This window comes from Lygodium microphyllum, chromosome 2 (assembly GCF_053477565.2).
Source record: "Lygodium microphyllum isolate KBCC chromosome 2, Lygodium_microphyllum_v1.1.10, whole genome shotgun sequence".
NCBI classification, from domain to species: Eukaryota; Viridiplantae; Streptophyta; class Polypodiopsida; order Schizaeales; family Lygodiaceae; genus Lygodium; species Lygodium microphyllum.
In genome coordinates, this window is record NC_141136.1 from 94,508,875 (window position 1) to 94,653,053 (window position 144,179).

The 144,179-nt window shown below is 41.2% G+C and overlaps 1 protein-coding gene across 4 annotated transcripts; it reads right to left on the reverse strand.

Annotated features, from left to right (window-relative positions):
- Window positions 1–331: 331 nt before the first annotated feature.
- Window positions 332–72,738, reverse strand: LOC148040036 (chromatin modification-related protein EAF1 B-like). 4 transcript variants are annotated; one of them, XM_087696247.1, is made up of 22 exons: window positions 72,127–72,738; window positions 71,868–71,922; window positions 71,557–71,648; window positions 70,010–71,444; window positions 69,801–69,923; window positions 69,339–69,614; window positions 68,662–68,856; window positions 68,504–68,578; window positions 68,231–68,351; window positions 67,671–68,062; window positions 67,503–67,553; window positions 67,332–67,395; window positions 67,070–67,167; window positions 66,709–66,762; window positions 66,522–66,602; window positions 42,877–43,008; window positions 42,689–42,790; window positions 42,492–42,574; window positions 14,798–15,022; window positions 3,258–3,654; window positions 1,207–3,129; window positions 332–1,107 (listed from the first exon to the last, which is right to left on the reverse strand). In XM_087696247.1, exons 1-22 carry the CDS (start codon window positions 72,213–72,215, stop codon window positions 961–963), a joined length of 6,210 nt encoding a protein of 2,069 aa, XP_087552373.1. In that variant the 5' UTR covers window positions 72,216–72,738; the 3' UTR covers window positions 332–960. The 4 variants fall into 4 exon arrangements, with proteins under 4 accessions (XP_087552373.1, XP_087552382.1, XP_087552356.1 ...); XM_087696256.1 differs by having other exon boundaries at window positions 67,332–67,404; window positions 69,801–69,908; window positions 72,127–72,737; XM_087696230.1 differs by having other exon boundaries at window positions 333–1,107; window positions 67,332–67,404; window positions 72,127–72,736.
- Window positions 72,739–144,179: the final 71,441 nt, after the last annotated feature.

Sequence of the window (144,179 nt, forward strand, 5' to 3'; positions counted from 1 at the left end):
TGAGAAAATAGGAACAAAAAGAGGAAAAGTGTGATATGACAAGATGCAATGGCTTTGCATAGCATTATCGTACTCCCTTGGGTTAAGTCTTCAAAATCTCATAATGATTTGAAAGCATGGACTTGTGGTCCATTGTGTCAAATTGCAGCCTTAACACTCCTTAAAATGGTGTCCAATTACCAGTAACAAACACTGATATACTGAACAGTAGTAATGCCTTAAATATGTCATTCCACTAGGTCATCCCTTTTCACCACATTGACATCAATTGTATGCACAATAAGCACTACTGTTGACTAAAATAAAAGGAAGAGAAAAAGTCAGTGTTCCCATAGAATCAAATTTGTTAATAAACTTCCACAACACTGAGCTCTACAAGTCCACTGAAACGAGGAGATGGGTACTCCACACTTCAAAGTTTTGAAGGAAGTCAATTTTTCAAGAGAGAAGCTCAAAAGAGGTATTCATAATTCAACAAATGAAATCTAGAGCATGCAGAATTTGCAAAACGGTGCACCAGAAAGAAGCTGCCTATAGCTCCATAAAGTTATGATACATTGACCATGGCCACAACTGCAATAAGCAGTGCCCTGCGTAAAACCCAATTAGGATATTACACCAGATCCAACACATGATCCTGAGCTCTTTTGTTAAGCATCAGATGCTCTGTACAGAGACTCTCTTTCAGGTACAAACCCCGATTATAACCTACCTAGGTAGTAAAAAACTGCCACCGTTTTTTCTTATCACCTAGAACAAGCCCAATGAGATTTTTGAGCCTGAAAAGTTTGTCACTTGATTTCTTGTATCATATACAACCTCAGATCTTCGACAAGAAGTCTTGAATTGAGGGGCACAAAACTGTGAGCACCATGATGGTCCTGACAAACCACCTAGGTAACATGGATCAAATTACAAGAAAAATACAAAGAATGGGGAGGGTACATACAATCCCACCACTTAGTGAGGAGACTTTGGGATTGTAGAAGCCATAATGGTGGGAGCTGTTCCAGCCATACTCGACGGTACTGGACCTGCAGCTGATACAGGAGAGGATGTAGCAGGAGATGCAGAGGGTACTTGAGCAGGCTGGTGAGCTTGGCGATGCTATAGAAGCCAGCAGAAATATATCAAATCAGACTTCATAGAAATAAAAGCAATTGCAAACTAGATACAAACAAGTTCCTAGAAAACTCTCATGCATACCTGAGGAGCACCACTGTACATGAGCACAGAACCAGAAACAGGCTGAGTGGTTGAGGGCACTGAACTTGCATGATAAGCTGTATTGGCATGTGATTGAGGCCCTCCTGGCAGACTTAGTCCCGTGCCTGGCATCATTCCAGAGCTAGTGGATAGAGAGGGCCTAACTTGTGGCATTCCAGGGCCACTTACCACACCACTATACTGCTGACGCTGAGTAGCCGAGTGTTGGGATACAGGCACCCTTGTATTCATACTGGGACTAACTGGTCTCTGAGAGGGAACAACCACCTGTCCAGTAAGATGTTGCTGTGAAGTGCTGCTTAACACTGGGACACTGCCATTGGACACGACTGCCGGCATACCAGAAGAGAGACCCACATGTGAAGCTTGTGTTGCTGCTCCACTATTATTACGACTCAGGTTGTAATGTCCAGCTGCCATTGGTGAAAAATTGGTACCTGGTTTCCATTGAGGGGAAGGCAAAACTCCACTGCTTGTATCTGCTGATGAATGAGGTAAGCCAGGTGATGAAGTCATATTGTTCACATTGTTACTCATCTGGAAAGCCATGTGTGTTGGCTGGCCAGATATATGTGAAGCCATTGAACCTGGACCTCCATTTTTTCCAGGCTGTGGAGGTAACTGCATCCCCATGTTTTGTCCTGATTGACGTTGTTGAGGCCTCCGATGCTGGACTTGTGACTGAATCTGACGACGCTGCTGTAATGGAGTTGAAGAAACTGCAACAGACGAGATCGATTGCTGTGTCTGTTGTGTTCCAGGTGGTGGGGATGTCGGCTGAATAGAAGGTTGTGCAGAAGAGATAGATACAGGAGTTAGCTGTTTTCCTTGCAGGTGTTGACTATAAACTTTATGATGGTGCTGTTGCGCAAGAGCATTTGGCATTTGAGACAAATTGACAGCCAAATTTGGAATAGGCAGTTGACTAGCTTGCACACCAATATTAGTCTGGGGGACTCCAGTTACCTGCTGCCCTGCTGTTATGGGCCCCTGAGCTTGAAAAATGCGCGGACTTTGTGCTGCATGGGCTGTCTGTTGTCCAGTAATATGTGCTGGTACTTGATGAGAGAGAACATTTGGCTGCACTTGTGTGGAGAAGTTTTGTAATTGGATTCCACCCCTTCCCATCCCCTTGGGATTTTTCCCCTGCTGATGTTGATGTTGCTGCTTAACTGATTGATTCTGCTGTGGATGCTTGTTATGAGTAGTTGAAGCTGATGGCGTTGTGTGGGAAAAGCTTTGCTGTTGCTGAGGACTTTGGGTGTTGGTGTTGACAGAAGGTGCTGAGGGTGACTCTAACGTTTGCTGTATACTGGCTGATGATAAAGGAACCACTGCTGCTTGCTGCTGAGGTTCTGTTGATGTATTCTGCTGTGGTAAACCCGGTTGATGTTGTTGCGAAACCATATGAGCATGAGAAGATGCAGCATGCTGCTGCTGCTGCAAGGTTAGAGATTGTGCTGATTGAAAAGGAGACTGTACAGAACTGTTTGTTGGACTTGATTGCTGTTGAAGCATCCTCTTTGGCTGCTGCTGATGTGCCGGCTGCCTTTCTTTTGGAGCCCGTGATCCGTACATTTGTTGCTGATTAGATCCTGGATTTTGCTGCTGAGAATGCAAATGATTTTGTTGTGCTTGCTGCTGCAATGGAGGAAGTGGCAATGCAGATGACAAAGGCTGTAACTGTGCCTGTGGCTGTTGCTGTTGCTGTTGCTGCTGCTGTGGTGGCTGTTGCTGTTGCTGCTGATGTTGCTGCTGTTGCTGCTGTTGCTGCTGTTGTTGCTGTTGTTGCTGCTGCTGCTGTTGCTGTTGTGCTGAATGAGTGGGAGATGAAACTACAGCACTCGAAACATTGTTGTTTGAGTTACTTAAAGCAGCCGTCTGTGGATGACCTTGAGCACCCTGCGAATGAAGCCTGTATTAAATGCATAGCCAGCTAGCAAGGGAACTAAATCAAGAGTCAATGACATATACCAGGAGCACAAGCTTAGAATGTTAGAGATAAATATACAGACATAAATTCAGCTCACTTGTACCATAGACAAAGTTTCCCTGCTTCTTCTCATTGGGTTCATGGAAGGAGCACCACCAGGTGTAACAGGAGCAGCGCCTGGTAATCCCCCTGCTACATTTGAGAGCATGTTGTTCATGCCAGTTGTATTTTGAACACCTGGACCCATTCCTTGAAGCCCAGCCCTTGACAGGGGCATGCCCCTATTCATGCCACCTATCATTCCTGTATTGTTTCCCGAAGGCAGCATAGGAATTGCATACTCTGATGCATTTGGCAAACCCATAGGGGGTATCCCAGAAGTGACAGGTAAAGCCTGCCCTTCCAACCCACGGCCAGCTACCATCCTACTGTACCGTAGGCGATCTTCTGATGAGACTCCTGGCCGCACAGAGGCTCCCATACGTTGTGCATCTCTGTTCAAATCATTTCTGGAAAGGTTAGCTATTACATCCATAGGAACTGCACTCAAAAGTTGAGGCACTCTGCAGAATTCCAGCAGAGTTAATTTAGTGGTTTAAAGCATTCTATGTTCTAGCTGTAATTCTCATCACAAAATACTTTGTTCATCATAAGCCAAGTGCATAAAGAAACGTTCAAAGTAAATAGTGAGTTCGAAGCCCAAAATGAAGCATTTCCAGGGTTAACATTTCGTTCCCCAAATTTACCATGTTTGACTGACCAAAGTAAAACTTTGATAAAGACAATCAGAAACATGATACTAATGCACAGATTCAATTTATCCCGGAGAATACTTCAATCGTGCATGATACATCAAGTCTCTATAGATCAAAAAATTGACCGCAACAACATTTCATAGATTGATTTTAATTTGTTAGTTCACCACAACTTGACACATGAAGTATGAACTAGAGCCACATTTTAAATATTTTTTGTTCAAGTTGGAAACATAAAACCAAATATTTCAGGAGTCCCGAGTTTCTTTTTTCTTTTAAGAATGCTACAGTAGGGTCAACTGTACAATCCCTTTTTCAGGCCCTTGCCAAGTCAAAAAATCATCCAACATCCACCCATGCTCAACACGATCTGTATACATGTTGGCTGATACAACTCAGAACAGCCGGAATACAGTCATAGTTACAACCATCTTCCTTAACTTGTCTTTCAATTTAACACTACTCTTTTGGGATGGGAAACATGAGGACCATCCAAAATTTAATCATATGGCACATTTAGGCTTGTCCTCTATTGCTGATGCCACTCTGATGAGCCACAGTGTGTTGATGTCTTTCTGTATAGCCAAGAGAATTTTTCAGATCCCTCGCAAATATTGTGACTTATGGGGCCAGGTTTTGATGGTATTGCAGCATAGGCAGCCCTTTCCCACCCTTGATTCTGATCGTCCTTTGCAGGATTGCAACAAGCCAACAAGTGGGCTAAGAGGGGTAACAACATGTCTCTAGCATATGAGAGGTGCTCTATTACTAGTCCATCAGTCCTGGACATGACTATTCCAAAGTTTGTTCATGGCATCTCGAACCATAGCTCCACTAGGATGAGGTGGGCCTACCTTTTGATGGTGATCAAGGGGAAGGGGATTGTCCAAGCACATGATAGAGCGAGGTGGCATAGGTGTGTCATGTCACTAGAGAGGTGATAGGTGTATCAACTTGGGGCTCTTGGAATGCCTTCCATGCCTCTTTGTTGTCCTACCCCAAGAATAGGTAGTAGAGCTCATGCTCTAGTTTGGAAGTATGCCCTCTTCTTCCACCGCACTAGATGACGAAAATCACACATCTCTAGTGTTGTGCTAAGAAATGCACTTAGTCACTCAAACAGCCCCAAAACATGCTTATTTTAGGCTTATCTTAGCCAAAACCCTAAAATGGGGAGCGGATCAAGAGAGTTAAGTGGGAGAGGATCTAGAACCCTAAGTTTCTATAAATTGGCAGCCAGCCCTCCACTCTTCCCTTAATCTCGTTTTTGCAGATTTCAGGTGTTTCAGCTTGCTACTCACACCCCGTTTGCGGAGGACATCTCAGCTGAAGCTGTCCATTGCTGTCTCCATCACTTGGCGCCTGATTTCCAACCCTCTTCACACAGTTTGGAGCTGATTTCAGTCAGGTGACTGTTGTTCCTATGCAGACCTGCTACCGTACAGCCTGCCATGTCATCACAGTCCTGCTATCTACGTTTTCAGTCTTTCTCTCTCCTACAGGCTGTCCTACCTGCGTTTTTAGTATTTCTCTCACCTGCTGCCTGCGTTTTTAGTCTTTCTCTCTCCTCACTACTGTCTGCATCAGACCCACCTTCTCACTCCTACGTTTGCTAATGTTCGACATCCGGAGGCTACCTTGGTACGATTCGGGATCCGTTTGGAGTACAACACACTCTCCAGCTCATTACCCCTGACCTGATACTTGAGATACAGGAGTTCGAGGTTCAGTATTCATTCACTGCATAGTGTGTTTGCTACATGAGCATCGTATTATTCAATAGTTATATCACTTCATTTATTCACTGTGCTCATTGTCTCTGAGTTACCCTAACCCTAATTGTGTTTTTTTACCAGTCTGTGCTTTGTCTTACGGTTTCTGTTTATGTTTCTGTGTTAGGGCATTTCTTAACATGGTATCAGAGCCTGGTACTCTCTGAGAAACCTAGGCCTTTGATCTAAAAGCTCTACACAAGAAGCAAGAACAACAGTAGGTTCAAATGACTTTGAACACAACAACACCGATTCAGTCTCCAGAATCAACTATGCCGAGAACCGAGTGAGAGTGGGCCGATCAACTTGCTCCACAAAGTTTCGACATGGTGGATGACACTTCTGATTACGTGGAAGAACAGCTAGGCAAGCTGACCTCTGAAAAATATAAACTGATCATAGCTTATACACAAAAGAAGATTGAGGAGCTCGATCGAAGGATTGCCCCTCAAGAAAATCTCCTAAATGAAGGTATGCATAAATTTCTCTCTTTAGATTTTGCGCGTAAGTCCGATGATGTTGCAGGGCCGTCGAGACCTCCATCAAGGATGGGCCCCCCTGTTGGAAAACAAGACCCGGAGTATGTTTATTTATTTCATTCACTTCCATCAATTCCGATGCAAGGTACGTTAGATTCATCTTTTGTGCCTTCTTCTTTTACTTCTTCTGCTTTGCAATATTCTAGTAAAGATCACGTGGAAGAAAGAGTGCAGTCTGTTGACTACGGAAATGGTCCTCTTGAGGACCAATTCTTGTATGTTAACACACGTCGTGGGGATTATAAGAAAAAGCCAAGCACCTCTTCTTCTAACCTTCCTTCTTTTAAGTCTATTTCACAAAATCAAAATGAATTTGGTGTTCCTTTTTCTTCATTGCATCGTGCATCATCATCTTCACATTTTCATTTCCAATCATTAAATGATAAAAATGAACAAAATGCATCTGCACCTCATACACCTCATTTTCAAAAACCACCCATCCCACCACATTCATCTACTACTTCTCCACTTCCATTCACACCATTTACTTTTCCATTTTAGACATATGTCGCACCGCCCCAATGAATAGATTATTTACCCCTAATTTTTTACATAGACTTTTGGCGTCTTCTAGAGGACTATCTCCTTGGACATGTAAGGCTGTAATTTTTCCTCTCTTCTCCTCCTCAAGTGCTACATTTATGAACTTCTCTTTCTTCATTGGAGTCTCCTTTACCACTTCAATCCATTTAGAGTTCTCCGCTACCTCAGCTTGTGCTTTCTTTGCTATGACTGTCCATGTGTCAATCTCATTTGCTTAGTCACAAGTGGCAATCATTTTTTGGACTTAGAGGATTATGGAGATGATAGCTTATGTCCATTCCACGTTCCATTCCATGTGATTACATTGTCACAAGGGACAGAAATGCTTCCCTACCCCATGTCCCCCGTCCCCATCCCGTTTTGCATCACTTGTGACTATGCTCATTTATCATGCGGATTTTTATCTCATTAAGTTCAATTTGTACCTTTTCGAGCACACTCTTTGTGATCTCGCCCTCCTTTTTAAGGAGGTCAAACTGATTTTTGTAGCTAGTGACCGCATGCTAAAGCTCTCCAATCACCCTATTCCAGTCTTGGAGCCAAACTCAATGTCCTCTTTCCAAGATATGAAGTGTGCTCTTATCTCCTCATATCTCGTTTCTCCACTCTTGCATCTTGGTGGGCATCTCCTCTTTGATTTGCTGAATAACTTCATCGCATATGTTTGTCATCATTTCTCTAACATTCTTCATGCCATGATCCTAGATTTTACATACATCCCAAAGTGCTTCCAAGTCCTTCTCCATGTGGAAGTCTTTCAACTTTATCAATGCAGTTCCAAATGACAGAATATTTCTTGCTTCTCCCCTCTCACACAGCTTCCAAATAGTTGGGGATATCTTCTTTCTTTTGAGTGATCAAATCATGTCTAACTGCTACTTGTTTTGGCTGATTCCAACATTGTTACACCTATCATGTTCCTCCTAAGTTCTAATGTGACTGCTCCATTATCGACAAGCACTTTTTACCTTCTAGCTAGAGAAGGGGTTTTTCCCTATGTGAACGCCCATCAATGAGTGAGGTACTTAGTACCTTAGGGATTGTACTTTCATATTATTCTCACATAATGGATGTGACATTCCAACACTCTCTTCTCTCTTGTTCACTTGTTTACTGTGACTCTGTGTGTGTGTGTGTGTGTGTGTGTGTGTTGCTGAATCATAACCTAACAATGGTATCAAAGCCATACCTCTCAGCCGCTGCTGTCACCTCAGCCGCCATTGACCCTTGAACTCTGCGTCTACTGCTCTTAATGCACCTACTGCCTTCTAGGCATCTCCTGAACTGATTGCTTCAGCCTTCTCCAATCTGCCTGACAAATACATTGTGACCAACAACCCGTTCAAATCTATTCCCAACAGCAGGTGTCATCTATCTCGCCTATTCATCACTGCCCAATCTGCTCAATTCTGTCCAGCATCACCTGTCCTGCAGTTTGCGCTTGTTTGCTACCTTCAGCCTCCAAGTGACAAGACCAATCGACAGCTTCCCAGGTTGCACCTACTTCAGCCCAAGCCTCTGCTTGCCATGTCCTAATCGTTTGCAGCTGCTGCACTACACCTGACCCATCTACCCTGTCACACAGCCCAACAGCCTTGTGGTGCCTACCGACACCGGCTTGTCCCTCGCCTTGTCAGTCGATTTAAGCCATTTTCCGGACACCAAATATTATTAACATATTTAGTGCCCCCAAGCCTTAATCGGCATCAGCCCCATAAATAAACTCATCTTCACACACAATCCTCTTAATAGGCACAAATTGTCAATTTCCACCAAATTTCTTTTGGCCCAAAAATCTCAAATTTCACCAAAATTTAGGAGTTTTGTGTTCGGTGCCCAAAATTGCCCAATTTCCCACCAAAAATTTGGGGCTTTTTAACATTCAGACCCAAACTTCAGTAAATTTCAGTAAATAAATTTGAGGCATTTTGTGAAATCTCCCAAATTTCATCAACATTGACACCATTTACACCTTTTACATTGAGATTCACAAACATTGGAGCATTTTCAGCTGCAAATTTTTATTTGCCATCATCAATTTTGCAAAAAAAATGTAATTTGGCATTTTCTTTGCTTATTTTTGTGATGCCCTTGCATTTGTACTTTGGACAACAGCTAGTTACAAACGCCTGCATTTTGCAACAAGAAATGGCTGGAAATTTTTATTTTAATATCTTTGGGAAATCCCATAAATTAGATAGCACTAATTATCCAGATGTCCAAGCTCAGGCTTTGATTGCACTCTTGTGCAAAAGAGAGGTTATCCTGCATATTCGATCGTGCACAATGAATGGCTAAGGATGCTTGGGACAAGCTTGCTTCATTGTATCAAGTGCGCAATGAGGCTCATGTAGCCTATTTGCACATGACAGCTTGAGATGGAGCACATGACAAAGGGTGATTCAATGGATGCATACATCATCCGTGTCAAGGACATCAAGGAGCAACTTGCAAATATTGATGAAATAATTCCCGATACCTCTCTTGTATCTAAAGTCTTAGCTAGCCTACCTGATGCTTATCAAAGTTTTACCACTACACTTTGCTTACTTACAAAAGGAGATGCTCTAACATAAGCATGGACAATCAAACATTTGCAACCAGCCATAAGAACAAAGGGAAGTCATGGTAGCCCTCAAACTCAAAGGGTAAAGGCAAAATAGCTTCTTCCACTGACTCTTTAAATCACCAAGGATGAGGGTGCTAAGATAGCAAATGGTATTTTGACAACAGAGCTTCCAAGCACATGACGTCTTTTTGTGACTTGTTTATATCATATACAAACATATAAATGGGGGGATCTGTTGCATGTGCAAAAAAAGCTTTGTAAGCAATTCACGACATTGGATAGATTCCCATCATTGCAATAGATGGGAGAACTATCATACTTGAAAAGGTCTTGTATGTATCTTGCATAAAGAACAATTTGTTTTCAGTTTCAATCATTACATGATCTTCCCAAAAGATAATGTCATTGCTGCATACTACTTTCCTTTTCTCGGATCCCACAGTCTATACCCCATTTCACCATCGTCACCATATCCTAGGAAAATGCACTTATAGGACTTTGACTCAAGTTTGCAGTGTTTTTCTTTATGAATGTGCACAAAAGCCTCGCAGCCAAACACTTTCAAATGAGCATACGAAGGTGGCTTGCCCGACCACGCTTCTTGGGGAACTCCCCCCCCCCCCAAAGACCTGTTTGGTAACCGATTAACTAAGTGAACAGCTGTCATAACAGCCTTTGCCCAAAAACCATGGGGTAATGCAGCATGAGACAGCATCGTACAAACTTTATCCTATATGGCCCAATTCATACGCTCTGCAACTCCATTTTGGGGCGGATTATGAGGAGCAGTGAGCTCCCTCTTTACCCCTTTGCTGTCACAAAATGCCTGAAAGGCCTTGGATACATATTTTCCACCATTATCAAAGCGAAGACACTTAAGTGTCTTATCTGTCTGATTTTCAACCAATGCCAAGAATTTTTTAAGCTTATCAAGCACTTCATCCTTACTACAAATAGGATAAACCCATACCTTCCTTGTAGCATCATCAACAAAGGTGACAAAATATTTATTTCTCCCTAAAGATAATCCTGGCATCTGACATACATTTGAATGTACTAACTCTAGAGGAGAAGATTTCAAAGAAAGAGACTTTTTGTGGGACGTCTGTGCATGTTTAACATAAATACAATGATCACAATGCTCAAAATCAACATAACGAAGACAAGGCGAGTAACCCAAACAAGAAAGCACTTTCATTCCAGTTTGACTCATGTGTCCCAACCGTCCATGCCACAAAGAAACGCTTCGCTACTCGGTCACGGCAACAACATGGTCACGCACACTAGATACATGAAGTGGATACAAAGTATCACTCTTGCAACCTCTGGCAATCACTCTAGATCCCTTACAGATCTTCCATTTTCCATCACCAAAGGTGGTATAAAAACCATCATCATCTAGCTGCCCTGTGCTAATCAAGCTCTTCTTGAGCTGAGGTACATGCAGTATATGCTGAGGTGTGAAGACAGAGCCATGCTGAAACTGCAACTGCACACTACCAATACCTGCAATGTCACATGCATAGTTGTCCCCAAGATGGACAACACCATGTCGACCCCCTATATAGTCAGAGAACCACTCACAATGAGGGGTGACATGAAAGGAAGCACCTGAATCGAGAATCCAAGTATGCATGTCATCATCATCTGTATCCGCAAGTAAGGCATGTGCACCAAAGTGTGAAGAGACAAAGAGTACGTCACTCCCACTATCATTGTCATGAGTAACTACATTCACCTCTTCAATTTTGCCACTGCTCTTCTTAGGCTGACTGTCTTTCTTCTCTTCCCTACTATCACCTATCTTCTTGCCCTTTCCTTTCTCTTTCTTCCATTTGTAGCAATCACGCTTAAAGTGACCCTTCTTGCCACAATGATGGCATTCAACATCTTTGCCACGTGATTTACTGCATCAAGCACTAGAAGACTTACTGGATGCATTGTTCTGTCGATCCATTTCTTCCATGAGTAGAGCACTCTCTACATCGGCATACAAAAGGATCACATTAGAATTGCTCATAGCAGTCCTGGATGTATCCCAACTCTCTGGCAGAATGCAAAGCAAGAAAGTAGCCTTAAATTCCTCATCAATCATGAACTTCAAGGCAACCAGCTGGCTGACAATGGAGTTAAACTCACTCAAGTGAGTAGACATTCCTGTACCCTCTTTCATACGCAAATCAATAGGCTTTTCAGCCAATACACTTTGCTTGCATCACTCTTCTATGTATATAGTTCTTCCAATTGAGTCCATATAGCATATGCAGAATCCAAATCTTCAATGTTAAACAGCAAGGCATCAGAAATCGATAGCTCGATGGTTGAGCGCGCAAGCTCATTTAACTCATCCCAATCTTCCTGTTCCATGTCCGCGGGCTTTGCCCCTTGTGTTTTAATCGGCTTTGTCAGCTTCGTTTGCAACAGGATACTGTAGCACTGCTTTTGCCAAACTGCAAAGCTATGTGCTCCTTCAAGCTTCTTTATGTGCATGAGATTACTGCTCTCACTGCTGCCGGCCATGATTTTCAGCCCAAATGTGACCAAAAAATCAGCAAATACAAGCCCAAACTATCACCCAAGTGACCAAGATACAAATAAGTACCAACCAGCAATAAATGACCACGTAGAAGCACAGATTTCAGATCTGTAATTAAATTTTCAGAAGCATCAAACCATGAGCTACAGCATTCCACAACTGATTACAGCTGTTCTAAGGGCAAATACATCACATTACATAAGAAATCCCAAATGTTAGCTGCAATTTCTGTTGTACATGTACCCACGGATATAAAATTTGACACGCACTGTCAAAAGGCCCAAAATTTTGTGCTTAAATCATCAACCATACATTTGCACTGTCTTTGACATGCATAGAACAAGCCAATTTTTCCAAAATAGAGCAATTTCATTAAAACCCCCAAATTTCACTGACCGATCGGTCCCGATTGCATTAATACATGTTCCCGCAAGCACAAAATGGGTAAAATTAATAAAATTTCACAAGATTTTGCAAAAGCCCCAATTTTCTCGAGTCCAAATGTGCACCAATGTCAGCCAATCTAACTCAACTGAACAGAATTTCACCAATACAATAAAAGCCCCAAATTTTATGGGTCCAATGTTTAGAAATTTCACTCAGATGAGCAAAATTTCAATAATTTTGGCGAAATCCCCAATTCAAATGCACACAATGTCTGCAATTTCTGACGCAGGTGCCTCAATTTTGTATGAACAGCACTCAATCTGGAAAAGCTCCAAATTTTTGGGCCTAAATTTGCACAAATTTGCGCATTGTGCTTGCGCACGCGAACGCCCGGCAAGGGGGGAGAGAAAAAAAAAATCCAAAAATTTTACAAAAATTTGGTGACAGAAAAAAAATCGTCACGTTGGACAGGTTACTAGGTCTGGTCACCGTCAGCCAACTAATCGTCACGCAGTCCTATCACCTACTGTCGCCTGCCTGCCAGGTCAAAAACGGCCTGTCATCTATGCAGATTTTGGGTTTCCAGACTGTCCACTAACAGTGCAGCACACACGTGCCTGAAATTAGTGGCGACCTGATGATTTTGCACGAGCGAAACACTAGAGATGTCCCACACGGACTCTTAAGGAGCACGAACACCTTAGCCGAAGCTCTGATACCAGTTTGTAGTGACAGGTTAGGCACGAAGATCGAGACAATAGGAGTTCCTTAGGCACGAAGAGATAGAGAGTGGAGAGAGAGCAATAGCAAAGAGTGAGCACGTTTAAAGGTACAATGACGAGTACGTATCTTTAGGTTTTTAGATAGATATATATGTGTAAGTACAAGTGCTAAGGTGTGTTCACACCCGAGCACATTTAAAGGCACGAGGCCTTTATTCCCAACAATGATTTTGATCCTCTACATGGATGATATGCTGATTGCTGGGAGTGCTCATGATAGGTTGGATGCATTGTAGCTATTTGTGACAAAGTAGCTATTGCTCTTTCAACATGACCTAAGTAATGATGATGATGGGAGTAATGATGGCAGCAAGCACTGAATGTGGCAAAAGGGATAGGGATGAAAGTGACATGCACGCTAAGTCTCTTTTATAGTACATGTTGAAGCAAACAAAAGCCTCCTCTGTCACATAAATGCAAAAAATCCTTTTAGAGCCTGTTTAATGATACAAAAAATATGATAATTTAGGAGGCGAATTTTGGTAACTCAACAAAGGTCACCTTTGCTCAAGTCATCGTGAACCCGTTACCCCCCCAAAAAAAAGGATCAAAGGACTATCAAAGTTGTGTGCACATCACTACCAGACTAGTGCACTTGTTTTAGTTCCACGGGTAAAACCTTAACCAAAAGTTGAGAATTTAGATATAGGCTTTCATTTATCAATACAGTCAACTTTGCTGGACAGAAAAAACATCCTATTGTAAGCTCACAAGATTCAGTTTGAAAGCCTTGTACCTGTGGGTTCCAATTAAAGCTCAAAGTGAGGCAGTGACAAAGCAAGGCAAGTCAGTCTCTATTTCAGCCTACTTTTCAGCTGCTTGAGTGGACAAGCACTGATTATGAAATCATTAAAGAAAGAAGAGAAAACAGCATGATGCCAACTGTACTCCCTCAAACATTGCAAAACTAAACTGGTAGAAGAAGCATTTAGACCCAAATTTGTTTAGGTTTGAAATTTGAACATTTAAAACTATTTGAATGTGCCATGTTGCTCCTTCACTATTTCACCATTCTGATTAAGGAACCTAGCATGTGTCGATAGAGACCTAGCACGTTTCCATGTCAATGCTTTTCACATAACAGATCTATAAACTCAAATCAAGGGGGGCTGCAGAGGGGATTCTTTTTACAAACCCTCATCCAGCCTCTTACTGAGGTTTCTTTTTTTATGTTTCAAGCAACTTCCAGCAATTATTTTACAACACCTCATCAAATCACTTAGTGCTGCATCCTACACACGTGGCATTTTCATCTTGAAAGCCTATGTAAGGTTTGATTCACTTTTCTTGCATGTCACAGAACAGTTTAGCATTGCTAATTCACATTGCAAGACATTGCAACCCCCTTAGGTGTGAACCCTATCAAAAGCAGGTGATGAGAAGCAACTTTTTAAACTAGACAGCAAGATGCCGCCCACCAAAGGGCCACCAGTAGCGCTGCATCGTTTGGAATTCAGGCAGTATTGCAAGTATGCATTGCACCAATAGAGGACAAAAGTCTGCAACATGTATAGCCTGCCTGCTTGTCTGCACACATGCACAAGTGGACAGAAGCAACCATTCATGCAGACACATGCACAAAACAATGTTGGATGAATAGTTTTTAAATTCAACCAAATTTAATCAAAGGAAAACAGCTTTAATAACACAATCAGGCCTCTTACCAGCAGACTATTATTCATTATATGTAAAAACATTCAACCACGGATACACACAAACAAGCACTGCCATAGCAGTCTGCACAAAGTATATACCGTGTAACAGCAGGACTCATGGTAGCAGAAGGGCTGACTCCTGGGCTCATCTGTAAGCTCTTCACTCCCTGGGCCAATGACATCCCAGAGGACATAGGCCGCATACCTAAACCAGAAGTCAACATTCCAGGCATTCCAAGTACATTTCCATGTGAAGAATACGTTGGATAAGGATGTGAAGTCAATTCTCCACTTGTCGATGGCTGTTCGCATAACTCCAATGGCCTTCATACATATTAATAGATCATTAAGTGCTCTCTCTCTCTCTCTCTCTCTCTCTCTCTCTCTCTCTCTCTCTCTTTTTTCGTAAAAGGTAATTGTATTAATTACGAAAAAAAATACAAGATTACTTGATTACAAGATACATGACGACAATCCAAGCCATCATGTGAAGAGGTGCTAAGTACTACAAGTTACAATTTCATGGCAAGGATGCGGAGGAAATTGCCATATGCCAAGGACGGAAGTCCTCCGTAGAGAGCAAATCAGAACGATGGAGAAGAGCTAACTGCCAATACAAGAGGCCCTTAAGCCTCACAATATGCCGCTGAACATTATGGGCGGAGTCAAACAGAAAAGCATTCCGAATGGTCCAGTTATGCCAACAGCCCCAGTATCGAAGAAAGTGATACATGAGCTCTCTCTCTCTCTCTCTCTCTCTCTCTCTCTCTCTCTCTCTCTCCATGAAGAAGTGTAAATTAATGTATGGAAAGTTTTATATTGGGCCTTCGGGCCAACCAAGAGGGCATATCACATATGATCATGCACGTGTGTGTGCCAAGCGTACATATCACATGTGCGCACACACGCACACAGCATGCATGTGCGTGCACGCATGCACATGTGTGTGAAGATTGATAAAGTAGAGAATGTGCAAATGTACAAGGGAGCATCCAGTCAACAACCAAAAGCCATATGGACAGCTAAGAAAACAGCCTAATATACAACCCCACAATTAGCAAAAAGAAGACATATGTCAAGAGTCTAACAACTAAGGGACCTCATTTTGAATGTAGAGAAGAACAAAGCATGATGTTTAATACCTCAGCACTGCAGTTCACCTACAAGGATAACATTGCAAAGCAAGTATCCTCCTAAGCAAGCAAGTTCTCCATAAGCACTAGAAATGCCAGAATCACACAAGGATTCAAAGGTGTTAACACCTCTTAAACCTCCCAGCATTTAATAAGGGTAAAGGTTTGGGGGAAACCCTAAAGCCTATATAATGAGGCCCTAACCATTCTACTTTCATCAACATCTATCACATCAATCTATTCAGCTTGTTGTGTACATGCAAGTGTTCTCTCACACACGCTCTCTCCTCTCTCTTTCTTTTCTTCTCTCTCCACCATGGAGCTTCGCCCTCCATACTCTATCGGTCCATCCTTGTGGGCTTCATACCCAACAGTGGTATCAAAGCGGGTCTTACCTATCCCTGTACAGCAAAGGTCAAAGAGCCAGCTCGCATGCACATCGAAGAAGAAGACAAGAAGAAGGAAAGGGTCTGCAGCCCTAAAGAAGAAGAAGAAGAAGGAGACACCTATCTAAAGAGTGTATTGCACTAGTCGCCTATCCCTATCATCCTAAGTGGCTCACCTGTCAATTCTACCTGACGATCCCTCTACAGCATGTCACCATCATACTGTGCCATTCTACTCGTTGACCAAGCATCTATCATGCACCACATCTGCTCACCTGCACCATAACACGAATCTGCCTAGCAACACCCTCACTTGCCTGTTTGACAGCAGCTGCCTTGCCACGTCATGCATTGACCCCCTCAACCTACAACATCGGTCCATCATCCACTAGACAAAAGGTTTAAATTAAATCTTATCATGAAATTTCAATTCTGGTTTCTTTAGGGGCACTTCACATGAAATTGGGGATTGTGATTTTTTCTTTGGAATTTTGCAATTTTGTTGAGTAAAATTTGGGGCATTTTACACCAGCCACCTGTCTCACCTCAAATCACCCAGATTCATCAAAGTCTTATCTGCATTTTGATTTCCCTTGAAATTCCTCCAAAAGTTATCACAAAATTTGGAGCTCTTTTTTTTTTTTCAAAGCCCTCTCCATGGCATCTACCATTAGGATGTCAAGATATTGAGAAAGTGTCTGTGTCCAAAGCATGTTTTGGGGCTGTTTTGGGGCTATGTTTCCACTATAGGAGTCATGTGCTGTGCAGCTCCACTGTCCACAATCCAATTGGAGCTGAAGTGCTCAGCTGTGACGTGTGGGCCTCTGCAGTAACCTCGTCGGGAGGCAACTCACAGATGTGGACAAGACTCGCATCTGATGTCTCTATGGAGACGATATGGGCTTTTGCAGACCAATCAGACAAGCCCTCTGGAGTTGAGAACGTTGTCGACTGAGATGACTGTGCGGTGGCAGTGTGAGTTTGACCTTTAAACTCCCCCTTGCCATCACCCTACCTTCCCTGTTGGGGGTTGCCCGACTGAGGAGCGGGGGTCTGAGACTTATGTTTTGGTGCCGTGCCTCGTGCCTTTGATCGACACTCGTCGTCAAAATGGCCAGCCTTTTGACAATGTTGACAATACCTATTCTTTTTAGGTACATTCTACAACCCAGGTTTGAGTTGTGACTAGGAGTTTCCTTGAGAATCCCCAGATTGATTTACCTTTTGAGTTTGATTTTGATTTTGAGTGGAGGTTTGGTTTGGTTTGCCCTTCCCTTGTGGCCCTTTCTGAGAATGAGTAAAAAGAGCCCCCTCTGAAGGGGAATTCATATGAAACTGATTAAACAACCGTGCGTAACGCAACAATTGACACTCAAATTCATAGAATGTAGGCATGGTAGGCTTTGAAACTATTCCTTCCACAAAATTAAAGTATTTCTTGGGGAGTTTATTTAGGAACAATGTGACCTGATCGTCACAAGACTTGGGAGTCCACGTAGTGAAGAATTCAGCGAGGAGACGCTGAGATTCAGCCAACTTGACTTTCAAGTCATCTCGGTCAGTGATTTTGAAAAGCTGAAGCTCATGGTCAAGATTAATACTACGGGTCCTATCTCGAGCCGCATAGCGGTCAGTCAAGTGTACCCATCGCTCTGACGCTAAGTCAAAGTGCTGAAGTTAAGAATGAAACTCTAGCAATAAGCCATGCATCAGGTCGACAATAGCAGAGGCATTCCTAGCCTTCCATGAGCGGACGATCTCGTATGGAATAAATGCGGAATCGAGTTGGGGTTCCAACCCCTGCACTAGATCCCATAGGTTTCGTGAATCAATGACATGTCGCATCAAATTCGACCAAGTAGTAAAGTTTGACCCGTTAAAACGAGTCTTGTCATTAAATGCATTCTTGACAGAAGATGAGCTAGAACCATGAGGTGTCGGGTGGATGGAGTAAGATGATGGTGGGAAAGATGGGGGAGGTGAGAGTGTCTGATAAGAGTAAGGAGGGGGAAGAGATGGGTAGGCAGAAGTAGGTTGTGAGTGTCCAATGAGTGCCGATTGATTCGGAGACACTGGAACATGAATGTTTCATAAGTTGCCGGTGTAGGTGGAGTCACTGGGACACAATAACCTTGTCCAAAGTAAGGCTGGGACACAACATTATGACCAGAAGGTCCACTAGGCAATGCCATGGAGGCAAACTGTGGAGGCAACTGATCCACACTCGGAAGAGACTGAGAGGGATACCCAAGCTGCAATGATCCTGAAAGTGTGTATGAGGTAGGTGGAACACCACCTGGCTAAGGGAAGGATGAGGTCCTAAAGGATATGCCTATGTTTCCATAACCCCCTGGAGTGATGTGCAGTGCAACATGAGGTGTCTAAAATGGAAATGTAAATGGTGTAAATGGAAGTGGTGAAGCAGCGGAAGAATGTGGTGGGATGGGTGGGTTTTGAAAGTGAGGTGTATGAGGTGCAGATTTTTTTTGTCCATTTTTATCATTTAAAGACTGAAAATGAAACTGTGAAGATGATGATACACCATGTAATGAAGTGAAAGGAACACCAAATTCATTCTGATTATGTGAAGTAGATGGAAAAGAAGGAAGGACAGAAGAAGAGTTACCTAGCTTTTTCTTATAATTGTCACGAGGTGTGTTGTTAACATACAAGAATTGATCCTCTACAGGTCCTTTTTCATAGTCAACAGACTGGACTCTTTCTTTCACATGATCTCTACCAGTATATTGCAAAACAGAAGAGGTAAAAGAATAAGGCACAAAAGACGAATCAAAAGTACCTTGCACCGGAGAGGACGGAAGAGTCTGAAAAAATGGAACATTCTTCGGATCTTGCTCTCCAAGAGGGGGACCCATCCCTAATGGAGGTCTCGACGGCCCTGCAACATCATCAGACTTACGCGCAACATCTGAAGAGTGAAATCCATGCATACCTTCATTTAGAAGCTTTTCTTGAAGGGCAATCCTTCGGTCGAGCTCCTCAATCTTCTTTTGTCGAGAGGCTATGATCAATTTATATTCCTCAAAGGTCAGCTTGCCTATCTTTTCTTCCATGTACCTACCATGTCGGAACTTTGTGGAGCAAGCTGATTGGCCCACTCTCGCTCGATTCTCGGCATAGGCTGATCTGGAGATTGAATTGGTGTTGATGTGTTCGAAGTCATTTAAATCTACTGTTGTTCTTACTTCTTGCGAAGAGCTTTCAGATCAAAGGCCTAGGTTTCTCAAAGAGTACCGGGCTCTGATACCATGTAAAGAAAAATACCCTAATATAGAAACATAAACAGAAACTGTACGACAAAGCACTGACTGATAAAAAGAACACATTTAGGGTTAGGGTTAGAGTAACTCAGAGACAATGAATACAGTGAATAAATGAAATGATATGACTACTAATAATAGGATGCTCATGCAGCAAACACACTATGCAGTGAATGAATAATGAACCTCGAACTCCTGTATCTCTAGAATCAGGGCAAGGGTAATGAGTTGGAGAGTGTGTCGTACTCCGAACGGATCCCGAATCGCAGCAAGGCAGCCTCCGGATGTCGAACACCAGCAAACGCAACAGTGAGAAGCTGGATCTGATGCAGATAGCAGTGAGGAGAGAGAAAGACTAAAAACGGAGCCTGCAGGAGAGAGAAATACTGAAAACGTAGGCAGGACAGCTTGCAGGAGAGAGAAAGACTGCAACGACTGCAGACAGGAGAGAGAAAACTGTCAGGGCGGCAGTTGGAGCTTGCAAACGCAGCAGTTTGCTGGCGTGGCAGGTTGTACGACAGCAGTGCAGATGAACAGCAGTCAGTCGCCAGAGAGAAATAGCAACAATCAGTGTGTGGAGGGCTGGAAACAGGCGCTAGACTGTAAGGAACAGTGATGGACAACAAGGGCTGAGATGTCCTCTGTGACCGGGGCGTGGGCAGCAAGCTGGTAACATCTGAAACCTGCAAAAACGAGATTGTGAAAGAGTAAAGGGCTGGCTGCCAATTTATAGAAAATTAGGGTTCTAGATCCTCTCCCACTTAACTTTCTCAATCCGCTCTCTGTTTTAGGGTTTTGGCTAAAATAAGCCTAAAATAAGCATGTTTTGGGGCTGTTTAAGTGCCTAAAATAAGCATGTTTGGGGCTGTTTAAGTGGCATCTACCATTAAAATAAGCCGAAGAAGAGCAAATAGCCTCAGTCTCTCCGTTATCACAAAATAGGCTGTTTTAGGTCATAATGTTGTATCCCAGCCTTACTTTGGACAAGGCTATTGTCTCCCAATGACTCCACCTACACCGGCAACTTATGAAACATTCATGTTCCAGTGCCTCCGCATCAATCGGCACTCATTGGACACTCACAACCTACTTCTGCCTACCCACCTCTTCCCCCTCCTTCTTACTCTTATCAGACACTCTCACCTCCCCCATCTTTCCCACCATCATCTTACTCCACCCACCCGACACCTCATGGTTCTAGCTCATCTTCTGTCAAGAATGCGTTTAATGACAAGACTCGTTTTAACGGGTCAAACTTTACTACTTGGTCGAATTTGATGAGACATGTCATTGATTCACGGAACCTATGGGATCTAGTGCAGGGATTGGAACCTCAACCCGATTCCGCATTTGTTCCATACGAGATCGTCCGCTCATGGAAGGCTAGGAATGCCTCTGCTATTGTCGACCTGATGCAGGGCTTATTGCTAGAGTTTCATTCTCAACTTCAGCACTTTGACTTAGCGTCAAAGCGATAGGCACACTTGACTGACCGCTATGTGGCTCGAGATAGGACCCGTAGTATTAATCTTGACCGTGAGCTTCAGCTTTTCAAAATCACTGACCGAGATGACTTGAAAGTCAAGTTGGCTGAATCTTAGCGTCTCCTCGCTGAATTCTTCACTACGTGGACTCCCAAGTCCTCTGACGATCAGGTCACATTGTTCCTAAATAAACTCCCCAAGAAATACTTTAATTTTGTGGAAGGAATAGTTTCAAAGCCTACCATGCCTACATTCTATGAATTTGAGTGTCAATTGTTGCGTTACGCACGGTTGTTCAATCAGTTTCATATGAATTCCCCTTCAGAGGGGACTCTTCTTGCTCATTCTCAAAAAGGGCCACAAGGGAAGGGCAAACCAAACCAAACCTCCACTCAAAATCAAAATCAAACTCAAAAGGTAAATCAATCTGGGGATTCTCAAGGAAACTCCTAGTCACAACTCAAACCTGGGTTGTAGAATGTACCTAAAAAGAATAGGTATTGTCAACATTGTCAAAAGGCTGGCCATTTTGACGACGAGTGTCGATCAAAGGCACGAGACACAGCACCAAAACATAAGTCTCAGACCCCCGCCCCTCAGTCGGGCAACCCCCAACAGGGAAGGTAGGGTGATGGCAAGGGGCAGTTTAAAGGTCAGACTCACACTGCCACCGCACAGTCATCTCAGTCAACAACGTTCTCAACTCCAGAGGGCTTGTCTGACTGGTCTGCAAAGGCCCATATCGTCTCCATAGAGACATCAGATGCGAGTCTCGTCCACATCTGTGAGTTGCCTCCCAACGAGGTTACTGCAGAGGCCCACACGTCACAGCCGAGCACTTCAGCTCCAATTGGATTGTGGACAGTGGAGCTACACATCACATGACTCCTATAGAGGACATTTTCTAGACCCGAGCCCCCGCAGACGGGCGGGTCCGTGTAGGAAACAACTCCTCGGTCAAGATTCAGGCTCAAGGTTGCGTCAGTTTTGCCACTGACAAGGTCTAGATCTGGCTTCGCTGGACAATGTATATCATGTCCCTCAGCTTGGGGTGAATTTGTTATCTGTTCAGCAACTTTGCCGGTTGGGGTGAGCAGTTTTCTTTACAGCGACCACAGTCGAGGTCCTTGACTCTCCGACTGGTTTAGTGATTGCTCGCAGTGGGGCACAGCCTAATGGCCTATACCATATGACACACTTTCTGACCGAGCCGACCGCCGAAGGCCCCGTGTTCCATAGCTTCCAGACCTTAGCCACATCTTGGGAGCCTACGCACAATGAGCGTCTTTGGCATTTTCGCTTAGGGCATCTTGGTTATGACTCACTTTATGAGTTGTCATGTCGTGAGCTAGTTGAGGGCCTTCCATGTCTAAAGGTAGCTCGAGATGTCTATAAAGCCTGTGAGCTCGAGAAGCAGCACCGTACCCCATTTCCTCAGCAATCTACACATAGAGCTGAGGATCCTCTTAGACTGATTCACATTGATCTTTGTGGGCCGACATCCACTGTTGCTTTGAACGGCACGCTGTACTTCTTTTTGATAGTGGATGATCATTCTCGATACATGTGGGTGTACTTCCTCAAGCATAAGTCAGATGCTTTCACATATTTTCCTGTTTGGGTGCTGCTAGTTCATAACCAGACTGGTCGTCGTGTTGGGTGCATGAGGAGTGATAGCGGTGGTGAGTTGATCTCCCACGAGTTTTCTGAGTTTCTATAGAAGCATGGCATTTCTCACTAGCTCACCTCTACCAACTCCCCCTCTCAGAATGGAGTCATAGAGCATAGGAACGGCACAGTCATGGAAATGACACACTCTATGTTGTTCGCAGCAAAGCTTCCTGAGCGCCTTTGGATCGAGGGTGTTAACACTTCGATGTACATCCTCAACCGGTGCCCGACTGCGGCTCTTCCTCAAAAGACCCCGTATGAGGCATTTTTTAGCTCTTGGCCTCTTATTTCCCATTTCAAAGTCTTCGGGTGTCGTGTATACACACACACGCCTGATGACAAGATAGAAAAACTTACTCCCCGAGCTAATCTCCTTATTTTTGTGGGATATTCCTCTTGAGCGAAAGCCTATCGTTTGTTCAATCCTCGAACAAACAAGGTGATCGTTAGGCAGGATGTCGTCTTTGGCAAGAGGGATATTGTGCAGTCTTCTGCACCTGATTCCAATCCGCTTCCTTCTTTCCATCATCAGAGATCGTGCCTACTGAGCCTGGTCTACTTCTCACTCCTGACATTCTCGCAGTTTCTTCACCTCCTAGACCCCCTTCGCGAGACCTGTTACCTCGCTTGTACCAGCAAACCATGCGGGATTCGGGGATCCTACCACCGGATTTCCCTCCGGAGGGACCTAGAAGATCTGCCCGGCTTGCTCCTCAAGGATCATTTGCATCGCTATTTACAGCTGATTACATAGCACATTCTAAGTTGAATACCTTGCAGGAGGCTCTTCAGCACCCTCAATGGCGAGAGGCCATGGAAAGGAAACTAGAGAGTATTGACCGAAATGAGACTTGGACATTGGTGGATTGTCCGAGCCACAAGAAAGTCATCGAGACAAAGTGGATTTTTCGGACAAAGCTAAAAGCTGATGGAACTTTAGACAAGTACAAGGCTCGCCTTGTAGTGCAAGGGTTTTGACAAAAGCACGGCATTGATTATGAAGAGACCTTTGCCCCTACTGCACGGTTGACTTCCTTTCGGATTCTACTCGTGCTCACCGCTCACCACGGCTGGCCGATACATCAGATGGATGTCAAGAGTGCCTTCTTGAACGGATACTTGGAGGAGGAAGTCTATGTGGAGCAGCCACCGAGCTTTCCCTCATGGAACCCTAGGGATACGGTATTCCGCTTGCAGAAAGCTCTTTATGGGCTGAAGCAAGCACCGCGGTCTTGGTTCCATAGAATGGATGAGTTCTTACAGACTCATGGATACCATTCTACCCCTTGTGACCCGAACTTATATGTTCGATCCACTCCAGAGGGGGTTAGCTATATCTTGCTATATGTTGATGACTTACTCATCACAGGTTCAGATTCTGCTGCCATAGCGAAAATTAAGGCTAAGCTTAAAGCTACATTTGAAATGATAGACCTTGGTTTGTTGTCTTATTTTTTGGAAATGGAGGTAGTTCGTTTTGGAGGATGTATTTTTGTGTGTATTTTTGTGTCACAGCAGAAGTACGCACTTCAGCTTGTGGATACCCTAGGACAGCCCTTCGATGCACACACCTATCGTTCTGTTGTAGGAAAACTTCTTTGGTTAATTCACACTAAGCCAGATTTAGCTTACTCAGTTAGCATACTCAGTCAGTATTTCACAGCACCTAGGATGTCACATTGGATTGCATGTCTTCGTGTGTTGCATTATTTGCAGTGTACTTTTTCTTATGGCTTGACATATGGTTCTGGTTTATGTTTGCAGGGGTACACTAATTCTGATTGGGCAAGAGATCCTGACACCCGGCGTTCCCATGGCGGCTACCTCTTTACCTTGGGCATGGCTCCCATTTCTTGGTCCAGCCGTAAGCAAGAGATGGTGGCAGCTTCCAAGGCCAAGGCTCAGTATCGGGCTCTCTTCAATGGCACCACCGAGGCCATCTATCTGAGAAGTTTACTGGTGGCACTTCATTTTCCATGTGACTCTCGCACAGTTGTCTACTGCAACAACCAGAGTGCCATTGCCCTTGCGGGCAATCCAATCATCACACCACGGACACGGCATGTGGGAGTCCACTTCCACTTTTCCAGAGAGCAGGTTGACCTAGGCACTATTCGCCTAGAGTTTGTGCCTTCATCAAATAATTTTGCAGATATCTTGACCAAAGCGGTCAACAGGCCGATTCTTCAATACCTGCTACCCAGGATCGGCTTGGGTACACCCTCCCCTACTTCTTCAGCTTGACGGGGAGAGAGTGCTTCCCTCTTGCTTTCCCTTCCAGTTTGAGAGGGGGCGGCTCCTACTCTTGATCGTGACAATGATGATGCTTACAGTTTTTTAGACATTACATTCACTTATTCTTTTGTATTGTATTATGGGCATTTGTAACTTCATCCGCACTATCAGGATGACCTAATTGTAAAAGGGCACTTGGACAAGTGAACACTTTCCTTGCGAGAACACTATACCAGTGACACCGTTGCATAGCATATTGCATGAGCAAGACATCTTGCATCTCCCTTTGCATTACCCTATGCATTGCCATTCTGTTCATGTCAACATGCATCTGTGTGCATTTATCCCTTTTCGGTTTTTTGGAGTGGTCGACTCTAGGATCCACCATATTCGTAGCATAACACATGGCAGTTCTCCTGAAGGCAATTTCCCTACCCTTGCTTGCTTGCTTGCTTGCTTGCTTTGCTTTTTTGCTAAGCCCACCATTTTTTTTTGCCTCACATATTCAACACATGATTGGCACATACACTCACTTTTATCATCCTTAGACACTTATCCTCGTCAGTGCGAGGGATTGGCTTCCTAGTTTTGTGAATAACTTGGATTTAAAACTCTCTTTATCTTTTCCTATCTGTCACTTAATCGGTCACTGTCCCTATATTACTTCTATATTTTCAAAACACTTTTCAAAAAAAAAAACAAAACAAAACAAAACAAACAAGTCCATTGTTGATTCCATCCGCCTTTGTAGACCTTGGTAGGCCCTTGGGCAGCTGATGAGCACCCTTGGTCCGATGCCCTGACCTCTCTAGGGTGATCACTTGGGCTCCTTTGGTAAGATATCCATCGTCTCTGTAGTCTTGGTAGGTCACTGGGCAGCCAACGTGCACCTTTTGTCCGATGCCCTGGCTGCTTTGGGGTGGGACGCCTTGGGGTAAATCAAAATGTAGGCTTGCCTACTTTTCTCACCCTATTTTGGGCATGAGAGGGGGTGTTGTGCTAAGAAATGCACTTAGGCACTTAAACAGCCCCAAAACATGCTTATTTTAGGCTTATTTTAGCCAAAACCCTAAAACGGAGAGCGGATCGAGAAAGTTAAGTGGGAGAGGATCTAGAACCCTAATTTTCTATAAATTGGCAGCCAGCCCTCCACTCTTTCACAATCTCGTTTTTGCAGGTTTCAGGTGTTACCAGCTTACTGCTCACACCCCGGTCACAGAGGACATCTCAGCCCTTACTGTCCATCACTGTTCCCTACAGTCTAGCGCCTGTTTCCAGCCCTCCACACACTGATTGCTGTTGTTTCTGTCTAGCGACTGACTGTTGTTCGTCTGCACTGCTGTCGTACAGCCTCCCACGCCAGCAAACTGCTGCGTTTGCAAGCTCCAACTGCCGCCCTGACAATTTTCTCTCTCCTGTCTGCAGTCGCTGCAGTCTTTCTCTCTCCTACAAGCTGTCTTGCCTGCGTTTTCAGTCCTCCCTCCCTGAGGCTGTCCTACCTACGTTTTCAATCTTTCTCTCTCCGTTTTTAGTCTTTCTCTCTCCTACAGGCTGTCCTGCCTGCGTTTTTAGTCTTTCTCTCTCCTCACTGCTGTCTGCATCAGATACAGCTTCTCACTGCTGCATTTGCTGGTGTTCGACATCTGGAGGCTGCCTTGCTGCGATTCGGGATCCGTTCGGAGTACGACACGCTCTTCAGCTCATTACCCCTACCCTGATCCTAGAGATACAGGAGTTCGAGGTTCAGTATTCATTCACTGCATAGTGTGTTTGCTGCATGAGCATCGTATTATTAGTAGTCATATCATTTCATTTATTCACTGTGTTCATTGTCTCTGAGCTACTCTAACCCTAACCCTAACTGTGTTCTTCTTATCAGTCTGTGCTTTGTCGTACGGTTTCTGTTTATGTTTCTATGTTAGGGCATTTTTCTTTACAGCCATTGGACCTCCAAATAGGTGGAGGAAACCTACGTAGCGCATTGTGGCACTCTCTAGGAGGCCGTGGTGCTTGATGATCCTCCTTTTGCTCACAAGGACTAAGCGTGCATCGGATGCGTCTTATAATCTTATTACCTTCAACGTAATACTCTAATAGCTAATGTGGAACAATCTCTGCGGCCCAGAAAGAAGATGTGACACAAGGAGTGCACATTCTTTGATGAAATGATCGTTCTTGCTGCAATAGGAGCACCCAATAGATTTTCGATCTGTCAAGGAGAAGCCATGGTACCAGTGTGTCAACCTGGAAAGGGAGGGTGGGAGGGAGAAGAGGAGGAGGGTATCTCCCGATGATGCAACAGAAATAAGGGGGGGAAACATAAGATGATGCCGAATCCGCAATCTATCTTTGCCTTCTCTTATTCACAGGATCTTTGTGGCTCTTTAAGCACCTCTGGCTCTAATACCATGTCAAGAGATGAGATATGCTCTGATACCATGTCAAGAGATGAAATCTATAAAAGCAAACCAAAGAGACAATGGGGTTTGTGGGGACAAACACAATGTGTATGACAAACACTAAGAGAGAAGGGAAACTCAAAAAATATAGAAGAAGATGATGAAGCACCGAATCGTGCTAAGCGAACAAAGCTGATGCAGAAGAGCCAAAGCTCTAAAGATAACTGCACTATCTTGTCCAAATCCAACGGCAACACCTGAGGGTGTCAAAGTAATCTAAAGATGAAGAACAATTGTCGAGGGAAAGAAACGCAATCCTCAAATGCCATCAAAGTCAAGGAAGAAGATCATCAACTACGACCCGTACTCCAAAAGATGAGGATCAACAAGAAAACCCACCTAATCAGAAATTCCAGCCCTAATGAAGCAGGAACTGCAAAAATGCACATCTAAAATAGCGAGTACCTCTACCAAAGCTATTGCCAATACCAAAAAGGTGTCAAACTATGAAACACTGCCTAAGAGGCTAACGACAAGTGGAAAGCATTGTCACTAGGTAGAGAGAGGTGATCTGGGAGACAAAACACAGGTGTTTGTTGACACCAAAATGAAGATGAGAGTTGCCAAGTGGAGAAAGAGAATCTACAACCAAAAACCCAAGTACAATTTGACGCCACATGGTGGAGATGGTTGCCAAGTGGAGGAAGAGAATTTGCAACCCAAAACACAGCATGGAAGGTGTGGAACCATAGGGCACCTAGTACAACAAGGAGATGAAGACCACGAACTGCAATGTCCTCTGAGTGGGGTGTGAGCAGCAGTGGAGAGGAAGAGAGTGACAGAATATTGGAAGGAATGAATTTGGAATGGGTGAAATGAGTGGATTCAGTGCTATATTCATAGACACAAGCTGTCTCGAATTGCGCCCACTGTAGTCTCTCGGGTGGCACCCCGACTCTCTCAGCATGCACCCACAAAGCCTTTTTGGGGCTATAAATGGAAACAAAAAAAAGAAATGGAGGGAGAGAAAATGTACTAAATGACTTGGTTTCTTAACATCAGCTTCTTCATTTGGAAGATGAAAATTCAGCTCATACTTATGCAGGAATGTGCACGGAGAGTTGTGTCCATTAATAAGCTAGATCACATTCAAGGCAACCCACAACTTCATCACAAATGACTCGAGAAGAACAAGAGGGTGCTTGCCATCATCGAGCTTGGCCTCTCCTCACACCATGATCTCACAAAATTGGCAAAAGAGGTATGGAACGGCCTTCAAGCCACATTTGGAGGAGATATTAATCATTTCAAATTATTTTTGAAGATGCAATTATTTAATATCTCCTACAATCCCTCAGAGACTCTCAAGCAACATCTCGACCATCTAAGTCTTTACCAACAATTGACCACTCTCAATAGTCGTTTGGATGATGATGATAAAAAGGTTGTACTTCTTACAACTTGATGAAAGAAGCACAATTCAATGAAATCATGATAGCTCTCAAGGTGGCTCAAGAGATGAAATATGAGAAGATCGTCACCATGCTTTTGGATGGCGAAAGGCGTAGCAAAGATGCTAACATAGCACCGGTTGTTACCAAGATTGCAGCAACTATTTTAGGCTTATTTCATGCCTCTTTATAGTGGGGCTCCTCCTCCTCCTCTTTTCCTGCTGCAATTTCTCTGCTGATTTCAGGCTTTCCTCTTCATTTGCTGATCAAGCGACTTTTCTTGCTGTCCATCCTGCAGATTTTCCTCTGATTCTTCTGCATTTGCTGCATTTAATGCAGTGTCAGCTGACATCAGCACTCCACAATCTGCGTTTTCAGGTAACGACCTCTAGCAGCATCTAAAGACTCCTGTATTGCTGTCGCCTGCAGTGTTTCACCAAGATTTTTGGCATTATCAGTCTCTGGCACTTCTCCACTGCTGGGCAACATCTTCTGACTGTTTTCTTGTAGATTTTGCTGTTGGCAGCATTGTGTTCTTCTGATCAGCCTACGAGTACCGCATGTGAACTTTCTTTTGTTTGGTTTGTGCTGTTTGGTTGGCTGTCTTCTCTCTTTTTCTACTTTCTACCTTCTCTTCTTATCCCCTCCATATAGCTCCTCTGTGCACTTCTACAAATGAAAAGTTACATGGACCTAACTATCTTACATGGAGCGTTGTGATGAAAGCCCAGTTTGTGCAGAAGCAAATTTGATACATCGTTTGTGGAGCTATTTTCCATCCTCAACGTCATTTTCCACTTCCTGACAATTTTGATGAGGACAACCATGAGAAAGTTGTGCTTACATGGGATTTGGATGATGTGTGTGCCTATTTTTCTCTTCTTCAATGTATTTCTAGAGAAGTTCTGCCGATGGTTACCTCCTGCAAGACATCTTCCGAAGTAAGGTCAAAGCTTCAAATGTTGTACGAGGCAACTTTCACCATGCTGCAGTGACTCTTTATGGACAACTTTCACAGATGAAGTTTGAGTCTAAGGACACTATTGAGTCATTTTTGCTCCATATTATGCAAGTACAAAACCAACTTTGACACATGCAACCTTCCCTTCCAGAGGCACATCTCGTAGGGACAGTAATATACAAACTCTCCCTCCCCCCCCCCCCCCCATTTGATGGAGTAGCGAATGCTTTGAGGGCACATGCATCATTTAGACCTATGAGCTTCACACAAATGTCATCGATGTTGCTTGAGCATGAGGCATCTTTGCATTTACAAGGGGGGCTTCCGTGTCATTATGGAGGTTCTAGTGAGGCCTTTACCACTTTAGAGAGGGGTGACAGAAACAAGAAGTTGAAGGCCCAATGTTATCATTATGGTAAAAAGAGACCCTTGCGGATGGACTGCAAGGAATTAGTATCCTCGCAGAAGAAGAAGGAGAAGCGGAAGAAGTGGGATGCGAACTTCTCTGATAAGTCATCCCCTTCCTCAAACTCCGACTTTGATCCCCCAGCCACACAGAAGTCCAAGGTGTGGAAGGGATCCGCTTCTTTAGATCGAGGGAAGGGCTTGGTGGACCCTTCCTTTGTTGCTTTCTGTCAAAATAATAGGTCTACTCTGATATCATGTCAAAAATAACATGTATGCTCTAACACCATGTCAAAAATAAGCGATGGTGCAAAGAGACAGTAGGGTTTGCGGGGAGTAACACAAAGTGTGTACGGCAAACACTGAGAGAGAAGAGAAACTCAAAAACAAGAAGAGCACGGTGTTGATGCACTGAATCATACCATGAAAAGAAAAGCTGATACAGCAGAGTCGAAGCTCAGAAGATAATTGCACTATCTTGTTTGAATCCAGCGGTAGCACCTGTGGAAAATCTACACAGTGAAGGAAGCGAAACACAATCCTTTGGGCAGTGGACTATTGAAGTAATCACTGAAAGGTAAAGAACACTTGTCCAGGGAACGAACCGCAATCCTTTGATGCCGAGGAGTGACCTAGGCAGCAAAATGCAAATCCCAAAGTGTTGAAGCTATTAAACACAGGGAGAGCAGCCCAGATGCTAACGCTAGGTAAATAATGATGACACCAAATGATGGAGAATGAGCCAGGCTGCAAAAACGCAAGTTCTAACAGCCTCTGTGACAGACGAGTGATGCCAAGTGATGAAGGAGAAGCCAGGCAACAAAAACACAAGTCCCAACAGCCCTTGTGACAAACGAGTGACACCAAATGCTAGAGGAGGAGCCAAGCTGCAAAAACGCAAGTCCCAGCAACCACTGTGATAGATGAGTGACGCCACATAATGGAGGAGAAACTAGGCTGCAAAAACGTAGGTCCTAGCAGCCACTGTGATAGACAAGTGATGAAATCACTAATGCTCAGTGATGTAGACTGTCACCAGAGGCTAGGATGCGAACTCCAAGCTGGAGATGATGATGCTAGCTAAGGAGAAGATCTCCACACTGAAAAACGCAAGTGAAGGTGGAGCCTGAAGGAGAAGGGTGCTGACACCAAGTAGATGATGGTGACACCAGGTGGAAGATGCCCCAAACGCAAGGCCTAATACTCAAACAAGGCACCTAAAACTGAAAAGGAAGGGTGAAGGCAAATCAAGCCACGAACTGCAATGTCCTCTTGAAGGGATGTGAGGGTAGTGGAAGGGGCTAGTGAAAGAAGGGAAGGGTGTCTGATGATGGAGAAAGAGGGGTGAAGAATGATTGAAGAAAGTGGTAGGAGTAGTGAATGAATGAAGTGACTACCTATTTATAGACATAAAGTGTCTAGGGTGACACACCATTGTGTGGTGCCCACTGAAAAAGTGGCCAAAATGTGGACACCGACCCTTTTTGGGGCTGTCATTGCAAAACCCTAAATAAAGAGTGTAAACTGAAGAAGTGGTTTCTCAACACTTTCTAGTCTAGATGATGCAGTCATCCCTCAAGACTCTCCAGTGAGGGAGCATAAGAGGGTACTGATATGGGACAACCGAGCCTCCTCTATACAACATGCACAAGTTCCAGAGAGGGGTGTCCCTCAATACAAGTCTGGCAGGTTCAAACCCTTGAGCTAGGATTGACATCCAGATTCATGATGGGCTGGTATTTGACAAAAAGCGGCTTGGCTCCTAGTCATGAGCTCACATGAGGGGACACTTAGGCAACAACGAATCCATAGTCACAATTGTTTAGAGGTATTTTTGGCAAGATGGTCTTGTATGCTACTGCGAGACATTGATGACGAACACAAAGACAAACTATGGTTCTTCTCTATTTGCGGGAGCTAATACGATTGACATTGACATCATGTTCTCTCCAAGGCACCTTAGTGATGGCTAGATCACCCATTGCTTGGGTATCCATGGTTCTACCCTAGTGGCTCTATGTTGTATGGACTCTGACGAGTCCTTATCATTGTATCATTATATTGTATCAAATCAACCATGATCTGAGAGAGGGTATTAGCAGGATTGTCAGCTCATGTGTGAGTCTGTGCATGTCTGTCAAGGTTCGGCACATTGTCTTTTATTTAGACATTATTTTAGTGAGGGGTTCTATTGAACACTACTAGCTTCATTAGAGAAAGCTATCATGCTCTCTCAACCTCGCTCCTTCAACTAATGATTTACATCAAATTTTAAGTTTTCTATTGCACTCTCGATATATGACGAGGTCTTTTCACCTTTCCCTCACGGTACTTATAAGTGTAGACTCTTGTTTGCGCTTTTAGTTGTCTTGTTGGCTGGTATGGTAAACCGATCTGGTTTTTTCAATGTGCAATTCCATCCCCAACCGTTATCACTCAACCAGTCCAATAAACCGGATCTGATTCCATGGTTCTCTTTGGCCTATTTTACGGTATATATTTGAACCAAAAAAAAGAATCAACCACTTAATGTTAGAAAACGAAACAAACTTCGAAAGAAACTTTATGGGCTAGCTTGAATTTCCAGCCTTCTACACCAAGAAACAGTGCCTATATTGGTCACACTATTGACCAATGCTACAAAAAAAATGACAAACAACACACCTACTATACTACTACTCACACCCTATCTGATATAGTGACCCTGATGAGCCACCTACCACTTCTAATAAGCCTCTTAATGTATCTATTTAGTCAGTGTCTTTTGGCAATGATGAACCCTATCAATATGCATTTTGAATTAAATCATAAATAGATAAATAAATCATGCATTTGGAATTAGAAACTAACCATGCTAATGCATGCGTTAAGACCTTTTCAACACATCTATTTATTGTGTGGAGTACTCTACCCAAAGTTTTATCCAAAAAGATTTGTATTTTCCTTTTATTATTCTATTAGGAGTTCTATTTTAGGGGGTTTATAACCACTTTATGCATGTCCTCTAAGTTGATCCCAAAAGCTATTCCTACATATTTGGCCTCCAATTATGTGCCCAGTGCCTCTAAGCCACACTAGCTTTAGGTCAACCTCTGAGCCCTACACACAAATCTTTGCACCATGCCTTACCTCAAATCCCTGAGCTTCTTAGTAGACCATGTCATGACCATCCTCATATTCAACACCTCTCATTTATATATCTCCTTTTCCAAAATCATTGTACGAGACTTGGCATTGCCTCCTTGAGGTAAGACCTTCCCATTTTTATTGTGTATTTCATGTCATGGGTTTAGCCACCCATGACCCAAAGGGAGGGTTGTTAGTTTGTTTAGAGTTTCTCACGAATGTGAGGAAATGTGCCCACTAATTTCAGCCTTACAACGTAAGCGTTTGTTGTAAACCTAAGAATTTGCAACAAATCTACAAAGGGTTGCCCATCTACACTTGAAGACCTACATGCAAGTGCTAAAGACCAACTTAAGCGAAATTTGAATAGAATCAAGGGGAAAGTGGGAGACTTGTGCTATTGATCATTTTAAGACCTTGAATCTAAGGCAAGGCCCAACTCTTCTTAGGGATTAGAGAGCAATCTCTTGTGTAGTATAAGTTTTGTGGAATACTATGTAAAGAAATACCACAAGGGGCACCAATTTTAGGGCCAATTGGGTGTCAATTGTCTACCATTTATCATTAAAGTGTTTATTTCAGTTTTTATAAAAATATTGCTTCCTACAATTGCTGGTAAATTAGATTAATTACCATCCTATCCAAGAAGGCAAGCTGGTTTCATGGTTCCCTTACCAAGATATATGGACTCTCTCAAGTAGGTCAGCCCAAGACACCTAATTGCAAGCTAGTTTGCAAGCAATTTGCAAAATATACTCTCAGCTGTGTGAAAAATCAGCAAGCATGTCTTCATCTTGCAGTGATGAATCGTGTTTTGATGATGCACCGTGGTCTAAAGTGTCACAAGGCAATGAAGAAAAATAAATGCCCCATATTGGAGTGGGCACTCACAATGGGCAGCATCCTGAAAATGTGGTTTTTGATCATGAGGTGGGTCCTTCATCTCCTCATAGTGCTGAAAATCAGCAAGAAGAGGATTCTAAAGAATAATTCAAGGCACAATTGATAACAGCCATTGGAACGTTGTCTCAGCTCACTAAAGATCCTCGGGCTTGTTAATTTTATTAAAACAACCCAAAAAGGACAGCAAGGGCAAAGAGAAGAAATCATCTTAAAAGCATGTAGAGAAACATGACTCACGAGTCACCAAAGGTTGAGGCAACTCAACCCCAAAATGCACCAAATGCTACTACTAAGAAAATGCAAATGTTAGCATTGGGGCAAGGACAAAGATGCATGGCAATCTTTGAAATGCCAATCCAATGCCTTATGCACAGCAAGGAATGTATCCTAATGTTGGGCATCCAAGGTCCTTTGGTGGTGTTTCAGTACACCATGCAATGGCTACTCATGGCACATCAAAATTTGGTATGCATGGTCCGAATACCTCAGGTATACAACAAGGTATACATGGACTACATGGTTGGATCTACTCAGGAACAGCTGGTAGAATGCCTAATCCAATGTATAACCATACTTGTACGGTAGCAATGCACAAATTGGCATGTTTGATAATGCATGAGTCTCCCAAAATGTTTGGGGCACAAGGAATTGGTGCTGGTCCAACAAATGCTGTGTTTAATGCTGGTCATGATGGGAAAACAGCAAATGCACCCTTTTTGCAGCCATCAATATATGATAGTGTGGCTCCTATAGGCAAACTAAAACACTTTAATGCAGGCAACAAGTCAATAAAGTTAAAATTTGATACTTTCAGTGATGCGCAAGACAAACTGAAAGAATTGACTTTCATTCAGCAATTGAATGAGTTGTATTCAAGGAAAATTTTCACAAAGTTGTCAAAGATATGTAAGGCTACCTTCTCAAGGGAAATGCTTTGCAATGGTGGACTTCTCTTCTTATGTGAGGTAGAGCACCATCCACATGGGTACAATTTAAACAAGTGTTTGCTTGAGCCATGGCTTCAACATAGCTCACTACTACTTTTGAGGTGGATGTAATGACCACATGGCACAGGTTTGATGCTTCTCAATGCAAAAATTTGGAGCAATATAACAATAAGTTTTGTGAAGCATTGCTATCCATTACTTCATACCATGCAATACCTCTATCGAAGCCAATAGAGAAGTCTTGTGGTGGGCTGCCCAAAGAAATAAGGGATTTTTGCATAAAGACAACGGGGATCAGCATATCTTAGTTGATCGAGACAGATGTATGGCCAATGCTTTGCTATGTGTAAAGTCTTCCACCTTCAAAGGTGATAAGAAAAGTCTCAAAAGAAGGCTACAGAGGCTGAGAAACTGGACCAACCTACTTTTTATGCTAGGAGATGTATCTATTTTTGTCTCACAGGCCAATTTGGCCTTTTGTAAACATTAATACAACTCTTTTCTTTTTTCCCTGAAGAAGTTTAAAGTAGTGTATAGAACTCTCTCTCTCTTTTTGTGAAGATAATTGAATTAAGTAGTAAATATTTTACATAAGACCATCAGGTCAGCTTTAGAAATAAAAGAAAATAACAGACATAAAGGAAAGTCTACACAAACTCTAACACAGAAATGTCACACTGAAAGTACACCTGGTGTGGAGCGAACAGTGTCCAGGCAAGGAGTATCAATATCAGGAAGAACCAAATCAGCAGACACCATAGAGGTGATTTGCCATAACACTAAACCCCAAATTCGCGCCACATGACCATGAATGCCAGATACTGAATCAAAAATGAAGGCATTCCGAGTACGCCACATATGCCACAAGGCTGTCCATCTAAGGAAATGGAAAAGGCGGGAATAGTCTGAACTCAAAGAGGTCATGGAGGTCATCTTCCCCAAAATCCATGAATGAGCTGAAATCCACTGTTGAGTCAACGAGGACCAGACATGGAAAATAAAACTCCAAATCTGTCTTGCAACAAGGCAGGAGACAAAAAGATGAAGCATTGTCTCATCACATGTAGTACAGAATATGCATCACCCAGCACACATCTTACGAGCTCACAGCACATTCCCACTAGGAAGAGCCCCAATAAGTAGCCTCCACATAAACACTTTTCCCTGATACGGAACCTTAGATTTCCAGAGCTGGATGAATCTATCCTGCCACTTCTTTTTGCTTTCCCGAATACACCATACTTTATTTGCCTTATCCATGACCCATCTCTTGGCCTCTACAATCTGATGATATATCTGATTGGCTGATCTTTTCTCATAATCATCAGGAATCACAAACATCCAATCACACCAGGGAGAACAAAGTTGTAATGTAGGCAAAGGATAGTAGCTCATAAGTCTGTTGTGTATGGCCGTCCAAATAACATGATACCCTCTACGCACCCAAGAGTGCTGACGAATACGCTGAAAGGAATAAAGACGGGCCTGGCCAGGAATGACTCCATCCTGTGCTGACTGCAACCCCAAATGAGCCATCCGGTTAAACTTGTCTCTTTGCAGATCTTTAGGCAAAGGCCAGCATAAACTGAAAAGACTCATTAGTTGGAGAGTAGGAGGCCTGAGCCTTTTGCTGAGGCAAAATTCAGGGCACACAAGTCCAGTTCTTCAACCGACATCGTGCGACGTTTACCCATCTCATCCCCTTCCATTAATTGCCCAGAATCTTCAGCTAACGAATCGCCATCTGATTCCACCAGGTCTTTATCTTCCCCATTTCCAATATGCTGGTCTAAAAAGGCCATGTCAATACCATTAGATTCTTGTAAATTCGCCATATCTAAGGTTTATGCTAATTACACAGATGAATCCAACTTTGGCTATCTTTCACGGAACAGAACTGAACCTGTCTCCTTCAGTAGGCCGTTGTATGTCAGGACCACAGCCCCAATCTATACTCTATTGTTTAGATTAAACAGACCTTTTAAAATCTGTGTCACTCACGGTCTGTCTTACCCAGATTAGAGCAGATTGCCTCACCCTCACTGTGGTCAGGCACAGAGCAGGGATGTCAGATTAGGTCGACGCTGATTACCAGGAGCTGGAACCGAGCGTGCTCGTGCAGGCAGAAGACAGGTGCCTGGAAGTCAGGGACAGGAGAAAAATTGACAGGTCAAGCAAGACGAAATGAAACCCCACTCTGGTCAGGGCCAGGGAAACCCGTTGCAGGACAGGTCAAGTGGCTGTTCACAAGTGGTCGAGGGCAGAGCTCGAGCAGGGAAGAGCAAACCCTGCGCTGGTCTCTGGCAGAAGGTGTGAACCAGCGCGCGCAGCAGAAACACACGACTGCTGGTCAGGGGGAGCACATCCGCAGACAGGAACTCACGTTCGCCCTCTCTCTCTCTCTCTCTCTATGGGACTTACCCAAACACACGTGCAAGGTTGGCCCTTGATTCCTCCAGGCAGCTTGCCAGAGAGGGTGATACTTCATGTTGGTGGAAGTCAGGGACAGAAGACAAATCGACAGGTCAAGCAAGACGAAACGAAACCCTGCTCTGGTCAAGGCCAGGGAAAGCCATTGCAGGACAGATCGAGTGGCTGTTCACAGGTGGTCAAGGGCAGAGCTCGAGCACAGAAGAACAAACCCTGCGCTGGTTTCTGGCGAAAGGTGTGAAGTAGCACGCGCAGCAGGAACACACGACTGTTGGTCAGGGGGAGCACATCCACAGGCAGGAACTCACGTTCGCCATCTCTCACTATCTCGATCTCTCTCTCTACACACACACACACACTCACTCACTCACTCACTCACTCACTCACTCTCTCTCTCTCTCTCTCTCTCTCTCTCTCTCTCTCTCTCTCTCTCTATATATATATATATATATATATATATATATATATATATATATATATATGTGTGTGTGTGTGTGTGTGTGTGTGTGTGTATGTATGTATGTATATGTGTGTGTGTGTGTGTGTGTGTGTGTGTGTGTGTGTGGGACTTACCCAAACACAGATATACACGGTTGGCCCTTCAGTCCTCTAGGCAACTTGCCAGAGAGGGTGATACTTCATATCGGTATGCACAGATGTCAGCCTGATTTGAGTTGCATGGCTTTAGCATGGACAAGTTACCCCCCTTCCAGTACTCCCTTGATGCACCATCTCTTGATCTGAGCAGGTTAGAGATTCGCAAGATCATTAGGATGTATCTTACCCAGTTGGATATCAGGCGGACATGGTTGATGCTAAGGCAAGAGCTAGGGACAAAGATGGCTTTCTACCGCGAGCATTTCCTTTATACTACAGATGATGGATTTCTTGTTCGCCCAAGATACATGGACACCCACCTTTCCCATGGGATCAGATGTACTATTGGCCAGTTGCGCACCTCCTCACATCAGCTAGAGATTGAGATTGGAAGATATAGATCCATCCCACTAGAGGAGCACATATGCCAGATATGCCAATTAGAGCTAGAGACAAAGGAGTATTATATCTGCCGCTGCCCAGCGTATTATGAGGTTTGTGGTCGTTTCCACTGTCTCTTTAGATATGGATTTGGGCCACTATCTAGAGTCATGGATTTTACTGATCAGCAATGCCTCAGCCTCTTTCTTCCTGAGATACAAAGGCTTTGTGACATGCGCCTCAGGAGTACAGCTGCTCCAGGACACCAAGGCCCTTCTGTGAAGGAAATTGCTTGGGTTTGCACTGAGAACACACAGTGTACGACCATGACAGAAACATAAAGAGACAAACGCAGACACAGAGGGCAAAACTCAAACCCTAAATGCAAAACTCAAAAACTCAAACCCTAAACGCAAAACTCAAAACTCAAACACAAACAGAAGAAGGAAGAGAGAGAACACAACTCTGAAGTGAATGAAAGATATAAATGAGAATGTAAAAGTGTACAATGTACTCAAGGGCAGAGCAATGTCGGAGTGTGACGTCCACCGAAGACGGATCCCAAGTCTGTGACCACCGCCGGCCAGAGTGTAGGAGTGCTAAATAGTGAATGGCAGCAGGCTAGTCACCAAAACGCAACAGTCTAGAGGCTGGAAACTGGTAAACGCAGTGTCACGAGGACGTGAAAATTTGATGCTTTGCTTATGTTTAATTGACATTTGATTAAAGGATTAATCAAATGTGCAATTAAAAGATGCACATGTGAGGTGCGAGCTAGTTTTTCACAGTTGAAGGCCAAAGGACCCTGTGAAAAAGATGGGTGTCAAAGGCAAAAGTTGTAACAAGTTACACTTGTTAGATTCTAAGTGAATTTTGGTGTCAATTTGCCCCTAGGACCATTAATTGGCCATTAAGTGTCAGTGGTGACACTAGGGACTAGGCATTAATTAATGGATTAATGCTTGTCCAAGGGTCAATTAATGCATGGGACCACTTTGGGTTGCAAATGGCCTAGCCAATTAATTTTTGGATAGGCAAGGTCAATTTTATGTGCATGGATTAAGAGCTGAATTCATTTTCAAAGTTAATTAATTCTGAAAATTAATTAAATGGCTGGAAATTGCTGAAAATGGATTAAGAAAGCTGCCACTTGGCAAAACTTCCCCATGCAAGTGGGCGAAAGGCTAAATAGGGCTGAAGGGAGAGGAAAATCTCGTTTTTTCATTGTGGAGCTGTTGGAAAGAGGTGTTGGACAGTTGCTGCCAGCTTTTGGGCCCATTTCCCAGCCATTGGAAACCAATTTGGTGATGGAGATTGCATATTCTTGACCTTGGGAAGCTGGCAATTGCTGTTGATGCACTTTCTCCTAAAGATCACAGTCTCCGGTGCTCCTATTGTTATTGGTGCATCCGTTTGGAACTGGTACGGCAGGGCAGCAGCTGTTCTTGATCAGTTCTTCGCGACAAATCTCAGAATTTTCTCTCTATAGCATTCTCTCATCTCCTTCAACCTATGCTCAGCCATTCTCAGCAATTCTTAGCCATTTGGAGGAGATTTCAGCCATTTTTGGTGGGCTGATCTATAATTTCTGCAGTAAACCCCAATTTACAACAAAAATTAGGGTGTAGCAGCCACCTTGGGATTCATGCCAAAGATTGAAGGCTCAAGGGACTGAAATCAACAGCTGATAATTGAAGATTATCAAGGGATTTCAAGAGCCAGCCCATCCCGAATTGATTTAGGGCAGCATTTGGCCAGCCAAGGGTCAAATTGGAGAAGAAGTCCTGGGTGAATCAAGGGACAAATGACCCAAAAGGCTTGCTGGTCATTTATGACAGCAAGAGCAATTGGTTAGCAGGAGGATATTGAAGAATCTCAAGTTGTACTCCTTCCAATTGAATGAAAGCTAAAGAAATACCGCAAGGGGCGCCAGTTTTGGGGCCAGCAGGGAGTCTATTGTCCAAGAATGTTATGGTAAAGTGTGTATTTCGTTTTATGTGCATTTATTTATTGCTATAATTAACTCTCTAGGACAATCTGGAGCAGTCGCCAACAGCTGAGAGCTGTCGCCTACAGCAATGGACAGGCTGAAGATAGTGTGGCTACAGTCGATGATGGCTGGACAGCAGATGGAGGCGGGCTGCAGGCTAGAAACTAGGCGCCAACAGCAGCAGAGGATGTGTGGGCTGGTGTAAATTGCAAACAAGGATGATGGTTGAATGGGGGCAGCCTGTCTATTTATAGATGTGGAAGGGCACCCCAAAAATTAGGGTTTCCACTAAACTCTCTCGAACCGCTCCCCATTTCAGGGTTTTACTCTAAAAGAGCATTTTTAGTGTGTTTTGGGGCTGTTTAAGAGGCTAATCAGCAAGTAATGCATATTTTAGCTCAACATCTTCACCACAGAGGCAGCTCACAGACTTCTTTGCAAAGGAGACTCAGAAGACTTCAATACAATTACAGCCACAGTCCACACAAGAGCCTCTCTCACCGCCACAGTCCACACACAGACAAGGAATACTGATTGATTGAGCAGTTCAGCTTAGCCAATCCAGACGCCCTAGGCCTCGACACAGACACCAACGACACCTTCATAGGCGGATACAGGGGATTATTGCTTGGGCTAGAGCTAGGCCCTCCATACCCACATGAGATTGTACCATTTGGAGCTCATTGTTACTAGATAGAGCTCTATGTTTTACACGTAGCCATAGTTAGTTTCCTTTCTTATTTTGCTTTGTGCTACATATTTTGCCCAAACAGTTGTACTATCATACACATGATTGTAACTCATGGTTTCATAGGTCATTTTGACCTTTTGTAAACGTTAATATATCATTTCATTTCATTTCTCTCTCTCTTTTTCATGAAGATAATTGAATTAAGTAGTAAATATTTACATCAGACCATCAGGTCATCATTCTCTCTATATCTCTTACTTTATGTTACATCAGACCATCAGGTCATCAGAGAAACTCTCTCTCTCTCTCTCTCTCTCTCTCTCTCTCTCTCTCTCTCTTTACATTTTGTTACATTAGACCACCAGGTCCTCAATCTCTCTCTCTTCTTTTTTTCGTAATGGACTCAATCTCTCTCTCTCTCTCTCTCTCTCTCTCTCTCTCTCTCTCTCTCTCTCGCTTTACATTTTGTTACATTAGACCACCAGGTCCTCAATCTCTCTCTCTTTTTTTTTTCGTAATGGACTCAATCTCTCTCTCTCTCTCTCTCTCTCTCTCTCTCTCTCTCTCTCTCTCTCTCTCTCACACACACACACACATATTGGTTCTCAAAGCACGGACTGGACATACAATTTGGACAAAGGCCGACTTAAGCACAAGCAACCTGCAAATCTCAATGCTTTTGAATTAGGGCTTGTTGATCGAACAAAGGATAGATCCACATATGGTTTAGTAATGTTTCACTATAACTGGTCGAATACAGCATATGCGCATGCAAGAATGTGTGAGAGCACACCATCACACACAACTACCTGCAAATTCTTATACATTATGTTAGGCTAGCAGGACTTTAGGTCCCTTTCACCTCAAGGACACCAAACAACTTGTTTGACCAAGTTTCAGCTGACGTTACCACCACCACATCATTGATGAAGTTCATTGTGCAATCACAATGTCATTTATTGTCTTTGGGCAAAAGGCGTGGTTTAAAAGCGCGAATGTATGGTTGATTGATGAGTGGATAGGCCACAACATTGAGTCACTAACTGACCATACTTCAAATAATCAGCATGTCCTTATACACTTTGTACTCTAGGTAACAGCCAGAGTCAAGTAAAATATTCTGGAATCCCGAACGAAAACCATATGCATAATATGAATCAGGTTCAACAATGGCACACCCAAGACAACCACAACATACTTAGAGAAAAATTATGCAACCCTGCAAACATTTATTTAGCACTTGAATACATATAAGCTGACACATCAGAAAAGAAACATTAATAGCTAAGCACAATCAGCGAGATTAAAGGTTCACCACATACGTCAATGGAACACCATGTGTATCACTCCTCAATGCATGTGACTCATGTATTGATACTGATTGCCTTGGTTCTTGAGCTTCAATCTGCATATAAAACAACAACATATATTTAGCCATCATCAAACAGCTTCCATTTTCAAATTTGATGTTGTCCAATTATGTCAGTAAAAACAAAGATAAACGTTGTATATCCAGAACCTGTGCCTTCTTAGCACGGAGCTGCCGATGAAGGTGTAGAATGCAATCTATGTGTGTTTTAAGAGTTTCTTCCAAATGTTGGGGGAGATATCTTGCAACACCCTGTTCAGAAAAGACACCAAAAAATTTAATTTCAACCTTTCAGAGTTCAATTTGAGAACTCTACATAGACTGGACTTGAGATGGACCTTTTGATTTAATGACATTGGATGATGGACTGATGCACTTGAATCTTCAGGGCTATCCACACCATCACCTCCTGACCTTTCAGTTAGCATCTTGTACCGCTCTTTGCAATCCTTGGCTTTACGGTAAATGCCCTGTTTTTTTGTTTTTTTTTTTTTTGGGTTGGGGGGGGGGGGGGGGGGGGGGGGGTGCGCCACGCTTGAAACTTCAGATTCGTGACCAATAAGTAAAGATCAAACTAATAAAAACTATCTAATATGAAACATGTTACATAAGAAATCATTCTAATTCTCCAATGTCTCATAAACCTTGTGATCATCTGAACAATCTCACAACTAACCTCTTTCTTTTCATCTCTCTCAACTTGAAGATTGAAACCTTCAAGCAACTCATAGAAAGAGATTAAGGGGAGAGGAAGATCCAAGACAATTCTTAACTAACACATAAAGACAACCACAACAATCTACAGATTACATGAGCAAATCACTGACTTGAGAATATGACTTCTCCTAGAAAAGAATGAATCGATGTGAGAAGTACATGAAAAGAATATGCCTTTTCTCAAATAGCAGCCAAGCTAGCTCAGTTACAAGAAGAGAGAGAAGAGTCAACTAGAAGCCAAGAATTGAGTCTCAAGGAGATAAAGAGGAACTAGCAATCTGCAAGGGTCATTGCCTCACTAACTTGTTTTGCCTTATCGAGCTGGTTTTGTACTTCCAGTTTGTTTCTTTCAGTTGGCCAGTCGTGCTTTTGAGACTCAATTTTATTAAAAGAAGGTCCACAAAGCCATCTTGGAATGTGCTGAAACAGCCAAAAGAAATAAGATGAGCAAATGGATGGAGGTAGATGGCAAGCTAAACAAACAAATGCATTACGTCTTCTAGGAGGATTCGGTCCACTACATCAAGTAATGGCATTCCTTGACCAGGCATGTTTGGAACTCTTATCCTTTCGGACTTCTTTAGATCAAAGCACTACCAACACAAGCTTAGCTAGTAGTACCAGCTCCATCTAGTAGACAACTATCAAAGGTTACTTTAGATAAGAGGCACATAGAAAGAACAAAGAAAGAAATATATATTAACGTCTCTTGGGGCTGGAAACAACCTATGAGACAGAACCATGTACAATGATAATTGTCACCGGGCATCAAAGTGTGACTTGCTACATGATGATATTGACATACTATGCAAAATGATGATCAGTGATAAACTATGCAAAGAGGGTAAAGTGATGTACAATAGAGTGTCTATTGAGAAACCAGTTCTTCAGTTTACACACTTCATTTAGGGTTTCACACTAACAGCCCCAAAAAAGGGCTGGTGTCTACATTTTGGTCATTTCGGTGGGCCCACTTAGTGGTGCGCCACCCGAGATAGTTTATGCCTATAAATTGGCCATCACTTCGTTTATTCCATACCCACTTCAGTCTTTCTTCACTCCTCTTCCTTCATCATCAAACACTCTTCCCTTCTCCCTCCAACCCTTCCACAGCCCTCACACCCCTTCTGGCAAACATTGTGGTTCATGGTTCATGGCTGCCTACTCCATCTTCACTCCCTACTTCAAGCACCTTGTTCCATCATTGGGTTTTGCGTTTTGGAGCTTCCCCACATCTTGGCATCAGTCCTACACAGCTGGCAACATTCTCTCCCACCTAGCGGCCATCACACTACTTGCATTTGGGACTTCTCCACCTAGCATCAGCATCCTCATCATTAGGTATCACACTTCTCACCCCTAGCATCAGCTCATCATCACCAGGGTATTTGCGTTTTGCAACCTGGGAGATCCTCCACATCTAACATCATCATACTCCACTTGGCTCAGCCCCGACACACTTTGGGATTTGCGTTTGCACCTAGGCCATCTCCCCAGCATCTGAGGACTGCAGTTTGCTCCCTCAACAGTTGGTGGCCACATTCCTCATCTCTAACGGCATTAGAGGACTGCAATTTGCTTCCTCAACAACTATCCTTCACCTTCCAATGATTACTTCAATAGCCCACTCCTGGAGGATTGCGTTTCACTCCCTTCACTATGCAGATTCCCTATAGATGTTGCCGCCTGATCCAAATAGGACATTGCAATCATCTTCTAAGCTTCGGCTTCATTGTACCGTCCTTTCTTCTCATAGCATGATTTAGTGCATCATCATTGTGTTCTTGTGTTTCTAAGTTTCTCTTCTCCCTCAGTGTTTGCTCTACACTCTATGTTTCTCCTAGCAAACCCTATTGTCCCTCTAGTCTTAGTCATTTTTTTGGCATGGTATTAGAGCCAGAGGTGCTCAATGAGGCACAAGGATCCTCTGCATCACAAAAGGCAAACACAAGTTGCGGATTCGGAATCATCTATTGATTTCCCCTTCATTTCCACTGCATCACCACGAGACAGAGATACCCTTCTCTTCCTCTCCCACCTGGCACCCACCCTCCCTTTTATACGTTGATACTTAAGTGCTATGACTTCTCTACATGCAAATGGACAAACCACTCCGTGCTTCTCTTTCGGCATCATCAAACCTCCCATCAATGCTTGCCGACATGGACCTTTGCTTCCTGCACCGCCAGAGTATATGCGTCTACCCCCAAGCACTCCTTGTGCCACCTCTTCTTTTTGAGCCACAAAGTTTATTCTCCACTAGCTTTTAGATTTTTATGCTCAAGGCAATAAGACACATCCAATGCGCACTAAGTTCTCTCGAGCAAACAAAGGATCGTCAAGCGCCACGGCCTCCTCACAACCACCATCATGTGCTACAGAGATTGCTTCTCCTTCTTCTATGGTTTCAAGAATGTCACCTCGACAACCTGCGGTGCTGCAACCCACTCCCTCAAGAGACAGTGATTGTCGGATACCGTCCCATCAACAGTCTGCTCCTTTGATGGTGGTGGTTCAACACTTTCCATTACTTCGGCTCAACTCTCCACTCCAGTAAGAGACACCAACTCTTGCCCACACCCTTTGCTCAGCATGAGCCTCACCTTTTCCCACCCTCGACTACTCAAGTTCGAGAGGCCGCCTCTAAGCATTCTTTGACATCTTCGATACCCCAGATACCTTCTTCTGCACGACCGACAGCACTTCCTACATCATCAAATGATTTGAAGTCCATGATCCATGAGTTTTTAGATTCCCTATCTCTTACAAAGAGGGATATACTCTGTTTGCCCTTATAGGGGGCTCCTACTTCTTACAAAGAGGGATATACTCTGTTTGCCCTTATAGGGGGCTCCTACTTCTTAGGCTTCAAAGGGGGGTCCCTGCATCTTCACCCTCAGAGAGAGCTCCTACTTATCATGAAGCTTTTCACCCACCATTTACTCTTTAGGGCTGATTGTCTTCGAGCAATCATTTCTCCTATTGATACCCAAGATCTTCACATACCACCCAAATCGAGGCCTTGGAGCTTCAGCCACAACTTGGTGATGAGACATTTAAATTCCTTCAAGCATGGAGTTACGGAGCTAGTAGCTTCTCTCAAGAGGTGAAGTCAAGTTTTATAGTTCATTCTGTCTATTGTTCCATACTATAGGTTACCTTTCATGTGGAAATATTGGATCTTTGGTATCTCTCTTTGCTCCTCTTTCTTAATCCCTTTTGGGCCTAAGAGGGGGTGTTGAGAAACCACTTTTTCAATTTACACACTTCATTTAGGGATTCGCACTGACAACCCCAACAAGGGCTAGTGTCCACATTTGAGTCATTTCATCACTGAGTGCCCACTCAGTGGTGCACCATCCTAGACAACTTATGCCTGTAAATAGGCCATCACTCATTCATTCCATACCCACTTCAATCATTCTTCACCCCTCTTCGTTTGTCCTCACACACTCTTCTCTTCTCTCTCCACCCCTTCCGCTGCCCTCACACCCCTTCCGACAGACATTGTGGTTCGTGGTTTGTGCTGGCTACTCCATCTTCACTCCCTGCTTCAAGCGCCCTGTTCCATCATCAAGTTTTGTGTTTTGGAGCTTCCTCACATCTTGGCGTTAGTCCTACACAGTTAGCGACATCCTCTCCCACCTGACGGCCATCACACTACCTGCATTTGGGACCCCTCCACTTAGTGTCAACACTCTCCACCTAGCGACAGCATCCTAATCATCAAGCATCAATCTTCTCACCCTTGGCGTCAACTCATCATCACCCACGTATTTGTGTTTTATAGCCTGGGAGATCCTCCACATCTAGCGTCATCATACTCCACCTAGCATCAACATCTAGATTGTTTTTCCTGCATTTGACAACTCCGACATACTCTAGGATTTGTGTTTGTAGCCAAGCCATCTCCCTCACATTGGAGGACTATGATTCACTCCCTCGACAACCAGTGATCATCTTCCTCATTTCTAACGGTATTAGAGGACTATGGATTGCTCCCTCGATAAATGTCTTTCACCTTCCAGTGATTACTTAGATAGCCTACTCCCTGGAGAACTACATTTCACTCCCTTCACTATGAAATTTCCCTACAGGTGCTGCCGCCTAATTCATACAAGACAGTGCAATCATCTTTTGAGCTTCGGCTCCGTTGTATCAACCTTTCTTCTCATAGCGTGACTTGGTGCATCATCACTGTGTTCTTCTGTTTTTAAGTTTCTCTTCTCTCTCAGTGTTTACCGTACACACGCTATGTTTCTCCCCACAAAGCCTACCGTCTCTCTGGTCTCTTAGTCATTTTTTTGACAATGTCCATATAGTATGGAGCAATACAGAGCTACATGCGTGACTCAATAATGATACACTAATAAATAGCTCCACCCGATCACCATCAACTAGTATAGTATGTCATACATCCCTAATGAGAGAATGTGGAGATAGCATCTATACTAATCCCTCAATTCTATCAAGTACTATGTGCTCTTGCAATCTGTCATCTCTTGATTGTGAGCTCCATCAAAGTTTCACAGTGGAGACATTGGAGCTCTAACTATTCTCTACCCATTCTAGAGTATGCATTATAGTGCATTACACTTCCAATGAGAATTTTAGTATGCATTATAGTGTAGTACACTTCTAGTGAGAATTTTAGTATGTTCACACTAGCTCATGTTATTTTCCAGCTCAATGCATTACTTTTTTAGTGGCTGAAGGCTGTGTTTACGCTTGCAAATAAGGGCAACCAGCTGATTATTTGTGATCATCATTTCTTCATTATTTTATTGCTGATTATCAGGTTGGCCATCGTTTTTAGGCCCAGATCATGCAGTCAGCCAGTTTTCAGCATATTCAGCTATTTATAGCTGACCTCTAGTGGCTGATTGTGGGATAGGGAGGATCGAAGCTCAGCTGAGAGTACACAATTGACACGAGAGAGTGAAGACACTGCACAACTCCCAATACAATTATCAAGAGTATAATGAAAGTACAAAGTACAACCATTAAACCTTAGGGTTGTTAATGTGTGTTTACACCTAAAAGGTGTAAAACACGATAAGTGACCAAATCGTGTAACATAAGCACATAAAATAGAAGATAATCTAATTGGGGGAAAAACCTCTCATAAGGAAAGTAAAAGTACCCCAGTATACTACCGCGGATCACCGACACTCCTATGTGAGCATAGGCATGAGTCAAAACCAACAAACCCCCTTGGAGTGAAAAGTGATCAGCATACAAGGATTATCCACCAAAGGAGATCAATTTCAAAGCATTGTGAAATGCTTCAAATTTGTCGGGAGGAAGAGCTTTGGTGAAGATGTCTGACACATTACTGGTGGTAGGACAAAAGACAAGGCTGATATCTCCTACGTGTACCCTCTCTTTGACAAAGTGATAGTGGATCTCTATGTGTTTTGTGCATGCATGAAACACTGGGTTCCGTGTCAGTGCAATGGCACTTTGATTATCAGTAAACAAAGGAGTAGGCTCCATGACAAATACATCAAGATCAGCCAACAAACATCTCAACCATACACATTCAATTGTAGTGGTGAAAGTTGCCTTGTATTCAACTTCACAAGACGATGTGGCGACAGTGGATTGTTTATTGCTAAGCCAAGAGATGCAAGATGAGCCAATAAAGAAACGGTTTCCACTCCTAGAAAGATGTAAATCAAAATCACCATCCCAATCTAAATCACTGTAAGCATATAGTTGCAGTGGTCCCCACTTGGCATAAAGCAGTCCAAGAGTCCTAGTACCCTACAAGTAACAAAAAACACGCTTCACAACTTGCCAATGTGACATGCGTAGGCTATGCATATATCTGCTCAGGGCTGAAACTGCAAATTGAATATCTGGCCTTATGTTGCATAAATAAATGAGACATCCAACTGCTGGAGCATATGTATGGATGTTAAGCAAATCATTGTTATCATACAAAGACAGCTTGAGTCCAGACTCCATCGGTGTACTAACTAGCTTACAATCCTGTAAGCCAAACCTCTCAAGGAGTCCACCAATATATTTGGACTGTGGCAATCCAATGCCTCTAGCATCATGAAATAATTGAATGCCCAAATAGTAATGCAAAGGCCCCAAAATCTAACATTTCAAAAGTTTGCTGCAAATTTTTCTTGAATACTGAAATCTGATCAACATGTGTCCCTATGGACAAAAGGTCATCTACATAAAGACATGACCGGCAAGGATCAGTAGACTCTGATGGGCTGTTAATGAACCCTTGGCTAAGTAAAAAAGCATCAATTTTTGCATACCGATCTCAAGGAGCTTGCTTTAAACCACAAAAAGCCTTTTTCAGCTTACATACCAAGCGTTCGGATCCCTCAACTGCAAAACCAATGGGCTGCTGTACATACACTTCTTCTTGAAGTTCCCCATGTAAAAATGAAATCTTAATATCGAGCTGGTGCACAGTCCAACCATGATGGGCAGCCAAAGTAACCATAGATAGAATGGTAGTCATATGGGATGTAGAAGCAGACGTCTCCTCATAGTCGATGCCCTTCTTTTGTGCATAGCCTTTGGCCACAAGCCTGGCTTTATAATTATCAATGGATCCATCTGTCTTTCTTTCCAGCTTATAGACCCACTTTGTACTAATGGCTTTCTTTCCAATAAGCAATGTCACTAAATCCCATATTTGATTCTTTATGATAGAATCAAATTCAGCTTGCATTTGCTACCATCCAATGCACACTTTGTTATGCATCCTCAAAACATTCAAGCTCCTCATCATCAAGTGTGTGCTCCCATAACAAACTCCATTATATTAGCATGATCATGCAGATGAGCTTGTCTTCTAGTACAACCAACAATAGGAGCATCCAAATGACTATCTTTCATAGTCTCCAAGTACCCTACCATCTAGGTATCTACCTAGCTTTCTGATTGTGTACAAGCTCCTATTGAACCTCAAATTCAGCATCTTGCTGAATATTCAGATTAGCCATAGGCTGAATTTCTACATTTCTCGATGGAGCCGCAAGCTGAACATTGTGTTCATTAACTGAAACTCTAGCTATATCACCAAAAGAAATGGGTAGCAACCCTTCAAACACATCATTTGCAACCTAATATCTATCAAAACCAACATGGGATAGTTCTGATTTTTCATCAAATATCACATCCCTACTGACAAAGACTATCTTGGAAATAGGATCATATAGTCTATATCCTTTGCTCACACTGTTGTACCCTACAAAAATGCATTTGACAGCCTTGTTGTCCAACTTCTTTCTTAGTACTTTGGGAATATGAGCATACGCAAGACACCCAAAAGTACAAAAATGGCCTACTAAAGGTTTTCGGCTATTCCAAGCCTCAAAAGGCGTGACATTTTTTAATGCCTCGATAGGGCACTTGCTCAAAACATGACAAGCACACATAATTGCTTCCATCCAAAAGCCATGTGGCAAACTCTTAGCTTTCAACATATATTTGGCCATCTCCATGAGTGACAAATTCTTCCTTTCCACAACCCCATTTTGCTATGGAGTATATGAGTCTTGATCCTGCAACCAGATTGATTTTCAACAAGTGCAACAAAAGCTAAAAATGCATCCTACACCTCTGACTTTTTCACCAATGAGTAGAGCCAACAAAAAAGAGTAAATTCATCAATGAAGGTGACTAAATAATAGCATTCACCCAATGACTTTGTCTGCATAGGTCCACATATATCCGAATACACGATCTGTAAGCTGGTTGTTGCCTTAAAAGCAACATCATGAGAAAACAAAAAACGATACATTTTTCCCAAAATGCATCCCTCACATATATGCTTAAGAGGTCTCTCCAAGAGAGGTAAGCCATCTAGCATCTAAGTACGCTGCAAAAGCATCAAACTACCATAGTTGACATGCTCCATGCGAGCATGCCATAACTCTGCCTATGACATAGCACGAGTAAGAGTAGATGCTAAATAGACCGATTGATCAATCGAATAGATATCTAACTCATAAAGTCCATGACATAATGTGCAAATCAAGATTCAAAACCAAAGTCAAGAATTCTTTATCCCTGACCATAATTTGTTACCATCAAAAGCGACCTGCCTACCAGACTTTGCTAAAAAAGAAATGGACAACAAGTTTTTCTTTATGCCTAGCATATATAATACATCCTGTAAACACAGAGTAGAGCCACCAATGGCTTTCAAGACAATCTCCCCAACACCTCTAACAGGGAAAGATGCATTATTGGCAAACTGCACATACTTGCCAACAGGAGCTGCAATAACAAAGAAGAACAGATCCCTGCAGGATGTAATGTGCTTAGAAGCACCACTGTCAAAGAACCAAGTGCTAGCATCCTCAGTAGAGCTAAATATTCTATCAGCTCAAGAAGAGTCATAACTGCAAGTATAGAAATAATAGTTACGGGATGTCCTTGATGTTGCTTGAGCATGAGACATCTTGGCTCTACAGAGGAGGCTTCTGTCTCATTATAGAGGTTCCAATGAGGCCTTTACAACCTCAAAGAGAGGTGACAAAAAGAAGAAGCTGAAGGCCCAATGTTATCATAGTGGTAAAAAGGGCCACTTGCGGAAGGACTGCAAGGAGTTAGCAACCTCACGGAAGGAGGAGAAGACAAAGACGAAGCGGGATGTGGACTCCCTCAACGAGTCATCCTCTTTCTCAAACTCCAACTCTGATCCTCCAACCAAGGAGAAGTCCAAGGGGCAAAAGGAGTCCACTTCTTCAAACTAAGGAAAGGGCTTGATTGACCCTTCCTCTACTGCTCACTAGTCTAGGTGATGCAAATCATCCCTCACGACTATCAATTGCCAAAGAGGAAGTGTGAGAGGGTGGTGAGATGGGGTAGCCGAGCCTCATCTATACAGGTATACACGTGCACAGGTTCCACAGAGGGATGTCCCTGACGCATCAATTGAAGTCTGGCGGGAGAGGAGACACTTTGACAATCTTGACCAAAGATGCAGAATCCATGGTCATAAATGTTTAGAGGCATTTTTGATAGGATGGTCTTATATGCTACTGCAAGACATTGTTGATGGACACGGAGATCTGTTATGACTCTTATCTACTTTTAGGAGCTGGTACGATCAACATCAACATCAAGTTCTCTTCAAGGCACCTTGGTGGTAGCTTGATCATCCACTGCTTGGGTATCCATGGTTCTTCTCTAGTGGTTCTTTGTTGTATGGACTATGATAAGCCTTTGTTATTGTACCATTGTATTGTATCAGATCACCCATGATCTAAGAGAGGGCGTTAGCAGTCCAAACAGCTCATGTGTGAGTTTGGTGCCAAGCATGGCTAGGTTATTTAGACATTTTATTATGATTATTATGATGATTATTTGGGGAATTTTATGTTGGCTGACCAACATTAAATACTAGCCGACCTACCCCTATTTTGACATTATTTTCTTCTTTATATACCCGGCTCCCTTCTCATTTAGTCACATCATCACCTACATGTTCTATGGAGAGAGGGAGCCGGTGCCAGTGCCTAGGAGCCACAGACTCACTGTTGTACTCTTCATTCTCGTGTTTGGTATAGGGATTCCATTTTCCGATCACATCTCTGAGTTCTCTTCTTTTGCAGTGTTCTTCTGTTTTCTCTCACTTTTGTCTTGTATTCAGCAATTTATTTCAATAATTGTCTATGCTTCCATTGCTATACCATTTCTGACAGGACAAAGTAGCCCTTTGGAGTTAGCTCAACTCTAGAGCCTGATCCTTTCTCCTTACAAGTCTACAAGATTTTGTTCTTGTTCATGCATCCAAACTTTGGAATGTAGTGGTGGTGTGAACAAAGCTCTCTTCTCTTTATCAGAGAAGAACCTTTGCCCACCGAATAACCATTAAAAAGAATCTCCAAATGCTTTCCATTGATGCCACATCAACAAGATGCAAGAATAGCAAAATGAGCTCCCATCCCTTTGCAAGATAATTTCATCAAAGGACACGGTGATGATTCTCACCACTCATCTCCCATCTTCGGCGTATAATATCTTCTCCACTAGTTTGCTTACTTTCAAAGTTTGGGATGTATTCTATGGGAGATGTTAGCTCCACTTGTTTGGGAGTATGAAGAGTGTCTCAAGGAGATTGGAGCCAATGGATTCGACTCTACTAAGGCTTTACTACAAGTTCAAAAAGGGGAAACAAGAACAATATGAAGGCCAAGAACAAGTAGTAGGAAGACAAGAAGGATGAGAAGAAGTCAAAGCCAAAGTGCCTACGTTATGGAAAAGGCACTCATCCTCAAGAGAAATGTTGGCAAAAGTGTCCCATTTGAAACTAAGCACTAAGCAGGAATTGCAAATGAGCTCCCATCCCTTTGCAAGATAATTTCATCAAAGGACACGGCGATGATTCTCACCACTCATCTCCCATCTTCGACGTACAATGTCTTCTCCACTAGTTTGCTTACTTTCAAAGTTTGAGACATATTCTATGGGAGATGTTAGCTCCGCTTGTTTGGGAGTATGAAGAGTGTCTCAAGGAGATTGGAGCCAATGGATTCAACTCTACTAAGGCTTTTCTGCAAGTTCAAGAAGGGGGAACAAGAACAATATGAAGGCCAAGAACAAGTAGTAGGAAGACAAGAAGGATGAGAAGAAGTCAAAGCCAAAGTGCCCACGCTATGAAAAAGGCACTCATCCTCAAGAGAAATGTTGGCAAAAGTGTCCCATTTGAAACTAAGCACCAAGGATGGTGCCAAGGATTTGAAGGCTACACTAGAAACTACATAGTCATTCTTCATAAATTTGTTTGAGATTGAGGACACTCCACACCACAAAGAATGGTGTGGCAAAGCATGCCAACAAGACCAACTTGAGAGATGGCCCAGAGCATCGTGTGTTAGAGATTTGTTCATCCCCTAGACAGGCATTGGTAGTCTACTATTGTACAGATAGTACTCTCATGCACAATTACGCATTTCCTAATTTCGATTGGACAATTCTATGCAGTCTAAAGGTTATTTCCAGCATTTCTAGGCAATCAAGTAAGCTCTACTACAGATTTCTGCGTTCTATTCTCTCCCCCTCTTCTCTCGGTCCACTACAAATTACTACTTCCTACTCTTTCTTTTCTCTCTCCCTCTTCTCTCCTGAACATTTCCTCTCAATCCGGTCACATGCTTCCGCATTCACTGCACTCAGACATGATATCTACTATCAAAGCAATGCTGAAGGGCTGATTGATCATGGCAGACCTGAATGGGAGATTTCAGCGCAACAAAAGTTTGTGTTTTCAATGTTAGAAGGCTGAGGTGAACAAGTGCAGTGCGGGAAAGGAGCAAAAGTTGCTGTTTTTTGCAGGTTTTTGCTGTTTGTGAAGGATAAAATCTGCCTTTTCAGCTTTTTAGAGCAGATTAAACAAGACGCCCTAGCAGCCACCATTTCTGGAGTCAGAAGGGACTGATCTTGTTTTTTGTGCAAGTTATTCAAGTGATAATGTCTTTCCGGATCAACGTGGAGTTTCAAGCTATTATGGATCATAAGGTCCATGTGTTACTGGCTCTTCCTTCTGATCCAAAGCTTGATAGGTAAAATTACAGCATTTGGCAGGTAATGATGCTTGTCAAAAGATGACGTACCAGCGAGACAGTAAGGTTGGCAGGGAGGAACACGGAGTGAACTCAGCAAACATGGAGAAAAGAAGAGAAGAGAGAAGAAACTCTAATGAATGGAATGGTGAAGTTTTGAATCATGGAGTGAATGTGATACAAGGGAAAAAGGGTGCCGTAGCACAAGGAAGATGATGAAGACAGCCACAAACCACGAACCGCAATGTCCTCCTGAAGGGGTGTGAGGGTAGTGGAGAGGCTAGAGAGAAGAGGTGACGGACTAAATGAATCGGCCGTAAGGATGAATGAGAGAGTGGCCTATAAATAGGCACAGTCACTCTAGGATGGCGCCCCTTTTTGGGGCTGCAAACCCTAAACGCAAAATGCAGAAACGCAAAAAACCAAACTGCAAGTGAAGGGTGAAGGGTTTCTCAACACTTGCCATCTTGGAGTCCTATGATTTGGCAAAGCTCGTGACCAAGGCTATAGACTGTCTTATAGCTCGTAATGCCTCCAAGCTTTCTATTGGAGTTGATGAAGGTATAGGCACATTGGGATAAACTAAATGCCCACAATTGTCAGAGATTGGGGTGAGCCACCCACCATGTGTATCTTGCATTTGTGATCCTAGTGGTAGTTGGGCGCTTGATCCAATGCCTTTGGGTCCTATGCCCCACCATCACTAGAGGAGAAGAATGCTTCACCACTAGATTCACCCGTTGAGCCGGCCCTGGTGGACGTTCTAGAGACTTCAACACAAGCAAAGCGGCGAGGAGAGTATCAACCTCATCCTTGTTGGGCCCATGATACACTCCATGATGCAAGGATTGAGGGAGTTCTTGAGGAGTGGCAACTACAAGATAACCCATGATGATCTTGAAGAAACCACACACACTCCACAGAGCTTGTTTGTCCTAATTATTGTTTGATGTCTCGTCCATGCAAGATAAGGAGCCGACCCCCATGAAAAAGGCTTTGTAGTCACAACAATGGAAGAAGGGCATGGAGCAGGAGTTGGATGCAATTGAGCAGTATAGCGCTTGGGAATCAGGATCTTGTGTCTCAATCCGCTCATAGGAAGGTGATTCAAGTCAAATGAGTCTTTAAGACTAAGTACCATAGTGATGGCACTCTAAATAAGCACAAGGCACAGCTCATTGCAAAAGGATTCACCCAAAGGCCAAAAGTGGATTTCCATGACACCTTTGCATCTACAATTTGAATGGCTACCATTAGGGCCGTTCTTGCCTTAGCAAGCCATTGGAGATGGCCGGTTTATTGGCTTGATATGAAGTTTGCATTCCTTTATGGAAACATGGAGGAGGAGATCTATGTTGAGCAACCTCCTAGTTTTCCCTCATCAGTGGCAAGGTGTATAGGTTGAAGAAGGCCCTTTATAGCCTCAAACAAGCTCCACATTCTTGGAATAAGAAGATAAACTTCCTCCAAGGGAAGTTAGGATATCGTCGTTCCTCTTCCGATCCCTCATTGTCTGTCCACACCTCAAGTGGAGGGTACACGTTGATTGTGCTTTATGTGCATGATCTCATCTTAAAACGTGACCATGCACAAAAGGTCAAGCAAACAAAGGAGGCACTACACGAGATGTCTGAGATGACAGACATAGAACTTCTCCACTTCTTTCTAGGTCATGAGATTTGGCGAACTTCAAGGGGGATTTTCATCTCTTAACAACGGTATGTGCAAGAGCTTTTGACTATAATTGAGGTGGAGGGTGTAAGGCTCTTTCTACTCCCACGGATTTGAACTAGAAGGCTACGAACCATATAGATTCAACAGCGATGGATCATACCCACTATAGGCAATTGACATGGCTTCTTAATACTTTGATTGACTTGTGTTTTCTTGTAGGTTTGCTTGCAAGGTTCATGACTGAAGCTAAGCTAGTCCATTGGCAAGCTGCTATGAGGATTTTGGGGTTCCTAAGAGGGACCTACAACCTAGGTATTCATTATCCAGTAAGTACAAGAGATTTGGCCTTAGTTCTACAAGGTTGGACACATTCAAATTGGACCAACGATGTTGACCACCGAAGGTGAACAATAGTATATTGCTTCAGTTTGGGTGCAGGTGCTATCTCCTATAGTAAGAAGCAACCCGCTATTGCCCTATCATCTACATACGTGGAGCACCGAGTGACATCTTCTACACCATGTGAGACAATGTAGCTTTGGCACTTATTAGGAGAGTTTGGCTATCCTCAAACAAGTCCTACTACACTACATTGTGACAGTGAGAGTTGCATTGCTTTGGCACCGAATCCCGTATTCCATGCTAGGTCGAAGCATATTGAGATACAGTAGCATTTCATTTGGGAGAAAATCTTGGATGAGACCATTGACGTGGTGTACTACAAGATGGAGAACAAATTGGCAAATTGTTTACGAAGGCTCTTCCTCAGGCCATTCTTCAACAACACTCTAGATCCCTAAGCCTTCTGCCCCATCCAAGATTTGAGAGAAGGTGCTAGAGATTTATTCATCCCCTAGTGAGGCATTGTTAGTCTATTGTTGTAGAGTTAGTACTCTTGGGCACAATAATGCATTTTCTATTTTCACGTCAGACAGTTCTTATGCAGTTTACATGTCATTTCCAGCATTTTCGGGCAATCGGGCAAGCTAAACAGGCTGTGCAGGATGCCACATGGCAGCCACATTTATTGCACAGTATTTTATGCATTGTTTTTGTGCAGCAGTCAACCAATTTTTAACTGGGGGACCTGATTATTTTGTGTGTATTTTTCTTGCCCATTTATAGGCAGCCTGCCACAGTCATCATTCACTTGGTTTTTCATGTGGAGAGAGAGATTGGCTCACGGAGGTACATTTAACAGCCCGTGTATGCATCTACCTTCTTCATTTCAGCATTCATCTACTGCAGATTTCCGTGTTATACTATCTCTCTTCTCTCTCCCTCTTCTCTCATGTTCATTTTCTTTCAGTCTGATCGCAGTGCACACGCTTCTGCATTCACTGCACTCTAACGTCATGGACTTCTTCATTCCCTTTGGAGTGAGGCAGTCTCTACAGCAGTTCACATCCGCAATAGGTCTTTGATATCCACTTTGAAGGACATAACTCCATACTAGAACTTCTATAGAAAGAAGCCTTCAATCTTCCACTTTCGCATCTTTGGAAGTGATGCCTATGTCCATGTGGACAAGAAGAAAAGAAAAGGGGCAAACTCAACATGAAGTCGAAGAAGTTCATCTTCATCTTCATTGGTTACAAAACAACCACAAAGGAATACAAGCCCTATGACCCGAAGTAAAGAAAGATAAAGGTGCATCAAGACATGATCTTTGACAAGGTTGTAGCCTCAAATACTCCCATCAATGGTGATTTTTCTGCAAGTGGTTCTTCTTTGAGTGATCATCCTCCACCATCGGCCCCTCCCCTTATCTTCCACAATACCTCTTGGCACTAATCCTTCATCTTCGATACCTCCCCCTCCCCCTCCTCTGCCTCTTCCTCCTCCTCCACCCTTGTCGCTCCTTCATTGAGTATTCCTACTCCTACCCCATCCCCTCTAGGTTTCTTGAAGAGGTATTGAGCTATCAAAGAGGGAGCCATCTTCTTCTAATGAGGGCAATGCATCTTTGCCCAATGAGGGGGTGCCCCTTACCAAGATAGGTGCTTCACAGGTATAGTGGGCCTCTAGGTCTCCATCACAACAAGATCAGCTTGTTCAATGTTGTCGTTCCATGATGTTTTGTTACCTTATACAAGATTCAACAGTTACTCATTTTCCTAAGATACCAACGCACCCACCCAGATCAGCCAGGATACAAGCCAAGCAGCATAGTTCAAACTTCACTCTATGTGAACTATGCACTTATATCTTGTTGAGAGTCATCTCCTGCCACATTAGCAATGCCATGCGGCAGTTTTGCCACATAGCTGTAGTCGGAAAAAACCGCCTCCTGGCTGCAGTCGGACTGTCCAACTGTAGTCAACTGCATTAAATGCAATCGACCTGGTTATTTCGGGTATTTTTCAGGCATTCTTTTCAGCCTTTATAAGGCTGAGTTTCCAGCAGACTTTTACACTTGTATTTGACAAATTTCAGCCTGCTGGTGACCGAGATAGCACTCAAGGTTGATGGAGATCGAGGTCCTCAAGGCGGAGACATACACAAATATTCTCTCTCCACCCGTGTATAATTCTGCATCCTTATACAGCATTCTTCACTCCAAACTTTCTGTGTTTCATTGTCTCTTTCTCTCTCTCTTCTCTCTCTGTTCACTCTTTGTCACGGTCATTTGCTTCCGCATTGCTTCACTCTGACATGGTATCAAAGCATTGAAGGACTGACCCAGGGTGTGGACCTATCTAAAGAGGAGTTTTCAGCGCGACACAAGGCTGCGTTTTCAGCATTCAAGTGCAAGCAAGTGGGCTGCGCATTAGAACAAGACTGAGGCGAGCGTGGGCATGCAAGAAAAGAGAAGATTTGCTGAAGATGCTGCTGTTTTTCTGCTGTTAGAGAAGGAAGAAGGCTGTGTTTTTGGCCGTCAAGTGCAGATTTTACCTTTTCATCACCTCTGGTGGCTAAAGAAGGTTCAGGACGCAAAGACAAGAGCCCTAGCAGACTGCGCTTTCACAGTCAAAGGGGGTTTCTTTTGTGTTTACGCAAGCATTGCATGTGAAGATGTCTACAGAGACTGACGTGGAGTTCCAAGTGATCATGGACCGGAAGGTGCTGTCTTATTGGCTCTTCCATCAGATCAAAAGCTCAATGGCAACAATTACCGCATATGGTGTGTGATGATGTTGGCCATATTGGAGTCTTATGATTTGGCGGAGCTTGTGATGGAGGAGATCAACTGGCCCTCGGTGAGAGATGAGTCCAAACTCTCTTCAAATGCTCGTGCGGAGTTGACTAAGGCCGAGTCTCATTGGGACAAGTTGAATGCCAGGATTTGTTCTTTTCTTTTTCTATCTTGTACAACAACTGTGATAGCCCATATAGAGCACTTGATGGTGGCTTGGAAGATATGGCTGGAGCTTGACTAGATGTACAGCCGAATGACCCTTATGAAGAGGGTTTCTTTGGAGGTGCAGATGCGGACCTTGTCCAAGAATAAGTCTTCTTCGCTTCGGGAACACATCAACAAGCTTCGACAGCTTCAAATGCAGGTTCAAAATGCGGGGAACCCCATTTCCTCTAAAGACATGGCGATTGCTTTATTGTCCTAGTTGCCGCCACGATTTGGTACTTTTTATTCCGCTCTTATTGTTTCAGGGCGGGAGTCGACTCTTCATTGGAAAGAGTTAGTTCCTATGGTCTTGGACCAAGAGGAACACTTGAAGGGACTGAATGCTTCCAAATCGGAGGCATTGATTGGTCAAGCCTCTCAGAAGAAGGGTAAGGACCAAAAGAAGAAGAAGGGGACAATAGATATAAGAAGGACAAAAATAAAGAATCGACATGCCATATTTGTGGTAAGACCGGCCATTGGAAGAAGGATTGCCTCGACGAGGACAAGAAGGACACCAAGAAAAAGGACACGAAGGATTCTGGAGCGATGGCTGCACCCTCATCAGCTGCCTTTCTACACTTAGCGGTCATTGAGGACTCTACATCGAAGACTTCTAATGCTGCGATGACAGCTCCCTAGACTGGAGAGTGGATCGTGGATGGTGGTGTCTCACGGCACATGACTCCTTCGACAGTTGGTGTTGCCCATTTGTGACCCTCGCGTGGGTAGATTCTCATAAGAGACAAATCTTCTATATCTATTGCTACACAGAGTGAGATGCAGCTAATTCCAAATGGACATGGTGGTACCCACACTTCTGAGGTGTTGCACGTGCTAAGATTAGGGTATCATTTGCTTTCAGTTCATAAGATTTGTTCTCTTGGTCTCTTGGTGGAGTTTGACAGTGATGTTGTTCAAGTTTTTGATCATGGATCGAGAAAGGTTCTCTCTTCAAGGTATGAGGAGAATGGCATCTACAAATTGAAGTCTTCTTCCGCTCTTACCTCTCTTCTTCTTACCTCTCAGACACAGTCCGAGCTAGGGCATGCTCGGTTTGGCCGCCTGAACTATAAGTATCTTTGAAAGGCGTCGTGAGGATCGCTTGTTCGAGGTTTGCCGAACATAGTGGTAAGCCAGCAGTCATGTGTCTCCAGCATTCGTAGGAAGCAGCATAGGGATGTGATTCCCCACAAAGCTTTGAGGCGGTCTACTTCACCTATGGAGCTTGTATCTACGGATCTTTGTGGCCCGATGAGAAATGGGTCCTTGAAGGGGAGCTTGTACTTCATGTTGATCATAGATGACTACAGTAGGATGACATGGGTCTACTTCTTGACATTGCAGTCGGAGACTTTCTCCCACTTCAAGGATTGACTTCTTTTCGAGGAGAACCAGTCGGGCCGGAGATTGAAGACCTTGCGAGATCAGACAAGGGTGGTGAATTTGTTTCTAATGAGTTTGCTCGTTTTTGTACAGATAGAGGCATTCGCTAGGAGTTTGCTAATATCAACACTCCTCAAGAGAATGGCATTTTGGAACGGAAAAACCGAAGTGTGATCAAGATGGCACGCACCATGATGGAGCACCGACATACACCTCAGTTTTTGTGGGCCGAGGCAATGGCTACGACAGTCCACATCCTAAATCAATCCCCCACTTCGGCTGTTGACAGGATGACACCTTTTAAGGCTTACTTTGGGACTAAGCCTAATGTCTCTTATTTCAGGATCTTTGGGTGTGATGCCTATGTGCACATCCCGAAGAAGCAGCGTGACAAATTTGAGGCGGCTTCTCAACGACAGGTCTTTGTTGGCTACAGCTCCCAATCCCAAGGTTATCGCTTGTATGATCCCGTAAAGCGGGATGTCTAAACAAGCCAAGATGTACGGTCCGATCATAGGGGGGGATGAGGAGCACCCCGTACTTGGGGATCCACAGGAGAGTTGGGCTCCCAAGACAATTTCTTTGGAACCAGAGCCTCTTGATGGAGATTCTTCTTCAAATTCCGAGTCTTCTCTTCCATCGGCTACCCAAGTGGAGATCCTGCCGATAGATGTACTCAAGTCTTCAGTAGATGGGGAGCGCCAAGGAGAGATCCGGCCTCCTCCTCGTTGGGCCTGTGACACACTCCGTGATTCAGAGATCGAGGGGGTCCCTGAGGAGTGGGAACTGCAAGATGGACCGCGGAGGTCATGGAGGCACCAGGCCCATTCTACAAAGCTTGTTTGCTCTAATTATTGTTTGATGTCCCATGTTATGCACGATATAGAGCCTACATCAGTGAAGGAGGCTTTACAGTCTGATCATTGGCGGAAGGTAATGGAAGCCAAGTTGGAGGCTATTGAGTGGAATGGCACTTGGTTCCTTGTGTCTCATCCCTCTCATGAGAAGGTGATTGGTGTCAAATGGGTCTCCAAGACCGAATACCATAGTGATGGCTCTTTGGACAAGCACAAGGCTCACCTTGTCGCTAAAGGTTTTGCACAACGCCCAGGTGTTGACTTCCATGATACTTTTGCCCCTACAGCTCCCATGGCGACTATTCGTGTTGTTCTTGCCTCCTTGACTGGTCATAGGAGATGGCCTGTTTTTTAATTGGATGTGAAGTCGACCTTCTTGAATGGTGATTTGAAGGAGGAGATCTATGTAGAGCAACCTCCTGGCTTTGGTTCCTCAGATGGGAAGGTTTACAAGTTAAAGAAGGCCTTGTATGGCCTGAAGCACGCTCCGCATGCTTGGAACGAGAAGATTGATTCGTTTCACCAGGCCAAGTTGGGATATCGGCGCTCTAGGGCCGATCCGCAGCTTTATGTGCACACTTCTGAGGGAGGTCGAGTGTTGTTTGTTTTGTATGTTGATGACTTGACTGTTGCAGGTGATCATACCCAGAAGGTCGAAGAGACGAAGGAAGCCCTACATCAAAAGTTCGAGATGACGGATTTAGGACTTCTCCATTTCTTTTTGGGCCATGAGATTTATCAGTCTCAGAGGGGGATTTTCATCTCTCAACAGAGATATGTACAGGAGCTCTTGGTGTCTTTTGAGATGGAGGATTGTCGGTCCATTTCTACTCCTATGGATCCGAACTAGAAGGCCACTTCACACACAGCTTCTCCTTTGGCGGATGCTACTCGCTACCGTCAGCTAATTGGCTCATTGACTTGGCTCCTCAAAACACAGATTGATCTATGTTTTGCTGTAGGTCTCTTGGCTGAGTTCATGAGTGCATCTCAACACGTGCATTGGCAAGCTGCTCATAGGATACTTCGGTTTCTGAGGGAAACCTCCAACCTCAGGATTTTCTATCCAACAAGTACAGGTGCTCCTGATCTTGTTCTTGCAAGTTGGAGTAATTCAGATTGAGCTGGCGATGTGGATCAAAGGCGGTCTACTACAGGTTATTGTTTTACCTTGGGTGCTGGTGCTATCTCTTGGAGTAGCAAGAAGCAACCCACGATAGCCCTATCTTCAACTAAGGCAAAGTATCGGACTGTGTCTTCTACCACATGTGAGACTGTGGCTTCGGCGATTGTTGGAGAAGCTTGACTTCCCCCAAACTCGTCCTACTGTCTTGCGATGCGACAATGAGAGTTGCATTGCTTTGGCACGGAATCTCGTATCCCATGCCCAGACGAAGCATATAGTGATCCAATATCACTTCATCAGGGAAAAGCTTCTGGATGCCACCATTGATGTGGAGTACTGTAAGACTGAAGACAATCTTGAAGGCTGAGTTTCCAGCAGACTTCTACACTTGTATTTGACAAAATTCGGCCTGCTGGTGACAAAGATAGCACTCGGGGTTGAAGGAGATCAAGGTCCTCGAGGCGGAGACATACGCAGATGTTCTCTCTGCACCCGTGTATAATTCTGCATCCTTATACAGCATTCTTCACTGCAGATTTTGTGTTTCACTGTCTCTTTCTCTCTCTCTCTCTCTTCTCTCTCTGTTCACTCTTTGTCACGATCATTCACTTCTGCATTGCTTCACTCTTGACATATCTAAGCTACTACAAGATCGTGAGTCTGCCACTATTCAGGAGGCTCTTGCACAAGATCCTTAATGGTGTGATTTGCAAAAGAAGCTCAACTCCATCCAGTGAAATCAAGCTTGGGAGTTGGTTCCACATCCAAGAAAGCGGAAGGTGATAGGAATGAAGTGGATCTGTAAGACAAAACACCTAGCTGGTGGCATCTTGAACAAGCACAAAGCCAGGCATGTTGCCAAGGGTTATATACAAAGGGTAGGCTTGGATTACTCAAAGACACTTGCACCAACAGCCCATATGAGTACTATTCCAGCTATCTTGGCTCTTGCAACACATATCATTAGCCTGTTTTTCATATGGATGGGAAGTTTGCCTTTGAACACCATACTCGAGGAGGAGATTTATGTTGATTAACAGCCTAGTTTCTTGTGCAAGGCCAGAATGATCATGTCTACAGGTTGCAGAAGGCCCTTTATGGCTTAAAACAAGCTCTTAGGGCTTGGTACAAGCAGATTGGCCACTTCATTCTACAAAGTGGCTTCCACCGATCAAACCATGATCCAAACCTTTATTATAAGGTTGAGGGTCCAAGGCTTCTCCCTCATCATTTGGTTCTTCCTACTATCACCAACCTGATCCCATGCCCTAAGGATGCTTTGGGCTGCATGCAGGGACTGGAGCATTTGAGTCATTCAACCTTATGCCTTCAAAAGTGTTATAAGCCACCATCAATGAGTTTGAATCTTGTGAATTGTGCCTTTGTTGTTCAAAGTGGGATGTTGTCTATGCCATATTATTTCCAAGGTTGTGATTATGTAACAAGATCCATGGCATCAATCAGCTATAAGGAATTGGGCTAAATCTTGGGCCAAATAAACTGGCACTATGTGTTTCTATAATACCTAGCAGATATTTCCAATTGTCTTTATTAGTTTTGTGAAAACAAGCAAATTATATCTAGAGTGCTCAATTTGATGTGACTTTCCACACTTTGAAGCTTTTGGTGGCTACTACTTTAGTATTGTTACTTGTAGCCTCTGACTTGATGTCAAACCTTGCCATGTGTTAGTGAATGCTTCAAATGTAGTTGCCAAAAGGGCTTCTTTGTAGACAACTTTGTATGGGAAAGTTTTTTAGATCGACCAGATCAAAAATAACCAGTCAGCCACATCCTCGGTAAAATAAACTGGTGCCCCACTGATCAACACTAAAAAAGAAATGCACATCCCACTTGTACAGATTTGGACTCACACATGAGCTGACTAAGGTGCTAACACTAACATGATCAAAAGCCGTTTTGACCTCCAACTCAACCATAGCAACTTGCTGGCTAGATGCTTTGGCTAAGAAGACTTTCTGCAGCCTGTTAGCAATGATCTTAGAAATGATTTTATGCAAGGATCCCATTACAGAAATGGGCCTCCGCTGCTTCAAAGTCCAGACATTAATAAACGGTAAACCATTTCATTTCTCAGTATGTGTGAGTGTTTGTTCATGCACACGTGCGTGTGCAGATAAGAGAATAATATAAATGTTGATTTTGGCACTCAAGAAAAACAGAAAGTTTGAGGGTTGGTAAGACCAAGATTTAACCAGGGTTGGCATACAAACATGGGCATGGGAGGCTGAAGCACCTATAATGTGACATCCCACAACATGGGGTCTGCATAACAGTGAAACTAAATCAGTGGAGGTGTATTGCTACAGGGGTAACGAACATCTGTTTTATTGCATTTTTAAGAAACTCATCTCTTTGAGTCACTCTTTCGACCTGTATGCAATCTTGAAACATATTCTGTGTTTTAGTTTGTCTGCTTTGGACAATTTCTCATACATGGAAAGAGAGTACTTCAGTTTTATGCATGCAAATTCAGAATCAGAGCTCAGAACATTCAACACACACTCCCTCTCCCTTTGTTGATTGTTTTATCCAACTTCTAAAAGAGTGGGCCCTTTTTAAGGCCGCCTTTTCGCATCCCAAACCAGTCTAACCTTCAACCTGCCCTATATCTAGGTCATCTATTCCAAATGTGGGCCCCCTTGAGTCACACTCGGAGACAGGCTGTGGGTAGAGGGGGAAGATCAGAAGATATGATGATTAACATGTATATTTTTTGGTCTTAAAATTGTACAGTTCTCGTTTCTCTACAAACTCCATAGGGACCAAGCTTTAACCTTCAACCTCATCAGGCATGTCTGGTTTGTATGGAATGAAAGCAAAGATGCCCTTGTGGAGGATTTGGCCCCTCTGCATTGCAATAAAGTGGCATATAAGCTGCTGAGTGCAATCAATCAGGGATCGGCTCCCATATGGTCATAACCACTGTTATTACCAGGCCAGCAAGGAATAAGCCCCTCCATGGGGAACAAGTTTCCAAGCTGGGCATTCACTGGTGGCTCTCACTTGCCTCCTCAGCAATTGAGTGCCTCCCCAGCAATGGAATCATACACAGTGTTGAGTGGAACCTGAACTGGCTACAAGGGCTGCGGATGAAACAATCATGCATTTATCCTTTGAACCACAGTACCAAACACCTGTGCAGTACATTGATGATTAACATGTGAGACACAAAGGATAACACACCCATGATAAACTTCCAAAATTCATCAGTGGCTAATAAAGCTGCTGAGCCCAATGTAAAGATCTGAAAACTACTAAAGGAATGCAAAATCTTTTCAAGTTGCTAGCTTCCTGTATTGGATAATGTTACCTTTAACTGTGAGCTGGAGCGTAAAATGTCACTGACAAGCTCCCAATTTGAACCGAGTTCATAAACAAGACCAAGGATAGCCTATTTCCAAAAGATCAAACCTTTTATCAGTGGCACATATTGGGCTAAATGATTCACAATCTTACTTATTCTGAGTATTGAGAAAGAAACAGAGGGGAGAAAGAACCTGATCCTCCAGTGGAGACCAAGGTATTCCTATCCCTGGGTAACTTAATGAAGCCTGAGCATAAACAGATGAAAGTTTGACAGTTTAGAATGGATTTCAACCCTCATGTTTTCACACACCCCTCTCCACTGTGTTTTACAATAGAGACAATCTCATTTGCTGCACATTCCAACCCAAAGATGCTGGCAGAAATTAAAGCCATTATCCCAAAAATGTTGTTCTTATCTAAAGTAGTCACTAAAATTGTAATAGCTTATGATTAAGATGCAGAATCAGAGATAATCCCAGATTTAAAAAGCAAAAACACAACAAATTGCATCAGTATCAATGTAAACTTGTGAAGGAGCACTAAGTTCTTGACCTTTCCAGCCTTGTATTTCCTGCTTCGATCACGATTGCTAATTTGCTTTATAAGCTTATTTGCACTGCCAATATTGGTTGCTGCTACATGTGGTGCCCCTACAGAACTATAATTGTCAAAACTTCCAGTTGATGTCAATTTCAAAGCAAGATCATGTAAGCTACTGTTCCTAAAAGGGGGACATCCATATCCTGTCCCTCACTGCAGAATACTTTCATAACATTTTCACCTAAGTAGTACTTTTTCAACAGCAACCACTTACCAAGGCCCTCATGTGCAGAGCTTCCAGTACCAATCTGTGAAAGATGCTCCCCTTTGTGTTTTAACTGCTCCCTCTAAAACAGAGTACAACGATACAAATCAGTCCCGCTAATGTGAATGACAATCTATGCTTCCACCATCTTTATGAAGATACTATTTTGAAGGCAATTACATATTCAATCTGACGGTGAACACCAGGACGCCAGCTCTCAGATTCTCTCAGCTGTTGCACAAAAACCACAAACTTGTAGCCCAGCATTGAGCAAGCAACAAACTACATGCCTAAAAAAGAAGTTTGCATCATGACCTTTGTTTGAAAATAAGAAAGATTAAAGCGTACATCACAAGCAGTAGGATTGCTAAGCCCTGCATTGAAGTGCCTGGTTTTTTTCTTTTTCTTGCTTTTGACAGGACTGTCAACGCCATCTGCAACCATAATTCTTGCAAATGCACCATTTGACTCCACATCAGTTGCCCTTCCAGATATTGAAGACCCTTCAAGAAGATTGGCAACCTCATCCTGTTGGGAATTTGTCTCACCACTAGATATGTCTGACCTTGCAAGGTGACCTCCTGAACCAGAAATTAAACCCCCACTTGAACCCCCTACTGCAGCCCTCTGCCTTGCAGCAACTGCAGATGTGCGCATGCGTTTTGGAGGAATACCCGAACCAAACAGCCCAGAGGTCCTTTTTGCTGTAACATGTGGAGAAACCAATGATCCAACAGTATCTGCACTTAAACCACATGTATTTATGAGAGACATGATCACCTTGATAAGGTTGGGAAGTTAAGGCCATCATTAACAGTGCCTAACCACTGACTGACAAATAAAGCAAAAAATCCAATTTAAAGAATTCACACAATCACATCACTGAAAAGTTTGAGAAAGATCCTCACTGGTGTAAGAGGAAGGTCCAAACTCGGACATTCCTGCAGAATCTTCTGTGGCTTCAGCAGCTGCTTGCACTTCTGCCTCCACCACTGCAGCTTCATGATCCTGAAGCCTCTGCTCATATTCCTGTTTCAGACATGGCAGGTTTCATCTCATAGTTTCAGAAGATGAATAAAGATAATAACCTACTTTGCACTAGTGCTACCAGCAGTGTTACTGGTTATGATCACCAGGACCAATCTGAAACCTTGCGAAGGCTTCTTTAAGTAACAGCTTACCAATTCCCATTGTGATACAATCGACTGGCGATAAACCTCCATGGCACCACTGGGAACAGTATAAAATAAGCCTTCCTGATCAGACAGACATGTCAAAAAATCAGTATCAGAAATTGAAGTCGCTACTTCTTCCTCTATATCAAAAAGAAAAACGATACCTCTGGCAATTGCTCTTCCCAAAAATCAAAGACCCCAGCCTCAGATACTCGATCTGGTGTAGGTGGAGCTTCTGCTTGTCCAGCTGACTGAGATGCAAGCAAGGACAAGTCTTTGAGAAATCGAACAGCGTAATCCTGAACAGGCAAAGTTTTTTGTTTCTCCGTCCCTCCTGAGTTCATTTCTATCTTGTCACCCTGCATTTTTGTGCACACAAGGTGCACAACATCAGCAGGACCTAAGAGTACATCGGAAAGTATGCACTAAAAATTAAAATGTACATATGTATACCCACAGTAGTAAAAGTTTTAAAAATCCTTATGTTCTCTCAATTAAAGCCTCACAAACAAACACAAAACTTGAAAATATGGAGCCCAGACACCATCAAAAGAAAGTCTGATAACATTCTAGAGAACTTTTGAACGCTGGTTGGCTGGCAGCTACTTACAGGATATATCAGAATCAAAGTGGCAATTTATCTGAGATATGAACTAATCATGGTGTTTCAAGCAAATAATTTAAGAATAAACTGTTTCAGTTCATCCAGATGGCAGATAATTTGAGGTATAGGTAGTAGAGCAACAGAAAAACCAAGCATAGCTGGTCTGTCCACATGGAAGTTTCTAATAACATTTTTCAAAAATCCAAAAATGAACTCTGGTTGAACCAGATACAGTACCACTTTGCAATCAGGACCATCAACTTTCATGGGCTCTGGTCCATGTTCAGTTCCACTATTCGTGGAGCTTTGCACACAGACAGTGCCCCCCCCTAAAGCATCTTTCTGTACAACTGTCTCAACTGAATGCCAGAATTTGAGTACTGCACTGGCCAGGCTCCGGGAAATCTTCTGTTGCCTGACATCAACTGCTGCTTCCTGATATTCTTGCTGATTTTTTTCTTTTGCAATCCACCTTGCAACCTGTGCAGCAGCAGCAATCTTCCAAAGGCGTTCCTATTCGCAAACACGCAATGATCAGAAACATCGACAATGCCTAAAAGCATAAGGTAGGTGCCAATGTGTATCAGTCAGAGCTACTTTGTAAATCGCACTGACACACAGATAGCAATACTAAGGAAACATCTTGATACTTTTTCCTAGACAAGATTTTCAAATTTTTTCTTGTGGGTCATCTATTACCTGCATAAAGTCATTTGCAAGCCAAGACATTTCCTCCAGAACAAAATCCCAGTGTGACTTCCTACGAGGAGGTTCTGGTAAAACCTTTCTCTTTGGCCACTCTGCACTCTGTTTCAGTGAAACCTGTCATATATCAATATATCAAGTCAACAGACAACAGGCCAAGTCAAGACAGTAACTGCACAGCCAAAATAAGGTGCCATGCTTACCTTGAAAGCTTCATCTTCCTGTAAAATGGAGTTCTCGTTTGCCTTCTTCACAGGGGTGGAATAGTTTCCTTTCTGCCCAGCAACAGCTGCAGCTTTCAGATCCTTATCCTCACAAGCAGCTGCTGCACCTGGGATCTTGATACTAAGTGTTGCAATCGTGCAAGGTTCACCAGACTGCAAGTGCACTGAATTGCCATGTGAGGTCTTATCTGCAACTTCAGGAGGTGGATGCGCACTTAAGGATTCCTGAGATGCTGGAGGTCCAGGATCAATCTGCTCAGTGAGTGCCCTAGTTAATGAGGTATGAGAAGGTTCATCAGGAACTTCATCTTTAACTTTTACATCATCTCTGAGTGTCGAAGCTCTTTCAGGCAGCCTGTCATCTATATTCATCTCTTTTAGACACTTCTGCCCATCCTCGTCTGCTTTTTCATGTACAGCTACAGAGTCTGGGGTTGAGTTCAGACTGCTTGCAGAAGACTTCAAATCACCACCAAGACCTCTCAAAGTAGAAGACTCTGTAGCAGTTTCAGGTTGCATAGCATTACTGAGTGGGGCAATTGATGCAACCTGCAAGTTGTTCACTCCAACATCAGCAATTTTTGACTTTGGTGCTGAGCCTATCAATCCAGCAATTTTTGTCATTTCACGCTTAGGCTTTTTTGATTCTTGACTGCTTTCCAACAGTTCTTTAACCCTGTCAAATGGCTCTAGTGAGGCACTTGTGTTTTCTACACCCTTCTCATCATCTGCACCGGGGATTGTCGATGCAACTTGTGGAACACCAGACTTACCCTCATCTTTATCAAAAACTATAGAAGGCAGTTGTTTCATGCCGTGGCCATCATCGTCCCTTTCTGCCAAATTTGCACGTGCTTCATGCAAACTCCCAACAACATTAGCTCCAAAAACAACTGCAGATCTGTTACCTTCCACATTGTCATCAACTGCAGCATCATTTCTGTGCTCCTGCCCAGCAGGTAGACTTTCAGTTGTTCGCCCTGATTGGGCAGAATTCTGTCCTTCACTGGATTGCACTTGCTTCTCTGTTGAAGAATCTCTTGCCTTAACATCACATTGAACCAACTCTCTTGATCCTGAATGAACAGAAGAGCCATCCTCCACCACAACACGAGATCCTGAGCTCCCATTACCAAAGCGATTACTTCTCTGCCTGTTTCTCCTTGCATATTGACCTTTTATACCTACCTTGATGCTTTTACTGCCATCAGCCTCAGTCTTTGGAATCTCCTTCTCATGTTCCGTACTGACACTGCTTGTTTGGCAAATTCCATCAGCTGGTGTGCCCTTAACTGCTGTTGCAGCCGCACCAGCTATATTCCGAACCTTTCTAGATTGCGCACCATGTTTCAAACTATTTTCAAAATGATCGCCATTCGCCAGATTACTTAATAGATGGTTGTTTGCTACATCGCTGACATGACAATGGCAATTATTAACAGAAGCAAGTGATGAGTGTGATAACTGCATGAGGCATAAATCAACTTGGATTTTGAATATGAAATACATGAAAATTCAAGCAGAACCTGGGTAGAAGCTGTTCAGTTTGTCTCCCCGTTGAGGATAAAGACCAAAAAGCAGGCTTTTCTCCAAATTTGAAATCCAAAGGGTTCCCTCCCTGGAAACGATTGATCAACTTGTGTTTCATTAAAACAGTGTGAAGATATAAAGATTTGATGTGTGGGAAGGGTAGCCATTGTGCAAATGAGATTGCTTGCACTTCTAAAACGATTCTAGGAAGCATAAATTGAGTGTTAACAATTCACCATACATTTGATCTCTACAGTGAATATCAACAAGACAAGCGTAGAACAGCTACAATAACCAAACAGCATACCCTCTCCAAGAATTCCAACTCCCTACGACGCTCGTCGCGCACAGCAACTTCGCGCCTGAGTATGACAAGGAACCATCAAGTCAGCTAGCTGGCATTGCCACATTTTTGACTGAACATGGTTGTCCTTGAATGAACCACATAAGGTTTCTCTAAATACATATTCTGCAAGACTAAGTTCTAGTTTTCTTTCAATTCTAATTGCGTTCCATCTTTTTTTGGTCTGTGTGTTTTTCGGTATGCAGTCTCAGATGGACAATACCTCAACTCGGCCTGGGCTTTCTCAATGGCTGCACGGCGAGGTGATGGCTCGTTATCTACGGCAGCTACAGCATCAACTCCTGCGCCCATGGAACCTCTCTCTGCATTGACTGCAATTTCAGACCCTGGTTGTCGTCCCAGGGTCTTCCTTTTAAGCTAGGTCGACCTCCTAGAGTCTTCTCGGCGGACGGGCTTAGTCATTGAACCTGCTGCTAGATATCGTTCCCTTCTTCCTTCTGCACGCAGCAGTCACGCATGTGGCGAGCACACGAGGCAGCATTCAAACAATGTGCGATCCTCGATGGTGGAAACCCTAAATCTGCACAGACGACCCCGAGATCGATGGCATACGAGACCTTTCAGCGACGAACTCTCTCTTTCTCTTTCTCTCTCTGCGTTTCTCGTAGGGTTGGCTCAATTCTGTCATTTGACGCAGGGGCTGCTGCAGATGATGATGATGATTTTGTTAATCGTTGATGTTAATGGTGATGAATGAACTTGATGATGCTGATGCTGATGAAGAACTTGATGATGATGATGTCGAGAATATGATGAAAGATGATGATGAAAGTTTGCCAGAGTTATGGGCATATGGTTAGATTAACATTGGTCAAGCTAACTAATAATTGTTTGGAAGACATCGTGAGGTATTAGCGGATCTCGAATGCTATCGGAGCTCTAGCTAACTAGTACAGAGAGAATGCACTATCAGGCATCCATTAGGCTAAAAGGATAGCTTTCGATAGTGAGTGGAGGGTCCCAGTACATGTGCCCAAGATCTAGTACACACAATGATGGATGATGATTTTGTCAATTGTTGATGTGAATGGTGATGAATGAACTTGATCATGATAATGAGATGAGGAGGAGCAAGAGGGGGAGAAGATGATGAGAAATTATAAAGTTTTTGTTATTGCCATCATCATTGTTGTCATCGTTATTGTGAGATATTACATTAGCTTCAATAAACCGATCTTCCCCATACGTTTCTCTAAACATGAAATTTATCGTGAAATGTTATGTTTCAATGATTGTTAGAGATAATATCAATATAATTATGAGAGATGCTCCCAATCTCCTTGGCTAGGAAATAAAATTTGAGGGCATTACAATGTTGATGGCACATTATGATTCCTAGAGGGCATTATGATGTTGATGGCACATTATGATTCTTGGAGGGCATTATGATGTTGATGGCATTATGTGAAGAAAAAGAGCTAGATAATAACTATAATATATCATTGTGGTAGGTAAGACAAAATAGCAGAGAGTGAGTAAAGAGGACAAGAGTAGGTGGAGAGGATTAGGGAGCAATATTAGTGTCTAGTAACAATGTAATAACAAACTAATGATGAACTAAGTGTGCAAGATCTAGATCCAAGGATGTTGGCCGCTCTAATACCATGCTGGATTTGTTCCCACAACCATGTTTGTGAGCTTGAGAGCTTGGCTATGGAGGATGGAAACACGAGTTGCACATGGTGTGAGTGTAGATAAAAGGAGAGAGCAAGATGGGACACAAGTTAGATACAAAACAAAGTCATATTCTTGCTTATCGAGAGAGCAATTGTCACAATGAGAAAAAACCTCTTGTATAAGTTGATAGAAGTGGGTTTTATTACATAATGGATGACATCATAGTCACATGGGGGTCCAAGTCACACACAGTATGGTGCGCAGATCGGATGTTGTATGCTTGCGTAGTGAATGCCGGAATGTCCCCAAGAACAATAGAACTCTACTTTTTGCACAAAATTCAAGGTAAAAAGCATGAACGACATGAACAAGAGACCAATTGGGTGCAATCTCCCCCCACGCCTTGTGTGAGCGCTCCACAAAGCATGTATTTTATGTATTAATCATCTTCAAGCTCAAATAATAGCCCAAATTACAAAATAGCAAGCTTTTAGCTTTTGAGTTTGCTTTAGCACAAAATAGGAATAAAGCTAATGGACGGTGCCCAAAGAGTCTGGCATGCCCAAGACAATGTCCAAGTACAAATAACATAATTGTGCGCCCATGCGCATACAAAATAATAATAAATATCCAACGCCTCAATAAATAGGCGCGACAAAATATAGGCGCCATGCCTAAGATATGCGCCCATCAAAATATAAATGATAAATCGAATACTCGCTATCCTCCAATGCTTTCCTCCACCACTGCTGCTATCTCTACACATCAACTGAAGCATTCACAATCGTTAGTAAAATAATACAATTAAACCGACAAAAGTGAATACCTAGCAGTCTTTAGCTACATAAATAAATCAACTGGTTAGAAATCAATCCTAACCTTAATTTATTACGAGTGCGCACTCTAAACTCATAAACGTTTATTAATTTAATATGCATTTTGCGGAATCACCCGCTATGGAATCACCCATGTACACACTAAATTAATGAAACGCCCGAAAAGGACAGGCGTCCCCATCAACTTCTCGCACAAAGAATCCACTTTGTGTATGAGCCCCGGTCATAAAAGTTTACGGAATCCACCGTGGCACGGAATCCACCGTGAAATATGCCTCCTGGCATCACCGTAGGGGTCTTAAATACATCTCGAATGGCCTAAGCACATCTCCCCTTTTTTTCCATCAAATATGGGAGGATTCCTATGAGCCTAATTGAAGAGCCATATTTCAACAACCTTGAATTTGCACAAAATAATACTTCAAGTTTATATGAGAATATATGGAGTCTGCATAATAAAATACCTTGAGGCTACACAATGAACACCTTGAGGGTGCACACCAACTCCTTGAGATTGGCCTAGTAATACCTCTAGGCAAAAAATAAGTGAAATGAAGGAAGGGGCAAAAATATCTTTTTGTTTAGGTATTGAGATATCAACATGATTATCAACTTAGCCTAGCATACACCAAGGTAGTGATTGCAATATAATCATTGGCATCAACTTGCAAGCTTTCGCACTAAAGGCTACCAAGGCACCAAGGCACCACAATGCCTATGGTGCATGAAGGGGAGCCAAGGAGCTAGTTTGGAATAATACTTTTGAGTCTCTCAGTTGGAAATTGATCTCACATGCCTCCACTCTTCACTCCTAAACCTTAATCACATAGGCTATTCCATTTTGTTGGGACCATTTTCACATATTTTCCTCACAGAACTTTCCCTTGCTAGTAGCTAAACTAGAACCTCCCTCATCCTTTGGATTTCAACTCAAGAGTGGCTCCTTGTATTTTCCAACATAAGTGGATTTTCTTAAACTAAACTCTAGACACCCGATGCATATGTATCACCCATGGAAATCAATACTTTTGTAGAAGGCATGGTTGTCATTTTTGCTAGCACATTTGATGTCCCACATGTTAAAAATTTTAAAAATTAATATGAAAGTGGATTTTAATGAGGGGAAGCTAGAGGAACTAAGGTGCCAAGATTAATGCTCAATTAGTGGCATAATGCACATGTACACAGACCACCTAATGAGTGGCATAATGCACATGTACATAGACTGCTCAATGAGTGACATTGAACCTAGTGAGGCGATTGTTACATGGAGAAGAGCATGATGAAAGCTCTAGTCCAACCTTTGAGAATCGAAAACTCAAGCCTAGTGCAAGATAAGATGCCAAGCTTGCTAGGAACTCCAACTATAAATAGGTTGAAGCAAAAAGCAAAACAAAATGTCTAAGAAGAAAATGACAAGCAAACACAAGGACGACACCACATAAACCAAACCTACCATAGGTATTGCATCAAGTCCTCTTGACGTCGACATAGAGCATTCCAAGGTTGGTTAGAGTTGTGGCCAATAACTATAAGTAGAGCCCAAACCAATAGCCATAGAGCCTAGTGTAGAAGCCAAGGAAAGGGCCATAAAAACATGAGAGTAAGTGAAATAACTTAAGACCATCCCTTGAGAGCAAGGAATGCCCATTAAACCGAAGACGAGTCACAACCATGGAAATAAAGTATATGTGACTAGGATGATTGCATCCTAGTTAAGTTTACTTAATCACATGACGATGAATCCATAATTCTCCTCATTTAGCTATGGATTAGGTAAGTTTGCAAGAGAGATTTCACATTGAATGCACAAACCAATGAAGGTGAAAAGCATATCATGTTATATTACAATACGTGGACCAAAATAGGACAGTCAGATCTTGCCTACTGATGCTCAATTTCAACACTTTGGAGGTCAACCATACTCATTGTTAGGCAAATGAGAGGTCACAAATGATGGTGGAAACTAGAAGTGTCCCCATCTAGTTCTTTGTTTTGCCCAACCAAGAGGATGCAAATAACATAGTTTTCTTGGTAGACCCTTTAAGGCAATGATAAGTTGCCATGTTCATTACAAGGCTAGGATGATGCACTTAACCTTTCTTAAAGCCGCAACCGTTGCCAAAATTAGCCTTGTAGGTTATCAAGACCAATTGATAAAGCCAATGACCAAAAAGGAGCGCCCGTGTATTAGTTACACTAATAGTACATGCACACTTGTATACTGTAGGTGGCGGGTACCCATCACAATCACTTCATTCTTTATTCTTTTAGTGACATTTGAATAAAGGGAAGATCGATCACACATTGTGACTATTGAAGTTCCCACATTGTGTGTGTCTGTCTCTCTCATGCTCTTGCTCCTTCCACCATAGCTCTTGCTTCCGCTCTGTACTTCCACTTCAGGGCTCACCTCCCTTTAAGTGGTATTAGAGCCATCTTCCCCAAGAGCTCGAGCTTGACTTGGTGCTTCCGCTTATGGAGAAAAGCTTCCATTCACAGTTTCAATGGCAACCATAGATTCTTCACCCGAGGTATGCATTGAGATCTACCCTCTTCCTGACTTCTTCTTGTCACCTAAGGCTTGTTCTAGGGCTTTCTTGGGACTTATTGAAGCTTACCCAGTGCCACATTCCACTCAACAAAGACAACAGCAGTGGCCAGTAATTCAACACTTGAATTGTGCCTATTTGCTGCCCCCCTTCCTTAATCAGTCTACTTTTCATCTCCAGCTCGTGAGCCCCTAAGCACTCTTGGGCATTCACTTGGCATTGTATTCAACACTCTGAGACTGAGTTAGGCCTCATTCAAAGCTCCTTGGATTAGCCATTGATTCAGAGTTTGTGACAGTTTGTTGTCATACAGTCCAGGATAGCACTTCACTCATTGTCTGAAGGTCACTTATGCTTCCTGAGATGTCTATTTGATGTGGGATCATTTGGGGATGTTATGCCAATGTATTGGAACGATATGGGACTGATTTGAGCACTCCTTTGCTCACTTTTACAAAGGTTTTTTTACTACTATGTATAATAGTGCTGAAGCTTGTTTTATCAATGAAAGCATACGCTTATTGCTCCCAAGTGCTTACCGACTACTTGGGCTGATATACAAATGCTTATAGTTCATGTTCCATGCTTTATCATGCTTCCAACTTGCTTTTGAGTTGAGATTGGAGCTTTGAATCTTGACATTGGATGTCATTCACTATTATGTATGGCTACTTGATGCTCCAATAAAAACATTGTAAGTTACTTGGATTGGATGCTCTCGGATATATGCTACTTGGATCTTGGATGTAAGGATGCCTTCCACGTGATGTTTTGAGCTTTGTTTGCTCATTTGGCATTTGACTTTTGTTCTAATGGAAGCCACTACTTGACACTTGGATATTAGATTGAGCATTTGGTTACATAATTGAGCTTGAGGGTCTTCGAGTGAGACAGTGGGACTTGGTGACATGTACATGCTCTTGTCATGCTTTATGTACATAGTTGATGCTTAGTGGGATGATCTAACATTTCTCTTGGGCTAGCACCTATCTTTGTCACGATGTTGTCAACGATGTATGCATCTTGATTGGTTATGTATTGAGCTTCCATTACATTGCTCAGTTTGTTGTGCCTTTACTTGGTCTCTTTTATTACCCGTGAGACCCACTCTATGCATGATGGTTATGCCTATGGGACGTATCTCAGTCTAACATATTGATTCTGTGAGAGTTTTTTGTGCCAGTTACATATTCACTTGTTGCTACTTAGAGCTATTCCCTAGCAATTTGTAGTTTGTTTATATTAGCAATTGCCCATTCTTGGCATTGATTTCTTACTGTTATACTTCATTTTTAGCATGGTGTAATTGAAGTTTATTACACTGTTTATGCGAGTAGCCACCTCCATTTGATAGTACTTTGCATTGAGTTTGTGGATAGTTCATTACTTGGTCAATACCCCTTGTTTTTAGCTTGATTTAGCAATGGTTTTAGGGTTGTTTTTAGTAATTACAATAGCCTACTCTTTGACTATTTGTGCACTTGTTTGCCTTGATTATGGCTGGTGGCTTGAGTGATAGTCCTATTTTTAATATTGACAAGATGGATGGTAACAACTATAGCTATTGAAAGGCCCAAATCTGGCAAGTTTTGGTGTAGAAAATGCATGTTAGGCCTTTGAAACATAAGGATGTCAAACTTGAACCTATTGATGCAGAGGATTTGGCTGAATTAGATGAGCTATGTAAGTCCACCATCATATTGTCCCTCTCTAAGCACGTGTTCTATAATGTTGTCTCAGATGGGTAGTTTGCATGGGACTTATGGAAAAAGATTAGCAATGTCTACGATTAGCAAAGTTCCACTTCTTAGATGTATTGGCTAAAGCAACTCATGGACCTTCGCATAAAGGAGGACACTTTTATGTTAACTCACTTAAATGAGTTCCATTCTATTGTCAATCATTTATATTCGTAGGGGATTGAATTCAAGGGTACTCTACTCCCCTTGTTCCTCTTAGTTACACTGTCTGAATCATGGGACACATTTTATATTGTTATGTGTGCCAACATGCCTACTAATGGGGTACAATTACAAGATATAGATGGTGCACTCTTGACTAAAGAGATTAACAACAAGAATATCAATGCTTCCCGCACCTCTCACATGGGGATTGATTCTTCAAGTGTACAATAGTAGTAACTGCCTCAGCCCATAAATACTATGGTAAGCCTGCTTGGCTAAGCATATAGTGAACTTGCTCTTGAATTGTCCTATTCATGCTCTCAGCCATACCATTCTGGGGTGGGGTATATAGGGTGATCAACTAATGCTTAATACCCCTCTCGTCACAAAACAACTCAAAGACTTTAAAGACATACTCACCCTCATTATCTAACCTTAAGCATTTCGGCCTATACCTAAATTGGTTCTCAACCAAAGCAAGACAACACTGAAATGTAGCCAAGAATTTCAATTTTTGCTTGATGGGATATGCCTAGACCTTATGCATATAGTCAACAACAAAAATATTTTGCTCCACCTAACAACTTGAAGGGCATGAGACTACATGCATTTGAATGAAAAAGAGTCAAAGGCTCACCCATGCATGTTGTACCAAACCTTTTATGTGTATTACGTGTCTATATGCTATATAAACAATGATCACAAGACTCTAAACATTTATAATCAAGGGACAGAAGATACTGCAAATAGGTAAGCATTTTCATCCCTTTCAAGGACAGGTTCCCAAGGCGACGGTGCCATAAAAATACATGTGGAATTGCATCCATTACCAAAATATGATCAATTGACCTAGATACAAGCAAGGGGTGGAGAGTATTGGACTTAGCACCACGTGCAATGACAAGATTCCCATGATAATCTTCCATGAGGAATCACCAAAAGAAAATACATGACCTACATCATCCAAAGTGCCAGCAAAGATAAGACTCTTCATGAGAGCCGATATATGACATACATCATGAAGAGTAAACATGCAACTTGAATCTAATTGTAGGTGGATATCACCAATACCAACTATTTGCAATACTAGGTCGTGTTAGGAGTGAAACCACTCTCTATGAGGGGTCACATGAAAATAAACCCTTGAATCTATTAACCAACACTAAGTATTTGCAATACCAGGTCGTGTTAGGAGTGAAACCGCTCTCTATGAGGGGTCACATGAAAATAAACCCTTGAATCTATCAGCCAACACTAAGTATACTCTAACAAAGCATCGATCAATTTTGTGAAGTATCAAGAGAAGAAGCTACAAGTATTTTTCCTTGTATTCTCATTTGCGTGTCTTTGGTTGTGAGGCTTTTTGTCATGTACCTAAGGATAAGCACAATAAGCTGGATCTTAAGTCTAGGAAATGCATCTTTCTTGGTTACGAAGATGCAAGTGAGATGGGCTTTTGCTTATGGGATCCATAGGATCAGAAGGTTATCTACAACCATGATGTTGTTTTCCATGAGGAGAAAATGCATAAGTAGCCTGAGCTTGTCATTGAGATACATAGGGTGATATTTCATGAGGAGCCTCCTGCTACTATCCAGTAAGCTAAACAGCCTGTCATAGCAGCTAATGCTCCAATGTCCTAGGTCCCTGATGCTCCATAAGATGCACATGCACCACAACAAGTTTTGAGGCGGTCTACTAGAGATAGATGATAGCATGTGTGGTTTGAGCCCTCTATGGATTATGTTATGGTGGTAGATGCTAGTGAACCTCTTACCTATGACAAGGCTTTCATAGAGGTGATAATCACTCTTGGGAGAGGGCCATGCAATCAGAGTATGACTTATTACAAAAAAATCATACGTGGGATTTGGTTCCTTTGCTTAGTGGCAAGCATGCTTTGCCATGCAAGTGGGTGTACAAGCTGAAAAGTACCCCTGGACACTCCAAGTTGGAATACAAGGCCAGACTGGTTGCTAAGGCCTTCAAGCAGGAACATGGTGTCGACTTTGATGAAATCGTTTTAGTTATTATGAAGATGACGACCCTACGCTTAGATACCGACTTTGGTTGCTTAGCTTGACTTGGATCTTTATCAAATGGATGTCAAGATAGCTTTTCTTCATGGGGACTTGCATGTTGAGATTTATTTCGAGTAGTCTAAGGGCTTTACTGACCTTGGTAAAGAACACCTAGTGTGCAAATTGAGGAAGAGCCTTTACGGCCCTAGGCAAGCCTCTAAGGAATGGTACCACAAGTTTGATGTCTTTCTGCATTCACAAGTATATTCCCACAATGATATGGATCTGTGTTTATACATGAAGAAGGCTCGTGATGACAGCCTTATGATTTTGATCCTCTATCTGGATGATATGTTTCGCATATTCTTGGGATGTGCATTACGCGCAATCACTCTAAGGGGCTCCTCTACTTGTCACACAAGGAGTACATCCAAAAGGTCCTTTTGTTTCATCTATAGGATGTTAAGCCTATTGGTTATTCTTTACCTTCTCACGTAAAGGTTATTCAGACCGATTATCGATAGCCTCGTTCGTAGCCTCATGAGCAAAAGGTCGAGATGGCCAATATCCCTTATGCATCTATAGTGGGTAGTTTGATGTATGCCATGATAGCCATTCACCCTAACATAGCATTTGCAATGGGACTTGTGGCACACTATATGGCTACACTTGCCAGATGGCATTGGGATGCCATCAAGGATATCGTGAGGTACCTGAAGGGCACAATAGCTATGTGCATAAGTTATGGTGGCCAGGATACATGAGTCATGGGATACACTAACTCTGATTATGTCAAACCTGCAAGTAGTAAGAAGTCCATCTATGGCTACGTCTTCACCTTTGTTGAAGATGTTGTTTCTTGGATGTCCAAGGTGCAGAAATGCATAGCCCTATGTACTACACAAGCATAGTATATTGTGTTGGGGGTAAAGGCACCTCTGCCTAGCCCCCCGTGTATTATTACACTGACAGTACCCCGCCACTGTACACTACAGGTGGCAAGCACCCATCATCATTACTTTATTCTTTATTCTTTTAGTGACAGTTTGAATAAAGGAAGGCTCGATCACACATTGTGATTATTGAAGTTCCCATTTGGTCTCTCTCTCTTTCTTGCTCTTGCTCTCCTGCCATATCTCTTCCAAGCAAGCTTTGATCCTTCTCACCTTTCAATTGGTATCAGAGCATGGTTGCTCGAGCATTCTGACTTGGTTCGTGATTCCTTTAGCTTCCTATCAATTACCTACACTCATTGGGTCTCCTTCTCGGTAACCATAGTCGACTCTCCCGAGCTCCCATCACTCCTTGGCTTCTCATTTGGTCACCCTTAGGGCATTCCTTTAGAGTTATTGGAGGTTTCTTTTGTTATTTTACTTCAGTCCACAGGTTTTGTGAAGCAAGGCAGCCATGTCCTCTTGGTTCTTGTGATGCCTACTCTCTACCGATGACTTTCCCCTTCAAGAGGGAGCTCCTAGGGGTCCTTGCCTACTCCCCCAACCTTGCCTTGACCTTGCCTAGCCCTTCCACATGCCCCATATAAGTTTGGGCCAACTTGAAGACCTGCAAAAAAATTCGTTTTTAACTTCAGTCCTCCCTTGGCACTCATTGGTAGCTTGAAAACACTTCATTTGGCACTTAGGAATACCCCCTTGATACTTGACATTGGTGGTTATCATTGGCATTGATTTGCATAATGATTTACCTCAGTCCAAGATTGTTTTCCATAGTCCACAGGCAGCCACAAATAGTGTTACATTAGCACTTTATGTTTATGCTTAGTTGGCATTGACATTGGTTGCTCGGTTGGTCCCGAATGCTAGGGGAATGTATGCCTATGATGTGAGATGATTTTGGGGCTGAATTTACTCAGACATTGACTATTTTACACACTCCACAGGCAGCCCAAAACAGGGCAGCCCTCTATCATTACACTTTATGCTCATGCTATATAGTCATTTGATGCCCGATTATGCCTGGTTGGTGCCTATACATATAGAAAAGTATTCCTATGGTTTTGAGCTTGGATTGAGCCACTATTTACTCAATTTTGGATGTTTATTTGCTGCTAGAATATCAAGGCTAAAGCTCTTTTGCTTATTTTTGGATATGCCTATTGCATTCGGGCTATGTCTTGGATGTATATAGTGATGTAGTGACTCTCAGGGATCGACATAGAGCTTGGATTTGCTCTCGAATCATTGGTTGAGCTTGAGCTCACTTCGCATAGCATTTGGATCTTCATCTCTGATGTACTTATGGCATGTACTTCGCTTATGTCGAACTGGTCTTGACATGCTTGGCCTATGCTACTACTACATGCCAATTACATTGTTTGGAGTTGGATGCTACTGAGCCTTGCTTTGGGTTGACATTTTATTTCTTGGATCTTACTTTGGCTATTTCTTGGCTTGCCAGAGTTATAGTTTGACTATATTTGATGTCTATGGATGCTACACGGCCTGTATGCTCATGAGGACTTATTGATACTTGATCTTGGATCTTCTGGCATTGGTGCTATCATATGCCCTTGTTGAGCTTCTTTGCTTGATATTTACAGCTTTTGTGCAAGTGGGAGCATCTTGATATGCTTGACAGACATTCAGATATTTGAGACTCAAATCTTCACTTAGATGTTGCATGGTTGATATGCAGTGGTCCTCACATATTTACTTGGGCTGATTTATGCCCGCTTGATGCTGGTTATGCTTTGACAGTCTCAATGGTTGACTTGGTGAATTCATTTTGCCTACAGTTTTCTCTCATTGTACCTGGCTATAATTTTCATGGACTGATGTGGAATTTCATGCTGAATCATCTTGATTTTGTGTACTTTTGATGGTACTTAGTGGGCAACATCATTAGCTATCAGTTCATGGTCATTTTGCCTTGGTTTTGGTGGTATTTTGGCTATTTATAGCAAAAAACAACAAGTAGTTTTGAACTGTCTGCACCGTTTTGGACTACAGTATGGCATTTTCTTTCACTGACAGTGCTATCTTCAATATCACTAAGCTTGATGGTACGAATTATGCCTATTGGAAGAGCCAAGTTTGGTAGATATTGGTGCATAAATCTTAGATCAAGCCACTAAGAATGCATGGCGAGCAACCTGAAACTATGATTGATGATGAATGGGATGAGCTTGATGAGTTATGCAAGTCCACCCTCATCTTGTCTCTCACTGAATATGTACATTACAATGTCGTTGAGGAAGCACAGAGTGCTTGGCAGCTTTGGGATAAAATTAAGAACCTCTATGACAAGAAAAGTCTAGCAAGTCAGATGTATTAGCTGTGAAGCAGCTTATGGATCTGCACATAGAGAATATGACAATGTATGCTCATTTGATCCAGTTCCATGCTATTCTCAAGAACTTGACTTCACAAGGCATTACCTTTAATGACGAGGTTACTCCATCATTTTTGCTTGGGACTCTGAGTGAGTTATGGGATGTATTCCGTACTTCCTTATGTGCTCCTACTACTATTTTGAACTTGCTTGATGTAGAGAGTGCTCTTCTGTAGGAAGAGATCAACTGTAAGAACTTGGATACCTCTTGTATGTCATATTCTTTGACTGTTAGAGATGGTAATGAAAAGAATGACCGTGGGTATGGACGTGGCACAGACTTGCAGAAGTCTAGGTCTAAGTCGCACAGCAACTCTCATGGAAGAAATGCTAATGTGACATGTCATCATTGCGACAAGAAGGGTCACATACGCCCATAGGGTCACGAGTTGCGTAATGAGAAGCGCAAAGAGAAGGGAAAAGAAAAAGTACATGAAAAGTCCTTTGGTCACATCATTATGCATGTGAAATCCAGTGTGAAAATCAAGGAGATAAATGTCATGCAGACTGATGACTCCGATGGGGAGTACTTACTTGTAGCTAGTTCTTGTGATGCTATGTCGTTGATAGAGGTTCACTCTATGTATGCACAATGCTGGCTTTTGTATTTTGGTGCTTCATTTCATGTTACACCATGCCATGGGTGGTTGCATTCATACCGCACTGTCTCTGGTTCAGTTTGCTTGGGTGATGATAGGTCACTTGCTATTGTTGGCATTGGGGATGTACGGCAACAGTTCTCTACTGGCAGTACTTTTCTGTTACAGGATGTATGTCACATACATGCACTTACACGCAGTCTTACAAGTAGTCTTATGTCTGTAGGGCAGCTTGATGATGCTGGATTTCATGTTTCATTTGGGGATTCTACCTGGAACATCACCTGTGGCAGACATGTGCTTGCTAGAGGTGCCAAGACTGGCAGCCTCTATCCTCTTGTAGTTGATGGGCCCTTTGTTGACCATGTTTCGTCAATCAGTTCCATCCCACATGTATCTCTTTGGCATGCCCATTTGGGCAATATGTCCTTGAAGGGAATGAAAATGCTTTCTGGTTTGCAGTACTTACTGCCCCTTGATTATGCATGTTTTGATTCATGTGAGCATTGTTTTTATGTCAAACAGACTAGGAATCAGCATGAGAAGTCTGGTAGGACATGCATGAGTGAGCCCTGGCATTGGTACATTCGGATGTCTGTGGGCATGTGCCCTGTTAGTCTATGGGTGGTGCAAAGTATTTTGTGACATTTATTGATGATTTTTCGCGTAAAGTTTGGGCTTATCCCATTAAGATTAAGTCAGATGTCTTGGCTGTGTTTCAGAGATGGCTTTGCATTGGTTGAGAACCAGACTGGGCATAGGCTGAAATGCCTTAGGACTGAAAATAGGGGAGAATATGTGTCACATGTCTTTGAACAGCTATGTGACAAGAGGAGTATTAAGCGTCAGTTGGCCGTCCCCTATACCCCACCCCAGAACTGTTTGGCTGGGCGGATGAATAGAACCATCCAGGAGCATGTACCCAGTATTCTTAGCCATGCAGGCCTACCACCATAGAGCTTTTGGGCTGAGGCAGTCAATACAACTGTGCATGTCATAAATAGATCACCTTCCAGTGGTTTGGATTTTCAGGTTGCAGAGGAGATATGGACTGGGAAACCTCCGTCTTATGCGTATCTATGTGTCTTTGGATGTGAGGCATTCTGCCATGTGCCCAAGGACAAGCATAGTAAGCTAGATCCTAAGAGTGTCAAATGCATTTTCCTTGGCTATGGAGATGCAAGTGAGATGGGTTACCACATTTGGGATCCACAAGCACAAAAAGTTATCCGTAGCCACATGATGTAGTCTTCCATGAAGACAAGATGCATAGGCAGCATGAGAAGGTGGTAGAGATATACAGGGTTATATTCTAGGAGGAGCCTCATGCTCCTGTATAGCCAATTGGATAGCCTGCAACAACAGTTGGTAAACATAGCCAAGGTGTTGACAGGATGCTAGATATACATTAGAGCCTGCCAAGAGATGGTCTACTAGAGCTAGACGTCCTTCTAATAGATTTGAGCCCTCGATGCATCATGCCTTGGTTATAGATGCATGAGAGCCTCTCACCTATGAGGAGGCTACGCGCAAGGGTGACAGTCCTCCTGGGAGAGGGCTGTGCAGTCTGAGATGGGCTCCCTGTATAAGAATATGACTTGGGATTTGGTTGCATTGCCTAATGGCAAGAAGACTTTGCCATGTAAGTAGGTGTACAAGCTGAAAAGTACCCGTGGATACCCCAAGCTGGCTTATAAGGCAAGACTTGTTGCTAAGGGTTTTAAACAGGAGCATGGAGTTGACTTTAATGAAGTCTTTTCTCCTGTGGTCAAGATGACCACCCTAGGCTTGGTTTTGGCCTTAGTCGCGCAGCTTGACTTGGACATGTATCAGCTGGATGTCGAGACTACATTCTTGCATAGGGATTTGCATGATGAGATTTACATGGAGTAGTCCAAGGGCTTTGCAGAACCTGGTAGGAAGCACCTAGTGTGCAAGTTGAAAAAAAACCTTTATGGCTTGAAGCAGGCACCTAGGGAGTGGTATCATAAGTTTGATACCTTTATGTAGTCACAGGGCTACAACATGAGTGCTATGGATCTATGTCTTTACACGAAGGCAGTCCTTGATGGCTCATTGCTTATTTTGGTACTTTATGTGGATGATATGCTGATAGCAGGAAAAGCTCATGATGAGCTAGATGCTCTTAAATCTCAGCTAAAGAAGAGCTTTGAGATGAAGGATTTGGGACAAACCTCTCACATTCTTAGTATGCATATTAAGCGTGACAGGCATCAGGGACTACTCTATTTCTCACAGAGGGAGTACATTCATATGGCTACACCTGGTAAGAAACATTGGGATGCCGTGAAGGGTATCATGAGATACTTGAAGGGCACAACAAATATGTGTATTTACTATGGTAGCCAGAACATAGGATTTTTGGGATATACAAACTCCGATTATGTAGGACATGCAAATAGTAGGAAGTCCACTTCTGGCTATGTATTCACCTATGTTGGAGGTGTTTTCTCTTGGATGTCCAGGGTTCAAAAGTGTACGGTTCTCTCTATCATTGAGGCCGAGTATGTTGCAGCCACTGAGGCTTGCAAGGAGGCTATATGGTTGGGCCATTTGGTTCATGACCTTGGGATTGATTCTATACCTACATTGCATTCGGATTCTATGAGTGCTATTCAGCTAACCAAGAATCCGTTTGGTTCATGACCTTGGGATTGATTCTATACCTACGTTGCATTCGGATTCTATGAGTGCTATTTAGCTAGCCAAGAATCCGGTCTTCCATGTGAAGATGAAACACATTGAGGTGAGGTATCACTTCATATGTGGAGTCATGGAGGACAAGTCTGTTGACCTTGTCAAGATCTCCACTAACAAAAATCATGTAGATCTGCTCATGACAAGCCTCACTACCGAGCGCTTTGCCTTCCTCAAGAGATTGATGGGCATTGGATGAGATTACGTTTTTCCTCATCCTGTTGTACATGTGTACATTGTACTGTCTTTTCTTTTTCTTTTCACTGCTCAATGGGGCAGATTCGCCTTTAAGTGGGAGGCTGTTGGGGGTAAAGGCGCCTCTGCCTAGCCACCCGTGTATTATTACACTGACAATACCCGCCATTGCACACTGCAGGTAGGGGGCGCCCATCACCATCACTTTATTCTTTATTTTTTTAGTGACAGTTTGAATAAATGAAGGCTTGGTCACACATTATGATTGTTGGAGTTCCCATTTGGTTTCTCTCTCTTTTTTACTCTTGGTCTCCCGCCATAGCTCTTCCAAGCAAGCTTCAATCCTTCTCACCTTTCCTATTGTAGCCATTGAGGCTTACAAGGAGGCTCTCTAGCTAGGCCGTGTAGAGGCAGACCTTAGTATTACTGATGCAGTCCCTACACTACATTTGGATTCTATGAGTGTTAATTGGTTGTCTAAGAATCCGATCTTCCATGTGAAGATAAAGCACATTGAGATGCATCACCACTTTATTCGAGAGGCCAGTTAGGACAAGTCCATTGAGCTTGTTGTCAAGATCTCAATTGACTAACATCTTGCAGATCTGCTCACTAAAAGTCTCTCAGTGGATCACTTTGCCTTCCTTAAGAAGTCGATGGGCATTGGATGAGATGACATCTTTCCTCATCATGTTGTACTTATGTACATTTGTACTTTGTCACTTTTTTCTTGTTCTCTCCTCACTAGGGGCACATTCACCTTTAAGTGGGAGGTTGTTGGGAGTAAATGCACCCGTACCTAGCCACTCGTGTATTAGTTATACTAATAGTACTTGTATACCCACACATCTATGTACTGCAAGTGGCAGGCATCCATCATTGTCACTTCACTCTTTATTCTTTTAGTGACATTTGAATAAAGAAAAGGCTGGTCACACATTGTGACTATTAGAGTCCCCACATTGTGTGTGTGTCTCTCTCTCTCTCTTGCACTTGCTCCTTCCACCATAGCTCTCTTGCTTCCACTTTGTGCTTCCACTTCAAGGCTCAACTCCAATCACCTTGTCTATTAGTGATCGAGCCTTTAAACTTAGCGAGACAACCAACAATCGAGCTAGCATAGCCAACATAATTTGTGCTTGTTGTATAGCCCATCTTTCTTGGCTCACTATACTCCTTCTCTAGCTCATGTGGCCTCTAGCACTTGGGAATCACTATTTGCAATCATCTTGAAGCCTCCCAACACTTAGTTCTTATGGTTGGCACCTATTTGAGTGGCAATAACCCTATTATCTATTATATACAGTAGTAGACCTACTATAATATAGGTTTGTGAAGGGTTTTCATCAGAGTTTGAAGCTTGTATATGCTTCTCTTTATGTCTATTGGTTCCTGAATCATCGATAGATGCTTGGGAAATTACTTGATATGTTTTGTGGCTTGCATTGAGCTCATATAGTTCAAGAGGTTATTTCACTATTATAATATAGTGGATAGCAAGCTTTTACATAGGAAAGTTATGTGCCTATTGCTCTTGGATGTCATTTGGGTGCTTCATTCAGTCTATTGATTATGCCATTGATGGTTTACATTCATATATGCTATTGAAATCTTTTGAGCTTCAACTTTGGGATTGGTTACATGTATTAAGCATTGGCCTTATGCTTGGGTACTTCAATGGCTTACACAATTATGGGCTTGAGGACTCTATTGGGTTTTTTGCTCACGACTTATGCTTCATGCATCTTGGAGCTTGGATGGCCATGTACTTGATGTTTTGAGCTTTTATTACTCATTTGACATTCAAATTTTCTCCAATGGGAGTCACTTGAGCTACTTGGATATTTTGCATTTGAGCAAAGCTTTGGGTCTATACAGTTGACTTTACTTCCATAAGACCATGGGACTCACTTCAGTTATGTCTATGCTCTTCCAATGCTATTTGGATGCAGTTATTGCATTATGGGCTAATTTGATTTGTGCTTTGAGCCGTCACCTATCTCTGCTAGGTTGTTGTTAGTGATGTATTCATCCTGCTTGGCTATGTATTGAACCTCTTTACACTTGCTCAGTCAATTGTGTATATGGAAATTCTCTTCTGTTTCTTTGAGACTTACTATATACATGACAATTATGCCTATTGGATGTATCTCAATCTGACACATTGAGTTCAATAGTTCTCAGTACTGGTTGAATATTTAGTGATGGGTAGTGGTCTGTACGCATCCCACTTCTTGTATTATATACTTGGCTATTACAAAGTAGATTCTATAAGTTGATTGCACATACTTGGCTTTGGATTTACTACTACTATTATTATTTTTACCTTGCTATAATTGCAAGTGTATGCATCGTTTATGAGGGAAAATGCTTTGACTTGACTTGACTTGACCATCATTCTTTAGCGATTAGTATGGATAGCTCTACTCTTTGAAGTTTTTCCTCTATTAGACATTGTCTTGGTTGTGATTTTGAACTGTTTTGCTATCATTTAGAGCAACCTATTTGTCTTAGGCTATGCTTTCGTTTATTGCATTTTGAGTGATGGATCAAACAATAGTGCTATCTTTAACATTAAGAAGTTGGATGGCACAAACTATAGCTATTAGAAGATATAAATTTGGCTAGTTCTAGTGCAAAAATTGCAGATTAAGCCTTTGAGACATGAGAGTGTAAAGCTCGAACACTTTGATGTAGAAAATTGGGTTGAACTGGATGAGTTATGTAAATCTACAATCACTTTGTCACTCTCTAAGTAGGTCTACTAGAATGTTGTCTCTAAAGTATAGATCACTTGGTAGTTATGGGATAGGATTTGTAATGTCTATGATAAGCAGAGCTCTACCTCTTAGATGTATTGGCTAAAGCAACTGATGGATCTTCGTATGAAGGAGGGGACTTCCATGTCTAGGCACTTAAATGAGTTTCATTCTATTTTTAACTACTTTTCTTCATAGGAGATTGAGTTTAAGGATAAAATTTTTCTCTTATTTTTCTCTTGTTCTTACTAGTCACATTGCTTGGGACTTGGGACACATTCCGTACTGCTATGTATGCAAATATTGTGGGAAGTAGGGTGATATTAGGCCCCAATGCCATAAAATATGTGATAATAAGTGTAAGAAAAAGGGAAAGAGCAAAGTGCATGAAAAGAATGATCATCACAACATTGTCCCTAGCAAGTCCAGTGTCAAGATTAAAGAGATTAATGTCGTGTAGACTGATTTTGATGATGATTACATACTTACAGCTTTTTCTCTTGACGTTTTCATAATTGTTTGATGCCTTGTCCACTTATGCTCAGTGTTAGCTAATTGATTCAGGGGCTCCATTTAATGTCACCCCCTCATCGAGAGTGGTTCACAACTCCTATCGTAGCACGATAAGATCTGTTAAATTGGTTGATGACTTGACATTGAATATTGTGGGTTTTGGATATGTTTAGCTGTAGTTTCCTTTAGGCAATATATTTACTTTGCATGATGTATGCCATGTTTTGGCTTTGACTAAAAGCTTACTTTTTGTTGGATAGTTGGATGATGAAAATTATGTTGTATCATTTGGTGATTTCTCATGGAAGATTACTTGTGGGAATCTCATCATGGCACGAGGTGCCAAGTCTAGCACTTGTTATCCCTTGTATTTGAGTCTATTGACCATGTTTTGGTAGTGGCTATAGTACCACATGTCTGTATAGCATTGTCGCCTTGGGCACATGTCACTTAAGGGAATGAAAATGCTTTACACATTTGTAGTATCTTCCCCCCTTGACTATAAGTGTTTTGATTCTTGTGATCTTTGTTTTTATGACAAGCAAACCCACAATTCACATAAGAAATCATGCATTATGCACATGGGTGAGCCTTTGGCTCTAGTTCATTCTAATGTTTGTGGACCTATGTCCTGCAAGTCATTAGGCGATGTGAAGTATTTTGTTACTTTCATTGATGATTACTAACATAAGGTCTGGGCATATCCCATAAAGTAGAAGTCAAAAGTATTGACTACATTTCAATCTTGGCTTGCTCTTGTTGAGAATTAGTCTGGGTATCATGATTGAAATGCCTATGGTTCGACAATGGGGGTGAGTATGTATCTAAAGCCTTTAAATAGTTTTGTGATGAGAGGGGCATTAAGTCCCAAAATGATACAACTGAGTGCATGAATTTAATGATTTAGGAGCAAGTTCGTAGTATGCCTAGCCAAGTAGACTTACCACAATAGTTATGGATTGAGACAATTACTACTACCGTACATTTGATTAATCGATCCCTACATACTACTCTTGACTATCAAGTTATAAAGAAGGTATGGTTTGGAAAACCTCCATCATATGCTCATTTGCATGTCTTTGATTTGAGGATTTCTGTCATGTTCCCAAGGACAAGCATACTAAGCTAGATCCTAAGTTTGAGAAATGTATCTTTCATGGTTATGGGGATGTAGGTGAGATGGGCTATCACCTATATGGGATCCACTATCTCGAAAGGTTATCTGTAGCCATGATATTGCTTTCAGTGGAGAAGAAAATTCATAAGCATCCTGAGCAGGCCATTGAGGTATCTGGGGTAATATATCAGGAGGAGTCTCCTATTACTGTACAACCAGCTAGTTAGCCTACACTAGTTGATGCTCTTGTGGTTGAGAACCTTGATATTAGATAGGAGACATAAGCTCCACAACCTGTTTTGAGGTGGTCTACTAGAGATAGATGTGAGCCTAATCAATTTGTGTCTTCTATGGATTAAAATATGGGGACAAATGTTGGTGAGCTATGATGAGGCCATGGACAAAGGTGATAGTCACTCTTGGGAGAAGGCCATGCAATCAAATAATAAATCAATGTAGAAAAATGAGTGGGAATTGATTCCTTGCCTAGTGGAAAGCATACTTTGCCATGCAAGTGGGTGCATAAGATGAAGAGTATCCTTGGATACCCCAAGCCAGCTTGTAAGGCCAAATTAGTTGCTAGCAAGAGCATGGTGTTGACTTCGATGAAGTTTTATCTCATGTAGTCAATATGGTTACCCTGAGCTCGGTATTGGCTTTGGTTGTACAGCTAGATCTAAACCTCTATCAGATGGATGTTAAGATGACTTTCTTACGTGGGGACTTTCATGATGAGACTTATATGCAATGGCCTAAGGGCTTTGAGAAAAAAGGAAAGGAACACCTAGTGTGTAAGTTGAGAATGAGCCTTTATGGCCTTAAGCAGGCACCTAGGGAATGGTACCACAAGTTTGATGCTTTTATGCATTCATAGGGATATACCTATAATGATATGGATCTGTGTTTATACAGGATAAGGCCCACAATGATAGCTTTATGATTTTGGTACTCTATGTGATGGATGATATGTTGATTGTTGGGAGTGCTTGTGATGAGTTGGATGCCTTGAAAAGTTTGCTCAAGAAGAGCTTCGAGATGAAGGACATGGAATAGATCTCACATATTCTTGGGATGTGCATCACGAACAATCACTTAGAAGGGCTCCTTTACTTATTACAGAAGGAGTACATCTAGAAGGTCCTTGAGCGGTTTCATATGTAGGATGTTAAGCCTATTATCTATCCTTTGCTTTCTCATGTGAAGGTTAGACACGCCAATTGTCTGCAACCTAATGAGAAAAAGGCCAAGATGGCCAATATCCCTTATGCATTAGTAGTGGGTAGTTTGATGTATGCCATGATAGCCACTTGTTCTAACCTAGTGCCTGCAATGGGAGTTGGCATGCTATATGTCTACACCTGGCAACAAGGAGCATTGGGATGCCGTGAGTATATCATGAGGTACCATAAGAGCAATGCAAACATGTGCAAATATTATAGTGGCTAGGATATAAGAGTTGTGGGGTGCATTAACTCTAATTATGCAAGACATGTAGACAATAGGAAGTCCACCTTTAACTATGTCTTCATCTTTGCTAGATGTGTTGTTCCTTAGATATCGAGGGTATAGAAATGCATGTCCCTATCTGCTACAAAGGAAGAGCATGTTGTAGCCATTAAAACTTACAAGGAGGCTTTCTGGTTAGGCTGTCTGGTTGCAAAAGTTGGTATTATCGATGTTGTTCCTACACTACATTTGGATCCTATGAGTGCTATTCGATTGGCCAAGAATCTTGTCTTTCATGCAAAGCCAAAGCATATTGAGATAGATTACCACTTTATTAGAGAGGTTATTTTTTAGACAAGCCCATTAAGCTTGTCAAGACCTTAACTAACCAAAATCTTACAAATCTACTCACTAGAAGTCTCTTAGTATAGCATTTTGCCTCCCTTAGGAAGTTGATGGCATTGGAAGAGATGAATTATTTCCTCATCATCCTAGTATACTTTATGTACATTTGTACTTTGTTGCTTTTTCCTTCTTCTAGCCTCACACTAGGGGCACGTTTGCCTTTAAATGGGAGTTTACTAGGAGTAAAGGCACCTGTGCCTACACCACCCGTGTATTCACTACATTGGCAATACCCACACACCTATACATTGTAGGTGGTGGTGCCCATCACTATCACTTTATTATTTATTCTTTCAGTGACATTTGAATAAGGGAAGGCTGATCACATGTTGTGACCATTGGAGTTCTCACATCTCGAGTTTCTCCCTCTTGTTCTCTTGTTCTCTTGCTCCATCTGCCATAGCTCACTCCTCCATTGCTTTCGCTTACTCGCGCTCTCACTCGGGCTTCTCCCTTTAACTACACAACCTCTAAGAACAAGAGATAAGGCTAAGAAACTAGAGCTTAAGAAGGATGATGTGGTAACAATTGGGAATCCCAGTATCAATAACAACAAAGAAAGGAAGATAGCCTTACCATCAAAGTCTGCCCTAAAATGGCAATGTTTACAAGCAAATCCTACTAAAGTAGAATCACAATGACAATAGCTTCCTTGTGCTACTTAGATTCCAAGACCGTTTCTAATTCAATTGTAGATCCATATCAATAGTAGCCCTTGGTTGGCCATTACTAGTTATTTTACAAAAGGTTAACATATTTAGGATCATTTTGCTTCTCTCTTTGTCAAGCTGATTGTGGTCTTAATGTGTGGGGAAAGTTTTATATCTTTAGAGATTATTTGTGCACAAGGAAAGGGAGTGTATTTATTTACTAAATAATATTTATGTATAAGTGAAGGGTGTTTGTTTATTTATATGTAGGGATTTTGGGACTTGGAAGAATCCATTGACAGAAGTTTGAGTTGTACTAAAGAGTAGCATAGTATCTAAGCCGTGGGGTCTAAAGTCCAAGCAGGAGATAAATCTAAAAACAATTGAGTTTACATTTCCTAGTTGTAGTTTATAGGTGTCTAGGTGACAAAGCTAAAACATCAAAGGTTATGTTTCCTAGCTCTAGAGGACTAGCCACATGCAACACCTCTTAATCAAAATTTTAGCTAATAGAGGATATTGCTTTAATTCACCTATCAAAGAAACTTTCTACATAGCCATTTCTCAAAGAGAAAGTGCCACATATGTTGGATTATCTTCAAAAGTTTTGATAGCCCCTTATTCAAGTTTGTTTGGTCATGGGCTCACTTTGGTTATGTTCGATGGAAGCCCTTAGCTTGTACAATGTTTAGAGAATGAGATATTAATATGGCCCTTCCTCTCTAATTCTTGAATCTTTTCTTTGCTAGTTATACAAGGTGATTAACTTTGTGTCTTAGCTAACTCCAACAAATTTTTATGAAGATCCTCCACTATTGCATGGCATTGTACTTCACATGTGACACAAATTATAGCTATCCATTTGGGGCTTATAAGTTATTAGGTCATATTAGCATGCAAGCATGTATCTAATCATTGAAAACATTGAATTGTGTTGTGACATGATTACCTATTGAGGTCTTCAGCCATTTTGAAGTTTTTCATATTTTAGTTCTAATCTAGGATGATTTTGATGTTTGGTTTACCTCCATTTTGCTCGCTAATGGTTTAGATTCATCCTCAATTTTGGCTATTCCTAATAGGGTTCCATGGTTGCATTGGAAGATTTACTCACGTTCACTTAATTACATGCCACACTTTCACCAATGATTGCAATAACCAAGGACAATTGACAAGTTTTCTGAAGACAAAGCTTGAAGACACTCAGAGGAAAATAAACTAAAGGGTCAGCCCATTATTTTATTACCTAGTCATAGACTAGGAGGGGGACAAGTCCAACTATGGAAACATTGTATAATTATATTATTTATGAAACAAGCCTTGGAAGATTATCAACCAAATGCATTCTTATAAGTTCTTCAAGCAAAGAGTATTTTGGCAACCCAACTCCTCCAAAGTCAAAATTCCAAGAAGAGTCACACCATACTTCTCCAATCACTTAAAGATCTTCAATAATAACACTCTTAGTGAGATTAAATCTTCTTTAATAAGAATATTATTATAAAGCTTATTGGTTTAAATCATTTTCCTTTTGACTCTCATCCTCATTTATGGAGTTATCAACCTTTGTACTACACATCTCTTGTAAATAAGGTTGTAATAATGTTGTGCATCACTTTTTTAAAAAATAGATAAAATAAAACAAACAGGAAAAGGGAAAAATAAATTAAGAAGTTGTAAGCACATTCACTATATCTTACCTTAGGGTTCCCATGTTAGAGATGCCCAATAGCCCTAGTTGATGGGTCCCATCTCTAATCCCCTAGCTCACATTCTTCAACCCAAAAACACTCATGGCATATTAAGAGCAAGGCATATCTAGGAAGCTCTTTCTTGCCAAGTGTTAGACTTGACCCTTGAGTCACTCACACCTTTCTTCCCCAACAACAACCTTTGTTCTTTGGGATTATTAGAGAGGCAAAATTCATAGAAATGGAAACTTGAAAATCCTCTCCTATGGATCTAAACTTCATATCAAAGATGTTGTTAGGACATAAAACCCATAACCAAAAATTAATTATGTGAACAAGTATATTTTATGCTTAGAGGGGATGAATATAATTTGATTCTTATTCTAGCCATCCTAGGCTTGCCACACATATGAATAGGATTTGATGCTTATTCTAGCCATCCTAGACTTGCCATTCACATATGAAGATTTCATAAGGGCTAATACTAATTTGAGTGCTCAAAGGTTTATAGTATGGGCTTATGAAATAATGTCTCACTCTCTCTTGGTGCATTAGCCTCTCACATGGATGGCTCTATCTCTTTATCTCACTTCCCTCTCTTGCCTTGCACTCATTCTTGAATGAATGCAAGCATATGAAAAAAGAAAATAAGAGAATGTGAGGGTGCTATATCTCCTTATCTCACCCTCTCTCTCTTGCCTTGCACTCATTTTCCCATGAATGCAAGCAAATGAAAAAAGAAAATAAGAGAATGCGAAGATTCTCATTGATCTCTTTCATCATGGTAGTCCAAATTGTGAAGGTGAAGCATTCATGCTTTCTTGATTCAAATAATGGAAGCTCGTCTTACCTCCACTTTTCCTTGATTTGCTATGCTATTATTTCATGTGTGAATGAGAGGAAGAAAAAGAAGTTGAGAAGAGGGAAAGCAAGAATTGTGATGATCAATTTTCCTCTCATCTCTCATGCTCCCCACCTCACTCCTTCAATCTCTCTCAAGAGCTCCTTTATAGACACACACATGAATGCACGCATGCACACACAATCTATGGAGTTGGAAAGATTTACCATAATTTGGTAGTAATGTTTGTCAACACATTTAGGACCGTTGGACATTTTTTCCCCATTAGAAGATTTTTTGCCCTTCAAATTATATGCATGCCCATTCCTACAAGGGCAAACTTAACCTTATAAACCTTCTACATTGAGACTTCCCAATACACTTTGTAATTTGTGCTCTTAAGCTTTTTCTTCTCCAAGTTGTGTATGTGCATTCCTACAATCCCAAGTTTAACATTTGGTATTGGAGTGGGCTTCAACTTCTTGAGCAAAGTTGTCAATACTCTTCACTTAATCTCATCCATATGATTTGAGATCTGCTAAGAATTCATAGATCAACTAATATTATGGGAGATCTTGTAGGGATTTGTATTATCATATTTTTTATTCAATTCTATTTGGGCTCCATTTTCACCTCTATGAGTACTATGCAAGTTATTTTTTAATCCTTTTACATGAAATTTTTAATAGTGATAATTTCTATAGGTAAGGCCTTCTACAATCTAGTTTGTGTTGTGTTGGATAGCATAAGTTGGTTTTATGCATATTTTCCTCTAGACAACTTGTGCATCAAGTTTAGTTAATCTCCATGGCTAATGATAATGATGTATTCAATATATGCTGGGTGTTGAGGACAAGTTGGATGGAACCAAATATCCACTGTGGGCTTTTATGATTCATCATGTATTGGTTTGCAAAAGGGTAGAAACTAGTGCGAGGAATTAATGTACATCATGTTGTGGCTATGAAAGTTGTAAGTGCAATAGAAACAAGTGCTATTGCGGACTTTACAAGTTGTAGTTTCATTGCAATTAATGCAAGGGTACCACCACCTACTATTGAGACTAGATTCACTAGGTTGGTAGAGATACATAGGTTCATGCCTTGATTATGTTATTAGTTAAACATACAATGACCCCACATGTTTGCTCATGCAAGAAAGTTGAAAGATACTTGGGATACACTTACAAATACAATGATCCCACATGCTTGCTCATGCAAGAAAGTTGAAAGATACTTGGGATGCACTTACATATCTTACTACTATATTATTTTCGTTGTAGGTTCTCAGAAAGCGCAGAACCTCCAAAGGGTTTCCCGAACCTACCCCCTTTTCCAAACCTCCCTTTTTCAATCAAAACACCCTTCCCTTCCCCTCTTTCTCATGTGCAATCTCTCCTTTTCTCTTCCCCCTCCCTTTTTTCATTAAAGCTCCCCCCCCTTTCCCCCCTTTTTTAAATAATTAAAACCCCCTCCACTTTCTCTCACTTATAATCTCTCTCTTTCTTTTCCCCCTCCCATTTTTAATTAAATTCCTTCCCTCTCCCCCCTCTCTCTCTCATTTGTAGGGCTTAGGTTCTCTCTCTCTCTTTCTCTCTCTCCTTTAATTAAATCAAACTTCCTTTTAAATCAAGACTCTCTCTCTCTCTCTCTCTCTCTCTCTCTCACATTAAACATTCTAGTTTAAAATTTTTAAAATTAAATATTAAAAAATAATTTAAAGGTTTTTGAACATAGTTTTTCACACACTTTGAGAGAGATAGAAGAAGAGAGAAAGAAATAAAGAAAGTTATATTAACGTCTTCTAAAGACCAAAACTGGCCTATGAGACAAACTGTGATACAACTGATGAGGTCTAGCTATCCAAAATAAAAGTGCTGAATGAAAAGCTAAAAACTGGAAACTGAAAATACGGTGCTGTGAGTGTGATAAGTGTCGTGTATGTGTATATGCGTATGTAGCTCTGGTACTCCAGATAATGGCTACAAAGGGGGAACAAATGTCGGCTGCGATAGGGGAACAACTGTCGACTGTTGATAAAGTGGAGAGAGAGAGAGAGAGAGAGAGAGAGAGAGAGAGAGAGAGAGAGAGAGAGAGAGAGAGAGAGAGAGAGAGAGAGAGAGAGAGAGAGAGAGAAGAGAGAAGAGAGAAGAAGAAGAAGAAGAAGAAGAAGAAGAAGAAGAAGAAGGATAAAAAGAAGAAGATGGAGAGAGGAGGGGGAAAGAGGAAATAGAATATTTTTTAAATTAAACATTTTTCTTCTCCCCCTCCCCCTCTCTCTCATGTGTAGGGCCTAGGTTCCCTCTCTCTCTCTCTCTCTCCCTGTTAATAAAAGATTTTTAAAATTAAATATTTTCAAAAACTTTTTTTATTTAAAGTTTTTTGGACATAGTTTTTCACACACTTTGAGAGGGAGATAGAAGAAGAAAAAGAAGAAGGAGAAGGATTAAAAAAAAAAGAAGAAGGAAGAGAAAAAGAAGAAGAGAGGGGGAACAGAGAGAAAGAGAATTATAGAGAGAGGAAATATAAAATTTAAGAGAGAGAGGAAAAGAAAAAAGGAAAAGAGAGGAGAGACGTGAGAGAGAGATAGAGAGAAGAAAAGGAGAGAGAAAAGAAGAAGAGAGAGAATTTGAACATAGAGAAAATTATATAGGGAGGAAATATAAAATTTAAAAGAAAGAGAATAAAAAAAATTTAAAGAGAGAAGAAGAAAAAAGAAGGAAAAAAGAGGAGAGAGAAGAAAAAGAGAGGAGAGAGAGAGAGAAGAAGAAGAAGAAGAAGAAGAAAGAGAAAAAGAGAAAGAGAGATGGAGAAAAAGAGAAAAGAGAAAAGTCTTTTTAAATTTAAATATTTTTTTGAGAGAGAAGAGGGAGAGAAAAGAAGGAGAGAAGGGAGAAGAGAGAGAGAGAGAAGATAAAATTTATAGGAGAGAGAAGGAGAGAGGAAAAAAAGGAAAATTAGGAGAAAGGGGAGGACAAGAAAAGGGGACGGAGAGAGAATAAAAGGAGAGATAGAGGAGAAGAAGAGAGAGAATATAAACATAAAGCGAGAGAATTATATAGGAAAAAGATAAAATTTACATACTTTAAGAGAGATTGAGGGGGGAAAAGAAAGAAGAAAAAGAAAAAGAAGAAGAAGAAGAGAGAGAGAGAGAGAGAGAGAGAGAGAGAGAGAGAGAGAGAGAGAGAGAGAGAGAGAGAGAGAGAGAGAGAGAGAGAAAGAGAAGAAAAAAAGTAAAAAGAAAATAAAGAGAGAGAAAAATGAAGAAAAATGAAAAAAGAGGAGAGATAGAGAGAAGGAAAAGAGAGGAGAGAGGGGGGAGAATAAAAGGAGAGAGAGAGAGAGAGAAGAAAAGCGGGGAGAGAAAAAAGGAGAGGTAGAGAGAGAGATAGAAAATTAGACATAGGGAATTTGGGGGGTAGAGAGAAAGAGAGAGAGAGAGAGTAAATACAATGTAGAAATAGAGAGGGAAAAGAGGAGAGATAAATATAAGAAATGGATTGTTGAGCGAAGTTGTCGTGCTTGCTGCTTTGGGGCAACAAAGCTATCGCGAAGCGGCCTAGTGTTCCGCGGGTGCAGAACGCTAGTTTGTATCAAGGAAGAAATGAGGCCTTGTTGCTTGCGTGCATGTGAGTGGAGAATGAACACATTGATGAATGTGACTCTATGGATAGTTTGTTGACAAATATCAAAGATCTTAAGGGTTAGTTATTTGCTTCAGATGAGATTTTGCTAGACAATATTATTGTATAAACTATTCTCAATGGTCTTCTCGATTCCTACTAGAGTGTTATGTATACTCTCTCTTTGGCAATGAAAGACAATCCTAGTTCTTTGTCATTTGAGGAGTTGAATTTTGTTTTGGTACAAGAATACTAATCTTGGAAAAATAGGTTACTAATCAAGCTTTTGTGCCTAATCAAAAGGGTAAGGAAAAGTAAACTCTTCTACTAGGTAGCAAAAATTTACAGATACTATTTAGATAAAGAAGATCGATAAGGATGAGAAGAAATTTGATAGTAGATGATTTTTAAAAATATTATGAGGTAAGAATTTATATCATTACAGACTCCTAAATTGGATAAGATACCGAGAAGAAAGTGTCTAGTGTAAATCTTGCATAAACCTCCAAATTTAAAGCGAGAATCTACAAATTTTGTGCAAGACAAAATTGGCATTTAGTGTGCAATATAGTTACAACACTTTGCTACATGTGATACGTGCATGTCCTTGTGTGGATTTAGATGCATGACACTTTTATAGTGGTGCTACTAAGCACATTATTTCAAATCATTTTGTTCACTTGTCTTGAGATCTCCTTCAAAGGATATTACTATCACGTGTGCCAATAAATCCTCATATCCTATTAAGCGGGTTTGTAAAATTGTGTTGACTATTGCTAATGGCCATACTTTCATTCTTTCAAGTGCTCTATATGTGCCAAATATCAAATTAAATTTGTAGCCAAATTTCACTCTTACCAATATTAGCTTGATTGTAAAATTTAAGATGACATATAAATTCAATTTTTACTTGTGGTACTGTGGTTATTAAATATAATTTGCTATGTTGTGGCTTATACATGCTAAAAATTCATAGGATATGTGTAGAAGATATGGCATGTACAATTGTAGAAAAGTTGGATGTTTCAAATGCAAAAACTTTGGTATGCATGTTTTGCTCATTTGAATTTTTCTTATTCATTTGAAAATTCTAACATGGTGTCTACATTGCTCACTCTTAAAGGTACCTATAAATCATATTTGTGAGGGTTTATTAATAGGGTAAAATGTGATATGCTTTCTTTCCAAAAAACGATGGTGTAGTGGCATTACATAGTGATCGTGCAAACACCATCTTTGGCATGCTTACTCTAGCCATGCATGGTGTTCTTTAGAAGCTAAATCTAAAGTGTTATTGTGCTTCAAAGAGTTTGTATACATGACTAAAAATTTTTCAAGACCTAAAGTTGGCATTTTATTCTAATAAAAATTGGGAGCATATGTCCAAATAGTTTAATGCATATATAGCTAAATGTGGGATAAAGCACTAACAAAGCATGTCATATACACCTTAATAAAATTGAATAGTTAAGGGAAAGAATAGATCTCTCTCATGGAGATGGCACATTCTATGATCAAAACTTAAGCTTGCTTGCATGCTTCTTGGCCTAAATCTATTGTGTGTGTAGCCTAGTACTAAAACAAGTGGTCCACCAAAGCAGCATTATAGTCTGTCATTTCATATGAGACTTGCATGTTTTTGGGTGCTAGGCTTATGCATTTGTGCCTAATGAACATTATAGACAATTAGATGACAAGACTACAAAACATATCCTTATTAATTATAGCACCGAAAGCAGAGTTAGAGGGTATATCATCCAAAAACTAAGCATATTTTGGTCATTCATGATATTATCTTTATGGAAGATGCTATGAAACCTTTACTTTCATATACCCATGAGACACATGTATATGCTCGTAAGACATACATGACACTTTGTTGCACCTTTATAGTGGTGGACAATCGAATGTAGCACCAAACGGGGTAGTTTTTTGGGCTATACAAGTTTCTAATGAGTCACAAAATTAACCTATTTTTTTTTAGTAGGTAGGTATGAATGATGCATTTGTTGATATGAGTGTTAACCCAACCTTGGTAATGATAAAGAAGAAGAACAAGGAGAAAGCCCAATGCTTCAAATTTAAGGGATGAATTTTTTGTAACTTCACCTTGCTCCAAGGATAATAATTAATTAGTCATAATGTAATCCACTATAAAAGTGATTCTAAGAGAGTTGAGCTTACTCTCATGTGAATTGTAAAAGAACTCTAGTAGAAATTTTCATGAGACAAATTGTGGTCCATCAAGGCAAGCACTTAAAGTCAAATAGCTTGGCAATGAGCTTGGGTTCTAGCTCATCAAAGTAGAACCAATCACTTTGCTTGATGATAATTTTGCCTCTCATCCCTTGTTTGGTTAAATTTGAGATGAATGTTTTCACATCATGCTTGCATCCTAGTTGAAATAATGGTGTAATGTCAGATAGCCCTATAGCACATTGTCATAAGTGGATTCGATCTCTCATTGTGTTGCCACCTAAGCCTCTTGTACCCACTTCTTGACTTCATCTATTATTCCTTAGGTGGCATTTTGCATTAGTGTACTCTTTCTCCCTAGAGGCTACATACTTTTCCATTTGTGGAGCTGTGGTACAACTCTCTATGCTAGATGCGCCATTTTTAGTGGGCAACATGGTGAGCCCCTCACTTTGCAAGGTAACCTTAGTCGTGGCTCTCTTTCTCCTCTTCTTAGCATTTCCCCCCTTATGATGGATCCATTAGTGGTAGAAGGTCCAAGAATGCTTATGTTCACTTTTTTACTATGTGCTTGCATGATGCCATTCATGGGGATAGGCACATTGTTCTTGTTATTTATCACTCCACCATAAAGATAATGAGAGGCACAAATGGAACAATGGCCTTGCTAGTGTTGGGTTTCTACTTGGACAATTGGGATGCATGTGAGTTATGTTGCACTCAGGGAATTGGTAATTCGGTTGACTAGCTTTATGCAAATTTCACTTTTTGTAGAGACACCTTGAGGACAGATGTCTTAGTTGCCCACAATTTCAATAGTTAATATGGTCTTTGGGTTGAGCTAGAGCTCTTCGCCTCCCTCACCCTAATACAATGATGGGTATGGGTCTATAGTTCATGAGGACTATATTATCTTCATTGTCATACATGGCATATGGGTTTGTGTATTGGCATGACACCTAGAGGGTGAGTGATAATTGGGGTAGGATGTCATGGTATGTTGAGGGATTGATCTTGGCTTTTTGTGTAGATAGCTTTGGCTTTGTGGGGCCTAGCGATGCCAATAATGAAGCCCTAATATAGTAGGGGGCCCTACTATGTGGGAGGTTCTCTCTTTATGTTAGTCATCAATATTCACAGCTTCATTTAAGACCTCATTGAGATTGGACCTATGTTGAGTTGTTGGCAATGGTTTTAAAGGCTTTAGACCTTGGAGACACAATATTGTATGTCCTTACCTCATGTTGCTCTAAGTTCATGACTTGTACGATGAGGTTGTCCCCATATCTAGCTTTTACAAAACACATGATACAAATGTCCTTGAGAAAAGAGAAATGAGATTTATTGGTTGTATCCAACCCATGAACCATCTTCTCCCCTTGTCACTTAAGTATAGCCTGAACCATGTTCTCCCCTTGTCACCTAAGTATAGTTTGAACCATGTTCTCCCCTTGTCACCTAAGCATAGTCTAAAGGCTTGAGCCTTCTTCAAGTCTTAGGTGAGGCTATTGGCCTCACACATCTACTCAATTTGCTTTATAACATTATAATAGTCATCCTCTAATCTACACTTCTCTAATTGCTTGGCTACTAAAGGGATTTTTTCTTGATCCTTAGAACCAATTGCGAAACCTATTCCTGAGAGTAAGGAATTGGCTATGTGGGTTTTGATTTGTAGGGCAACAGTGTTATTCGACAGCCTCCTCTATACCAGATTGGTTATTGAGTCACTCAAAAATCTTATGAGCTTTATCAGTAACCTCTTGATGTCTCTAATTTCCCATTGCATGTTTTCCTTGTGACATTGGGTGACTATGGTCAAGTTCGTGAATTTATCTAACATTTCCTTGTTTTATCCTACTAGCATTTGGTCACATTGTTTCATATCAAATGATGTCAAAAACCAATGTCCTTCTAGACTATAGCTCAAAATTTTCTTAGTGTAATTCTCAAGTCTCCTGCAACCTTCAGCTATTGTTCCTTTCCTTTGCAATTATTGGCTATCTGAATGCAATGGCTTAATCAAGAATGAAGTATAGGTATAGCCCTTAATTTAGGGTGGTGCCTTCTTTGTTTGAATACGCAAACACTTGCATGACTTGGCTCAAAATGGCTTGATTCTATGTTATTTAGATGGTTAATAATTATATGTGAGGTTACTTTTAAGTTCATGAGGTGGTTTCTTGTTTAAGGTTTAATTTTTAAGGTTCTTTGAGTTGTTAAGGGTTTTTTTTTTCACTTGTGTATTTTTTCTAGTTTCAAGTGTTTGTCAATTTCAATCCATTACTTAGCTAAAAAACAAAGTCTCATTTATATACTACTGCTCAAATAGGATTTCTTCTATTTGCAATGAAAGTACGATCGTGCATAAATAGTTGTACCAACATGCTTGCACTCTTATCGCTCTCTTAGATTTCTCGATTGGTCTACATCAGTTTCTAGTCACTTAGGTCTCTAGGGCTAGTGGGAGTCCTAGGGCGATTTGCATCACAATCTTCCCTAGTCAATGATGGTGGCTTCTAGGGCTTAGGCTCAAGTACTTCTCTTGAAAGGTAGACTATGTTGAGCAAGGTCTTGCCTTACTTGTCAAGATGGCAAGGGATGTAAGCTTGAGTGGTCAACACAAGGATGGCATATTGATTGATCTTCTTATTCCTTGAGGATAGAGTTCTATCTTGTTAATGTTGAGGGTGAGATCTTATGCACTCACTTGAGCAAGAAAAGATTGATCAATAAGATCTTCTTATGTGTGGCTCTTGGATCACTCAAGTTGGATTCTAGACCATCAAGTCAAAGTTTGTGGCAATGGCCTTGAGTTAGGTATGATCGGACCTAAGGTTAGAATGCTCAAGAGTCAAGGGTGCTACATTTGAGCATATGGTGTGAAGGTCCTTTTAGCAACATCATTTATTGGTGGAGTTGACCTCTCGATGCTCTTGACTGAAATAATGTAAATGAATGAATTCTAGGCATGTGTCCTTAGATAGCTTGAGTTGATGGAAAAGGACTTGAGTGAAGCACATTCAAGCATCTCGCTGTGTGAAGCACACTCACACTCAGAGCATATTGCCATCTTAAGAACATCTTCATCATTCCTAAGTTTGAATTGGGCTGGATGTAGATGCTGATGACTTGAAAGAGAATTTTCTTTAGTGTTGAAAGTAGTCAAACTGCTAGAATTTGATGGGGATAGAGAAAATATGAACTAAATGGCAACACACAGACCATCTGCTTATTGTAAGTCAAAAATCTAGTAGGTAGAAATGCAACTAGAGACACTATTGGAAACGTTAATGATGACATTGCTGATAGCATAATGGGTTTTGCAAGATCTCCTCTGCAAGACCTCCTCGAAGGACCATTGTCAACAAACTTACCATGTATTGCCAAGAAGATATTGAGTCTTAGAATGTGAGAGTTCTTCTTAAGAAGAGATAGATTTCAATGTTTCAATCCAAGAAAGCTACGCACTTCTTTGACAGTAGTTGGTGGAGGCCACTCTTGGACATCCTTGACCTTTGTAGGATCTACAGAGATTCCTTCATTTGAAACAATAAATCCAAGGTATTCAATTTGCCTCTTGAAGAAGGCACACTTTTTCTTCTTAGCATAGAGCTTATGAGTTCTCATGGTCTCAAGGACGATGCGAACTTGGGATTCATGATCCTCCTCTTCCTTGGAATAAACCAAAGTATCATAAAAGAAGACAAGCACAAAATCATCAAGATATGGTCTAAAAATGTCATGCATTAGTCTGTTAAAGGTGGCAGGGGCACTAGTCAATCCGAAAGACATTACTATGAATTCGAAATGACTATATCTTGTGTTGAATGCCATATTAGAAATATCTTCTTTTTTGACACGGATCTGGTAGTATCCTGACCTCAAATCGATCTTGGAGAAGATTTTTGCTCCCTGCAATTGATCAAGTAACTCGTCTATCCTTGGGATAGGATATTTATTTTTGATGGTTACTTGGTTTAGGCCCCTATAATGGATGCAAAGGCGAAGTGTACCATCATTCTTCTTTTGGAACAAGACTAGAGCTCCCCAAGAAGAACTACTGGGCCATATGTACCCTTGGTCTAATAGATGTTTGAGTTGTTCCTTTAACTCAATAGCTTCAAGAATGGACATCTTGTAGGGCATTTTTGGGACTAGTGTAGCTTAATTTCATGATCCACTTACCTTGGTGGTGGTAATTCAGTCAACTCTATTGGAAACACATCCACGTACTCTTTTAGCCAAGATGGTTCTTCATTGGTGTCCTTTACCTGTTTCGGTTTGTTTAGCTTTATCAGGTAGCTAGCTAGATTTTTGGTTTACCTACTTCTCCATGTGTTGTCACTTGCTCACCTTTAGGATTATGAAAGGAGACTTGTCCTTTTCCACAATGAATGTGAGCATCATTGGGGATTAGTCAATCCATCCCGAGTAGGCACTCATGGACCCCTAGACTCATTACCCTGAATTTAAGACATGTGGGCTTGTTTCCAAGTAGGAATTCCACCTTAGCAAATTGTCTCGTGCAAGTGATTTTTCACCCATTTGCTAGTTCAACAAGCAAGGTAGGTGCAGCTACAGTGGCTATTCCTCACCTTCTAGCACAAGCTGGTGAAATGAAGAAATGAGTGCTGCCACAATCAATCAGGGTTTTGAATTTCTTACCTTGGTAATCTGATGGTGTTTGGATCACTGAGAATTGGCGGTTTAGGCCCTTTTTATGGAGAGTGGCATGAATGGATACCCTCTCAATCTCGACTTCCATGGATAGGTCTTCTTCTTCGTTGATTCCCATAGTGGAGATATTGGAAGTTTTTGCCCTTCCCATTGCTGCACGACCGCGGCCATGGGTAGCTTTGGCTTGGCCACTGAATTTCCCTTGGTGACACTCTTTGCCAAGTTTAGGACATTCCCTTTTGAAGTGTCCAAGTTCATTACAGTGGAAACATCACATGCTTTGATCGCTTCTTTGAGTGGGGACAAAGTCACTAATCGCATTTGCCCTCAGCTTCTTCCATTGGCCTTGACTTTGTCCTTGAGTCCTCTTGAATTGAGCTTTCAACATTCCTGGATTTTGGTCTTTATAGGACCATGGTCTATTATTTCTGGGATTCGGCTAGACTTCTTGGGCAATAGGTCCCGCTTTTATCAATGCATCTTGCAAATATAAAGGACGCATTGATTCCAACCGTGTGTTCAATGGTGGATTTAGCCCATCACAGAACTTCGAAACTTGTTGGGGAATGCTCATGGTCGGAGTGTATTTCAACAAGGAGACAAATCTCGAGTAGTATGCCTCCAGAGATGGGCCCAATTGTTTCAATTTGAAGAAGTCATTCATCTTTTGAGTTATGTATGCAGGTGGCATATATCTTCCATGCACTGCTTCCTTTAGTTTATCCCAAGTTATTGTGTTTTCAGAGACTGCTTGGTCCTTACACATTGCTTCCACCATGTTGGGGTAAAAGGCCTCTGGGCCTACCCGTGTACACTGTGACCGCCCATTCTTTATTCATATATAATATGATAGTGCAATAAGGCTGTCAGTTCAGTTGGACAGCACCTACATTGTGTGTGCTCTTCTCTCCCGCATCTTCCTCTTCTCCTTCTCCACTGCCATTGCATCTTCTTCAACAGGTATCAGAGCTTTGGATCAGAGCTTGATCGTGGAGCTTGGCCTGGCATTACTTCAACCCGGATTGAAGACCTAGAGCTTCGAGCTTCAATGCCAGCCATAGCTTCTTCCCCCCAAGGTAAGACTTCATCTCCGCCTCTCCTTGGTCCTCATAGGCTCTTTGCAGGTGCTCCTTGGCTTCATTGGGCACCTTGTATGGCCCCATTTGCCTCCTTATCCTCAACATAACCAGCAGGCCCCATAGTAGCAGCTTACATTTTTTTTGCACCTGTTTCAAAATTTAGCTTAAAAATCCCATTTTTTCTCATATCTCGGGCATCCGGAACCCGATATAGGTAATGTAAGAGTCTAAGTTGGATTTTTGCATGCTCTTGACGTAATGGTGATGTTAGATTTGCCAAATTTTGATTACAAAATTTTCTATAACATATCTGAGTTGATTTATAGCAAGAAAATGTCATGCTGTTAGCTTATGTGATGCTCTTGAGGCTTGGTATTTAATGCCCAAATGCTTTGGGGATGTTTTCCCAATGTTTTGAGATGCTTTGGGACTTGGTTTGAGCTTCCATAGGTTGATTTATGCAGGGATTTATTGCTGCACATTGTTTAGGCAGCAAGGTTTTATCAAGGACGGCTTATGCATAATGCTCTTTGTTGACATTCGGGTGTCCTGTTGGATGTATTGATGCTTGGTCATCATGGTTTATGCCCGAATATGCTATTTGAGAGCTATTAGCCTTGATTTGGATGCGGACACTTCGTTGTTGGTTGGGATTTATGCTACCTTGGTTGACATGTTATTTTATCTCCAGTTTGGTTATGCCTATGGTCTACGGGTGCTCCCGACTACTCGAGATGATATGCTGATGTATTTGGATGATGCCACTTTGATGTTTATGCTCCCGGATGCTTCTTGAGTAAAGAGTAGAGCTCAATTCTTGGTTCACTATCATTTTCTTTGCAGCTAGCATTTCACTTGACAAGGTTTATGCCCCGTGCTACCTATTATGGGACTGATGTCTGATGTGGATGCTTTTGGGTTCAGTTGCAGTATGGCAAATGTTTGGGCTTGAATTGACTTGCATTTGAGAATTTTGTGGAGCAGTTTGCATTTGGTTGGCTTATCACTTATGCAGCTTGGATGCTATTTGGCCCTTAAGGCCCCAATTATGGATCTTGGATTTACTTGGATGTAGATACATGTTTTGAGCAGTGCTTGCTCCATTGTCTTGGTAGTTGGTTATTGAGATTTCATTGCTCATTGATGCTTGGTTCTTTGCGGGTTACTCCTTGATCAGTGGACTTCTTGATAATGCTTGGGTTTAGCAGTTATGGCTTTGTGGCTTCTGTGTTGCCTAGCTTCTATGCTAGTTGGGTTGCTTTTGCCCATACATGTCAGAGAGCAATTGCTCTTGATGCTTACCCGGCTATGTACTTTGTCTATTGTCATGTACTTTACAGAGCCACTTATTTGGATGTTGTTGTACAGATACTTGGGCTTCTCCTGGAGCTTGACCATTGCAGGATCTTATGCCACTTACTGGTCTTGCATTGACTTGGATGCTAGTATGTGGTTTGATGTACTGCAGAGTCATGTTTGCCATTATGGTTATGGGCTGATTTCATGGTTGAATACCATATGCTCTTATGATAGATGTCTTATGCTTTATCGTATTGTGGTTGGTTATGTCATGTAGTTGGCTACGACTCTTCTTCATGTGGAAGCTTTTGCATCCTTGGTTGATGCCTTTATGTCCTCCCATCTGTTGATGTTTCATGAGCCTTTGCAGCTTGCTTCTACCACTAATGTACTTGCAGATGATCGTCTTTATGAGCAGGTTCCCTCCATTGGGATAGCCCTCGACTACTTGAGCTCCGTGGATGCTATGGATAGCCCTATTCATGATGACTTGGATTCCTTGTCATCTTCTACAGGTTCTTCTACTTCAGATGTTGTTTGCTTCCATTGTGGGAAGCTTGGGCATGTTCAAAGAAAATGCTTTAGACAGATTAGAGAGAAATAGAGACAGAGACAGACTCGACATGAGTAGAGAGTCAGAGATACAACAGTTGCAACAAGTGTTACCACTCTTACTAGTGGTGAGGTACATGCAATTACCCATTATGATGCAATTGAGCACGTACTCCTATCATCTTGTTTCCCTACAACTTACTTGCTCAGTGATCAAGCCAATGCGTTTCATTGGATTTTGGACTCTATGGCATCTTGTCATGTTACCCCTCATAGAGCATGGTTCTCTTCTTACACAGAGGTTAACGAATGTATTGATTTGGGCCTTGAGCAGTCTTATGCTATTGTTGGTACAGGGGATATACACCTAGCTTTGCCTAATGGGGCTTCTCTTATACTTAGGGATGTTTTCCATGTTCCCATGCTCAATAAGAGCTTGATTTCTGTTAGTCAGTTGCATAATGCATGATATACTATTTCTCTTTAGGATAGGTCATGGAAGATCTGTCGTGGTTGCTTGGTTTTGGCCAGAGGTTTTAGAGTTGGTTCTCATTACCTAGTGCATGTCTCTCATGTGGGAGATTCTATGGTTGCAGTTATCTGGATACCACATGCATTGTTATGGCATTATTACCTAGGCCATATGCACCATAGAGAGATGGAGATCTTGTCTCATTTAGACTCATTGTTGCCTCCTATGTCACTTACAGATCTTGATGCTTGTCGTGATTGTACTCTTGGTCCATTGTGCAGTATATGGACCTATGCCTTCCCAGTCACTTGGTGGAGCATCGTACTTTACGACCTTTGTTGATCATGCTACCCACCGTGTTTGGGCTTTTCCCTTGGTGCAGATTGAGGATGCTGCAATTATGCTTGACATGTTTATGGATTCTACTGGTAGCAGGCCTAGGTGCTTGCAGATGGATTATGAGAGTTGTCATGCTCTCTCTCCCAGCTTTCAGACCTCTTGTCATCAGTATGGCATTGATTTCTTGTGCCCACAGTATTATGGGATTGCTCATGTCATGTGCCTGACCTTACATGCAAGGTTACTTCTATGCTTACCATAGCCGGGTTGTCTTATGGCTTTTGGGCTGAGGCCCTTATGATGGCAGTCTATTTGGTTAACAGGACGACGTGCTTGACCTTGGATGGTATTACACCCCATGAGGTATGGAGTGGCATGCAACCCTCCTATGATTACTTGAGGATGTTTGGCTACCAGGCATCTGTATGTATGCCACATGAGCCTATGTCCTATAGATGTATCCTCCTTGGTTATGGAGATGGTGACTTTAAGACCTACAGATTATGGGATTTGGATGCCCAACAAGTCATACACAGCCGTCATGCTATCTTCTATGAGACGCAGACACCTCTCAGGCCTCTTGATGAGCATTCAATACACTTTATGACTGATTTTACAGCAACTATAGTGCCATTACAGCAAGCTATTTATGCTGAAAATGAGGCACTTATTGGCCCAAATGACATAGCTATGCATAGCAGTCAGGGTTAGGATGTTGGTGATCAGTTTCTGGACCCCTTGCAGGCTCATGAGAGTTGTTTTCTTGTAGTTTTGCAGGTTGGTCAGCCAGCCATATGTCAGTCTTCCACATCGCTGAGGCCACGTGTAGTCTTGAGATCCCATTGGACGAGTGTCCAGGATGCTGGCTCTCTTTCAGTGATTGATTCTAGAGAGTTTGACTACTCTTTGCTGTCTTGTATACACCACAGTGATGCTATGCACAGCTCTGGTGCTTTACAGCCATGCACTAATGAGTTGTGCTTGCTTCATGAGAAGCATTCTTGGATTGCTCCATTGTATGGAGCTGCGAGATCACTTATCTCCTGGATGTCATGGAATCGAGGATGCTTGACTCTTCTTCTGCAAAGGTTCTCGATACTTCTTGCCAACTCGCTTTCGAATTGGGCATTGGGTGAGATGTCATGATTCCTCACCTTGTCATTTTTTTCTTTTCTTTGTTTTTACTCCCCAGCCACATTGGCCTTTTAGTGGGAGGTTGTTGGGAGAAAAGGCCTATGGGCATGCCCCTGTACACTGTGATCGCCCATTCTTTATTCATATATAATATGATAGTGCAATAAGGCTATCAGTTTAGTTGGACATCACCTACATTGTGTGTGCTCTTCTCTCCCGCATCTTCCTCTTCTCCTTCTTCACCGCCATTGCATACCCTTCACACTAGAGCCTAGCTTCTTTGGTAAGTTTGAGCTTAGCAATCATGGCCTAGTTCACAGGTGCTGTTCCTACTACACTGAAGTAATCGTCCATGGATTCAATCCATGCTTCAACATCAGCTTCAACAGTCTTCCCCTTTCTGTCGAATTCTGGTGGTTTAATCTATTTGAGAAGAAACTTCTTCTATTGTGCCTCTGCTGGGCTTAGTGCGGACACAAGACTCTGGTTCTGTGCTTGGGGTTGTATGTGGTTTTACATTAAAACCTTCATGTTAAGATAACATTTACATTTCTCTACACCCCTTGAATTAATGCGCAAATTTATTTTTCATCGATACTATACAACAATTCAAATGAACGTAAAATTCTTATTTATTCATAAAGAAGCATAAGCCTCGAGTACAATTATTCGGGAATAGATAGACATTGGCTGGGATGATTTTCCTTTTTAATAGATACATCAACACCAAGTTAGTAATTCCTATTGGATTCAGCTACAAGGACAGAATAGTAATATGGGTTGGGAGAATGGATTCTCAAGAAGCGATAAGTCATGGGAAGTTTGGGAAGTCCCCCGTTTTTTTATAACCATGATGTTTGTTTCGCCCCATTACTTTAATTTTGTCAAATGGCAAGACTTTGACCACTTCATCATAGATCTAGTGATTCTGTTCCACTTGCCAACATTCGATGTGTAGGATGGAATTTACACGAGCCTCATGGAAGATGAATAACTTGATAATCTTCAAGTCTTCCAACCATTTTAGCCTCTTCAAGTTGTTTTGAAGATAAGTGAGTTGATTGGCATCTATATAGCAGTATCCTGAGCTCCAAGTCCAATGCCTTTCCACATATAGCAGTGAAGGGTTATAGAGACGATCCAGGATCCCCATCATGTCGGATTGTCGTGATAACTTGAAGAGTTCATAGCTGTCTTGAACATGGTGTGAAATATGAGGAACCTACTCCATGCCTTGTAAGTCTAAAAGTGGCAACAATCCACAAATGAACGACATAAAAAATTATTTTCCTAATGAAAACATCAATTCTGCCTTCCCAATTTATCCCTATCCAGATTGTTTTATTCATTGATTCGCTCTGATACCAACTGTAACATGCCTGCCTAACGGCTGTCCAAGCACATTCTTAGCAGTCCATCGAGAAACAAATCTAAGAGTTGTTGCCTGGAACTCCCATGGAATGTTCCGGGGTTTGTCACCTAGGGTTTCCCAAGTTCGCTTCGCAATATAGGTTCCAACTTGACGATTCCTAAAGGTCAAATGCCAATAGAATCCTATGAGAAGCCTTCCAGTTCTCTGGGACCACCTTGCTGTAGGACGGACCTGTCGGGGTTCCACCCACTTGCTTCCCTCAATGGGTGTTCTTTAGTTACCTAATTAGGTCCTATCACATTTATGCCGGACATTTAAAAACAGCTTCCTTAATTAAGCATTTTAGAAAACAGGGTTTGTTTGCGTAACCTATGGCACTGACACAAAAACAATCCAGGCAAGTTCTTTGGAAGTAAACTTTATATTATCATCTTAACTGAAATACAAGTCTCGTAAAAAAAGGACAGATTTTGCAATTTGTGGGAATGCATCTTATTTCCTCCAAGTTTTTGCCCTTGCACTAGTAATAAGGCCTCGAGAATCCCTCTCGAGTCACGTATATCATTTGAGTAGGACCTAGAGGCATGGAATTTACAGCCAGAGCCCCCTCTGGCATCCAAGCATCCTCCTACATTCAAACTAATCCATGGAGAGACCTCTCGTGGCGGGTTCGGTCCACGTTTCCGTCATAGTTATTTGGAACCCCCTTGGTTAGGGTCAACGGCTAGTTGGGGGTAGCTTGCATGCCCTCTTTGAATTCAACCTGGGTCATTAATCAAATTTTCTTTTGTGAGCTTAAGTCATACATTCCTTTTGCAGATATTGAGTCTAGATTTACATGCACAAACAATCAATGAAGGTGAGTGCTCTAGACATCTGCTAAGGTGGAGTCCTCATCTTTGACGCTGGCGTCACCCTTCTTGGTCTTTCTTGCCTACACGTCATTTTCCATTATTTTTTGAGGGATAGAGAATACCCTCTTTTTGACCTCACTACTATGTATTAGGGTAGAGCAATTACGCTATAGTTTCATATGATGGCTCCCATGGGTTACTTTCCTTTGGTTCCTATCTTAAGATCTTGGTCTAGGGTTTTGTTTGGTCAATTGGTAATCATCTTTTCAATCTTAGAACTCTATCAGGTTCTAAGTTCACCCTAGGGTCTCCTCCCTTCAAGATAATAGGAACTTGTATTCTTGCAAGTCAAGCGTAAACCAAGTCTATTTACCATTCCGAAATAATTACGAGCATCGAATGTAGCTTAGTGAATAGTCATTCTCCTTATGGGTACTACATTCGAGCTTCCTTGTGTTAGCTTCGAGATGTTTCATATTCTGAAAATGATATACCTAAGAGTATTTTGGGTCTATCATGGTTGGCTATTGGGGTAGAGTCCAAAGGGCGTGTTGACTCCAAGTCAAAATATGGTCATAAGGACAAATCGATCTATTTGCGACTAAGGTCCTAGCTAGGTTGAGCTAAATCTTGGCTTCGCTTATCGGCCAAGACTTCATTTACCAAACCATTCCTTTCAAATAAGTGCAACATTTCACATGCGCATCTTAATCCACCTTTTTAGATGCATATCCCATAATGTGGTGCAATTGAGGTTATTCATGATGCCATGCAAATCTAGATGTAGGTCTTCCATGAGTTGTCGATGCGATGCAAGATCCCTATTCATAAAAATCCCTTCTAGTACATTTATGCAACTCAAAAGGCATGACCTAATTATTCAAATGCGAGTGTACATGCATTCATTGTAAATGGAGTGCAATTGATCTATACAAAATATTTATGTACCCCGGTAATCTATGTTGTATCTACGAAAGTTCGATCCTAATACTTGACTTGTTTCCTCTATAATCGTAGATACGTAATCTATTTCCCGACAACTTGTGATTATTAAACCCTTTTCAACTACCTAAAATATGGAACTACCCGATGCGAGGTGTGACTTTTTCCTAATGATACCCATGCATAAATTTTTGATTTCAATTTCTAGATATGGTAGCGGTACCTGGTTTTGGAGTTTCAAGTTAGCATTCGTGCCTGATAAACCGTTCGTGTTGATGATGGCCTCTTTGCTCAATCCTTCTCTCGTAGTCGCGGCTTTTCCAATTACTCGGGAGAGCTTATGCTTTGGGGCCATTTCAGAGCTAGGAAGTGACCTTCACTTCTCTCGACAAACTCCTTGGTACTGGATTCCCCTTTTCTTTGTCTTGAATTTTGCGATCTCTTGTCCACTTTAAAGGCAATCGATGGAGTGGTTACAGGAATTGCGATGGGAAGAGAGGGTACCCAAGCCTTCGCCCACGAGAGGAGTCATCCTTGGCCTCTTCTCTCTCTCTCTCTCTCTCTCTCTTTCTTCCTCTCTTACTCTAGGTTCTCCTTCCCTCTCTTTCCTTCTCTCTACCTCTCCTTCACTACCTCTCCCTCTCCTTCTCTCTTTCTCAAATTGGCAGCAAGGGGAAGAGAAGAATAATGATTCTGCTTTGCTGAAAGAAAAAGGAGGGGAGGGGGGAAATTAAGGGGAAGGGTGACAATTAGTAAGGGAAAAGGCGAGGTGGATAAAAATGTGGGGGGGGGGGGGGGGGGGGGGGGTTTGGAGGAGGCACACATGTGCCCCTCCCCCATCAAAGTCATCGTTGGCCTTGTGCTCTTCGACGGTTCATTTGCCCACCACGTTAGCTCCTGCTTTTCCATTGTGATCTCCTCCTTCCTCGTCGAGTACGAAACATCACTTGCCTTCACCTCTGTTTCCTCCTAGTTTAACTCCCCCTCCCTTCACCATTCGACGGCGTTGATGGGGGGGGACATAATTAAAATCATTACGCTATTTTTTAAACAATAATTCATTTAAAAAAAGGTTTTTGATGGCGCTAGCGGCGGAGTAAAAAGGGGGGGGAAGGGTCTTTATAATGGCGGTGGCAAAGGGATGTTACAATACCATATGAGATCCACAAACTTTTACCATATTCCTCTTTTTGCATCAACATTACTTACATTTGTGTTTCTTGTATATCCTATATTCCTTGTCAAAATAGTTCTTCTTCTCCTTGCAAAGTGGCATTGGTTGCTTCCCCAAAATTTGACGCATTCTCTTGATAATGTCTATGACTTCTTCATGAAACTCTGGTTTAGCAATCCTGAGAATTTCTTCATGAAACTCTTGTTTAACAATCCTAAAAATTTATCCCAAAGTAAGTTCCACCTTGTTGTTCAAAATTCTTTCTTTCAATACTTTCTTCAAATTTGTGGCTATTTCAATATTAGACTGCAATTTATATGCTAGAGCTTTGGCTTTAGCTTTGCTTTGGTCATGTTTCCTTCCCTTTGCTGTATTATCCATATACACTTTTAGGTGGAGGGCTTTCATGACATACACGTTATTTAGATTGATGCTTCTCACTTCCTTTGGCTGCCCTTTTTGGAGTTCCTTTATTCCTATTATCCAATTCACACTTCGCTTTAGAAACAACTTTATGGTTTTGACTTTTAGCAATGTAAGCCTATACTGAAAAGGAATCCACATGATCCTTCCAACCAGTCATTTGATAAATGCAATTTCTTGCTTGATTTAATTTCAATTGCATAAGATCGAAGCTCATTCTTTTTGCTAGACATGCATTCTCTTCCAACATCTATATTTGTGAAAATTTCAAATTGCAAACCATAAGTTATTGCTTCAACAATAGCAAATGCATGCCTTACAAACAATTGATACCAAGCAATGACCCTATTTCTTGAAAGGTAGAGCTTGAGTGGAAGCACACAATTAGAAGCAAGAGCAAAGCAAGAGTTATGGCAAACACACACACACACACACACACACACACACATACAGAGAGAGAGAGAGAGAGAGAGAGAGAGAGAGAGAGAGAGAGAGAGAGAGAGAGAGAGAGAGAGAGAGAGAGAGAGAGAGAGAGAGAGAGAGAGAGAGAGAGAGAGAGAGAGAGAGAGAGAGAGAGAGAGAGAGAGAGAGAGAGAGAGCATATGTAGGAACTCCAATAGTTACAATGTGTGACCGGCCTTACCTTATTCAAATATCATTGAAAGAATAAAGAATGAAGTGATAGTGATGGGCATTCTTGCCGCTTATAGTATACAGGTATTGTAAGTGTAATGAACATGCAGGCAGTTAGGCACAAGTGTCTTTGCCCCCAATAACATCCTATGTAAAGGCGAATGTGTCCCTAGTGAGGAGAGAACAATTAAAAAAAAAACAAAGTACAAATATACATATAGTACAACAGTATGAGGAAGGCAAAACATTCTACTAAGTTATTTTACTGAGCAGATTTGCAGGATTATTATGATGTGATAGCACACCTCAATGTGCTTTGTCTTCACATAGAAGATTAGATTCTTGGCCAACTGAATGGCACTCATAGAATCCTAATGCAATGTAAGGACCACATCAATAATACTAAGTTTTGTGACCAGAAAACCTAACTAGAGAACCTCCTTGCAAGCCCTAGTGGCTATAACATACTCTACCTTTGTAGTAGATAGGGTTGTGCATTTCTATACTTTGATATCCAAGAAACAACACCTTCAACAAAGTTGAAGACATAGCTAGAGATGGACTTCCCACTATCTACATGTCATGCATAATCAGAGCCAGTCTATCCCATGACTCCTATATCCTAGCCACTATAACATATGCATATATTTTCAATGCCCTTAAGGTACCTCATGATACCCTTAATGGCATCCCAATGCAGCTTGCTAGATGTAGCCATATAGCATGCCACAACTCCCACTGCAAATGCTATGTCAAGATGAGTGGGGCTATCATGGCATACATAAAACTACCCATTGCAGATACATGAGGGATCTTGGCCATCTCAAACTTTCTCATCAGATTGTGGAAAATCGGCTTAACTAACCTTGACACGAGAAGGTAAAGGATAGCCAATAGGCTTAACATCCTACATATTGTAAGAGTGAAGTACAATAATGGAGCAAAAGTGAGCATGACTAATAGATAGATGGAGAGAGTGGTCACAACATGATAATTTGCATAATAGAATGTGAAGTGCAAAGTGTAAGTAGAAGTACAACCCTCAGACTTTAGGGTTGTGAAAGTAGCTAAAGTGCATTTACATTAGATTTTAAGTAACCAAAATGTATAATGTAAATACACAAATGGAAACAAAAGTGATTGGGAAAAAAAACCTCTCTTTTGGAGAGTAAAAAGTATCCTAGTGTCCTACGTGCGGATCACTGACACTCCTATGTGAGCATAGGCATGAGTAAAATCCAGTAAACCCCCCTGGAGTGATATAGGTAATCATTATACAAGGGTCATCCACTAAAGGAGCATTGAGCTTCAGCTATTAACTGTGCAAACATGCTAGCTTATTGTTATAAAATGGGGATAGCCATATTTTCAATGTTTGGAGCTTGTATATGCTTCCTGAGATGCATGTATACCTATGTTTTGTTGTTGGATACTTGGGGGATCATATGTCATTGGTTTGAGATACTATTGTGGACTGACTTGAGCACTCTTTTAGCTCATTTTTCTCATAGATATCACTACTATCATAATAGGACCGAATGCTATTTGTCTAGGAAATGTCATACTCTTGGCTTATGTGATTCTCTCGGGATGCTCATTTAATGCTAAACACTTGGGGAATGTTTGGCCAATGTATTGGAATGATTTTGAACAGATTTGAGCCCATATTTGGCTCAATTTTATTGTCATTTTTATTGTTGTAATAAGTAGGCATGAAGTCTATTTTATTAGTGAAAGCATATACCTATTGCTTGTTGATGCTTCTCGGCTTCTTGGGATGATACATTGGTGTCTATGGTTGATGCCACATGCTTGGCCATGCTCTCAGAATGCTTTTGGGCTTCGATTGAGCTTGCTTTTTCCTAGTCTTGATTGTCATTTTACTATTGTACATACAGTAGACATCAAGCTTTTAACATGGACAGTCTATGCCTAATGCTCTTTCATGCTATTCGGGCATTCTATCGAATGCATTGGTGCATGACATTGAAGCTCTATGTGTGGTTATTCCATTGAATCCATTTTGAGCTTAGGACATTTGACATTGGTTGTTAGTTTCTTCATTGGATGCTTTAGAGGTTTATGATCTTATGGGCTTGAAGCTTTTATTGGGTCTTATGCTCCCGACTATGTACTTGATGTAGCTTGGATGCCACTCACATGAGGATTTGAGCTGACTATCTTGCATAGTCTACAAATACCACCTAGGCATGTGCCTAGCTTCCTAATTATGTTTATGCTCTTGTTGAACCTGTTGTTCAACATACTGTTGAATATTTTGACCAAGCATAGGTTGAATTTTTGCACTATTTAATGGAGTAGCTAGTTGAATATTTTATTCATTTAATGGAGGTCGAGCTATATCATCAAAAGAAATGGGAAGTAGCCCTTCAAACACATCTTTTGCAGCATGATATGTGTCATAATCAGTAAGAGATAATTTTGATTTTTCATAAAAAATCACATCTGTATTGACAAAAACTTTACTGGAAACAGGATCGTACAACTTGTACTCTTTAGTTTCACTATTGTACCCCATAGATATACATTTGACAACCATATTGCCTAAATTTTTTCTCAATGCTTTGGGAATATGAGCATAAGCAACACTCCCAAATGTACGAAAGTGACCAATTGAAGGTTTATTGTTGTTCCAAGCCTCAAAAGGCATAATATTTTTCAATGCTTTAGTATGATATGTATTCAAAACATGACAAACACACGTAACTATCTCCATCCAAAAAACATGTGGCATTTTCTTAGCTTTCAACATACATTTGGCCATCTCCATGAGTGACCGATTCTTCCTTTTTGCAACCCCATTCCATTGTGGAGTATATGCAGTAGTAAACTGATGTGCAATACCTTTTTGGTTTAGAAAGAAATTTAACAATGAAGACATATATTCCCCCCGTTGGTCGGAACGGAGAGTCTTAATCTTACAATCAGATTGATTTTCCACAAAAGTAGTAAAAGCCAAATGCATCATATACTTTTCACTTTTTAATCAATGAAAAAACCCAACAAAAATGTGTAAAATCATCAATGATGGTAACGAAGTAAAAACATCCACCCAATAACTTTGCTTGCATGGATCCGCATATATTTGAACGCACAATTTGTAACCTAGCCTTAGCTTTGAAAGCAACATCATGAGGGAAAGAAAACCAATGCATTTTGGGAAAAATGCATCTCTCACACATGTGCTCAGGAGGTCTCTCCAAGAGAGGTAAGTCTTTTAGCATCTGAGTATGTTGCATAAGCATCAGATGCCATAATTCACATGCCCCATATGAGCATGCCACAACTCTGCCTGTGACATAGTAGTAGTAAGAGTAGATGCTTAATAAATTCACTGACTAATAGAGTGAGTATCTAACTCATAAAGTCCATGACATAATCTGCCAGTGACACCAAAGTCAAGAATTCCTCAACCTTGACCATGCATTTGTCATCATCAAAAGTGACCTACATTCCACATTTTGCTAAGGAAGAGGAGATGAACGTTCTATCTGCCTAAGAAGAATCATAGCTACAAGTATAAAAACAATTGTCACAGTCAATGATAAAAGATGCGGACTTTGTGGTAGTAGAAGTAGAAGGTGCATCTGAAATTGACATCCCTGACTCCTTTTTCTCATTGGCAATGCATTTCCTACATTCTATGATATAATGACCTGGCTTTTTACAATAATGGCACTTGTCCTTCTTAGCCAGTGTGCCCCCTGCTTTTTGTTGTTCTCTAAAGTTCTAGAACTTTCAAAACTCTACCAAGCATTCTTGGGCTAATTACCCTCACATTCTGCTTTGCCACAAAAGCTTGTTCAGAAACTACTACATCCACACCACTATTCTTCCTTGTTTACTCTTCTTCACGCAATAAGCTAACCAACTGAAGAAAAGTAAGTTGTTATGGAGAAACACATTGTAAGATTCAATACAGTGTGGAAGGCCAAATAAGATGGTGGAAAATGAGCATAAGAATAATACTAATCTACATTGATTGACTGCTTGCGTCTTGCATTTTATTAAGGTGAACTTGCATAGCCTCACCTTCTTCCTCTTCACATTTTCAAGCTCCTTCTTTGAAAAAGAAATGCATGCCTCATTCTTACCGGTAAACATGTGCTCAAGTGTAAGCCATGATACTCATGAAGTAGTAGTAGAACAAATATGTAGGATTATTGATCGATCGCGACAATTCTTGGGCATCCCTAGTGTCCCAAGCCCTCTGAGTAGTTGTTCTTTAAGGTGGTGTATAACGTGCCCACTTGTCCACTTGTGGGACACGTCTTAGTAGCCCATCGGGAGGAGTGTCTAGAAGGCTCCACCTGGCACTCATAGGGAATGACATAGGGTTTGCGATCTAGGTCTTCCCGAGTTTGCCTCGAGAGGAAGTGTCTAGCCGTTCCCACATGGGATCGACCTAAGGTCAGGGTTCCTTTCCTATTAGCAAAGTCTCTAAGAAGGAGCTAGCGTCGAGCTCCAGATGTATGACTTTGCGTAGGAACAACAGGGTCGAAGCGGATTCATGCTGCACTTGGTTCATGGAGAATGGGAAACGAGAGGGATGCGAAGGTCAACCTCTCTGCCATACAGCATAGTCCCATTCCTTTCCCCTAAAACAGAATAAATCGGAAATTCTACATCTACTGATACTAGGTCTTCATTGTCTTATTATCTCATCATTTGAGAAAAGTTCCCAGCTAACTGGGACCATCCTTCCGTAGGACGGACCTAAGTCATGCCCACCGCACTTTCTTCAGTTTGCTTTAGTTATCTAATTACCTAACACATTATGTTTTGACATGCAAAATCAGCTTTCTTAATTAAACAAATTAATCACGGGTTCCTTCACGTAACTTAGGCACTGACACAAAAACAATGCCAAGCAAGTTCCTTTTTTTCCAATAACTGCTCTTTATTTATAAAAATCCTGGAGTACATCCAATATCATGCCCGAAGGCTATCCCAACAATCTACAGGATTGCTGCTCCAAGTTCCACCCGTTGACTAGTACACGGGCCTCGAGATTCCCATCTTGAGTCACGTCGGGATCTTGTGCAGGATCCGGAGGCAAGGGATTTACAGTCAGAGCCTCCCCTGGCACCCAAGCGTCCTCCTGCTCCAAGCAGCACCCACGGAGAGACCTCTCGCGGCGAGTTAGGTCCATATTCCCGGCGCAGCAATAGTGCCAGACAGATAGTCGGAGGTAACTGTTCCTGCGTCTCCCTCCAGGCTTTCAACCTGAAGGATTAAGTGATTTCTTTGAATTAGTTCCTTGAGCAAAGAGATCAATTAATGTACCTAAGTACAAGCACGAACATTTCGGAGGTCGTTTGTATGACTGATTACTAAGGTGTGACTCCTTTTTTCCTGGATGTCCCAGCATCTGATCTTGGGTCTTTTCGCGAGTTGGCGAGATCCCAATAATTTCAAACAAGATACACAAGCAAATGGTCTTGGTATGTTGACTTATACTTGGCCTTTTCCCTTGGGTTTTACCTTAGGGTATCTTAGTCCCTAACTTAAGCATTTGTTCGTTAGTCCAGCCAACGGACATGCCTTATTCGCAACCCAACCAAGGGTCTTTTAATCTCTAATTCCAACCAAGCTCAGTTAACACACATGGCAACACATGATTCTTCGTTTAGACTTTCAAGATGCAATCTAGATGCATGCGATCCTTCCAATTTTCTTAGTGCAGTTTTATGCAGGATTTCCCAATCAGCCTTAACCATCGTGCGTTTAGTAGAGTTGTACCTCCTAACGACTTTTATCTCTCTTTAATCCTGGCAACAACGAGTACTTATTTCTAATGCACCGGATCACATGTGACTTGCGTATATGAAAGTCTAGGGTTTTGTCTAACGATGCAAGTGTATCTCATGAACAGAAATTAACATTTCATGTGTTTCTTTTAACCATGATTGTGAATTCTAAATGACTATTCATGCACTGAATTGGTTAAAAAGCTATCATTTTATGTGAAGTAAGGCGATAACCTTATCATTTTATGTGTGTAAAAGCTATCATTTCATGTATAAAATCTTATGCGAATTCCAAACTCTACCGTTTCGCGCATGCAACTTAGTACTTAGAGTAATCAAAACCCTAAGACTCGTTCTTGTGATAAATGTCACTTAATCAAATGCAAAAATAGCAATTACAAGAGCTACATGGAAATCTTCAATTTTCCAAAAATTATAGCAAATACCAAGTTGTAATTGACCAAATTTAGTCAAAAGATTTTGAGCCACCAAATTGTCTCATGCTTAATCAATGGTGCCTCAATATATTGAAATTTTATAGATTTCAACAAGCAACACATTTTCCAAAGCAATAGGAGTGCTTAACAGCACTAAAAACACAAAAACCCCAAAATTTGATCGCCTAATGTGCATAGTTTTAGTCAATTTTAGACTAAAAACACATTACATGTGGCAATGTCTGCCAAAAATACAAAAATGCAAAGTTTTTAATCTAAATATTTGTAAATTTCTTAAATTTATGCACTAAAGTACTTGTTGAAGCAAAAATCGACATGTTCTTGCAAAAGCCCTTTGCTTTGGCTCTAAAATTTTGATTAAAATAATAAAATATACCTATAGTAGCAGTGTAGATTTGAAAATATGATAATGTGCCAGCTTGAGAGCAAGTGGAACTAGTTCTGAGTTGTGTGCCAGTTGATATGGTAGGCTATAACAAATCTAGAGCAGTTCTAGATTGCACATGTTAACATGGTAGTTTTGGCATGCAAAATTAGGGTTTTTGGGATTACGCTTATGAAATACAAAATTAGGGTTTTTTGGATTGCACCTGTGAAATTAGGATTTTTGACTATTCTAAATAGCCACAACAGGTTGCATAGATCAAGTAGAACAAAGAAGGAATGCCAAAAACAGAGGTCGCCACAAGAAGATAGTAGTAGTACGTGGGCTAAGGTGAGAGTGAAGACAACATAGAGATAGTGAGTTGAACAACTTTGATACCAAATGTGAAGTACAAGAATGGAGCAAAAGTGAATACGAATGATAGATAGATGGAGAGAGTGGTCACAACACGACAATTTACATAATAGAATGTGAAGTGCAAAGTATAAAGTACAACCCTTAGACTTTAGGGTTGCGAAAGTGACTTAAAGTGCATTCACACACAAATGTATATATTGTGCGATAAGTGACCAAAATCTATAATGTAAATACACAAATGAAAATAAAAGTGAATGGGAGAAAATACCTTTATTACAAAGAGTCAAAAGTGTCCCAGTGTCCTATGTGCAGATCATTAATAGTCTTGTGTGAGCATAGGCATGAGTAAAACGCAACACATATGAAATTACTCAAGGACATTTTGGATGTACTTCTTTTGTGACAAGTAAAGGAGACCCTTAAAGTGATCACGTGTGATGAGCATTCCAAGAATATGTGAGGCATGTCCCATGTCTTTCATCTCAAAGCTATTCTTGAGCTGATTTTTCAAGGCATCTAGCTCATCATAAGAGCTCTCAGTAATCAATACATCATTAACATAGAGCAACAAAATCACAAGGCTTCCATCATAAGTGCTCATAGTAATCAATTTATCATTAACATAGAGTATCAAAATCATAAGGCTGCCATCATGAGCCTTTTTCTGTATAAACACAAATCCATATCACTATGGGTATATCCCTAGGAATGCATAAAATCATTAAACTTGTGGTACCATCTCCTAGGTACTTGCTTAAGGCCATAAGGGCTCTTTCTCAACTTACACACTAGGTACTCCCTACCTTTTTTCTCAAAGCCCTTAGGTTTTTGCATATAAATCTCATCATGCAAGTCTCCATGTAAGAAATCCATCTTGGCATCCATTCAAGAGATGTTTAGATCTAGCTATGCAACCAAAATTGATACTAAGTGTAGGGTTGTCATCTTGAGGATATGAGAGAAGACTTCATCGAAGTCAACACCATGCTCATGTTTAAAACCCTTAGTAATCAATCTAGCCTTATAGGTTGGCTTGGGACCAGCTTGGGACATCTAGGAGTATTCTTCATCAACTTGTACATCTACTTGCGTAGTAAAGCACATTTTCTAGTATGCAAAGGAACCAAATCCAATGTATGATTTTTCTACAATGAGTCATTCTCTGACTACATGGCCCTCTCCCAAGAGTACCTATCACCTCTATGCATGGCCTCATTATAGGTAAGAGGCTCACTAGCATTTGTCACCATAACATAATCCATAAAGGGCACAAGTTGATTGGGTTGATGTCTATCTCTAATAGACCATTGCAAAATAGGATGTGGAGCCTATACCTCCTATCTAACATTATGGTCTTGGGCCATTGGAGCATCAACTGCTACTATAGGTTGTATAGTAACAAGAGATTTCTCATGAGATATCACTATGTGTACCTCAATAACATGCTCATACTGCTTATGCATTTTCTCTTCATAGAAAACAACATCATGGCCCTGGATGACCTTCTGAGCGTGCAAATCCCACATGTGATAGCCCATCTCACCTACATCTCCATAACCAAGAAAGATGTATTTCACAAACTTAAGATCCAACTTATTGCATTTATCATTGGAAACATGGCAAAAAGTCTCATCCAAAGACACACAAACAAGCATATAATGGAGGTTTTTCAGACGATACATCCTTTGCAACTTGATTGTCAAGAGTAGTGCATGGGTATCAATTAATCAAATGTATGGTAGTAATAGTTGTCTCAACCTAAAAGTATTACGGTAAGCCTACTTGGCTAAGCATACTATGAACTCACTCGAATTGCCCTATTCATGCCCTCAATTCATACAATTTTGGGATGGGGTGGTCAACTGACACTTAATACCCCTCCCATCACAAAAGTGCTCAGAGGCTTTAGATATATACTCATCTCCATTGTTCGATCATAGGAATTTTAGCCTATACCAGACTAGTTCTCAACAAAAGTAAGCCAATGCTAAAATGTAGCCAAGATATCCAATTTTTACTTTATAGAATATGCCTAGACCTTGTGTGAGTAATCATCAATGAAAGTAACGAAATAACTTGTGCCACCTAAAGACTTGTAGAGCATAGGCACACAAACATTAGAATGAACAAGAGCTAGAGGCTTATCCATGTGCACAAGGCTAGACTTCTTATGTGAACTATAGGTTTGCCTGCCATAAAGACAATGATCACAAGAATCAAAACACTTATAGTCAAGGGGTGGAATGTACTACAAATGGGCAAGCATTTTCATTCTCTTTAATGACATGTGCCTAAGGTGACAATGCCATAAGGATACATGTGGTATTGTAGCCACTACCAAAACATGGTCGATAGAACCAAATACAAGCAATGAATAAAGAGTGCCAGACTTGGCACCTTGTGCTAGAATAAGATTCCTATGGGTTCCATGGGGAATCACCAAAAGTTACAGCATAACCTACATCATCGGACTATCCATCTAAAAGTAGGCATTTAGTCAAAGCCAGAACATGGCGTACATCATGCAAAGTAAACATACTGCATGAAGGAAATTGCAACTAGACATCTGCAATACCCACAATATCCAAGGCCAAGTCATAACCCAATCTAACAGATCCTATTGTGTTGTAGTAGGAGTGAAACCACTCTCGATTGGGGGTGATATGAAATGAAGCCCGTGAATTAATCAGCTAAAATTAAGCATAGGTGGACAAGGAATTAGTTAACTGTAAAACATCAAGAGAAGAAGCTGCAAGCATATAGTCATCATCAGAATCGATCTACATGACATTAACCTCTTCAATCTTGATGCTAGACTTGCTAGGGACAATGTTATGAATCATCATTCTTCTCCTGCACTTTATTCTTTCCCTTTTCATTGCACTTATCATCACATATTTTATGGCATTGTGGTTGAATATGACCTTGCTTCCCACAATAGCGATTATTCAATGTGGACTTATGGCCACGACTTACTGCGAGATTGTCTATGTGACCGAGAATGAAACTTTTGAGAGTCCCTTCCCATAATTGCCAAGCGGTCTGCACATTAGAGACAACATTATAGTAGACCTGCTTAGAGAGTGATAAAATGATTCTAGATTTACATAACTCATCTAGTTCATCCCAATCCTTTGTATCAAAATGTTTAGGCTTTACACCCTTATGTCTCAATGGCTTAATTTGCAATTTTTGCACTAGAACTTGCCAGATTTGTGCCTTCTAATAGTTATAATTTGTGCCATCTAACTTCTCAATTTAAAGATAGCACTATCATTTGACCCACCAACCATAATGTAAGAGATGAAAGCACAGTCTAAGACAAATAATTTGATGTAAATGACAACAAAACAACCCCAAAATCATAGCCAAATCAAGGGTAGAGTAAGAGAGATTGCCAAAAGGATAAGCTATCCACAAACTGTAATCAAGTAACTATCAAATCCAAGTGATTGGACTTGGATAGAATACATAAAATAGAAATGATAGTATGTTATAATAAAGTATAGCAATATGCCAACAACCAAGGGTGAGCAACCAAGAAAGAAAGATCATAAACAACTAGCATTGAAGGCTATCACAACTACAGTGTGTTAGTAACCATACATGTGGTAAACATAAAAATCATGCACATATGAGATCTTAGGGTAAAGAGAAGAGAGTTGCCAAATGCATAATCCATTACGTAAAGCTTGACACATAACCTAGAAGCATATAAATATCACTGACAACACATTGATGGACATAAGTGCTAGGTCCAGAGTAAGTGATCAAATCAGCCCACTGTAGGGTAATTGCATCTAGTAATATCAAGAAAGCATGTATGTGAAGTAAGTGTCTCATGGTCTCGGTGAAAGTAAGCTCAAGCTCAATTGCATAAATCCAAAGCCCAACGTAACATCCAAAGTAGTGCAGATTATTTCAACTGGAATGAAATCAAATGCCAAATGAGCAACACAAGCTCAAAACATTAAGTACATGATATTCAAGTATCTAAGATACATGAACCATAAGCTAGGAGCATAAAACCCAATAGATTCTTCAAGCTCATAACTGCATAAGCCACTAACGTAACCAAGGCATGTAACCATAGCCAAGATCAATGTAATTGAGTCATCCAAATGTCAGCTCAAAAACATGCCATAGCATATCAGGAAGTATACATAATAATCGAAGTAGCGGTACATTCACTGAGTATCTCATAAAGCACTATTGAGCATCAAACATAAGCTTTTCACTAATAAATGCTTATTTCCCTATTGTTACAACACTAAAATGACACTAAAATCTAAGCTATTTCAAGCTCAAATCAGTCCCAAAAGCATGAGCATACCATCTAAGTACCAAAATAACATCTTTGGAGCATCAAACATGTATTATGGAGTTTATTGTTTGTTGTTCAAACCAGCATTGTTATGTTCTATGTGAAATAGAGCACAAAATAACTCTATGAGTACCCAAATTTATAGCTCTCATTGCATTCTTCATTTTTAGCTATAGAATGGCTAAATTTGACAATGTATGCAAAAGTTATGGCCAAAATATGACAATAGTATTAAGCTTCCCCATAGCTGTCCATAACTTCTACATCATGCTCTATATCCACTCAAAATGGATAAAATGGTTACTCCTTAGCTCAATAAGCATTCAACAAGGCTCAATTAAGCCTTGAGAAGCTCCTAAACAAGTGCAGAGTAAACTGGAATAAACCGAAAGAAGGAAAGACTCAATGCATGCCTTGAGAGGATGAAATAATGGTTGCCATGAAACCTTGAGTTGAAGCTTTGAATTTGGGCTGAAGCAAAGGATGAAGAAGCTCTCAAATAGTTGGCTCTGATACTAGTTGAAGGGTAGAGCTTGAGTAAAAGCACATAAGTAGAAGTAAGAGCAAGGCAAGAGTTATGGTGAATGGAGCAAGAGAGCATTTTCCTATAGCTTAGGGATTCTCACACTCTCATTGTTGGTTAGTAGTTTTAGCAACCAATTGTAATGTATCTAGGAGACTTTCTTTTTCTTGAGACCATACATTAGAATGCAAATGCAATGTGTAATGCCATATAATGCTCAAACAAATTAACCAAGCCAACATGTTGTATGAAAAACATTCTTTCAATGATTTCCTTTCTAACATATTGCTATGTTGCTTAGAAACAACATTGGACTAATTCATGTTATTGTCCCTTTTAACTTAAATGAAGCGAGTCTCCTATATGTCATGATATGCATGGAAATCAGAATTTAATTGATACTTAACTTTCCACAACCCCTTTCCCCCTATCGTTTAGGTTTTGCAACTGTGCATTAGTTTAAGAGGGTGTTTCATGTAGAAAAGTGATAAATACACAATTTCACATAGAGATGGAGATGTACTGAGGTGAATCTCCATGCCCTACCTTCACCATACATCCACACACATATAACTAATTTATTATAAAATTTTAAGTATGAAAGCTAAAAATTTTCATAAAAAAACTTATGTTTATGATTTTTATCATTTATTTTAATTTTAAATACTAATTTTTAAATTTTTAGATTTATGAAGCTTATATGGATTGTGATTTAGCATTATGTTCAATATAACTCTATAGGAACACAATTTGAACCATAAAAATCCATGAAATTATTATTATTTTACTAAATCTTGCATTGCGAGTTTTACAATTTTCATTATGTGAATTGCTAAAAATTATTGATTATTCTATAGTTTTAGATATATTCAAGCATATCCAACCATCTCCAATCATTATTTATCATTAGAATGAATGGTTCATCATAAAATTTGCATATGCATCTTATTACATTTCAAAAACGAGAGACTGCTGATGGTCTTTTACAAAAGCCACTGACACCTTCTTTGTAGTTCCTTATACCATTCCTCGCATTTCATCATGATTAGTACGCATTCCCTCCCATCCTCTCATTCCATATGAAACACGTTTATGATAAGAGAGAAAGAGGAGAGAGAAAGATTGAATTTCTATCTCTTCATAGAATGCATCAAATCACTTGTTATTTTTGGCGATCCCGGGGGGTCCACTAAGGTTTACCGTATGATACCACGTGAGTGTAAGGGAGGGGGATTATTTAAGGGAAGGAAGGTACATTTTATAAGGTAAGGTCCCATTAATAGGGGGTAGATAAGGGGTATTTTCATATATTTCTTGCACGCAGGTGACGTCTCCTTATTACTACTAGTGAATCCCCGTGTTGGCGATGCAGAGTGAAGAAATCAGGGAATCCATTGGTTTGAGGAGAATGCCTAATTCTGACAGTCACAAAAAATTAAATTTTTAATGGAATGGAGGGGTGTAAAAAAAAAGCGTCCCCACCATTTGTCAAGTTTTTGATGTTTCTTGGCTTCTTAAGCCTTGTTAATCACTAATGTTTAAAAAAAATTAGTTCATCCTCCTCATGTTCACATTATCCCGTAAGTGGTTTCAGGCCAAATGGAGGGGCAAATGACCTCGGATTTGCAATCTGACTAGACAAGAAACTTTTTGGCATGGAAATCTATTAACTTGGCCTTTGTCACTTACTTTTTGACTTCTGAATCTAGTAGCTGCTTTATAATTCCAAACCTTGTGGGGGTCAAATGGACTCCGATCGACAAACCTTGGTATCGAAATGCATCTAGAAAAACTCCAACTCCTTGATCCATGATCAACACATTTTTTGCCAAAGCTGCCACTTTAATGGCTCTCAGGGGCCACTTTAACGCTTCAAATTTGGCTCTAAAATTCAACTCTCATTGCCGATCATGGAATAGGGTGACTCAGCCCATCGAACCCAAGAATTGATCTGCACAAACATAAACCATAAAGAGCATCAAGTTGCTTCAAATAAAAATATAGAACAGAGCTCATCCTACCCCCTTGACAAAATCATAGTATGAAGTCCATGAGGGAGAGGTCAAGCATAATTTGACAAAGATTCGGAGCTAATCTCGCTAATTAACTACTCCAACACTAAAAAGAGATATCAAAGAAGTCATTCTAAGTGGTGATCTAACCTATCTACCTGAATTAGGACAATTGGACTAAGAACTCCTACTAGGTGAGGACTCCTATAGCCTGGTTGATTGAAAATCATATATTTTTCCATTTTTCCATTTTTCTTGCTTGGCAGGCTCTTGGATCCAATGGGAAGGGGTGTCTAACAAATATGCCATTGAACGATCCAATGTGTTCATGATAGAATAGGAAGATGGTCAATCGCTACCTGGCTCATAACCCATACTAACCATCGGTGTTCAAAACATGACATGTCAGCAAGTAGTCCCCATAGTAGACCTAGACTAACATCAGGAGGCAATTGTAAAAACCCCTTGGGACCACATTTAAGAAAGATGTCTTCAACAAAGGCATAATCAGCAAGGGAGTTTGCAAAGTGATTCCACTATTGGGGAATCAGCTACTAGTGAGTCATTGCCCCAAAGATCTCAAGGGTGTCCAAGGTTACGATGGTACATTCTTAGAATGGGATCCCTCACACTATAGGTCCCATTAAATTGGTTGATCACTAATTGCCAGTTGCCTTTCACCAATAATCGGCAAATACCACCACTTTTGGTAGCTAGATTTAATCTCATACGCAAGGCTTGTATTCCACCATGTTATTTGTAAAAACAGTGCCTAAATACACTCTCATTTTTAAAACCACTCAATGAAGGGGGTCTTTTATGATAACCCTACACTCACATGCTTAGTAGGTTGTCGAGAAGCTCCATCCAAATATAATGTGTAAACCACAACTTCATTGATATGGCCTACCACAATGATCAACCTACTTGTACTTATGATAATCAAAGTCTAATCGAGAGAGGGGGTATAAGACATATACAATCCCTCCTTCCTCATTGAACTCGATAGGGAAACTAGTAAGAACCCTATGACAGTAGTGGCAATACACTCGAATATCCTATGTGAAAGAGCGTTCTGGCTACTCAGTAATGTGATAACCCTTACTCGACTAGATCACTTTGCCTTGGTAGTAATGCTACTCTAAATATGGATGCTTAGGATAAGGAATGACTTTTCCCATCCAATAGACTTGATACCCTCTCTAAATTTAAGTAGGATCTTGAAGGACCTGCAAAGGGACCAAGTTTAATGTTAGCCCCTACACATAATAGGGCTTCAACTTGTTGAAGTTTACTTTAGTTTTGAACTCTACCCCTTGCAAATCCACTAATAGGATTGTAGAGCCATTTTGTCATATACAGACAATCTTATAAGGACCATCCCATTTGGGTTCCAACTTGCTTGGGAAGAGCTCATGATAGGCATCATATTATAGGACCAATTGACCCTTAGTAAATTTATACTTCCTAGCACGAAGATCTTGAAGCATTTCCATATACTTCTTCCCTACTTTTTGATGTAATAAGGCTTGCAATCGAATCTCGTTAAGATTTGCAAGGGAAATGAACCTTTTTATTGCAATGCTTCCTCTTCACCCAAAGAATGGTTTAGATCAAATCTTACTATATGTACTTTAATCTCCAAGGTAAAACACACTCTTTCCCATATACTAATTTAAAAGGGGTGTGGTCTGTAGCTCTTTTGAATGTCGTGTTATACTCCTAGATAGCCACATATAAATTTTTATTCCAATCATGCTTACCTTTGGATACCATCTTAGATAAAATCTCCACAAGCTGCATATTAGTACTCTCTACTTACCCATTAGCTTGGGGGTTGTAAGGTGTGGTCTTATTATGTTTAATCTTCAAAGCTTCCGTTAAAGCCTCAATCACTTTATTCAAAAAATGTGTCCCACGATGAGACACAAGCTCCTTAGGTGGACTAAAACGAAAAACAATCTATTTCAAAATAAAACTAGCCATTTTCTTGGCATTATCCTTTGTTATAGCATGGGATTCATACAACTTCATAAAATAGTATGTTGCCATAATGATATAATACTTTCGTGTAGTTGATGAAGGATGTATAGGTCCAATAAAAACGATGCCCACTTTTCAAATGATAGTATAGCCATGATAGGAGTCAGTGGATGCTTCTTATTCTCCCAATTGTCATGTCTTTGACATGTATCGCATCTCTTGACATATGCAAATGCATCCTAGAAAATGGACAGCCACCAATATCTAGCTCACAAAGCTTTCTGTGTAGTCAACCATGCAACAAAGTGTCCTCTACAAGTAGAGTCATGACACTCTTCTAAGATAAACGAAACCTTATTAGGCATGACACATCGGCAATATACATTATTGACCCCTTGCCGATATAGTGTTCTTGCAACAATCAATGCAAATTTCAAGGCTTGCCACCTAGTTTTTCTATTTTCAGCCTTCGATAAAGCAGCTTTAGTCTCTCCTATGGATAGATAATGCGTTATGGTAGCATACCAGGATGGAACGGAGCTCGTATCAATTTTGAACACCCTCAAGGTCACCACCTTCAGTCAAGGCTTCCTTCGGCTCCCCAAAATCCACAAGACATTCAATGATGCCCTGCAACTTCGGCAGCTTACTCCTAATTTCATAGTCAAACTCCTACAAAGTGATTAGCCACTTTGCTAGGTGGTTACAACTTATTTATCGATAGCCTTAGCCCCTCTGCTTTTATATAAAATACTACCTTTTCATACATGATGTAGTGCCTAAATTTATTCGTTGCAAAGACCATCCCAAGGCATAGTTTCTCCATGTAGGTATAATTACTCTTAGACACCCCCAATTTGCAATTGGAAAATGCAATTGGATGGTACCACATCTTCTCCCAAATTTGGACTAAACAATAGTTTATACTATACATCGTAGCCACTAAAAGTATATAAAATATCTCACTCCTTTTAGGTGTTTTCAAGACTGCACTTTTTCCAATTCTTGCTTCACATCCTCAAAGGATACTTGACATAGATCACTCAAAATAAACATACAGTTAAAGGACAATAGATTCGCCAATGGAAATGTCCTCTCAATAGTGTATTATTAAATCATCGATAATACTCGATTGATGTCAGAAAGCTATGCCTTTTTTAGGAGTATGTAGTGGACTCATAGTGACGATAACCTTTATCTTTTCAAGATCGGTCACAATACTAACTGAGCTAACCACATGGCCCAATAACAATCCATAGGGCACTCCAAAGTCGCATTTCCTTGGATTAAGAGCAATGCAAAACTGCTTGCATTGCTTGAAAGATTTTCCCAAAATGATCAGTTGTCTCTCCCTTGTGATAGCTGCCTCTAGGTCTTTAATAAACACTTTCAGCTCATTTGGAAAAATATCATTGAAAGTTTTATCAGCCATACACATTGCCAAGACCCTGGTGCATTGCATAATCCAAAAGCTATACTATGATATGAAAAAGTGCCAAATACAATGACAAATTTCATATTCAATTTGTCTTCCTCTTCGATAGCCATTTGGTTATAACCAGCAAAGCAGTCCATAAACGAATAGATATACTTGCTAACTAATCTAGAATTTGATCAATAAATAGCAATGGATAGTAATCTTTGACCTTTAGTTTATTAAGCTTGTTAAAATCTATGTAAAAATGGATTTAATTATTTTTCTTTTTCTTGATAACTATTGGCAAATACCACTCTTATGTTGTAGAGGAAATATTAGGCTAGCCTTACACAATTTTTGTAGCTCCTGAAATAGTTAGTTCCTTAGCTCAAAAAGCATACACCTCACTTTTTATTGAGCAAGATGGCTACCTTCCTTCATGTGAATAGTATGTATAGCTAAAGTAGGAGGAATACCCCTTATCTCATCATAGCTCCAAGCAAAAATATCATGAAATTCTTGGATCAATGACACATAGTCTTTTCTCTATTCTAGACTAAACATAGATGCTAATTTATTCAGGTGTGGCTCATCCAACGTACTGAGATCTAGCTCAATCACATCTGTATCTCTGATTTTGTCTTGAGCTTCTAACAAATCATTTGGAGTCACCTAGTAGACATATTTTGTAGTGGACCTCTCTCTTAATTCATTGCTTAACGAAGTCTCACTGTTAGAAGGATCCTCTAATGCATCTATTCTATTGAAGATAAGGGCACTCTCTCACTTTGAGGAGATTCACAATATGCATGTACTATCATGCATCTTGCATCTTTACCAAAAATTAGACAACCAGTGGGTATATCAACTTGACAATCAGATTGCAATATCCATGGCCTTCCTAATAATATTTGATAGCTTGGCCACCCTACAAACTTAATAATCCTAAAGTTTAAAAATGCATTCCACATTAGGAACAGTCACGTGGACTTTGATAATGCAATCTTTTGATTTCCTTAAACTATCATTATCCATTCGGAGAATTGTGGAGGCATCCTCTTAGATTTCCACTTCGAGCCCTTCCATCAATTCTGAACTTTTAATGTTGATGGAGGATCCCGTATCCACAATGGCATGATCCAGTCATATGTTGTCAACATATGCTGCCACCCTTGGGCAATGCTTTTTAGTATGTTTAAACCAATCATCTCCCACATGGACTATTCCCAAGGGTTTGATGATATGCCTAGTGCGAAGGATCTTCTTAAACTCTTTATGCACTCTTGGAGATAACTTGATCAATTGTAGGAGATTCATTTCAGGCTTTACCTTACAAAGAGAATTGGCTAAGTCAAATGAATGATAATTAGCAATGGTTCTCTTCCCCCCCCAGTCCATTCTTTCTCTTGGTCTCACTGAATAGGCTTAGATGCCTCCTTCTTAGCTTTTACCTTCTTCTTTGGTAGCTGCTTATTGGAGTATGCTTTGCCATCAACAACTTCTAGTAGTAGAGGCAACTTCCATATCAGGGTTAAGGACTTGTGTACCCTTATCATCCTATTTAGGATTTGCATCAACATGTTTTACATTATTCCTATAACCTCCTTTAACCTTTTGTCCTCTTGTAATGACCTGTAAATTGGAAGGCTTAGTGGTGTTGACATGCATTGCTTCGATAAGATTGACATCACTACCATCAGGCAGCTCTTCTACAATAGCTTTTTCTCTTTCCAATATTTATTTTGGTCCCTCATCTTGCTAAAGGTTATTCCCTTGTGCTCAATGATTAATCGGACCTAGATACCTACTCCCTTGCTAAAGAGAGCTGATCTTACTCCAGCAAGTACTAGCTAGATGGTTAGACTCCCCACATATATCGCATTTGACATTAGGATAGTTTCTCAAAAAGTGCTAACCACCACACCACGCAAGCACATCTAAATCTTGATGGACCACCCTCTTCAGGACATCGACTTCCTAATAAGTTTTGCTGTTTCTTTAGGAAATCAACATCTACTGCTATTTTCTATACTATTCCATTATCATATTGGTATAATGCTTCATAACTTTGCCAAGAACATTTGACGTACTAAACTTATAACCATGAATATTTGCTTGTCGTTCAATTGGCCTAACCACTTGATTAGCGACCATCCACTAATTAGTTAGCATGACATTAGAATCCGTCATTTAGCTTTTATTATTTAGTGAAACCATTTGGCTAGCCATCAAGATAGCAATATTTGGCTACATACTAATCTAGGTAAATCACGTGATTGTATTGATTTGTCGTCCAACGATTTTTTCCCTTTCCAACTCCAATAGAGGGAGTATACCACACATATAGGTGACTAACACCTTGATTTACATACATATAGAGCACCCCCCAGCTAATCACTCTGGCTCTTATGGCTCTCCTACACCTTAGAGATTGACCTTCTTAGGATGTATCATCTCAAACATAAAGCACAATTCTAAGACTATCCACTCTTTTTCCAAGTTGCACATTCCAGGAGATATTTTGGTTTCCTCACTTAATCAATTCCCAAAGAAAATTGTACTATCCTACAGCTCAAGGATCCTCACACTCTCATCATTGGTCAGTAGTTTTAGCAACCAATTGCAATGCATCTAGGAGACTTCCTTTTTCTTAATACCACGTATAAGAATGAAAATGCAAGGTATAATACCATATAGTGCACTCAAACAAATTAACCAATGTATCGTGTGAAAAACATTATTTCAATGGTTTCCTTTCTAACGTATTGTTACATTGCTTAGAAACAACACTGGACTAATCCGTGCTATTGTCCCTTTTAACTTAAATGAAGCGAGTACTATATGCCATGATATGCATGGAAATCAGAATTTAATTGATACTTAACTTTCCACAATCCCTTTCCCTCCACTATTTAGGTTTTACAATTGTGCATTGGTTTAAGAGGGTGTTTCATGTCATTTTCTCATGTAGAAAAGTGATAAACACACAGTTTCACATAAAGATAGAGGTAGGGTAAGGTGAATCCCCATGCCCTACCTTCACCATACATCTATACACATATACCTAATTTATCATAATTTTTACACATGAAAACTAAAATTTTCAATCAAAAAATCTATTTTTCATGATATTTTATCATTTACTTTAATAATAAGTGCTGGCTTTTCAATTTTCAAATTTATGAAGCTTATCTAGATTGTGATTTAGCATTATGTTCAATATGACTCCATGGGAACACCATTTAAATGATAAAAACTCATGAAATTATCATTTTTTCCCTAAATCTTGTATTACGAATTTTGTAATTTCCATTACGTAAATGACTAAAAATTAATGATTATTCTATAATTTTAGATATATTCAAGCATATCCAACCATTTCTAGTCATTTTTCATCATAAGAATGAGAGATTCATCATAAAATTCAATAAAAGACGTTTACACTATAATCCGCATATGTATCCCATCGTATTTAAAAAATGAGAAGCTATCGATGGTCTTTTACAACTGCCACTAATGCCTTCTTTGTGGTTCCTTGTACCATTCCTCGCATCTCCTCCATGAACCGGCACCCATTCCCTCTCATTCTCTCAGCCCATATGAACCACATTTATGGTGAGAGAAAGAGGAGAGAGAAGGATTGAATTTCTATCTTTTCATAGAATGCATCAAATCACTTGTTATTTCTCATGATGTGGAGCAAAAAAATCAAGGAATCCATGGCCTGGAGGAGAATGCTTGATTTGGATAGTCACAAAAAATAAAATTTTAATGGAATGGAGGGGCACAAAAAAGCCTCCCCTCTCTCTCTCTCTCCTCCCTTGCCTACCATTTGTCAAGTTTTTGATGTTTCTTGGCTTCTTAAGCCATGTTAATCACTAATCTTTTAAAAAACTACTTCACCCTCCTCATGTTCACACTATCCTTGCAAGTGGTTTTAGGCTGAACGGAGGGGCAAATGACCTCGGATGTGTGATCTGACTGGATGGACGACTTTCTAGCATTGAAATCTATTACCATGGCCTCTGTCACTTGCTTTTCGGCTTTGGGATCTAGTAGCTGCTTCATAATGCCAAACCTTGTAGGGGTTAAACCGATTTTGATCAATGAACGAACACTTGCGTGGGACTCCTGGTGTTGAAATGCGTCTAGGAAAGCTCCAGCTCCTTGATCCATGATCGACACATTTTTTTCTAAAACTGCCACTTTTAGGGGTCTTGGGCCACTTTTGTGCTTTAAATTCGGCTCTAAAATTCAGCTCTCACGAGGAGTAGCCATTCTATCAATTTTGAGTGGATATAGAGCATGTTGCAAAAGTCGTGGACAACTATGGTAGCTTGACAACATGTTCATATTTTTGCCATAACTTTTACATATGGTATGGAATTAAGGTGTTCTATAGCTAGAAAAGAAGAGCACGACAAGAGCTGCAAATGTGAGCACTCACATAGTTGATTCTCTATAGTTTTTAGTTCTATGGTTTGGATAGCAAACAATGAGCTCCATTATGCATGTTTAATGCATTGATGATGCTATTTTGTGCCCATATGTTATTATTGTGCTTTAGAATGCTATTTGGATTGGTTAGATCTTGATTAGCTCAAATTTGGCATTGATGTAATAATAGTGTGAGAAGAAAGCTATTAATAGTAACTTTATGCCTATTAAGGCTTGATGATATTCAGGTAATGCCACTTACATGCATTGATATCTAGCATTGATACAAATGGCTTTACTAGTATTTAAGCTACATTGGATGCTTTGGAGCTTTGGCTTTATGCTTTAGTTGCTTTAGTCATTGACATTATGGGTTTGAAGACTTACTTGGGTTTCATGCTCCTGGATGCATCTTGGATTCTATATGGTCACGTACTTGATGTCTTGAGCTTGTGTTGCTTATTTAGCATTCGGATTTGCTTGAGTAGGAATTACTTGCTATTAGCATTAGAGCTTTGGATTCTTTATGTAGTTGAGCTTGGTTCTTGAGACAATGGGACTCTTGGTTCATGTATATGCTCTCTTGTATGCTATTGGACACAATTACCTCTGCTTGTGGGCTGATTTGATTTCATATGCTTTGGACACCAGCACTTACCTTTGTCAGTAGTTTGTTAGTGATGTATATGCAATGTGGAAAATTTGAGTTCACAATAGTCTTTGGTGCCGGTGACCTCTTGCTACTTAGATATCCCTGGTAGTGGTGTGAACTTGCTTTCTTGTGTAATGAGTGGGATATACAGGAAAATAAGGGACAAATATTAGTCACCCTGATGGTATTTAAGGTGTAAGAGGGTAAGGTTAGTTATCATGCATTAATCAAGAAACTCTCTCTTCACCTTCACAGCTTCCATGGCTTCCTTCCTCTTCTTTCTGTCTTTCTCTCTCTCTTTCTGTCTTTCTCTCTCTCTTTCTATCTTTCTCTCTCTTCTTCTAGTATTCCTCTCTCCTCATCATCTCTTTCTCTCTCTTGTGCACTCTTTCTGCTCTCTCTTAGGTCTTGTTAGGTCCCCTTCATGATCAAAGCACCGATCTTTGATCCTTCTTCTTCTCTCTCTCCCCTTCCTTTAGAATTAGTTTCTTTTTTATTTCAGGAACCCTAGTTACTTTGGTACACAGGTACATCAGGATAGGTATAGCATTGAAAGATCACAGGAATCAAGGAGTACCAGAGATGGTAGCCTTCTTGGAGTTTGCACAAAATATTTGGGCATATCTAGAGGCAAACCACCAAACTTAGCGTGTCATTTTTCATTTTCAGGCTATTTTGAAGGTATCTATGTCAAAGAGAGTGATACAAGAGTTAGAGAGGGCTTTGGTTACAATCACTTTTTGTAAAAGAGATCTTCTTCTTCCTTCTCTCAGGCTTGGCTAAATCTTTCATGATGAAATCTTGGTTCTACCCCTTCTCTGGCTCTTCCATGTCCTTCAAGACACCTTGTACTTGCTTCTTCAAGCCTTCAGCTCTCAATGGAATAGCCTACCCCATCTCCTAAAGTACTTGGAAGTGCCATGGTGCTACCTGTGCAGTCCAATTGAGAAACTCTGATAGACCTCGTACTCAATCACATCAGCCTTCTCTTTGATTATCACCACCCCTCTAGCCTCAACAGACGGTCCATCTCCACCACAATGGCGGTGATGTTGCACCTCTTTTCAGCCTGCTAAAGAAGCGATTAGTATGAAGGAGATCGTAAGTTCTAGGATAGGAGCTGAAAGACTCGCATCATGTTCCTAATCTTCTTCCAATCGATGCCCAATCCTATAATGTAAGACTTCTAGGCAACATGTTGCTTTGCCACATACTCTCTTCTGACCTTCCAACTACGTTGGAGCTATCTTGAGTTGCTTGGGCCACTCCAAGGGGCATTTAGTAATGCACATATCCTCATTAGAGGGTAGGTTGTAGATGCAGGCAGTCATTGTTACATACCATGCATCATCGGCTTTATCATCTGGATCATAGATAGGAGGGAAATTCTTTTCCTAGGTCTCATAGTAGGAATTTGTCACTGGCTTTTGAAAGACAATGATATCAAATACCCATGGCCCACCAAATCTTCAATGAAGGCATTGGATTTTTCTCACAAATTCACCGAACCTTCGGCTTTATCTTCATCAAAGTTGAACATGCTTGATGAGTTTTGGGCCTCTAATGACCATGGGAAAAAGGTTGACTAGTTGAATGGGATGTGGAAGGGTCATTGCCTCAATAATATGCTTGAAGAAACTAAAAATGCATGGTCTAGTTTTGATGTCAATGCTACATCACAGGTGCAACATGTGTGCCAAAATTGGTAGATGCATTTTTTTGAGAAACAATAACTCTTATGATACAAGTTTTCCATGTAAGTCTCTTCTAAAGTTGGTGAAGGTAGTACTTGATGACATAACACTTGAAGAGGTTCCTATGCTTGTTGAGTTCATGCTGAAGAAGGTTATTGAAGAATGTGAGCAACGACTCTATTTTTGAGAAGGGTTGAAAAGAAGTCACTCAAAGATCATGGAAGGTCTTAGTGATCTAACCAATTGTCCATAGATCAGGACAAGATGCAAGTTCTTCTTAGGGAGTTGCAGCAAATGCATAGTATGGATTGGCATTATTGGGTCATTTTCAGGAAGCCATGGAGCTTAAAACAAGCCCTTCTTGAGCTAACTCAAGCCCTCCATTGAATATCAATTTTGCAGTAGCTAATTGCGTAGTTAATAAGAAAAAATCAAGAGCCCGCTTGTGCATATCTTGCTTCCACTTTGGCAGCTCATAGAACTGCTTGGACTCCATTCCAAATACCTTTTTGAAATCTTTAGGTGAAAGGTACGACTCTCTCTTTAGTGGATCTTTTCCAAGAGCTAGGTCTACAGATCTTGCTTTAAATCTATCATAGTTATAAAAAGAAGATTCTCCCACATCTCCATTCTAGCGCTCTTCTACAGCATCAAGAGGCTATTAGGAACCACAAATTGAGGAATTTTGGCTCTATACCTTCATTCTTATTACTGAGCATCTCTCATAGTGCTTGCATATTGGATATTCCTCTTCCTTGAGTCTTGGATAGCTAGGCACTTTGGCACTATTGAGGCTTCAATATTCCTTGTGAACTCTTTGTCAAGTAATCGAAGTGCACTACTATGGAGCATTACAACTATGGTATACGTGGGAGTGCATGATAAATGTTTTGATGCTAATTGGTCTATGTATGTGGTATACTTATGTCTTAGAGGTTTTATCATAATTGCAAAGGATATTGACACATTGAATTTTTTTGGCAATGACACTTAATGGTGGCATTCATATGCTCATGCTGACATTGGAATGTCTATGAAGTTGACAAATGGTACTCATAGTGGTATGCCTATGTCTATGTTGGCAATTATATGCCCTTGTTTGGCAGTGATGCTTATGTTGGTCATGAGATGATCATGTTTGACACGGTTATGCTCTTGTTGGCAATGCATTTGGCCATGGCAATAATGGTTTGGATCATATTGGTAGTAACTTCCAACCCAAAATGATTTACATGACAACTTCCACCTCATAATAGGCCATGGCAGTAATGGTTTGGATCATATTGGTAGTGATTTCCACCCCACAATGATTTACATGATAACTTCCACCCCATAATAGGCTTATACATGTTGTTGTAGAATTCTACAAGTGTTTGCAAAGGTAATTGTGGTTTGGGGAAGTATTTGTAGGTCCCCTTAGGGTGCTCATAGGTCCCCCAAAGGTCCTCATTTAGTTTGATTAACTTAGTTAGACCCTAAAGGGTATCTATTGAGGGTATCTACTGTTGAAAACAAGCCTCTCATAGTTGTAAATAGGCTGTTGGACTGCACAGTTTAGCCACACATTTCTTATTATAAGCTATTTCGTATAAGACTTGTTATTATGTCTCTATGCTCATTACATAGAGGGGATCAATATCTTTGAGTAGAGCTAGAAAGATCTCCGATTGGAGCTCTCGTTGGAGAGTTACAGTTGCTTTTGTATGCATTGGTCTTGTGGGACAGTTAGCCTTCTATACGACCACAGAAAGTTGTTCATAGCCAACTCTGAAAATTTTCTATCATAGAACTCTTTCCCCTCCATTTTGAATAAAAAAGTTCCTTGATTGGAGCTCACTAGCCAAAGTTATCTCACATTTTGTGACTAGGGGTCTATGTGGATTGCATGTTCAATGGCAAGGGACAAGGGTAAAAGAAAGATCAGTGATCAAGAATGTAGATCCTTGCTCCACACTTTATGGTGGCTCGATGTGAGGGATGTAGAAAGGCATAAGGATTCGATGGACAAAATGCACCAAGCATGCTCTACCCTTAATCAACTTGTTGCTAATGATGATATCTCAAATGGAAGTATCCTACTAAAGCAAGGGTTGGATTATAATGGCCATGGGCAATGGCATTATCCATATAATCATTAGTATGCTTGTGGTTATGCTTTGTATCAAGTTCATGTATATCAGGGGCAGCATAGCCATAATGGGTACAATGCATATGATGGATATATGAAGGTTCAAATAGGCAGCATGCTTATGGTTGTGG

Coding starts and splice junctions, on each gene's coding strand:
- LOC148040036 (XM_087696230.1), bottom strand. CDS start 72,215: ATGGGCGCAGGAGTTGATGCTGTAGCTGCCGTAGATAACGAGCCATCA. Junction 66,603..66,708: donor GGTCTCCACTGGAGGATCAG/GTTCTTTCTCCC, acceptor TTTTGGAAATAG/GCTATCCTTGGTCTTGTTTA. Junction 3,130..3,257: donor AAACTTTGTCTATGGTACAA/GTGAGCTGAATT, acceptor CTTCATTCGCAG/GGTGCTCAAGGTCATCCACA.